Source organism: Tamandua tetradactyla, chromosome 18, assembly GCF_023851605.1.
Source record: "Tamandua tetradactyla isolate mTamTet1 chromosome 18, mTamTet1.pri, whole genome shotgun sequence".
Lineage (NCBI taxonomy): Eukaryota > Metazoa > Chordata > Mammalia > Pilosa > Myrmecophagidae > Tamandua > Tamandua tetradactyla.
This window is the reverse complement of record NC_135344.1, coordinates 31,535,283-31,657,178: the sequence shown is the minus strand read 5'-3', so window position 1 is coordinate 31,657,178 and position 121,896 is coordinate 31,535,283. Positions and strand designations below refer to the sequence as shown.

At 36.3% G+C, this 121,896-nt stretch overlaps 1 protein-coding gene and 1 pseudogene across 2 annotated transcripts; one reads left to right on the top strand and one right to left on the bottom strand.

Annotated features, from left to right (window-relative positions):
* Nucleotides 1-808: 808 nt before the first annotated feature.
* Nucleotides 809-43,630, bottom strand: LOC143662407 (uncharacterized; annotated as a pseudogene).
* Nucleotides 17,008-95,505, top strand: SMAD4 (SMAD family member 4). Of its 2 annotated transcripts, XR_013165127.1 has the most exons (13): nt 17,008-17,433; nt 50,952-51,330; nt 52,297-52,471; nt 55,355-55,384; nt 61,675-61,887; nt 67,037-67,156; nt 67,250-67,366; nt 68,818-68,868; nt 83,126-83,309; nt 84,575-84,743; nt 93,598-93,736; nt 94,268-94,380; nt 95,222-95,333. XR_013165127.1 is itself a non-coding variant. In XM_077135450.1 (12 exons), exons 2-12 carry the CDS (start codon nt 51,082-51,084, stop codon nt 95,431-95,433), a joined length of 1,659 nt encoding a protein of 552 aa, XP_076991565.1. In that variant the 5' UTR covers nt 17,010-17,433; nt 50,952-51,081; the 3' UTR covers nt 95,434-95,505. The 2 variants fall into 2 exon arrangements, 1 of the variants encoding a protein (XP_076991565.1); XM_077135450.1 differs by lacking the exon at nt 94,268-94,380 and having other exon boundaries at nt 17,010-17,433; nt 95,222-95,505.
* Nucleotides 95,506-121,896: the final 26,391 nt, after the last annotated feature.

The following is a 121,896-nucleotide window of genomic DNA, read 5'->3' as shown; positions in this document are numbered from 1 at the left end:
TCAGAAATATTTTGTAGTTGTCACGGCACCAGTCTTATACTCCCTTCCTTAAACTTATTCGTAACTATTTTATTCTTTTTGATGTTATTATACATGAAATTGTTTTCCTAATTTCATCTTTGGATTGCAAACTGCTAGTGTGTAGAAATACAACTAATTTTTCTATTTTGAGCTCATACTTGCTGCTTTGCTGAACTCATTTATTAGCTCTAATAATTTCTGTGACTTTTTTAGGGTTATCTCTCTATGTATACGATCTTGTCATCTGTAAATAGAAATAGTTTTAATTATTCCTTTTCAATCTGGATGCCCCTCCCCCTTTTTTTCATGGGCAGGCACCCGGGAATCAAACCAGGTCTCCAGCATGGCAGGCGAGAACTGTACCTGCTGAGCCACTGTGGCCTGCCCTGGATGCCTTTTATTTTTTTTTCTTACCTAATTGCCTGGGCTAGAACTTACATTATAGTGTTGAATAGAAGTGGCAAGAGCAGACATCCTTGTCTTCTTCCAGACTGATGGGGTAAAGCTTCCACTCTTCCACATTAAGTGTGATGGTAGCTGGAGTTTTTTCACAATTGTCCTTTGTCAGTGTGAGGAACTTTCCTCCTATTCCTGGTTTATGAAGTGTGTTTTATCATGAGAATGTGTTGGATTTTTACAAATGAGTCTTCTGTGACTACTAAATTGATCATGTGGTTTAAAAATGTAAATGTTAATTACCTTTCCCATCTTTTCTTTAAACTGCATCACTGCAATGGCGTTAATAATATCAGGCTGTGAGTAGACCAAACTTATTGTTCTTGTTTAATAAAGATGTTTGGTTTATTTGTTTGTTTAATTAACAAAATATATCAGGAGTCAGCAGGGTAGAACTCAAAAAAGCACAGATCTGTAATGTGGCTTAGATACTGGCTTTCTGTTTTAGGCTCTGTGGGCAACTCTGCTTTCTTCTTCATCTTAGGTTTATAAAAATGGACAGAACCATTCCACACAAACTTTATCTGAAAACAGAACAGGAAGGGTTACTTTTCAACTCATGTTATGAGGCCCATAATACCTGATTCCAAAGCTAGACACAAAGACAACTCATGAAAAGAAAAATACAAACCAATATGCCTCCTGAAAATAGATGTAAAATCCTTAACAAAATATTAGCAATTCAAATTTAACAATGTATATAAAGGGTAATATACTAAGACTGGTTTATCAGACTGGTTTATACTAATTCCTGGTTTATCACAGGAATGCAAAGTTGGTTTAATATTTGGAAACTAGTCAATTCATGATAGTATCAGAAAGAATTTAGGAATAATTTTTTAAAAAGATATGCAAGGCCTGAACATGAAAACTATAAAATATTGCTGAGAGAAATTAAAGACCAAAATAAATATAGAGGTATACCATGGTCATGGATCGCAAGACTCAGTATGTTAACATGTCAACTTTCCTCAAATTGATTTATAGATAATAAGCAATTCCAATAAAAATTCCTATACGTTTTTAAAATAGAAATTAACAAGCTAATTTTAAAGTATACATAGAAATGCAAAGGATCTAGAATAGTCAAGATAAATTTTTAAAAGAAGAAAGTCAGATAACTTATACTTTCTGTTTTTAAGAGTCATTATAAAGCTATGGCAATTAGATAATATGGTATTGGCATAAGGATGGACATTTATATCACAAGAATAGAGAGTCCAGAAAAATACCCACACTTAGATGGTTAATTGATTTTAGAAAAGATTTCAGAGTTTGGTATGGGTTACAATTCCACAATTTTAGGTTTTTACTTCTAGCTGCTCTAACATATTGGAGACTAAAAGAACGATCAATTTAATGATCCAGCAATTATATTCATTTGTTAAACCCTGCCTTCTCCAAATAACTCCACCACATTTTTTACCTTTCTATCCCACTCTTTAGGGGTATTTGGGCTATGGCCATCCTAACTTTTTCATGTTGGAAGGGGCTGTCAGTATTATGGGATAGGGAGATGGACCTAGCTGATGTTCTGGAGAGGCTGGGCCGCCTAGATTTTAGAACGTATCTGGTCCAGGGACCCATCTGGAGATTGTAGGTTTCTGGAAAGTTACCCTAGTGCATGGAACCTTTGTAAAATCTTATATTGCCCTAGGTGTTCTTTAGGATTTATGGCCAACTGATTTTTGACAAAGGTGCCAAGGCAATTCAATGCATAATGAATAGCTTTTATTTCATTAAATGATGTGGAAAGCTTGATACCTATATGGAATAGAGTTAACTTTTAACTCTTTCCTCATACCACATATATAAATCAACTCAAAATAGATCATAGACCCAAGTGTTAGTAGTATAGTGACAAAAAACTTTTAAAAGATGTCATAGGAGAAAATCTTTGTGACCTTGAATTAAGCAAAGATGTTTTAGATAGGTCACATAAAGCATAAACTATAAACAACAAAAGAACATTAATTGGAGTTCATCAAAATAAAAATCTTCATCCAAAGACATTGTTAACAAAATTAATTGGAAATCCACAAACGAGGAAAAAGTATAATAAGAAATATTAAGAAAGCAAAAGATTTGAAGACATTTCATCAAGGAAGATACCAAATGGGCAACAAGTCATTAAGGAATTGCAAATTAAAATCATAGCGAGATATCACTTTACATATTAAATAGATAAAATTAAAAAGACTAACATTACCAAGAGTTGGAGAGGATGTGGTACAATAGGAAGTCTCATACATTGCTAGTGGGAAATGGAAATGGTAAAACCACTTTGAAAAAGAGTTTGGAGTTTCTTAGAAAGTTAAATATACACTTAGCAAACGACTCAGTAATTCCACAACTCTATATCCTACCCAATAGTAAGGTGAACATAAGTCCACAAAGACTTGTTCATGTATGTTTATAGCAGCATTGTTCATATACAAAAAAATGGAAACAACTCAGATATCCATCATCTAGTGAACAGAATAAATAAAAAATGGTATATACATACAATCGGATACTACTTGACAATTAAAAGGAACTAACAACTAATACACTCAAAATCATTTTTGATCTCAAAAAACATCATGCTGAATGAAAGAAGCCAGAAACAAAAGACAACATGTGTATGATTCCATTTATATGAAATTCTAGAAAGCCCAAACCTTAGCAACAGGAACCAGCAACTTTGGTTCCTGCAAAGTGGCACAAGGGAACTTTCTGGAATCATGGGCATGTTCTAAATTGTTTTTTTCCTTCAATGATTTTTCAATTGAGATATAATTATCTAAAGTATACAATCAGTGGTTCACAGTATCATCATAAAGTGTGCATACGTCATTACAATAGATTTTTGAACATTTTCATTACTACAAAAACAGTAAAGATAAGAATAAAAATAAAAGTAAGAAAGAACACCTCAAACATCCCATAACCCACATATCTCCCTATTCTTTAGCTCATCTCTGATATTCTAAATTTTGATTTTGGTGATTGTTGTTTGATTGTATATGCTTACCTGAACTTTTCAAACTGTATATAGGGTAAAGTTTATAACATGTAACTTATATCTCAATATAATTATAAAGAACAAAACAAAACAAAATATTGGCCTCGAATGGAGTTCAATTAATCTGCATGTCTTCCTTCATAGTCTTATCTTCCCAGCCTCATCTCTTGCCTCTCTCTTCTATACATTCATTCAACAAACATTCTCTGACACTTGTGGTGCACAAGGCCCAGTGTTAAGTACTTGGAGAAAGTGTGGAAAAAGAACCTCTCTCCTCAGGGATCTCACTGCTTCGTCTGGGATCAGAAAGAAAGGTGACCAACTCTGACTGACTTTAGGGAATGGCTTCTGGAGGAGTATGGTCTTGAAGGAGAAGAATGAGGCTGTATGTCGAATTTCAAGTTTTAATGACATTTCAATTTAATTTTTTGAATAGGTAATACATTTATGTGATTCAAAAATAAAAGAAATTGTACAATGAAAAATTGCCTTTCACTCCTATTTCCGAACTGCTTAATTACTACCCCTCCACATGTAGCTGTAGTTATAAGTGTCTGGTATATTCTTACAGAGTTTCTTTATACATGTACAAGTAGCTACATACATAAATTTTCTCCTTTTAAACACAAAAGATAGCATCATATACACATTGTTCTAGGCCTTATATAACCTTTTATAAGTGATGTTTTTGTTTTATTTTGTTTTTGTTTATACGTGGACAAATAAATCTATGGCTACATATTGATCTTTTTTTTTTTTTAACCATTCCACAAAGACACCAACCATCTTCCTATCTCTAGGCCATTTCCTCTGTCTCAATCTTACTCAAAGATTTTTCTCTTTCATTTATATACTTAATAATTTCTAAGAAATCTAATTGTCCTACTTAACACCTTTCCAAGTTTTTAAATAACATTAGTAAATACTATAAATCAAATGTATAATTATAGTGAATTTTAAGGTCATTAAAATGTTTTAATACCGTTTTCAAACTTAGTAAAATTAAATGTTAAATCATAAATATATACCATTTATTCAATTACATATTTTAACTTGAATCACAAGCTAAACTGTAGATATCCAAACACGATAGATCCAACCTTAAAACTCATGTAAACACAGATAATTCCTTAACATAGAGACATTGAGAATATGTTACTCAATCCTTTTTGCTGGCAAACTCTTACTCTACCTCAAGATCCAGCTCAAATATCACCTCCTCAAAGAGCCTTCTGAACTCTCTCAGGGAAGATATAACTGCTCCTTCACTCTTCTCTTCCAGTATTCCAATTCTATATTGTTAGAATTGTCTTCACTCTTTTCTCCACTAGATTGAGAGTTACTCAAGGGCATGTACTGTAATAAATGTATCTCTGAATTCCCTTACAACCTGGCACCTCTGAATTATTCAATAAACTATTCATTGCCTGAATGAGGTGGTCAGAACTGACAAAGCGGTTTTGTACAGCTGCCTTCCAAACTCTTGTTAATATTCAGAGCACGGCTGCCCGTCATAGGTGGGCTGTGATTTCCCTTCCCAGCCCACCTAATTCCTTCCTTCCTGCCACCGCCCCTTTCTCCCTTGGGATTTTCTCCACACTGCCCTTGTGACCCATGCTGGATCTGGAATGGATAGCAGATATTACAGTTTTGGGGGAAGTGGTGTGGAGAGAGCAAAGAGGAGCATTAGTTCCACTCATTTTCTCTCTGCCTCAACAAATCTTTACCCTCCTCTAACACTAAAGGAACAAATAAATGCTTTGATAGTCAACTGCCTGCCACACCTTCTGGCATAACTTCTTATATTTTAAGCCAAAGGAGATGACAGAATTTTTCACATTGCTTTTAGAAATGTGGTAAACACTTGCACTGTTCAGGTTAATCAATGTTAAGTGATTTTCAAGGTGACTTGGTTTATTTTAAAAAATATAAAGTTTACTCTAAAATATCATGATGCCAACATGTGCCTGGAACTGTCATTTGCTAGGTCATTTCCAACTTAATATTTTATTATATTCCTTTCTAAGTGGGCAGTGGTAGGGAGGTCTCTGTCTTCACCCCTGGTATGAAAAGGTTAAAGCCCTGTAATCTCACCCGTGGGAAATTCATATTCTTAGGAGTCGGAGTAGGAATTCTTAGGAGTAGGAAATAGAAAGGTCTCAATAATTTGCCTCCCAAGATTATAGAAAGATGTGTGAATTGAGGTGTTACACCTGGAGAAGTTTCAGGGAAAGGTGATAGATCTCTTTGAGTGCTTTGGACTATGATCTTCAAAATTTCTTCCTAGTTTACTTCCTACAAGGAATTTGACAAACTATGTTTCTTCTTGTACTTTTAAAGGTCTTATCTAAAACGTTTCCCCAAAAGTTTAAATAATGACAAGCACTGTTATTTCTGGCATTAAGTATTGGTATTTAAAAATGAGGTTGTTACATCATTCTTGAAGTGTACCCAAGTGAATCTAAATATCATAATGAACCCATCATCCATTTAAAAAATACATGAACAAGATTTTCTTTAAAAAAAATTTATATCACTTTTTTCTCCTTATTTTGTTTTTTCCATTCCACTTGCCCCCTGAGCATTTTAATATATTTCATGCTAGAGAGTCTTTTATTGATCAGCCCATCATATTTCCCTAAAACAAAATTAAAAAAAAATTGTGACCAGGAATATCCAAGTTAAAAAAATCATGAGTATCTTATTAATACAATTTTTATTATCAAATTGATCTAAACAACATAAATTTTAATAAACAAAAGTTAAAGGGTCAAATTTTACTGCTGAAATGAAATAAGGTTCAGAACCAACTCTATTTCTAGTTTTCATTTTTATGGATAGATGCATGAGACATCTTGTGCATTCATTCTACAAACATTTATTTGGGCACTCTCTATGTATCAATAGCTATTCTAGGTACTTCGAATACATGAGTAAACATAACAGAAAAATCCCTGCCCTCATGGAGCTTACATTCTGTGGGGGTGGGGTGGGGACAATAAATAATAAGCATAACACATAATAATAATAAATGTCTGAAGAAGATAAGTGCTATGAGGGAAAAATAGGGGAAGGTAAGAGGGATCTGGAGTGTAAAGGAAAAGAATTGGTTGCAATTTTAAACAGGTCAGGGTGGACATCAATGAGAAAGTGATATTTGACCAAAGGAGGTGAGGGAGGGGTAGCCATACAGATATTTTTGGGAAATGTGTACCAGGCAAAGGGATCAGCTAGTGCAAAGGTTCTAAATTTGGAATAAAGCTAACATCTTCTAGGATCAACAAAGGAAGACAGTAAGTCTGGACAGAGTGATCCTGTAGGAGAATAATAGGAGATAGGAGAGGTAATAACAGGGATGAAGGGCAGCTCTTGTAGAATTTTGTAGAGTATTGTATAGACTGAGCAAAATGGGGAGCCATTGCAGGGATCTAAGCAGAGGAATGACAATATTTGACTTACGTTTTAAGAGGGTTACTCTGGCTGTTATGTTGAAAATAGTCTCTAAGGGATAAGTATGAGAATAGCGAGGGCTTTTAGAAGACTATTGCTCTAATTCTACCCTAAGATGACGGTCGCTCAGCTCAGGAGTAGCAGCGGAGGTGGTGAAGGATGCTCAGGCTCTGGATTGGAGCAAAGGTTGAAGAGTCCAGCATGACCAGTTCTCTGTCTTCCAGGCTTCTGGACAGAGAAACTACAAGGAGGAATTGCCTGGTGGGAAAAAGGTTTGGGAGAGGATATTGTTCAGGTTGTGGCATAAGTCTGAGATGTCCAGTAGACAACAGATATCCGTTTAAGTGAAAGGTCAGGCTGGAGATATAATTTGGATGTTGTCATCATATGCAATGATATATCTTAGATGAAGTTGAAAGCAAGGAGGCTGGATGAGATCACCAATGAGTGAGCCCTGGGTCACTGTAAGGTTAAGAGTTCTAGGAGAAAAGATGAAACTGGCAAAGAAGACAGAGATAGGAGGAAATGGCGATGAAGGAGGAAAATCAAGAGTATTGTTTAAAAAGAAAAAAGTGAATTAAGTGATTAGCTGTGTCAGTTGTTACAGACAGGTCAATTAAGATAAAAAGTGAGACCAGATCATGGTATATAGCTACATGAAGTTCATTGTTAATATTGGCAAGGGTAGTTTTGGTAAAGGGGTGTGGGTGAAAGCTTGAATGGATGGGTTTAAGAGAGGCGGGATGCCTATCCCTTATGAAAACCTAATGTATGTCACATTCATAATCCTATGTGTGTAGTTATGATTTTACTACATATGTTGGAGTTTTAACATGCATTTAGAGTTTAGCATGTTTTTTAATTTTTATATAAATGCTATCATATGGTATGTTTCCTCCTGAAGAAAAAAAAAGAGAGAATGAGAGAGGAACTGGAGACAAAATATAGAAAACTCTTTTAGGAGTTTTGCTTCAAAGGAAGCAGAGAAATGGGGAGGTAACTGACAGTGCAAGCAGGTCAAAGAGAAGACTTTTTAGCAATGGCAAAATATAGTTGCTTGTATGCTTACAGGAATGATACAGTGGAGAAGGAAATATTGATAATATAGAAGAGGGAGGATAATTGCTGAAGTGATGGTGATGATGTTGATTAGGTGAGAGAGGACTGATATCTATTGCTTAAGTGAAGGGACTGAGTTTATCTAGGATCGTGGAAAATTCAACTATGGCATGGAGGGGAAGGCAGAGAAGAAATCATAGATGTTGGTATATGGGTAGATGTGATGGTGGGATTCTGCAGAAGTTTTCTACTGATTGCTTCAATTATCTCAATGAAATAGAAAGCAAAGTTATTATGAAATAGTTATCTAGAGATTGGAAAAGGGAAACTGGATAGCTGGGCAAAACTAAGGGCCCATTTGAGGTTCCTGGTGATACAATTAAAGTGAAATTAGTCACTGCAATTGTGTTTTAGTTCCTAGCTACATTTAGTTGCATGGGTACCAGAGTGGAATAAGTGGGAGATGGCTTTTATCAGGGTTACGGGAGGGGCAAATAGGTTGAGGATGTGTGCAAGGGAGTGATTTTAATGACTGGCCAGGGTTTTCAGCTGGGTAAGGAGGGGAGAGATGATATGAGGGTTGAAGAATTGTTGGAGTTGGGAGCACTACTGGGAGTGACCTGGAAATATGAGGTGGTGCTCATGGTGTGAGAAATTTGAAATTTTGAAATTGTGATTAGGAAGAAGTTGTAGAGTTTGATAACAAAGGCTAGAGTATGATCATGGCAGTGAGTGGCTGAATTAGGATGGAGGACAAGATCCTTGTAGGAGGAGAATTCACGATACTGAGAGGCCAGGGTTACTGGAAACATCATGTAAATATATATTATAACCACCTAGGATGAAGACAGAAGTGGTATGGGAGAAACTGACAGGAACAAATTATGAAAAAAAAAATGGAGGGGGGGCCAAGATGGCGGCTTAGTAAGGTACGTGCGTCTTAGCTCCTCCTCCAAAGCAACTACTAGGTGAACTGAAACAGTGCAGAACAGCTCCTGGGGCCACGGCAGGGAATGGACACACAGCGTACCCCAGTCTGGACTGGCTAGTCTGACTGTGAGACTCGGCTGCGGTGAGATCCCCGAGCAGCGTGTGATTTCCAGAGCAGCGGCAGCTGTGGCAGCCGGAGCTCCTCCCTCCCTCCTTCCCGGGCCGGCTGAGAGTCTCGGAGAGGCAAGTTTCCGAAGCCGAGGCGGCCGGCGCCCCTCTTTTGTGGGCGGTTTCCTGGTCCGGCTACGAGTCTCGGATCAGAGGGCTACCCAAGCCGCAGAGGCCCTCCCCCACGGGCAGCTTCCTGGTCCGGTGGGGAATTCCACAGGCCGTGGCGGCCTGTGACCGACGCCCCTCCCCCTCGGGCGACTTCCTGGTCCGGTGGCGAATTCCCCGGGCCCGCTGCGGCCGGCGACCAAACACAGGGTCCCCTCAAGCCTCGGTGGCTGACGCCCCCACCACGCGCGGCCCCCCGAACCAACGGAGAGAATTGGATCGGAAATCCCCAGGCTGCGGAGATTGGTGACCGGGGGGATCCCTTCCAAACACGTGAGGCAAACGTGTGCCACGAGTGCCACCTACTGGGCGGGATAAGAAAAACAGAACCCAGAGATTTCACAAAAAATCTTTCAACCTGTTGGGTCCAACACCCAGGGAAATCTGACTAAATGCCCAGACGCCAACAGAAGATAACGGATCACGCTCAGAAAATTGAGAATATGGCCCAGTCAAAGGAACAAACCAATAGTTCAAATGAGATACAAGAGCTGAGACAACTAATGCTGAATATACGAACAGAAATGGAAAACCTCTTCAAAAATGAAATCGATAAATTGAGGGAGGACATGAAGAAGACATGGGCTGAACATAAAGAAGAAATAGAAAAACTGAAAAAACAAATCACAGAACTTATGGAAGTGAAGGATAAAGTAGAAAAGATGGAAAAAACAATGGATACCTACAATGATAGATTTAAAGAGACAGAAGATAGAATTAGTGATTTGGAGGATGGAACATCTGAATTCCAAAAAGAAACAGAAACTATCGGGAAAAGAACGTAAAAATTTGAACAAGGTATCAGGGAACTGAAGGACAATATGAAGCGCACAAATATACGTGTTGTGGGTGTCCCAGAAGGAGAAGAGAAGGGAAAAGGAGGAGAAAAACTAATGGAAGAAATTATCACTGAAAATTTCCCAACTCTTATGAAAGACCTAAAATTACAGATCCAAGAAGTGCAGCGCACCCCAAAGAGATTAGACCCAAATAGGCGTTCCCCAAGACACTTACTAGTTAGAATGTCAGAGGTCAAAGAGAAAGAGAGGATCTTGAAAGCAGCAAGAGAAAAACAATCCATCACATACAAGGGAAACCCAATAAGACTATGTGTAGATTTCTCAGCAGAAACCATGGAAGCTAGAAGACAGTGGGATGATATATTTAAATTACAAAAAGAGAAAAACTGCCAACCAAGACTCCTATATCCAGCAAAATTGTCCTTCAAAAATGAGGGAGAAATTAAAACATTCTCAGACAAAAAGTCACTGAGAGAATTTGTGACCAAGAGACCAGCTCTGCAAGAAATACTAAAGGGAGCACTAGAGTCAGATACAAAAAGACAGAAGAGAGAGGTATGGAGAAGAGTGTAGAAAGAAGGAAAATCAGATATGACGTACATAATACAAAAGGCAAAATGTTAGAGGAAAATATTATCCAAACAGTAATAACACTAAATGTTAACGGACTGAATTTCCCAATCAAAAGACATAGATTGGCAAATGGATTAAAAAACAGGATCCTTCTATATGCTGTCTACAGGAAACACATCTTAAACCCAAAGATAAACATAGGTTGAAAGTAAAAGGTTGAGAAAAGATATTTCATGCAAATAACAACCAGAAAAGAGCAGGAGTGGCTATACTAATATCCAACAAATTAGACTTCAAATGTAAAACAGTTAAAAGAGACAAAGAAGGACACTATCTACTAATAAAAGGAACAATTAAACAAGAAGACATAACAATCATAAATATTTATGCACTGAACCAGAATGCCCCAAAATACGTGAGGAATACACTGCAAACACTGAAAAGGGAAATAGACTCATATACCATAATAGTTGGAGACTTCAATTCACCACTCTCATCAATGGACAGAACATCTAGACAGGGGATCAATAAAGAAATAGAGAATCTGAATATTACTATAAATGAGCTAGACTTAACAGACATTTATAGGACATTACATTCCACAACAGCAGGATACACCTTTTTCTCAAGTGCTCATGGATCATTCTCAAAGATAGACCATATGCTGGGTCACAAAGCAAGTCTTAACAAATTTAAAAAGATTGAAATCATACACAACACATTCTCGGATCATAAAGGAATGAAGTTGGAAATCAATAATAGGCGGAGTGCCAGAAAATTCACAAATACGTGGAGGCTCAACAACACACTCCTAAACAACGAGTGGGTCAAAGAAGAAATTGCAAGAGAAATTAGTAAATATCTCGAGGCGAATGAAAACGAAAACACAACATATCAAAACTTATGGGACGCAGCAAAGGCAGTGCTAAGAGGGAAATTTATTGCCCTAAATGCCTATATCAGAAAAGAAGAAAAGGCAAAAATGCAGGAATTAACTGTCCACTTGGAAGAACTGGAGAAAGAACAGCAAACTAATCCCAAAGCAAGCAAAAGGAAAGAAATAACAAAGATTAGAGCAGAAATAAATGAAATTGAAAACATGAAAACAATATAGAAAATCAATAAGGCCAGAAGTTGGTTCTATGAGAAAATCAATAAGATGGATGGGCCCGTAGCAAGATTGACAAAAAGAAGAAGAGAGAGGATGCAAATAAATAAGATCAGAAATGGAAGAGGAGACATAACTACTAACCTCACAGAAATAAAGGAGGTAATAACAGGATACTATGAACAACTTTACGCTAATAAATACAACAATTTAGAGAAAATGGACGGGTTCCTGGAAAGACATGAACAACCAACTTTGACTCAAGAAGACATAGATGACCTCAACAAACCAATCACAAGTAAAGGAATTGAATTAGTCATTCAAAAGCTTCCTAAAAAGAAAAGTCCAGGACCAGACGGCTTCACATGTGAATTCTATCAAACATTCCAGAAAGAATTAGTACCAACTCTCCTCAAACTCTTCAAAAAAATTGAAGTGGAGAGTAAACTACCTAATTCATTCTATGAAGCCAACATCACCCTCATACCAAAACCAGGCAAAGATATTACAAAAAAAGAAAACTACAGGCCAATCTCTCTAATGAATATAGATGCAAAAATCCTCAATAAAATTCTAGCAAATCGTATCCAACAACACATTAAAAGAATTACACATCATGACCAAGTAGGATTCATCCCAGGTATGCAAGGATGGTTCAACATAAGATAATCAATTAATGTAATACACCATATCAACAAATCAAAGCAGAAAAATCACATGATCATCTCAATTGATGCAGAGAAGGCATTTGACAAGATTCAACATCCTTTCCTGTTGAAAACACTTCAAAGGATAGGAATACAAGGGAACTTCCTTAAAATGATAGAGGGTATATATGAAAAACCCACAGCTAATATCATCCTCAATGGGGAAAAATTGAAAACATTCCCCCGAAGATCTGGAACAAGACAAGGATGTCCACTATCACCACTATTATTCAACATTGTGTTGGAGGTTCTAGCCAGAGCAATTAGACAAGAAAAAGAAATACAAGGCATCAAAATTGGAAAGGAAGAAGTAAAACTATCACTGTTTGCAGACGATATGATACTATACGTCGAAAACCCGGAAAAACCCACAACAAAACTACTAGAGCTAATAAATGAGTACAGCAAAGTAGCAGGTTACAAGATCAACATTCAAAAATCTGTAGCATTTCTATACACTAGTAAGGAACAAGCTGAGGGGGAAATCAAGAAACGAATCCCATTTACAATTGCAACTAAAAGAATAAAATACCTAGGAATAAATTTAACTAAAGAGACAAAAAACCTATATAAAGAAAACTACAAAAAACTGTTAAAAGAAATCACAGAAGACCTAAATAGATGGAAGGGCATACCGTGTTCATGGATTGGAAGACTAAATATAGTTAAGATGTCAATCCTACCTAAATTGATTTACAGATTCAATGCAATACCAATCAAAATCCCAACAACTTATTTTTCGGAAATAGAAAAACCAATAAGCAAATTTGTCTGGAAGGGCAGGGTGCCCAGAATTGCTAAAAACATCTTGAGGAAAAAAACGAAGCTGGAGGTCTCGTGCTGCCTGACTTTAAGGCATATTATGAAGCCACAGTGGTCAAAACAGCATGGTATTGGCATAAAGATAGATATATGGACCAATGGAATCGAATAGAGTGCTCAGATATAGACCCTCTCATCTATGGACATTTGATCTTTGATAAGGCAGTCAAGCCAACTCACCTGGGACAGAACAGTCTCTTCAATAAATGGTGCCTAGAGAACTGGATATCCATATGCAAAAGAATGAAATAAGACCCATATCTCACACCCTACACAAAAGTTAACTCAAAATGGATCAAAGATCTAAACATTAGGTCTAAGACCATAAAACAGTTAGAGGAAAATGTAGGGAGATATCTTATGAAACTTACAATTGGAGGCAGTTTTATGGACCTTAAACCTAAAGCAAGAGCACTGAAGAAATAAATAAATAAATGGGAGCTCCTCAAAATTAAACAATTTTGTGCATCAAAGAACTTCATCAATAAAGTAGAAAGACAGCCTACACAATGGGAAACAATATTTGGAAACGACATATCAGATAAAGGTCTAGGATCCAGAATTTATAAAGAGACTGTTCAACTCAACAACAAAAAGACAGCCAACCCAATTACAAAATGGGAAAAAGACTTGAACAGACACCTCTCAGAAGAGGAAATACAAATGGCCAAAAGGCACATGAAGAGATGCTCAGTGTCCCTGGCCATTAGAGAAATGCAAATCAAAACCACAATGAGATATCATTTCACACCCACCAGAATGGCCATTATCAACAAAACAGAAAATGACAAGTGCTGGAGAGGATGCGGTGAAAGAGGCACACTTGTCCACTGTTGGTGGGAATGTCAAATGGTGCAACCACTGTGGAAGGTAGTTTGGCGGTTCCTCAAAAAGCTGAATATAGAATTGCCATACGACCTGGCAATACCATTGCTGGGAATCTACTCAAAGGAATTAAGGGCAAAAACTCAAACGGACATTTGCACACCAATGTTTATAGCAGCGTTATTTACAATTGCAAAGAGATGGAAACAGCCAAAATGTCCATCAACAGACAAGTGGCTAAACAAACTGTGGTATATACATACGATGGAATATTATGCAGCTTTAAGACAGGATAAAATTATGAAGCATGTAATAACATTGATGGACCTAGAGAACATTATGCTGAGTGAGTCTAGCCAAAAACTAAAAGACAAATACCGTATGGTCCCAATGATGTGAATCGACATTCGAGAATAAACTTGGAATATGTCATTGGTAACAGAGTCCAGCAGGACTTAGAAACAGGGTAAGATAATGGGTAATTGGAGCTGATGGGATACAGACTGTGCAACAGGATTAGATACAAAAACTCAAAAATGGACAGCACAATAATACCTAATTGTAAAGTAATCATGTTAAAACACTGAATGAAGCTGCATCCGAGCTAAAAAAAAAAATGGAGGGGAATGAGTGTAACAATAAGGGGCTCTGGATAACAAAATTTAAAGCTGGAGTGAGACTTACAGGGAGGAGGAAGAGGGTGATCTGGGAGCAATGACAAGGACCAAGGACACCTACTGCAAGTCTAAGCCCTCTCTTTGAGGTTGATGGTTGAAAACACAATCAGCAGGACTTGATAAGGGAAAGGGATAACAGTGTCCTCAGGGGAAAGCTGAGTTGCCCTTGAGCAAGAATGTGAAGGGAACCTGAAGAGAAATAAGAGATTGAGTTTAGAGGAAACGTTATTTGCATAAATAGATTGTGTAGTAGACAGGTTCTGAAGTAGCCCTAGGATCCCTGTCTCCCGGTGTTCACGTCCTGGTAGTCCCCTCCTCTTGAATATGGTTGGGATCTGTGATGTGCTTTTGATGCCAAAGGTGACAGGATGTTTGTGATTATGTTTGTGTGATTATGCTACATAAAACTGTAAACTCTGTCTTGCCGAGAAACTCTTCCCTTTGTTGGCTTTAAACAAGCAAGCTGCCAAACTGTGCGCTTCCCTATGGAGAAGGCCACATGGTAAGGTACTGAAAGGCCCTCTAGCAGACAGCCAGTAAAGGACTGAGGTCCTCTGTCCTGCAGCCCATGAGGGACTGAATACTGCCAAAAGCATGTGACCTTGGAAGTGGGTCCTTTCTCCATGGAGCCTCAGATAAACACCAAGACCTGGTTGACACCTTGACTGCAACATTATAAAGGATGGGGCTAAGCTGTGCCTGGACTCCTGACCCATGGAAACTGTGAGACAATAAATGTATGCTGTTTTAACCTGCTAAATTTGTGGTAATACTGTTATATAGCAATAGATAACTAATACAGATGGGAATGGGAGAAGTTTAGTTATAGCAATGTTACTCAATTCTCTATACTCCTGAGGTGTACGTCTGAGAATCACAAATTGATCCATTACCAAATAATTTTTAATAATTTATAAGCTGACAACTTAGGTTTTCCTTCAATTTTGCTGACAGTGAAGAATTGGAAACCACCTGTCTTGCAAAGCAATTTAATATCAACTTATTAGGGTAGTTCACTTTCTCAGCATAGACACCAAGTTTTTGAACTCTCTTTTTGAATTGCCCTGGCGACTTTTACATCTTGGGTCATGCACCCTAGTAATGTGTGAGTTTGACTTTCTTTTGTAAGGTAGAAAGACAATTTTTAAATGGAATGCTGTGCCTTCTAGGGCTGAACAATTTTTGAGAAGAGTACAGAATGTAGTGGAAGAGTCTGGAAATGAATATCCTTAAAACTGGCCTTGGGACGTCTTCATGAACCCCCAGGTGTATGAAAACGCCAGTATGAAGACATTTGTTTAAGGGGCTTTCTCGTAGAAGAGGGAAGAGCCTGTGGTTTGATGGAGAGGACACAACCTGGCTCTGAGTGGTGCGAAGGTCAGGAGGAGTGGAGTTCCTGCGGGATAAGGCCTAAGAAAGGACTTCAGAACTTTCTAATTGTTAGTCTTGGTGTGACGTCCAATGAGAAGTGGTTCGGAGTTCATGGAAAAAAAATGCCTATGTACATCAGACAGTGTGCTGATACTTTTTAAATTACAAGAGAAATGTCTCGTGAAAATTCAAAAAGTATGGAATGAACAGCAGAGTTTATGTCTTTCCTCAGCCAACAAGTAACTCAGTTAGTGGTGTTGTATGACATCGAAAGTCTCTTTCAACTCTGAGATTCCGCCTAAACTCTTCCAGTAAGAATCACTCACATTTCACAATACCTGGCAAGACTATCAAATATGATTCCTTGGTTAATGTCATGCGCATCTCCTTAACCCGGGGTGATCCAGGGCTGGTAGGAAGAGAAGGAAGGCCCGGTTACCGCCAGTCTCTTCCCGAATTAAATCAGTACAACTACCCTCTCCTCTGAGCTAGATTGGGCTTTTAAAATCTAATTTTTGCATCCACGTAGGTCCTAAAAGAAAAAAAAAATACTCCGCTGACCGCTGATCACAAACACTTAGACGCAAACTATTACGCCGATTCTGTAGGAATGCAGCCCCTTCTTCCATTCTGCTTGTGCACTTTTTGGAAAGGGATGCCAACTTCTTTGATGACCACTCTCTGCATGCAGCCTTTCCCCCACACCATCGTGAAACAACCCCCTCCGCCGGGGCCCAAGCAAGGGCCGGGACTCTCGGCTGTGCGCGGACCAGCACTACCCCGCGAGCGCCTGCGCAGAGCGACTCTACCCGTCACACAGGGCAGGAGGCGGGGGCACTGGGGAGAAGGGAAAGCTAAGGGGGAAAAGGGCCAAACCCTGAAATTACCCGGATGTGGTCCCTGCGCGCGCATGCTCAGTGTCCGTTCGACAAGTTGGCAGCAACAACACGGCCCTGGTCGTCGTCGCCGCTGCGGTAACGGAGCAGCTTGGGTGGAGAAGCCCCCGTTGGTGCCCGCCAGCTCTCTTCCTCGGGCCCTTCTCGCCCTCCCCTCGGCTCCGCGGCCGTCCGGAGGGCGGGAGCGGGTGAGGGGAGCCAGGCGTCCCGCAAGAGAGGCCCCCAGTCGCGGGGTGGCCCGGGAGCTCGAGCTGGTCCGGCCCGCACGGGCAGCGGTGCCGCGCCGAGAAGGGGGCGGACTGGCCCAGGCTCTCTGAGGCGGGGGCTGAGGAGCAGTCTGTATTGCTGGGGGAACAACGGCGGGAGAGCGGACTTCTCTCGCCACCACCCGAGCCCAGGTAACCGCGCCATGTCCCCTCCCCTTCCCCCGGCCAGGCCCGTGCGCCCCGCCCGCGGCTTCCCCGCCCCGGGGCGGGCTCCCGGCGGCAGCGGAGGCGGCGGGGAGCGCGCGGGAGGCCGGAGGTCTGCTGGGCAGAGCGAGCGAGCGCGGCCGCCTGCGGAGCTCAGTCGGGTCGGCGGCCCCTGCGCGTGTCGGGCTGGGCGCGGTGGCTCCAGTCCCTCGAGCTCGGGCCAGAGTTGGTCCTCCAGTCCCTAAGTCCCCTCTTAGTTAGGACGGGAATCAAGTTAAACTCGGAGGGGAAGGACTCCCGCTGCGGCCTTTGCTCCTCTTTGTTATTTAAGTAGTTTCACTGTTTGCCCCGGCAAAGCGCGTTGGGTTGGAGTGTGGACGGGGAGGAACCTTACCTTTAAATAAAAGTTGTAAATAGTTTTCCTTTTTTTTTGTCAAGCAAAAAAATTTTTCTCTTCATCCCTTTCTCTTCCTGATCGTGTCATTCTAGTTTACGTTTCTGGCTTTGTTTTGTTTACTTTTTGATATTGTGGGTGATGGCGGTATGCAGGAAACTGTTTTAGCACCTAATTGAACCGCCATTCCCGCCTTCAGTAAAAAATGTTTCCTAATAAAAGACGTAGTTTATCTTATTGCCAGGACTAAGTGTACAGATCGTGAAATTGGTGTAGCGTGGAGGGCGATGACTCCATCACAGGCCCTAAGCTGCTGTTTTTAATTCTCAAGCTAGATTTTAAAAGAAATGGGTGTTTTTTAGTTAACATGAAAGGTTTCTTTGCGGATATAGAGAGATTTTTTTAAAAACTCTGTTGAAAATGGATAGCTCTTTTCCCTTTGAAAACCCTAGTAAACCTTTTTAAAAAAAAATTAACACATGTTTAAAAAATGCAGTTTTATTAAGATACAGTCACACACCATACACACATCCGAAGTATACACTTGCTGGCTCACAGCATTATATAGTTGTGCATACATCCCATTATATGCACATATTTATCTAAAACTAATTTTGGAATTGGTTTAATTCTTTTAGATTTTGCCCCATAGTTTAGGCTTAAGTTGCCAGTTATTTAGTACTTATAATACAAAATATAGGTAATCATTTTATGTAGCCTGAATTGACTCCAAAGGCATGCGTTCTTGGCTGATTGAAAAAAAGTCTCGCTTGACTTTTTCGAGAATTAGCATCCTTTTAGTCTGTAGCCACTTGAATATTCGGTTAAGACGTCCGGTCAGTACTTGTGCAGGCAGAAACCATTTAGAGCCTTAAAAGGAAATGAAGAAATGCATACTTTTATAAAGAAATTAGATTTAGAACATTGCATTTCAATAAATTACCTTTGCCATATCGGGACTAGATATATTTTAGTTGAAATACAGCTTATGAAATTCTGAGGTGTAATTTTTATTTTTCTGCTGGAAAGCTCTGATATGGTTAATTCATAATACAATTAACATTTAAAAATATGGTTTCTCATCTGTGTTTCTTCCATAATGTGGTCATGATTTTATTTCCTTAAATGGGTTTGTTACAGAACAAATGTAATAGAGGGAGGCCAAACATTTATGACTTGGAGTAACTTTAGTTATTAAGGTGGTGATGAATTAGGTAGGTTTAAGTTATTGGAGTTAAAACTAAAAGCTTTTCTGGAGAAAATTGATAAAACATTTTGTGAGTCTATTAATAGAAGTGGCTTTTTCTTTGCTTTCTAGGTTTTTGGGTGGATTTGCTTTAAAGAGATAATGCATTTTAGTTTTTTTTATTTTTGAAGTGAAATTTGGTTTGAGTGACTTCATTGCAAATCTGTTTCAGACTTCATAAAAGTTTGTGCTGAGAAAGCCTGAATCAGTTTTATGTGATTCATTGACCTTTTATGATGGCTTTCCTCAAAGCCAGTCTGGTTATACTAAGAAGCAGCAAATCTAAAAACCTGTGCTTTACTTTCTTAAGCTGTACTGTAGTGGAGCTAGTTCTCTGTTTGGGTGTGAATTTTTTTGCATTCCCTTTCAAATTTCACCCCTCTTCTCTTAAATTAAAGAATAAATATTATAAACTGATGATTCTAGCAGTTACATTTCAGCTCTCTGGCTTGAAATGACTTTTTCTGATAGAGCCAGTGTTAAGGTAACATCACTAGACACCAGTGTCATTGGGCTGTGAATTGGTGAGATCTTTGCTAGCACAGTTAACTGTACAGGTTCTGCCGAGTCTGTTAAATTAAAAATACATATTTAGTCTTACCTAGTATTTTGCCTATATTGGTGAGAACATTTTATTATTTTTCTTATGTTTAAACTTTCAGTTCTAATTTGTTTCCCTATAGCTCTTGCCTCATGTGTTTTCTTCCCGTTTCCTGTTCAATGACGATTTTTTTTTTGTGTGAAACAACATATATTCAAAAAAGCAATATATTTCCAAGTACGTTTTAACAAGTAGTTATGGAGCAGATTTTAAAGTTTGGTATGGGTTACAGAACCTTGATTTTTCATTTTTTCTTCTAACTACTCCAAGACACTGGAGATCCAAAGAAATATCAGTATAATGATTCAGCAGTTATACTCATTTGTTAATCCTGTCTTCTCTCATACACTTCCTTCTCTTTTTAAATTTTTTTTTGTGAAAAATAACGTATATACAAAAAAGTAATAGATTTCAAAGTACGTCACAATGATTAGTTGTAGAACAGATTTCAGAGTTTGGTATGGGTTACAATACCGCAATTTTAGGTTTTTACTTCTAGATGCTCTAAGGTACTAGAGACAAAAAGATATATCAGCACTGATACTCATTTGTTAAATCTTACCTTCTCTGTATAACTCCACCATCACCTTTGATCTTGTTCCCACTCTTTTTTTTTTAACTTTTTCTTTTTTTATGTAACATATATACAATGCAAAGAAAGAAATAAACAATAGTTTTCAAAGCACTCTTCAACAAGTAGTTACAGGACAGATCCCGTAGTTTATCATGGGCTACCATACCATCCTCTCAGATTTTTCCTTCTAGCTACTCCAGAACATTAGAGGTTAGAAGGAATAAATATTTTTTTATCATCATAACTGACGTGTGTGTGTGTGTGTGTGTGTGTGTGTGTGTGTGTGTGTGTGTGTGAAAAATAACATATATACGAAAAAGCAATGAATTTCAAGGTGCAGCACAACAATTAGTTATAGCACAGTTTCCAGAATTTGGTATGGGTTACAGTTTCACAATTTTAGGTTTTTACTTCTAGCTGCTCTAAGATACTGGAGACTAAAAGAAATCAATTTACCAATTCAGCAATCATATTCATTTGTTAAATCCTACCTTCTCTGTATATCCCCACCATCACTTTTGATCTTTCTGTCCCACTCTTTAGGATTATTTGGGCTATGATGATTCTAAATTTTTCATGTTGGAAGGGGCAGTCAATAATATGGGGTAGGGAGATGGAACTAGCTGATGTTCTGGATAGGCTAGCCCCTCTAGGTTTCAGGAATTATCTGGTCCAGGGACCTGTCTGGAGGTTGTAGGTTTCTGGAAAGTTAACTTAATGCATGGAACCTTTGTAGAATCTTATGTGTTGCCCTAGGTGTTCTTTAGGATTGGCTGGAATGGTTTTGGTAGGGTTTAGCCTTGCTCCCACTCTTTAGGGGGTATTTGGGCTACACCCATTCTAACTTTTTCATGTTGGAAGGATCTGTTGATAATATGGGATGGGGGATGGAACATTGATGTTTTGGAGAGGTTGGGCTCTCTGCATTTCAGGACTTACCTGGTCCAGGTTGTAGGTTTCTGGAAAATTGCCCTAGTGCATGAAACTTCTGTAGAATCTTATGTAATGCTCTAGATATTGAGAGAATGTTTTGGTTTTTTTTTTTTTTGTTAACTTTTTTTTTATTGTGTAATATAACATATACAAAGCAAAGAAAGGAAAAATCAATAGTTTTCAAAGCATTCTTCAACAAGTAGTTACAGGACAGATCCAGACTTTGTCATGGGCTACCATACTCAGAATATAGGAGGCTAGAAGGAATATATTTTTTTATCATCACAGTTGACTTCTTTTTCCTTTTTTATTAAAAATAACATATACAAAAAGGCAATGTTAAAAAGAACAACACAACATTTAGTTGTAGAACAGATTTCAAAGTTTGGTATGGGTTACAATCCACAATTTTAGGTTTTTACGTCTAGCTACTTTAAGATAATGGAGACTAAAATAAATACCAATTTAATGATTCAGTAATTATATTCATTTGTTAAACCCGACCTGAGAGAATGGTTTTTAAAAGCTTCTTCTATTAGTCATTTCATTGCTTATTGTACAATATGTTTGGGATTTCCTTTTTGTTCTAGAAGGTTGTGTAGTTGGACAGAATTTTTTTTTGGTTAAGTGGTGATAGAAGGTGATTGAGGTGATGCATATATAAAACTAACTTGACTAAAAAGATTTCATTGTTTTTTACACCAAATGAGAGTTAAAGAAGCTGGATTTCAGAATAACACATTTAATATAATTAAATATGTAATTATCAGTTTTGCGCTTTTTGCTGAACAGTTGAAGACCATGGTTTTAAAATGAAAGATTCAGGCAGTTGGCAAATATGCCCAGTAATCATTTGTTTGTGATACTGTTTGCGTTATAATATTTAAGCATGTGCTTGATAATGAATCAGATTTAGAATTTTTGGATTTTTTTTCTTCTAAAATGTATAATATTGGTGATGAGAAAATTTGGCCAAATTCCAGTTACTCCAGTACAATGTATTTCACTTTGTGTCACCTTGACATCATTACATGGTGATTGTCATACAGGAAAATTTGTTTTAACCTTAAGAGAAAATGAAGGTCTGATGTCTGTTGTTTGTTAAAGTTAAGCTTCAGACCCCCTGAAAAAAAAAAAAAGAGAAAATGAAATCCAGGGTAGTATTAAATATGTAGAACTGAAATGATAGCTGGTCATATTCTTATAAGAATTTAAATCTTGATTACTTGCTACTGCAAATTATAGCATAGATCAGGTAGATAGCTGAGAGACAATTATAAGTGTCTGTTTTTACATCTTAACCAGATTAAAATTGGTGATAATTATAAATACCTTCCAGTTCAAGGACCTTATTGCATTATTTAAATTTTAAATGAGATCTTTTGTATTTTGGAGAACTTGTAACTGTGGAGGGGTTATCAATTTAATGCTTTTTACTCAATATTTAGAGCAGTCTTTCTCAACCTTGGTTGCCCTTTGAAATAAATCCCTTGGGGGAGGTCTACAAAATACTGATGCCTGGATCCCACCCTGCAAAAATTATAATTTAATTGGTATGGGATGTAGGTAGCTAGCTCAGTGTTCCTAAGTAGTTGAATCATTAAGGTCTTCATTTTCCTTTTGAACTATTTCACGTGTCAATTTTACATTCTTTAGTTCAGTGATACATACATGCTACACAATATAGTAATCTCATGCCTAATAAATGGGTCTTTTAAAGGCATTGCTACATTTGTTTTGCTTTCAAGTTTGTAAGCCTCTCTTTCTTCAATTCCAGTTCGTTTGAACTGTCCGGTGGCAAGTGTAACGAAGCTTTGTTTCCCATGGTGAGAAGTTGGTATATTATCCCAATTCTAAACTGGAAGTAGGTCTTTTAAAGTACTCTCTAATGCTTACTTGTGCTCCTTTTAGACACTAAGGACTTTCCCTAAATGAGCCTCTAACCTCCCAAAGAACTTTGGTTTTAGTAGGGTAGTAATCTGCTTGGAAACCATAAAATTTCCCAGCCACCAATTAACTGGTCACTTCACTGTTTCCTGTGAAGGCAAGTTGCTTTTGCTTTCTGGGGTTAATTTATATGCTGAGACTGTTGCTCAACAAGTTGAACTAGTTAGCAGTTCTGTTAGATCTCATAGATCATGTAGGCGGCATGTTCAGGTCTCCATTTATATTACCTGAAGTGATTCCCAAATGCCCATCTGTAGAAATGGTTGATTCTCTAGCTTTTTAAAACGCACACACACACTTCTTTGTCACCCAACCCCCTCCCCAACGCATTAATTCATAGTGGGAGTGGAGCGGGAGGAGGCGTGGGAATCTATATTATTTTTAAAAAGGGATTCCCGGTGCCTGCCCATGTTAAAAAAAAAAAAAAGACACCTTTTGATTTTAAAGGCTTAGGTTATTTTAGCATGCTTTCTCTTATTGCTTCATTTGTTTTAATATATTACAGCCTTTACTTTGTGATCATTGGTCATTGGAGCAATGTAGGATTTAACTTAAAATCTATCAAACCTGAATGTACATGTTTTAAATGTATATCCTATTTATGATTTTAGAAAGGACTTTTACTGAATATTTTTCCTTCTAGTAAATTAGGATTTCTGTGTTTTACTGAATGAATGTATGTAACACAAATCTTCAAGACATTTCTTCAGGTATTTCTTCATGTAAAATTCGACTGAGGATATATATCATTTGTATTCATTAATGAATTCTAAAGCATTTGATAGCAGTCATAATAATTGAATCATCTGTTGAAAGGCTGGACATAGTACTGTGTGGGGTAAGATAAGCTAGGAATCATTGTATTTAGATACACTAGCTGCATCTTTGTCTTAGACATCTCCTTCTAGATTAGCTGAAGGAAGAATTTTATGTGTTTAGATTTAAATAAAGTTGCTGGCTAATTGTAGAGAAAAGACTTAATGTCTATGTAATTAGTCTTTTGATCAGTTTAATCAGTTGCATGTATTCATGATATTTTAATTTGTTTCATTGCTTTTTTGACAATTCTTTAAGTGCATAGACTAGATCAGTGCTTTGTAAACCTGAGTGCACCTCAGACTGCTAGAGTACTTTTTAAACAAAGGACCCCTTCTTTAATGTCTGTTATTAGGGCTGGGCTAATGTACAGGGGATTCTGATACAGCCTCTTTTGAAAGAATAAGCTAGATGATTTGATAGTCTCCAACATTTAAAAAGTTTTATGAGATGTATTTTTATGAAACTTTTTATTCAACTTTTTAAAATAAAAATTTAATAAAAGTTTTTTCTGTTATTAAAATTCAACTTAGTTTCCAGTTTTTTAAAATAGTGACTCTCAAAGCATAGTCTACAGACTCCTGGTGACCATCAGGACCCTTTTCTTTAAGGAGATTATGGGGTCAAAGTGATTTTAATAATAAAACTTAGACATTTGCCCTTTCACCATGTTGACATTTGCATTGATAGTGAAGAAGCAGTGGTGGGTGAACTGCTGGCATCTCAGCGTGAATCAAGGCAGTGACACCAAACTATGTGAGTTAACTGTGTTCTTTACAGCCAAACGCTTGTGTTAAAAGCATCTGAGAAAATGGCAGTTTTGCTTCATGTCCTTTATAAAGCAGTTAAAAGCCTTAAGAAATCTCTGTTCTTGGGTGGTGGGCGCAATGGTGGCTCAGTGGCAGAATTTTTGCTTGACATGCCTGAGACCTGGGTTGGATTGCCGGTGCCTACCCATGAAAAAAAAAAAACAAAAAACGGAAATCTCTATTTTTTTTTTTTTTTTTTTTTTTACATGGGCAGGCACCAGGAATCGAACCCGGGTCCTCGGGCATGGCAGGCAAGCAAGAAATCTCTATTCTTGAGTGCATGTCTTTTTTATGTTCATTGTGATTAAATAGGAAGTGTGCATAAAGCACATTGCAGTGTAATGGTCATCTCTAGGAAAACCACTTGTGTCATTGAGCTGTGAGCTAAACTAGCTGCTATTTTTTTTTTTACTATTCCACAAAATTGATTTATTTTAACTTAATATTATCATGGACATATGAGTACATTTAGATCCATCCTATCTGATTTTAGGGCTGCATGTATTCCATTATATAGCAGTACCATATTTATTTAACTAACCAGTTATTGATCTACATTCAAGTTGCTTCCAATTTTTTGCAGTTCCAAGTAAGGCTGGGATAAATTTCCTTGTACCTACATCTTGGTATACTTGGGCTTTTAATTTTATAGGACACGTTCCTAAATGTAGAATTTCTCAGTAAAAGGCTATAGGCTTTTACAATTTAAATTGATTAATCAGTTTCTATTGGTTATTTCATTAATTTAATTATGTTAACAACTAATTTATTTTATTTTTTAATAAAACCAATCAACATACAATATGAATATTTTTTTCATCACATAGTTGTATATTCAACATCATGATCATTTCTTAGAACATTTGCATCAATTCAGAAAAAGAAAGAAAGAGAAAACAAAAAAAATTCATACATACCATACCCCTTACCCCTCCCTTTCATTGATCACTAGCATTTCAGTCTACTAAATTTATTTTAACATTTGTTCCCCTTATTATTTATTTTTAATCCATGTTTTACTTATCTGTCCATAAGGTAGATAAAAGAAGCATCAAATACAAGGTTTTCACAATCACACAGTTACATTGTGAAAGATATATCCTATACAATCATATTCCAGAAACATGGCTACTGAAACACAGCTCTACATTTTTAGGGAGTTCCCTCCAGCCTCTCTGTTATGCCTTAACTAAAAAGATGGTATCTATTCAATGTGTAAGAATAATCTCCAGGATAACCTCTGGACTCTGTTTGGAATCTCTCAGCCATTGACACTTTATTTTGTCTCATTTCTCTTTTCCTCCTTTTGGTCAAGAGGGTTTTCTTAGTCCCTTGGTGCTGAGTCCTAGCTCATTCTAGGATTTCTGTCCCACCTTGCCAGGTAGGTCCACATCCTTGGGAGTCATGTCCCTTGTAGAGAGAGGAAGGACAGTGAGTGCTTGTCGTGTTGGCTGAGAGAGCGAGACCACATCTGAACAACAGAAGAGGTTCTTTTGGGGGTGACTCTTAGGCCTAATTTTTTTTTTTTGCAATAAAAACCACCAATTATTTAATTATCAGAGGAAATAGCATATTACTAATTCCGTTTTCTATCTTTACAAACATTTTCTCTTTCCGCTGCTGGCAGGAATGTGCATTAAATCAATCCGAAATGGAGAACAATTGGACAAATATCAATTTAAATTACAAATACACATTCTCTTTTACCCAGCAATCTTTCTTTTTTTTTATTACTTTTAAATTTTTTAAAAAAATACCAAAAAAAACCCAAGCACAAACATTCATAACTTTTTGATCATTCCATTCTACATGTATAATCAGTAATTCACAATATCATCACATAGTTGCATATTCATCATCATGATCATTTCTTGGAACATTTGCATCTATTCAGGAAAAGAATAAAAAGAAAACAAAAAAAATTCATACTTACCATACCCCCCTCCCCCTCACCGATCACCAGCATTTCACTCTAAATTTATTTAAACATTTGTTACCCCTATTATTCATCTTTATTCCATATGTTTTACTCATCTGTCGATAAGGTAGATGAAAGGAGCATCAGACACCCAAGGTTTTCACAATCACACAGTCACATTGTGAAAGCTATATCATTATACAGTCATCTTCAAGAAACATGGCTATTGGAACACAGCTCCGCATTTTCAGGCAGTTCCCTCCAGCCTCTCCACTACATCTTGACTAACAAGGTGATATCTATTTAATGCGTAAAAATAACCTCCAGGATAACCTCTTAGCTCTGTTTGGAATCTCTCAGCCACTGACACTTTATTTTGTCTCATTTCACTCTTCCCCCTTTTGGTCGAGAAGGTTTTTCAATGTCCTGATGCTGAGTCTCAGCTCATTCTAGGGGTTTTCTTAATTCCTTGATGCTGAGTCTCAGCTCATTCCAGGATTTCTGTCCCACATTGCCAGGAAGGTCCACACCCCTTGGAGTCATGTCCCACATAGACAGGGGGAGGGTGGTGAGTTTGCTTGTTGTGTTGGCTGGAGAGAGAGGCCACATCTGAGCAACAAAATAGGTTCTCTTGGGGGTGACTCTTAGCCCTAATTTTAAGTAGGCTTAACCTATCCTTTGTGGGGTTAAGTTTCATATGAACAAACCCCAAGACTGGGGGCTCAGCTTATAGCTTTGGTTGTTCGCACTGCTTGTGAGAATATCAAGAATTCAACTTGGGGAAGTTGAATTTTCCCCCTTTCTCACCATTCCCCGAAGGGGACTTTGCAAATACTTTTTTATTCACTGTTCAAACCACTCGGACATTTATCGGGGCATCACTCTGGACAAACCAACAAAATCTCATGTCCTACTCAAGGTTTCGTGTAGTTATGGTGTTCAGTTAAGCTGTCTACATAAGTTAGATTAGGAAATTCTTAGGCCTAATTTTAAGTAGGCTTAGCCTATCTTTTGCAGAGTTAAGTTTCATATGAACAAACCCCAAGATTGGGGGCTCAGCCTATTGCTTTGTTGTCCCCACTGCTTATGAGAATATCAAGAATTCTCCACTTGGGGAAGTTGAATTTTCCCCCTTTCTCAGCATTCCCCCAAGGGGACTTTGGAAATACTTTTTTTACTCCCTGTTCAATCCTTCTGGCATTTATCAAGGTATTACTTTGGAGAAATCTACAAAATCTCATGCCCTAGTCAAGACTCCATTTATTTATGGTGTTCAATTAAGCTGTCCACATAAGTTATATTAGAAAATGCATTAGTCAAAATATAAATTTTGTACCAAATAAATATTTTTTGCTTTTGTCTCACACATAAGTTGAAGTTTTAAAATATTAATTACCATCTATTTTTAACGCCCAGCATTATTGACATTCCTTTGTTCTTCCTCATGCGAAACATTTTTGAATTTGTACATTTGTCAAATAATAATGTTAAATAATATCACTATCATTATTCACCCTAGACATTCCTAGATTATACCACCTCAGTCCTTATCATGTATCTTTCCTTCTGATTTCATTTGTGCCCCAGGCCTCCTTCCTCCCTCTGTCATTCTCACGATCAGCTTCATTGAGTGTTCTAGCATTATTCTATTACAGTTAGGTAGAATTGTGCTGTCCATTTCTGAATCTTTACAATCAGTCCCTTTGCACAATCTCTATCCCTTCAATTCTAATTACCCAATATCTACCCTATTTCTATCTCCTGATGACCTCTGTTCTTAACTGAAATTATCTAAGTTCATTCATGTTAATTCATATCAATGAGGCCATACAGTATTTATCCTTTTGTTTCTGTCTAAGCTCACTCAGCATAATGTCCTTAAGGTCCATCCATGTTGTTACATACTTCATAACTTTATTCTGTTTTACAGCTGCATAATATTCCATCGTATGTATATACCACAGCTTGTTTAGCCACTTGTCTATTGATGGATATTTGGGCTATTTCCATCTCTTGGCGATTGTAAATAAGGCTACTAGCTTCTTTTTTAATGGAACACTTTTTATTTTTACGTAAAAGAATGATAGTTAAACTATGATTATTCAGATTTGGGTGTTTGGCAGGTATTTTCTTGAAAATGAAGTGAGCCTGCAACTTCAAGGAAATTAACTATTTTTGGCCAGTGTTAAATCTAAGCTTTCAAATGAAAATTAGAGCTTTTGAAAATTTGTATCTCCCACAATAAGGTTGCTCACTTCCAAAGACTTAAAAACTTTTCTGAGGAGATTGGTGGAAATATTAAAGAATGTGATATTTTAAAACGAAATATGTCATTGTTTGAAAGATCTCCATAACTCATTGAACCAGTAATTTTCCAAAAGACCAGTGCATAATGTTACAAAATCATACAAGTGTAGGAGATTCATTCAAAGTCCAAGACAGACTGCTGGATTTTTTTTTTTTCTCACCTGGGCAGGCCTCAGGAATCGAACCCAGGTCTCTGGCACGGCAGGTGAGAATTCTGCCAGTGAGCCACCATTGCGCTGCCCCTAGTGGATTTTTATATAACAGGACCTAAGGTTTTGTTGATAGGGTTTCAAATTCCACATTACAACTAACTTTTTTTTTTAACCTTTTTTTTATTGTATATAATATAACATATATACAAAGCAAAGAAATAAAAAACAATAGCTTTCAAAGCACTCTTTAACAGTAGTTACAGGACAGATCCCAAAGTTTGTCATGGGCTACCATACGATCAGCTCATATTTTTCCTTCTAGCTACTCCAGAATATAGGAGGCTGGAGGGCTTAAATACTTTTTTATCATCCCAATCAAATTTTTTTCCTTTTTTTTTTTGTGAAAAATAACATATATATAAAAAAGCTATAATTCATAGAACGTATTTCAGAGTTTGGCATGGGTTACAATTTCACAATTTTAGGTTTTTACTTCTAGCTGCTCTGAAATACTGGGGACTAAAAGAAATGTCAGTTTAATGATTCAGCATTCTTATTCATTGGTTAAGTCCTATCTTCTATGTATAATTCCACCATCACCTTTGATCTTTGAAAGGGGTGTTTGGACTATAGCAATTCTAAATTTTTTATTTCGGAAGGATCTGTCACTTAAATGGGGTAGGGATATGGAACTATCTGATGTTCTGGAGAGGCTGGGCTAGATTTCTGGACCAGGGACCCATCTGGAGGTTGTAGGTTTCTGAAAAGTTATCTAGTGCCTGGAACCCATGTGGAATCTTATATAGTGCCCTAAGTGTTCTTTAGGATTGACTGGACTTGGCCAGTACTTTTTTTTTTAACTTTTTTTATTAATTAAAAAAATTAACAAACAAAACATTGAGATCATTCCATTCTACATATACAATCGGTAATTCTTAATATCATCACATAGTTGCATATTCATCATTTCTTAGAACATTTGTATCAATTTAGAAAAAGAAATAAAAGACAACAGAAAAAGAAATAAAATGATAACAGAGAAAAAAAAGATTATACATACCATACCCCTTACCCCTTGCTTTCATTTACCACTAGCATTTCAAACTAAATTTATTTTAACATTTGTTCCCCCTATTATTTATTTTTATTCCATATGTTCTACTCTTCTGTTGACAAGGTAGATAAAAGGAGCACCAGACACAAGGTTTTCACATTCGCAGAGTCTCATTGTGAAAGCTATATCATTGTTCAATCATCATCAAGAAACATGGCTACTGGAACACAGCTCTACATTTTCAGTTGGCCAGTACTTTTTGATTATCTGCTTAATATACTCTAGGATGTTTCCAGGCATTACAATAATCTATTTAGATTAAAGGACCTCTTTCTTATTCTGTGCCTTCAGCCACCTGCATTCATTGGGCATCAAGGAGAAGGCCCAAAGTCCACAGTCCATCAACATTCTCAATTTTAGATAATTTCATTGTTTCCAAGAGATAGAAAACCAATAAACACACCCTTGCCAAATAGGAAATCTAAATCTCCCCTTAACTGTTGTCCCTTACCCGATTATTTACCTCTGCTGTTGCTGTGGTAGAGCTGATGGTTTCCTTTTGAACAGAGCTCATAGCATGCAATACCAGTTTTCCCCCGTACCCTGGACTTAAACACTCTTTATACAGAAATCATGCTTTTGAAGTAATTCTTATGAGAACTCATCCATATTTCTAGTGTCATCAGTGGGACACGTAGGTCTATACATCCGCTTTCATTCTTTAACTTCAAGATGGTAATACTTCTAGACCCACTAGAGAATCACTTTCGCTCCTCTCTGTTCCCTTGCATTGGAGTTCAACCTCATTAGCTAACGGCTCACCCATCTTTAGTTCTATGTATCTCTAAGACCCCTATATTCTGTATTATAAGCCTCTGATTATACCTTTATGCTGGTCATAAAAGTGGAATCATACAGTATCTATCCATTTGTGTCTGGCTAATTTTGCTCAACATTATGTCCTCAAGGCTCATCCACCTTGTCATGTGCTTCAGCATGTCATTTGGTCTTACTGCTGCATAATATTCCAATGTATATATATACCACATTTTGTTGATCTACTCATTTGTTGATGGGCATTTGGTTTGTTTCCATCTTTTGGCAATTGTGAATAATGCTGCTATGAACATTGGTGTGCAATATCTGCTTGTGTTGTTGCTTTCAGCTCTTCTGGGTATATACCAAGTAGTGCTATTGCTGGGTCATAGGGCAACTCGATATTTGGTTTCCTAAATGTGCTGGTTTGAAAGGATGTATGTCCCCTAGAAAAGCCATGTTATAATAATCAAAATCCCATTTCATAAAGGCAGAATAATCCTATGCAATACTGTATCTTTGAAAGTGTAATCAGATCATCTCCTGGAGATGTGATTTAATCAAGAGTGGTTGTTAAACTGGATTAGGCAATGACATGTCTCCACCCATTTGGGTGGGTCTTGATAAGTTTCTGGAGTCCCATAAAAGAGGAAGCATTTTGGAGAATGAAGGAGTTTCGGAGAGAGCAGAGAATGCTGCAGCACAAAGCAGAGTCCACAGCCAGTGACCCTTGGAGATGAAGAAGGAAAATGCCCCCCCAGGGAGCTTCATGAAGCAGGAAGCCAGGAGAGAAAGCTAGCAGATGATGCTTTGCTCGCCATGTGCCCTTCCAGCTGAGAGAGAAACTGTGACTGTATTTGCCGAGAGAGAAACTGTGACTGTGTTCACCATGTGCCTTCTCACTTGAGAGAGAAACCCTGAACTTCATCGGCCTTCTTGAACAAAGGTATCTTTCCCTGGATGAGTGCCTTTGATTGGACATGTCTATAGACTTGTTTTAATTCGGACATTTTCTCCGCCTTAGAACTGTAAACTAGCAACTTATTAAATTCTACTTTTAAAAAGCCATTCCATTTCTGGTATATTGCATTCTGTCAGCTAACCAACTAGAATAGTAAGGAACCGCCAAACAATCTTCCATACCACTAACTTTTAAGAATTGAGTTTTGGTGTTAAATCAAGAAATATTCATTATTATCTGGAAAGACTACAAAATACTCTTCTTCTCCAGTTACCCTGTGTGTGAGGCATATTTTCTTCCTATACTTTAATTAGAACAACGTATTACAACAGATTGAATGCAGAAGCAGCTGTAAGAATCAAGTCATTGTCTGTTAAACTAGACATTAAAGAAATTTGCAAAAATGTATAAAACAGTGTCATTATACTAAATTTTTACCTTGTTTTAGAAAGAAGTTTTTCATTAAATATGTTAACACAATGGATTTATTAATATTTTAAACTAATTAATAAAAATATTTGTAGTGTTCTTACTTTAATATATAATATGTTAAATATAAATAGATATAAACCACATAAATAGTTATTTGGGGTCCTCAGCAATTAAGAATATAAGGGGGTCCTGAGACCAGAGAGTTTGACACCTGCTAGTTTAAAGAAATTAGTTCTTGTATTGTAAATGACTAGATTACTGATTGTTTCTATTGTTTATGTGGTTTCTGTTATATCACAGCTGTTTCTGAGACTGTTATTTTGATTTTTGTTCAATTATTATCTATATTAGGAAATGCTTAGTGAAACTTGAGTCAAAAGGGAACATTTTAAACAAATTAATGAAAATATTTAAAATGTTCTTTAATATATGATGTATTAAATATAAATAGATATAACCCACATAAACAATTATTTGGGGTCCTCAACAATTAAGAGTGTCGGGGGGTCCTGAGACCAGAGAGTTTGACATCTGCTATTTTAAAGAAATTAGTTCTTTATATTCTTAATGACTAGATTACTGATTGTTTCTGTTGTTTATGTGGTTTCTGTTATATCATAGCTGTTTCTGAGAATGTTATTTTAATTTTTGACTCAATTATTATATATATTAGGAAATACTTAATAGTCAAACGAGTCAAAAAGGGAGTTCCTTGATTTGGTCTAGAGATAGTAGGGATGGGCTAATGTACAGGAGATTCTGATACAGCCTATTAAAATTCAACTTAGTTTCTAGTCTTAAAATAGTGGTTCTCAAAGTATACTCCACAGACTCCTGGTGATCACCAAGACCCTTTTCTTTTAGGGAATTTATGGGGTCAAAATTAGTTTAATAATAAAACTGAGGCATTATTTGCCTTTTCACCATGTTGACATTTGCACCTATAGTGAAGAAGCAGTAGTGAGTGAACTGTTGGCACCTCAGCATGAATCAAGGATTACTGGATCCTTGGTCTCAATTTGACTCATCCTAACTCTCCCTTGGCTTTACTTCCTTTTTCTTATTTTACATCTTAAGTATGCTCCAGGCTAACCACTCTCAGCTTCAAGTTTTTCAGAAAGAGAAACCTTTTCTGCTCTTCAGTGAAAGTCCTGACATTGGCCTGGCTTTAGTTCTCTCCCGTCATTTAACCTGTGTGATCAGGGGATGGCTCTGATTAGTCATTAGTCAGGCTTGAAATTGTTCAATGCACTCAGATAGGGAGGGTCTCTATGGAAAATCAGACTTACCGAAGTTTTTGCTGGCAGACAAAACAGATGTTGGCTCTAGTACTTTGTGGATTCTTTTTTTAATAACCCCTAATTTATTTATTCAGAAAATGTTAATTTTTAGCTAAAATTACTTTAAGTGAAGCTTGTGTAACAATAATGTAAAATACACCTAAATCTAAGACCCATGGGTAAATAAGAAGTATTCTTCTAAATCTGTCCCTTGTTCATCTTAAAAGTTAGCTCAAAAACTTTCTTTTTTTTATTTTATTTTATTATTCCCTTCTCAGATTTCTGTATTCATTAATACCTGTGCTTTGTGCTCTTGGAGGTTATTGTAGTTAGTAAACTGCTGGAATGTAATATACCAGTAACGGAATGACTTTTAAAAGGGGCAGTTTATTAAGTTGCAAGTTTACAGTTCTAAGGCCATAAAAATGTTTAAATTAAAGCCAATCTAAAACATCCAGGAAAAGATACCTTGGTTCAAGAAGGCCAATGATGTTCAGGGTTTCTCTCTCATCTAGCTTTCTCTTCAACAGCTTCCCCAGGGCTCTGTCCGTTCTGTTGGCTATCAGTTTTGGTGGCTCTCAAGCTTTTTCCAAAATGGTTCCTTCTTAAAGGGTTTCCATTAAGTAACCACACCTTGAATGGGTGGAGACATATCTCTGTGGAAACCATCTAATCTAAAGTTACCAGCCACCATTGAGTGGGGTCACATCTCCTTGGAAACAATAAAAGAGATTCCACCCAGCAATACTGAATAAGAATTAAAGGGCACAGCTTTTCTGGAGTACACACAGATTTAAACAGGCACAGAATTTCTCCTCTAACAGCCCTCAGTTTGACGAAGCTCAACTCTCAGAAGTTCCTCTAAGAATCTTGGTTATACCATTGCTGCAGGCAGTTGAACCAAGCCTGCACATCTTTTTTTCCTGCTTGAAAGTCTATGCTGAGAATCTCTTCCTAGTGATATTTCATCAGCCCTACCTTTTTTTTTCCTCATTAAATTTAAGATATTTTATCAAATATTTTCATGTGTTTATTGATCATTGATCAAAACACCTTTATAAATTCAAGAAAGTATGTCTTCATTCAGCCTGTTTAATTTTTGAGAGTAGCTTGATTATCTGGTTTTGTAGTCCACAGATTTGCTATTAGACTTATCATCCACTTCAGTTGTTGTGTTGTAATTAAGAGCAGGACTAAAGACAAAATGCAAAATAGGACTCAAGAACAATAGGATACAAATAAGAAACAATAGGATACAAGAAAAGAGTATCAAACTTTTCTGTCCCTTTGCTGACTCTCCTACTTCTCTATCACCCTTATTACCTTGGGGCTGTTTGTTCTATTACCTTGACTTCATCTAAGAACCTCTTTATATAAGTGACTTTCAAATAGGCCTAACTTCTCTCATAATTTGAATTTGTTACTTTACTGTTCTAGGTGCCGGAATGCAATACACCAGAGATGAATTGGCTTTTTTTTTTTTCATTTTTTTTTCATAAAAAACATTAACAAAAAATTAGGATATCATTCCATTCTACATATACAATCAGTAATTCTTAATATCATCACATAGTTGCATATTCATCATTTCTAGAACATTTGCATCGATTTAGAAAAAAATAAAAAAGACAACAGAAAAAGAAATAAAATGATAACAGAAAAGAAAAGTTTATACATGCCATACCCCTTACCCCTCGCTTTCATTTACCACTAGCACTTCAAACTAAATTTATTTTTAACATTTGTTCCCCCTATTATTTATTTATTTATTTATTTTATTAATTAAAAAAAATTAACCCAACATTTAGAAATCATTCCATTCTACATATGCAATGAGTAATTCTTAATATCATCACATAGATGTATGAGCATCATTTCTTAGTACATTTTTTTATTAAAGAAAAAAAAAGAAATTAACCCAACATTTAGAAATCATTCCATTCTACATATGCAATCAGTAATTCTTAACATCATCACATAGATGCATGATCATCATTTCTTAGTACATTTGCATGGATTTAGGAAAAGAACTAGGAAAACAACAGAAAAAGATATAGAATGTTAATATAGAGAAAAAAATAAAAAAAACAATAATAGTAAGGAAAAAGAAAAAAAAAACACCTATAGCTCAGATGCAGCTTCATTCAGTGTTTTAACAAAATAAAATTACAATTAGGTAGAATTGTGCTGTCCATTTTTGAGTTTTTGTATCTAGTCCTGTTGCCCAGTCTGTATCCCTTCAGCTCCAATTACCGATTATCTTACCCTGTTTCTAACTCCTGCTGGTCTCTGTTACCAATGACATATTCCAAGTTTATTCTCGAATGTTGGTTCACATCAGTGGGACCATACAGTATTTGTCCTTTAGTTTTTGGCTAGACTCACTCAGCATAATGTTCTCTAGGTCCATCCATGTTATTACATGCTTCATAAGTTTATTCTGTCTTAAAGCTGCATAATATTCCATCGTATATATATACCACAGTTTGTTTAGCCACTCGTCTGTTGATGGACATTTTGGCTGCTTCCATCTCTTTGCAGTTGTAAATAATGCTGCTATAAACATTGGTGTGCAAATGTCCGTTTGTGTCTTTGCCCTTAAGTCCTTTGAGTAGATACCCAGCAATGGTATTGCTGGGTCGTATGGCAATTCTATATTCAGTTTTTTGAGGAACCGCCAAATTGCCTTCCACAGTGGTTGCACATTTGACATTCCCACCAACAGTGGATAAGTGTGCCTCTTTCTCCGCATCCTCTCCAGCACTTGTCATTTTCTGTTTTGTTGATAATGGCCATTCTGGTGGGTGTGAGATGATATCTCATTGTGGTTTTGATTTGCATTTCTCTAATGGCCAGGGACATTGAGCATCTCTTCATGTGCCTTTTGGCCATTTGTATTTCCTCTTCTGAGAGGTGTCTGTTCAAGTCTTTTTCCCATTTTGTAATTGGGTTGGCTGTCTTTTTGTTGTTGAGTTGAACAATCTCTTTATAAATTCTGGATATAGACCTTTATCTGATATGTCGTTTCCAAATGTTGATTCCCATTGTGTAGGCTGTCTTTCTACTTTCTTGATGAAGTTCTTTGATGCACAAAATTGTTTAATTTTGAGGAGCTCCCATTTATTTATTTATTTCTTCAGTGCTCTTGCTTTAGGTTTAAGGTCCATAAAACCGCCTCCAATTGTAAGTTTCATAAGATATCTCCCTACATTTTCCTCTAACTGTTTTATGGTCTTAGACCTGATGTTTAGATCTTTGATCCATTTTGAGTTAACTTTTGTATAGGGTGTGAGATATGGATCCTCTTTCATTCTTTTGCATATGGATATCCAGTTCTCTAGGCACCATTTATTGAAGAGACTGTTCTGTCCCAGGTGAGTCGGCTTGACTGCCTTATCAAAGATCAAATGTCCACAGATGAGAGGGTCTATATCTGAGCACTCTATTCGATTCCGTTGTTCGATATATCTATCTTTATGCCAATACCATGCTGTTTTGACCACTGTGGCTTCATAATATGCCTTAAAGTCCAGCAGCGTGAGACCTCCAGCTTCGTTTTTTTTCCTCAGGATACTTTTAGCAATTCGGGGCACCCTGCCGTTCCAGATAAATTTGCTTATTGGTTTTTCTATTTCCGAAAAATAAGTTGTTGGGATTTTGATTGGTATTGCATTGAATCTGTAAATCAATTTAGGTAGGATTGACATCTTAACTATATTTAGTCTTCCAATCCATGAACACGGTATGCCCTTCCATCTATTTAGGTCTTCTGTGATTTCTTTTAACAGTTTTTTGTAGTTTTCTTTGTATAGGTTTTTTGTCTCTTTAGTTAAATTTATTCCTAGGTATTATATTCTTTTAGTTGCAATTGTAAATGGAATTCGTTTCTTGATTTCCCCCTCAGCTTGTTCATTGCTGGTGTATAGAAATGCTATAGATTTTTGAATGTTGATCTTGTAACCTGCTACTTTGCTGTACTCATTTATTAGCTCTAGTAGTTTTGTTGTGGATTTTTCCAGGTTTTCGATGTATAGAATCATATCGTCTGCAAACAGTGATAGTTTTACTTCTTCCTTTCCAATTTTGATGCCTTGTATTTCTTTTTCTTGTCTAATTGCTCTGGCTAGAACCTCCAACACGATGTTGAATAATAGTGGTGATAATGGACATCCTTCTCTTGTTCCTGATCTTAGGGGGAAAGTTTTCAATTTTTCCCCATTGAGGATGATATTAGCTGTGGGTTTTTCATATATTCCCTCTATCATTTTAAGGAAGTTCCCTTGTATTCCTATCCTTTGAAGTGTTTTCAACAGGAAAGGATGTTGAATCTTGTCAAATGCCTTCTCTGCATCGAGATGATCATGTGATTTTTCTGCTTTGATTTGTTGATATGGTGTATTACATTAATTGATTTTCTTATGTTGAACCATCCTTGCATACCTGGGATGAATCCTACTTGGTCATGATGTATAATTCTTTTAATGTGTTGTTGGATTCGATTTGCTAGAATTTTGTTGAGGATTTTTGCATCTATATTCATTAGAGAGATTGGTCTGTAGTTTTCTTTTTTTGTAATATCTTTGCCTGGTTTTGGTATGAGGGTGATTTTGGCTTCATAGAATGAATTAGGTAGTTTTCCCTCCACTTCAATTTTTTTGAAGAGTTTGAGCAGGGTTCGTACTAATATTTTCTGGAATGTTTGGTAGAATTCACATGTGAAGCCGTCTGGTCCTGGACTTTTCTTTTTAGGAAGCTTTTGAATGACTGATTCAATTTCTTTACTTGTGATTGGTTTGTTGAGGTCATCTATTTCTTCTTGAGTCAAAGTTGGTTGTTCATGCCTTTCCAGGAACCCGTCCATTTCATCTAAATTGTTGTATTTATTAGCGTAAAGTTGTTCATAGTATCCTGTTATTACCTCCTTTATTTCTGTGAGGTCAGTTGTTATGTCTCCTCTTCCATTTCTGATCTTATTTATTTGCATCCTCTCTCTTCTTCTTTTTGTCAATCTTGCTACGGGCCCATCAATCTTACTGATTTTCTCATAGAACCAACTTCTGGTCTTATTGATTTTCTCTATTGTTTTCATGTTTTCAATTTCATTTATTTCTGCTCTGATCTTTGTTATTTCTTTCCTTTTGCTTGCTTTGGGGTTAGTTTGCTGTTCTTTCTCCAGTTCTTCCAAGTGGACAGTTAATTCCTGCATTTTTGCCTTTTCTTCTTTTCTGATATAGGCATTTAGGGCAATAAATTTCCCTCTTAGCACTGCCTTTGCTGCATCCCATAGGTTTTGATATGTTGTGTTTTCGTTTTCATTCGCCTCGAGATATTTACTAATTTCTCTTGCAATTTCTTCCTTGACCCACTCGTTGTTTAAGAATGTGTTGTTGAGCTTCCACGTATTTGTGAATTTTCTGGCACTCCGCCTATTATTGATTTCCAACTTCATTCCTTTATGATCCGAGAAAGTGTTGTGTATGATTTCTATCTTTTTAAATTTGTTAAGACTTGCTTTGTGACCCAGTGTATGGTCTATCTTTGAGAATGATCTGTGAGCACTTGAGAAAAAGGTGTATCCTGCTGTTGTGGGATGTAATGTCCTATAAATATCTGTTAAGTCTAGCTCATTTATTGTAATATTCAAATTCTCTGTTTCTTTATTGATCCTCTGTCTAGATGTTCTGTCCATTGATGAGAGTGGTGAATTGAAGTCTCCAACTATTATGGTAGCTGTGTCTATTTCCCTTTTCAGTTATTGCAGTGTATTCCTCACGTATTTTGGTGCATCTGGTTCGGTGCATAAATATTTATAATTGTTATGTCTTCTCATTTAATTGTTCCTTTTATTAGTAGATAGTGTCCTTTTTTGTTTCTTTTAACTGTTTTACATTTGAAGTCTAATTTGTTGGATATTAGTATAGGTACTCCTGCTCTTTTCTGGTTGTTATTTGCATGAAATATCTTTTCCCAACCTTTCACTTTCAACCTATGTTTATCTTTGGGTGTAAGATGTGTTTCCTGTAGACAGCATATAGAAGGATCCTGTTTTTTAATCCATTCTGCCAGTGTATGTCTTTTGATTGGGGAATTCAGTCCATTAACATTTTAGTGTTATTACTGTTTGGATAATATTTTCCTCTACCATTTTGCCTTTTGTATTATATATATCATATCTGATTTTCCTTCTTTCTACACTCTTCTCCATACCTCTCTCTTCTGTCATTTCGTATCTGACTCTAGTGCTCTCTTTAGTATTTCTTGTAGAGCTGGTCTCTTTGTCACAAATTCTCTCAGTGACTTTTTGTCTGAAAATGTTTTAATTTTTCCCTCATTTTTGAAGGACAATTTTGCTGAATATAGAAGTCTTGGTTGGCAGTTTTTCTGTTTTAGCAATTTAAATATATCATCCACTGTCTTCTAGCTTCCATGGTTTCTGCTGAGAAATCTACACATAGTCTTATTGGGTTTCCTTTGTATGTGATGGATTGTTTTTCTCTTGCTGCTTTCAAGATCCTCTCTTTCTCTTTGTCCTCTGACATTCTAACTAGTAAGTGTCTTGGAGAACGCCTATTTGGGTCTATTCTCTTTGGGGTGTGCTGCACTTCTTGGATATGTAATTTTAGGTCTTTCATAAGAGTTGGAAAATTTTCAGTGATAATTTCTTCCATTAGTTTTTCTCCTCCTTTTCCCTTCTCTTCTCCTTCTGGGACACCCACAACCCGTATATTTGTGCGCTTCATATTATCATTCATTTCCCTGATCTCCTGCTCAAATTTTTCCATTCTTTTCCCTATAGTTTCTGTTTCTTTTTGGAATTCAGATGTTCCGTCCTCCAGTTCACTAATTCTATCTTCTGTCTCTTTAAATCTACCATTGTAGGTATCCATTGTTTTTTCCATCTTTTCTACTTTGCCCTTCAATCCCATAAGTTCTGTGATTTGTTTTTTCAGACTTTCTATTTCTTCTTTTTGTTCAGCCCATGTCTTCTTCATGTCCTCCCTCAATTTATTGATTTGGTTTTTGAAGAGGTTTTCCGTTTCTGTTCGTATATTCAGAATTAGTTGTCTCAGCTCCTGTATCTCATTTGAACTATTGTTTTGTTCCTTTGACTGGGCCATATCTTCAATTTTCCTAGCGTGATCCGTTATTTTTTGCTGGCGTCTAGGCATTTAATCAGATTTCCCTGGGTGTGGTACCCAGCAGGTTGAAAGATTTTCCTTTGAAATCTCTGGACTCTGTTTTTCTTATCCTGCCCAGTATGTGGCAGTCGTGGCTCTCGTCTGTCTGTGGGTTCCACCAGTAAAAGATGCTGTGGCTCCTTTAACTTTGGAAAACTCTTGCTGTGGGGGAGGGTCGCCAGCCGAAGCGGCTTCGGGGAGTGCGGGTCCAAATCTCCTAGCCGGCTCAGGAATCCGCGGGTGGGGGGGGCGCCGGCCTCCGTGGCTTGCGGGAGTGCCGGTCCAAATCTCCCAGCCGGCCCGGGAAGCGAAGCGTGGCGTGGGGCGCCGGCCTCCGCGGCTTGGGAGAGTGCTGGTCCAACGTTCCCAGCCGGACCGGGAAGCCACATGTGTGGAAGGGACCCCGGTCACCGTTCTCCGCAGCTTGGGAGACCTCCTATCCAATTCTCCCAGCCGGCCCGGGAGGCTGTGCGTGGGGGGAGGCGCCAGCCGTCGCGTCTTGAGGGGACTGCCTGTCCAATTCTCCCAGCCGGCCCGGGAGGCCGCGCGTGGGGGTGGGGCGCTGGCCACCGCGGCTTGAGGGGACCGCCTGTCCAATTCTCCCAGCCGGCCCGGGAAGGAGGGAGGGAGGGACTCTGGCTGCCAGCTGCCCCGGCCCGGGGAAGCGCGCACCCCTCGGGTATCTCACCGCAGCGGATTCTATTCTCCCTGCCGGTTCAGCGGTTCCAGGATGGGGTACACTGTCTTTTTGGTCTCTGTCGTGGCTCTGGGAGCTGTTCTGTACCGTTTCTATTTCTTTAGTAGCTGTTCTGGAGGAGGAACTTAGACCCGCGCGTCTTACTAAGCCGCCATCTTCTCCGAAAGTGCCGGATTGGCTTTTAAGAAAAGGGGATTTATTCTGTTAGTTCTTCAGAGGAAAGGGAGCTAACTTTCATCTTAGGTTCTTTCTTATGTGGAAAGGCTCAGGGTAATCTCTGCTGGCCTTCTCTCCAGGTCTTTGGGTTCCAACAGCTTTCCCTGAGGTGATTCGTTTCTGCATCTCCAAAGGCCTGGGCTGAGCTGTGAGTGCTGAGATGAGTATGCCGAGCTGCTTGGTTTGTGCAGTGTTGCACTCTTTCATTTAAGCACCAGCCAGTTAAGTCAAACGTCATTCATTGCAGCAGGCACGCCTCCTAGCCTACTGCAGATGTAAATCAGCAATAGATGAGGTTCATGTACTGTTGGCCTGTGTCCACAGCAACAGAACTAGGTGCCTTCACTTGGCCAAGTTGACAACTGAATCTAACTACCACACTTACCCTCATTTATTTTGTTTTATTTTATTTTTTGCCAGCATGCCAAAAAGAATCTTTATTAGAAGTATTTTCAAAGTCCCCTTGGGGGAATGGCGAGAAAAGGGGAAAATTCAACTTCCCCATTTGAAGAATTCCTGATATTCTCTCAAGCAGTGGGAACAACCAAATCAATAGACTGAGCCCTCAATCTTGGGGTTTATTGATATGAAAATTAACCCCGCAAAGGATAGGCTAAGCCTACTTAAAATTAGGCCTTAGAGTCCTGTCCCGTCACCCCCCCCCCCAACCAGAACCTCTTTTGTTGCTCCAGATGTGGCCTATCTCTCTCTCAGCCAACACAGCCAGCAAATGGACTGTCCTCCCCCTCTCTGCTTGGGACATGACTCCCAGGGGTATAAACCTCCCTGGCAATGTGGGACGGGCATCCTAGAATGAGCTGGTACTCAGCATTAAGGGATTGAGAAAATCTTCTTGACCGAAAACGGGGAGAAATAAAGCATCAGTGACTGAGAGATTTCAGAGTCGAGAGGCTACCCTGAAGGTTATTCTTACTATTATATAGGTATCCCCTTTTTAGTTTAAGGTGTATTAGAGAGCCTAGAGGGAAGTGCCTGAAACTGTAGAACTGTGTTCCAGTAGCCATGTTTCTTGGAGATGAATGAATGATATAGATTTTGCAATGTGACTGTGTGATTGTGAAAACCTTGTGTCTCATGCTCCTTTTATCTATGGTATGGACAAATGAGTAAAAAATATGGATTAAAAATAAATAAGTAATAGGGGAACAAATGTTAAAGAAAAAAAAGAACCTTCATTACTTTTATAATGGCCTCTTATACTTTCTTGCCGATCCCTTTGGAGCAGGTACTTTCTGAACTGGAGCTTTCTGACCCCTCTGAGCTTTTGGAGCCCCTGCCTTCTGGTGTGTAGCTTTCTGGGCAGGAACTTTCTGGGCTGAAGTTTTCTTACCCAAAGTGGTCATCTGTTTTGCTGGAACTGTAGCAGCAACTGCTGCAGGACAGCAGTTTGCCTAGCAGCAGTTGATTTTTCCAGAAGGGCTTTCAGGACAACTACCTTCTGAAGCTTCTTAACTTCATGCCTGAACTATTCTGTTTCACATTTTCTTTGCCTTACTGACTTTAAAACTATCAAAAATTTGTCATATTCACTTTCCTTTCTCTGGCTTCAGTCTTCTTGGTCCATCTTGTGGCTGCCTGTTTTGTATTGATCTCTGCCTTCTGCCAAGCTATCAGACATGCTTTTGGTGGGCACTGTGTGGGAACTTGATGATGAAGTCAGTGAGCTTGCATACATTTGAAAGACATGGCCTGTCTCCTTACTTGAGTGCAAGATCCGTCAACTAAAGCCCTGTTCTCATCAGTCACATCTGTAGTCACAACCAGCTTCCCAGCATGAGGCCCAAAGAAGACATAAGCCACCTGGCCAACCTCCATGAAGCAGCTGAACACCATGCTGGTGGTGTCTGGTGAGAAGCTAAATTTTATTTTTCATTGTAGTTTAGGTTAACTAAATGGAATAGAAGTGGGCCGTCTTTGGACTATTCCTCCTGCCTTTTTTTTCAGCCCTCATCCAATTGGTTAAAAAAATCTAGTCTGTTCTACCTAAACATATCTTATTGGCTCCCCCCTTTGTTTCCATTGTCCATTCCTCTAATTTAGGCCCATATCACTTTTCTGATCATTGTCTACTGACAGGTTTCTGTTTCTCTCTAAAGCTGTTGTCCATGCTCTTAATACAAATCTAATGCTACTATTTCTCTTCTCTTTCTTACATACCCTAGATGAAGCATCTGCTGTTTTGCTTCTCTGCTTTTTCCTGAGATTTTCCTTCCGCCTGGCGAATTCTTATCTACATATGATAGTCAGTACTATTCCACCAGTATTCTCATGGCTCTCTTCTGCACGTGGTAATATTGTACTTTCCTGCTTCCCCATCCCTTTGAAATTGGGCATAGCCCAGGGTGGCTCAGCCTTGGCAGTACTGATGTTTTTGATTGGATAATTCTTTGTTGTGGAGAGGACTGTCCTGTGCATTACAGGATGTTTAGTAGCATCTCTGTCTGGCCTTTACTCTCTAGATGCCCAGTAATATTCTCTCCCTCCCCTCCATTTTGATAGTCTGAAGTATCTCCAGACATCACCAAGTGTTCCCTGAGGGACAGAATTAATCCCATGATTGAGAACTACTGGAATGGCCATAAAACTTTGACCAATTGAATGTGACCAGAAGTGATAGTCTTTAAAAGAATACATGAGTTGTCCTGTCCCTTTCTTTGCCTTTTAGGGCATATGTAAAGAATGGTCCTTTACCACCCTAATCTCTGAAAGATGACAGTGAGCAGTGTTCCTCAGATGCTCTGCCATGAACATGTAGCATAAGGGAAAAATAAATCTTTGTTTTAAGCTACTGAGCTTTTTGGGTTGTTTGTCACCACACCGTAACTATCCTGTCTTGTCTGATACATCATGCTAGGTCATAGCTTACCTGTGGATTTTCCATGCTCCTTCGTTTATAGTTCCAGATAATTTTAACACCTACCTCTTTTGGAGTTCCTTATGTAGTGTAATAATGTGTTGGAGTCTTCCAGATCAGTAGTTCTCAATGGAGTAAGGATGGTACCTTGAGGGTGGGAGAAGCTTTGGAGGTTGGGGGCCAGGGATACTGTTCTGCAGTGTGAGGGACAATGAAGAATGGTCTTGCATCCCCCAAGACTTCAAATGCTCCAGAAATTCATGTAGGAGGAAAACATGTAATTAGCCTAGAACCTAACTCTATCTTAATATATGTTCAGTTTTCCTGGAATTCAGATTCTGTTATTGAAGTTTGTTTGGAACTTTATCAAGAGTTCACCATATTGGAAAATCACATAACCAACTACAATGCCATTGTGGTATTTGAGTTTCTACTACAACAACCTTCCTTAGGTCTGAATTTGTAGCTGTCATATTTGTGATAGTTCTACATGTAGATGCATGCATCTAACTTTTTTATTATACATTCTCTTTGGTATGCCTGAGCATTTATATATTGAAATACGTATTTTATTATCTGTTCTTTTTCTCCTTTATGTTACTAAAATTGGAACATTATTAAATTAAAAAAATATTTTTATTTCAGAATAGTTTAGGGGGTAGTAGAAATTTTGTTACAAAAATGAGCTTTTGGTCTGATAAAATTGAGAACCACTTTTAGTTTATGTGTTACATATGTTTGTATCCAGTGCTTTACACATGGTAGATATAATGTTTGCTGAATTGGTCAGTTTCCTGCTCTCATTGCTTTTATGTACATTGTTGTACTTTGTACTATAGTTAAGTCTGTAAAGTTGGCAAGGCGGATATTGTTCCCATTTTATGGATAAGAGAATTGAAAGAAATGTTACTTTCTCAGCCATGCTGCTAGAGCTTTAATTAGAAAATAAAATTATTATGCATACCAGTCTAGCACCCTTTTATCTACTATAATTTCATACCACTCTTTAGTGTAAGATTAAATCTGTATGTTCTTGCAGGTATAATTTTTTATACAAGGAACTTTTATGTTTCAGACACTTATGGTCATAGAAATAGACCAAGTCAAAAATGTGAAAAAGTGGTGTTAAAGAGTCAAGATTGCTTTCATTAGTGTTCAGAGAAATTTGTAATTAAACCAACATTTGAGATACCATTAGGGTAAAAAATAACTTAAACTTTAGAAATAACATCTAAATGGTGAGATTATGGTTATCCTCAAACACTTTAATTGCATTATAAATTAGTGCAAGTCTTTTGGAATTCAGTAGCAGAAAATGATTTCAACAACAAAAATATTTGCGTTTCTCAAAATATATTGTAAGGAAATCCCACAGCATGAAAGCTGTAGTCATAAGTGAAAGCAGGGTTTCAAACAGATATTTGCACAACAGTGTTCATAGCAGCAGCATTCAAAATAGTGAAAAGGGGGAAACAACCCAAGAGTCCATCAGCAGATGAATAAATGAACAGAAGGTGGTATATCCATATGGTGGAATGTTATTCAGCCATAAAAGAGGAATGAAATTTTGATACAGTCTACAAAATGGATGAGCCTTGCAAACATGCTAAATGAAATAAGGCAGGCATGAAAGGACAGATATTGTATGATGCTACTTATGTAAAATATCTAGAACAAGCAAATTCATAGAGATGAAATAGATTAGAAGTTACCAGGGACTAGGGGGAGGGAGAAAAGGGAGTTATTACTCAGGGGTAAGCAGTTTTTGTTTGTGGTGATGAAAAAGTTTTGGTACTGGATACTGGTGATAGTAATACAACATTGTGAATGTAATTAATGCCATGGAATTATACACTTTAAAATGGCTCATTTTATGTTATGTATATGCTCCCAAATTGAAAAAAGAATTATTAAAAAAGCTATAATCATACTACAAATACTTGCTTAGTATATGCCAGGAACTGTGCATAATGTGGGAATTTCTGAGATGAGAGAGCATTACTGTTTTCTTTAACTTTCAGATTTAAGGCAAGAGACTGTGAGACAAATACATAATTAAATAACTATTATATAATATGTTGAGTGAGAGTGGGTATGTTTTAAATTTGGAAGAGTGAATAAAAAAATAAAAACACACCATAGAACACACAGGAAACACGTCAAGGAAGTAATTCTTTTTCAGAATTGAGGGGAGAGGAGACAGTGGGTTAGGGAAAACTCTTGGAGCAATTGAGACATTTAAGCTACATTTAGAAGGATGGCAAGAACTTTACCATGTGGTTAAGATGGTGCTGGATGGCTTGGGCAAAAAGAAAAAAGTGTGAGTGTGAATCTGAAAGCACATACAGAAATTTATTCATTTGACAACCTGGAGCACTTACATGTCCTAGGAATCGGACATGTGATGATGAATGAGATGTGTATATCCTTGCCTCTCACAGTTTTCATTCTAGAAATTAAAATTGACATGTATGTTCAGAGAATTCAGACTGGTCCAGATTTCAGTTGAGATGTGCTTTGGTCTACAGGGTGATTTCTTTCTCACCCTCGCTTTCTTCTCCCCATGAATAAGTTGCCAATATTTAAAAATGAGATCTCACATACTTTTGTAGCTTCTCTTTAAATTGAAGATCTGGCAACATCTGGCTAGCATTCTCAAATGCCAGTAATAAGCTGGAAGAGAATAGTGCCCATCTGCTTTTGATGGGCATATACTTATTTTTCTTGACCCATGTCACATTGTATTCAATTATATAAATGAATACAGTGTGACAGGGGTCAAGAAAAAATAGTCCTTTGAGTAGGAAGTCTCAGATTGGTGGTATACCTCTGTTCCTGTCCTCCTAAAATTTCTTAGACAATTTTTTTTATTAATTTAATTAATAAAACCAGTCAGCGTACAATATAAACATTCTTTTTTTTCCCATCACATAGTTGTATATTCATCATCATGATCATTTCTTAGAACATTTGCATCAATTCAGAAACGGAAATAAACAGAAAACAGAAAAAAATTCATACATACCATACCCCTTAACCCTCCCTTTCATTGATCACTAGCATTTCAGTCTACTAAATTTATTTTAACATTTGTTCCCCCTATTATTATTTTTTTAATCTGTATGTTTTACACATCTGTCCATAAGGTAGATAAAAGAAGCATCAGATAACAAGGTTTTCACAATCACACAGTCACATTGCGAAAGCTAAATCATTATACGATCATACTCAAGAAAAATGGCTACTGGAATACAGCTCTACATTTCAGACACTTCCCTCCAGCCTCTCCATTACACCTTAACTGAAAAGGTGATATCTCTTTATTGTGTAAGAATAACCTCCAGGATGACCGCTTGACTCTGTTTGGAATCAATCTCTCAGCTACTGACACTTTACTTTCTCATTTCTCTCTTGCCCCTTTCAGTTGAGATGGTTTTCTCAATCGCTTGATGCTGAGTCCCAGCTCATTCTAGGATTTCTGTCCCTCGTTGCCAGGAAGGTCCACACCCCTGGGAGTCATGTCCCAGGTAGAGAGGGGGAGGGCAGTGAGTTTGCTTGTTGTGTTGGCTAGGAGAGGGAGGCCACATCTGAGCAGCAGAAGAGGTTCTCTTGGGGGTGACTCTTAGGCCTAATTTTAAGTAGACTTAGCCTATCCTTTGCAGGGTTAAGTTTCATATGAACAAGCCCCAAGATTGGGGACTCAGCCTATTGTTTTGGTTGTCCCCACTGCTTGTGAGAATATCAGGAATTCTCCACTTGGGAAAGTTGAATTTTCCCCCTTTCTCAACATTCCACCAAGGGACTTTGCAAATACTTTTTTATTCCCTGTTCAAATCCTTCTGGGATTTATTGAGGCATCAGTCTGGACAAACCTACAAAATCTCACACCCTACTCAAGGTTCCATGTACTTATGGTGTTCAGTTAAGCTGTCCACATAAGTTATATTAGGAAATGCACTATTCGAAATATGAATTTTGTACCAAGTAAACATTTTTTGCTTTAGTCTCACTTTAAGTTTTAAAATATTAATTACCATCTGTTTTCAACACCCTGCATATTGACATTCCTTTGTTCTTCCTCATGCAAAACATTTTTAAATTTGTACATTTAATTTGACAAATTTTAATAGAAAAATGCAGAAAACTGCATAATATATTTCAGGAAAGTCTCCTTTTAAAGGATTAATATACATTTTAGTATTCAGATAATAGCTACTTTTCAGTGAATACTTTTTATAGTTAGTCCTTTGAATTCTATATAGCATCCGTTTAGTCTAGGTTCAGAGAGTATAAGAATTTTGTCAAGCGTCTTAGTGTGAGAGCTGGGATATTCTAATCCAGATCTCTCACTCTCAAAACCCCTATGCAAATAGCCTTTGGCTATCTGGAAAGTGTACCACCAATATGTATTTATTGAATGTGAGTTAAGTGCCCATTCGAAGATAGGAAAAGCTTTTTCTTTCCTGTATGGAGCTTATATTTATTTGAGGAGACAGGCGTTTATATAAAATGAGTAATAGTAGAAGGAAGCAGTTATTAAATGCCAAAGTGATAGATATAAACTCTTAAGGTAGCAGGGAGAATAGAAAAGAAACAAATAGTAATGACTAAGGTAAAAAGTCACTGGAAGGGAAATGTTGGAGTCGGGGAGTGAAAGAGAGATCAGAGGTGATTTACAGAGCTTTCCAATCTTGGGTACTTGAGTGGAATCGATACTTTTTAATAAATAAGGGTCATCAAAACAGATTTTGCTAGAAGACTAATAAACTAGTTTTATTAGTTTCTGTGAGGGTGGGGTTATTAAATATTAAAGTAAGCAGCAAACAAAGGCAAAATAAGCATGGACTACAATAACAAACATAAACGACCCAGACTCCAGTCCTGATTTGTCTGGTTTATTCTTAGACTTTTCCTTTTTCACATGGGATCTTGAGATCAGATAATTTAGTTTATTTTGTGCATGTTGACTGGATTCTCTGTTAATCATTTCCTCTATTTTTCTTTCTTTCAAGATAATTTAGCCTGTTGATTTTATAGATAAAATTGTTTTGAGGAATTCAGTGGCTTCTTTTTTATACCAGCTTTATTAAAATATAATTCACATACCATAAAATTCACCCTTTTGAAGTGCATAAAATGCAGCCATGGCCATTATCAGTTTTATAGCATTTTCATCACCCCCCAAAACCTTAACAGCACTCCCCATTCTCTCTTCTCCCTAGCCTTTGGAAACCACTACTAAGCTTCCTTTTTTATAGATTTACCTATTGTGAACATTTCATATAAATGGACTCAATTTGTAGTCTTTCATGACTGGCTTCTTTCACTTTGTGTGTTTTGAAGGTTCAACTATGTTGTATCAGTACATATTCCATTTTATATCTCAATAATATTCTTTTGGATGGGTATGCCTGTTTTATTTATACATTCATGAGTTGATGGACATTTGGGCTGTTTCTGCTTTTGGCTGTTATAAATAATGCTGCTTATAATATAAGCTGCTATTGAACATAGGTTATCAGTTCTTTTGGGTATTTAAGTATGAACTTTCTGGGTCGTATGGTAACTATATTTAACATTTTGAGGAACTCTCAGACTGTTTTCTACAGCAATTGTGCCATTTTGCAATCCCATCAGTAATGTATGAGGGTTCCACTTTCTCCACATACTCACTGATACTTGTTTTGTCTGTTTTTTTAAGTTTTAGGTATTATATTGATTGTTAAGTGGTATCTCATTGTGACTTTGAATTACATTTACCTAATTACTAATGATAATCATGCGCTTATTGGCCATTCTTCTTTGGAGAAATATCTATTAAAATCTTTTGCCCGTTTTTAAATTGGGTTATTTGTCTTTTTATTGTTATTAGGGGTCTCTTAACAAAGATAGTGTTGTTAACCGGTAAACAGCATTTGGTGCTTGGTGATGTTTAAATTTTTATGTATCTTATTTGTGATAGGGTTTTAGCTTTAACTGGTTGTTAAGTTAATAAAGAGTATTTGAAAATGTTCATCTTCATTAGTAAGCCTTTAGAAAAGTCTTATTTAGATTTTACCTTAAGGTGACTATAGCAATCAACAAGATTTGATTGAGTATGTCTTTGTAATAATGAGAAGGCCCAACTTTAAACTTTTTGAAATAGCAAAACAGCATCTTAAGTCATTTTAAACTCAAAGCACCAAATTTTAATGATACTCATTGACTCTTTGCCTTAATTAGAGCAGTTCATTTATTCCCAAGTAATGGAATCTACTCTGTGAAATATGTTCTAAAATTTATGTCTCTCTCTTTTTTTAGGTTACCCTGAATATCACATGTCTAACTATTTTCCTTGCAACATTAACCATTGTTTTTCACTGCCTCCAAACGATCCAAATTGCTCTGGAAATTGGAAACGTATTTAATTTTAAAGAAATAACTTTAACAAATGGACAATATGTCTATTACAAATACACCAACAAGTAATGATGCCTGTCTGAGCATTGTACATAGTTTGATGTGCCATAGACAAGGTGGAGAGAGTGAAACATTTGCAAAAAGAGCAATTGAAAGTTTGGTAAAGAAGCTAAAGGAGAAAAAGGATGAATTGGATTCTTTAATAACAGCTATAACTACAAATGGAGCTCATCCTAGCAAATGTGTTACCATACAGAGAACACTGGATGGAAGGCTTCAGGTTTGTATTATACTGGAGTTTTTCTATATCTTCTGTGGTGGCAGATTTTTAAAAAATCTTATGCTTTCTCTTAAGTTAGTATAGGATAATTTACTGCTTGCTCCATCTCTTCAGATATTGTGCATTCGTACTGATATGCATTGTGGGACTATATGGAAGAAAATGTCTTCCATTTACTAAAGATGTATCTTAAATATATCTTATGTCTTAAAAATTTAATGTTCTATCCGTCCCTCCCCCCTCCCCCCAAATGTTCAATGTAGAAAATTTAGAAAATAAAAATACAAAGCAGAAGAAAATCCATACTCTGAGAGAACTACTAACACTTTGGTATTTGGCCTTTTAACTTTTTTTCTTTTTGGTACTTTTGTATGCACATTAAAAAAATAACATAATTATGCCATATATGCAGTATATGTCTCATTAACTCAGCTGCTTGGTTCTTTTATAATTTAGAAATCTGATATCCTGTTTGGTACTTTTATTATATGAAAAACGATCTAGAGTTCAAGCGTATCTTCAAAACTTAAGGAGTAAAAAATTGCATTTTATCTTTTTCCTCTACCTTTCATTTTCACTAGTCTCATTTTTCACATAGAAACTACATAATACATCTCCTGTGCTTAATATTTTAAAAGAAACTTATAGAACTCTTATGTGGTTAGATTTAAAATTTTTATTTCTAGGTTTTTAAGCATGGTTCCTGCAATAAATTCACACTTTTTGCATTTTTAAAACCTGAGCACAGGCCTTGAGGTCATAATCTGTTCAAATTCTAGCTCTGATATATTGCTTTGTGACCATGGGCAAGTAAATTATTTTGAGCTTTCCAGTTCTCATTTATGAAATGGGGGTTATAATACCGCTTTTGTAAGGTTGTGAAAATTAAATGAGAACATATATAAGTGCCTTGTATAACACTGGCACATAACTGATGCTCAGTAAATGGTCATTTATTTTTACTAGGTTGCTGGTCGGAAAGGATTTCCTCATGTAATCTATGCTCGTCTCTGGAGGTGGCCTGATCTTCACAAAAATGAACTAAAACATGTTAAATATTGTCAGTATGCATTTGACTTAAAATGTGATAGTGTCTGTGTGAATCCATATCACTATGAACGTGTTGTATCACCTGGAATTGGTAAGTATAACGTGCTCTTATCCTTAGAAAAATAAAGAAAAGAAAGGCTCCCAGATATATTTTTAAAATTTCTTGTTCTTTAAAATTTTTTTTATTAGAAAGTTGTGGATTTACAGAACAATCATGCATAAAATACAGGATTCCCATACACCTCCCCACCACTGACGTTGGTGAGGACAATTTGTTACACTTGATGATAGCACTTTTTTTGAAATTCTGTTTTTTTCAAGTTACATTTGTTACAACTGATGAAAGATTATTAAAGTAGTACTATTAATTATTGTCTATAGTTTACACAGGGGCATTTCTTCCCTATATTCCCAACATATTACAATTATTTTTTTCATGCATGTCTTTATTACTCATTTACCCATACACTGGATAAAGAGGGTGTCAGTTACAAAGTTTATACAGTCACACAATCACAAAACAAAAGCTATGTAGTTATACAATCATTATCAAAGATCATGGCTACTGGCTTACAGTTCAACAATTTCAGGTATTTCCTTCAGGCTATTCTAATACACTAGAAACTAAACAGCAGTATCAGGCAGGTAATGGTGGCTCAGTGGCAGAGTCTTGCCTGCCATGCCAGAGACCTAGGCTTGGTTCCCAGTGCCTGCCCATGTAATAAAAAAAAAAAAGATTAAAAAAAAAAATAAACAACAGTCAGTAGCCATAATCATTTGTTAAATTGTAACTTCTCAGTTATACTTCCTCCCTCTCATTTGATCATTCTCTCAGTTCTTGGGTACATCTGGGCAATGGCCATTCTAACTTCTTCATGTTTTTGTAAAGACATTATTGACATAGGGTAGAGGAATGAAAGTGGTTGATGTTCTTGGAGAGATTGGTACCTCTGGGTTTTAGGGCTTATCTGGCATAGTAGCCTTTAAGTTTCTGAAAAATTAAACTTAATAGGTAAAACTTTTACAAAGCCTTCAGTAGAGCCCAGGGTATTCTTTAGGGTTTACAGGAATACTGGGGCTGTTTGCAGTATCTGGCTGAAGCTTGTATAAGAGTAACCTCCAGAATGACCTCTCAACACTATTTGAAATCTCTTAGCCATTGAAACTTTTGTTTCATTTCTCTCCTCCTTTTGGTCAAAAAGCATTGTCAATTCCATGATGCCAGGGCCAGACTCTTCCCTGGCAGTCATGTCTCACAATGCAGGGAGACTTACAACCTGGGAGTCATCTCCGATGTAGTGGGGAGGGTAGTGCTTTTCTTTGCAGAGTTTGGTTTTGAGAGAAGAGGCCACATTTTTTTTTCTCTTTTTTTTTATTAATTAAAAAAAAATTAACAACAAACAAAACATTAAAATATCATTCCATTCTACATATACAATCAGTAATTCTTAATATCATCACATAGTTGCATATTCATCATTTCTTAGAACATTTGCATCGATTTAGAAAAAGATAAAAAGACAACAGAAAAAAATAAAACGATAACAGAGAAAAAAAAGATTATACATACCAACCCCTTACCCCTTGCTTTCATTTACCACTAGCATTTCAAACTAAATTTATTTTAACATTTGTTCCCCCTATTATTTATTTTTATTCCATATGTTCTACTCTTCTGTTGACAAGGTAGATAAAAGGAGCACCAGACACAAGGTTTTCACATTCACAGAGTCTCATTGTGAAAGCTATATCATTGTTCAATCATCATCAAGAAACATGGCTACTGGAACACAGCTCTACATTTTCAGGCAGTTCCCTCCAGCCTCTCCACTACATCTTGAACAACAAGGTGATATCTACTTAATGCATAAGAATAACCTCCAGGATAACCTCTAGACTCTGTTTGGAATCTCTCAGCCATTGACATTTAGTCTCATTTCACTCTTCCCCCTTTGGTTGAGAAAGTTCTCTCAATCCCTTGATGTTAAGAGAAGAGGCCACATTTGTGCAATGAAAGAGGTTCTCTGGGGTGATTCTTAGGCATAATTACAAGTAGGCTTAGCTTCACTATTATAGAAACAAGTTTCATGACGGCAAGCGTCAAGATTTAGGTCTTGGCTTATTACATTGAGAGTCCTTAAAGCTTGAGAAAATATCAGTAATTCCCTAGGTGGCGTTTAATAGCTGCATGTTTTTTTTCCAGTTCCTCAAGGACTTTGCAAATACTTTTTTATTTTCTGCCCAAAATACTCTGGAATGTATCAAGGTGTTACAGTAACCTGTATAGAGTAACAAAGTCTCATTCCCTATTCTAGGTTCCATGTAATTAAGTTGTTTAAAGAAACTGACCAGGCAAGTTAGATAGTGTGCTGCAGAAAATTTAAATTTTGTACAAAATAAACATCTCTTCCTTTGGTCTCACACAGAAGTTGAAGTTTTAAAATACAGACAATATCATCCTTTATCCTGAATTCTGATTTACCTTAGTCCTAACCAGATCAGCTTCATTCATATCTGTGATTGAGGTCGGATCTCTTTTTACAGTTCTTGAACAGTAGCTGTATGGAGAAATGCCAACTACAGTAATGTTTCAATTTTTCTAAGATAAGTTACACATTTGGAGATAGCCCAGGACTTTAAATATGGTTAAAGTATTAGACATTTTAAATGCAATATAAATATTTAAATTTGAATTTAGGAATAAACTTGCATTTTGACTGCTAAAGCTAGTGTATATATTTATATATATAGTTGATATTTTGCCCATTTAGAACATTGTTTTTAGAAAGTAAGATGGAAGCATTATAGCATCAAATACTTATGTATTTAATATTTATTGTCAGATGGCATTTATATTATTCTTGAATTTTTGTAATCCTGGTTTAATTTTATATTCTATAATTTTAAACACAATGGAAAATATTTACAAGTTAATGATTAATGTCTCATTTTTTCCTCCCTTTAAAAATGTAAGATCTCTCAGGATTAACACTGCAGAGCAATGGTAAGTAATCTATTTTTGGAATTTTCTGTTTTCTTTTGTCCCTTCCCTTCCATTTTTTGGTTGACTTACAATTAGTATATGTGCTAGTAATATTAATGAGAAAAAAATTGATTTTTTTTTTCAGGGTGGTGGGAGTTGGTACACAGCCAGCACATAAAACTGGATTTAAATTGGCTATTGGCTCTTTGGATTTGAACTGCTATTTAAGCACAAAAGTAGTCTAAAACTATGAGTGAGCAATGTGCCAAAAAAATAAATACAAAGAAGGCATAGTTTTTGAATTGATTAAGAACTGACTGTTTGGAAGAAAATCTCACAGGTCCAGTTTAAAAGTATACCCATAAGGTTTTGTAATTTGTAATCATATGTAACATTCTTTAAAAATACCAATATTCTAGCTTTTCTTTATTTCAGCATAACTTCTTTTTATGAACAATTGATAATGTTGAGATTGATTTAAAATGACTTTTTTTCAGTTTTGTTACATTTTGAATAAATAAAAGTTAATAAAACAAGGCTACTTTAATGTATTTCCTGAGCTAATCTTTTCTTTAGTGAGGAAATGAAACAACTGTGTGTGTGTGTTTTATTTTTCAGTGTCATATTTGAGAAAAGAGGTCTGTTAAATTTTTACTCCATTACTTAGGACATATTAATGAAATAAAACTTCTGTAAGAAGTAATTAATTTACAGAGAAATTTTGATAGAGAGCAATTTCCATCTGAGAAGTGTGTGCCTTTGTTCTGGAGGAAAATTAATGGCTTGGCACTTCTTGTAGAATCTTAGAGATGGCTATGAAGGTGGATCAGAAAAATTTTGTACCTTCACACAGTTTAGGAAGAGCATGAAAATTTACTTGTTTTTGTTTTCCACTTTACTTCCACATCACTAATAATGGAGGAGTTTTTAGTACCTTTTGGTACTTGTTAATGGTTAGTAGATTTCTGAGATAACATGGGTTGGTAATGGGAGCTGTTACAGTGGTCTGGGAAAGGTAGCTCTAAGATGGCTTAAAGCCCTGTCTCTTCACCCAGAGACACTGTGTCATACTTAGTTTCTTTGAAAGTAAGCACCTTTCAAGTCTTCACTATTCTCCATCCATGTTTTTAGAGAAGTGAAGCATTGAGCTCAGTGGCTTTTAGGGGTAGGGAGACTGCAGTAATAACTATAGCAGAATCTCCTTGAGGTGGATTGGTATGAGGAGGTTCAAATTATGAAGGCTCATCACACTCATCCCCTACTTTAAAATGACTGCTGTTGTATCTGTTGTCGAATTGTGTGGGTTGTGATAGCCTTTTAGTGACTCTAGTGTGGTATTCTGCCTTGTGGTTCCCCTAGTGGTATTGAAGTCATTGCTTCAATGGCTTATTTCTTTAGAAAACAGATATTTTTCACAGCTTCTTCTAGATTTGGACAAAGAAATAATATGAGGCCAGGTTACCAAGAGTTAAGAAAATGGGATAATTCCTTCATTTTTGAGTTGGGGTCTTGGTGATAATCATTTCCATGGAAGCATCATCTTTCGTGAAGCTTTTCTGAACGATATCAACCTGTGTATTCATTTTAGTAAATATTTAATCAGCGTATATTGCCTGGTACTGTATTAGGTTTCAGGGATGTTAAGATAAATAAGGTATGTTTTCTCTACTCTAGGGGGCTCATAGTCTAGTGGAGGAAAAAGACAAGTAAATAGGACAGTGACAATACCATCTGACAAGTGCTATGGCCTGACTGCTGGTGGAGATAAAGAGCACAGACCTAGGGTGAGCTCAGTGACTTCAGCTTTATTGTAGCCTAAAGAAAGTATACTCTTTACCCCTCATAGAACATTTTATATCACTATATATTTGTCTCACTGTAATGAGATAATAATAGCTAACACTAAATACTCATTTTGTGTCAGGTTCTGAGCTACATCCTGTGTCATCATTCTTATTTTATCCTTGCATGGGAGGTAGGATTATCCACATTTTATCAGATCAACAGATTGATGCCTGGAGAGATCAAGACAGCTAGGAGAAGTAGGAGTGATGCGTCCTTGCTGTTAAATCTTTAAATAGAAAAATAGTACAGAAGAATGTAAGGTCCATGAGGGCATGGATCTTTGTATTATTGATTTACATATTCTAAGTGCTAGACCAGTACCTGGAACATGGGTGCGCAAATATTTTTTCAATGAATGAGTTTGTTAATGGCCTATTAAGAGAAATACTTAACAGTTTGGTGCCTGTTTTTCTGGACTTTAAAAATATATACTGGGTGGGCAGTGGTGGCTAAGGGACAGAATTCTCGCCTGCCATGCCGGAGACCGGGGTTTGATCCCCGGAACCTGCCATTGCCAAAAAAAAAAATTTATATTGACACACGCACATACACGCTATATGTGATTTTTTTTTTAAGTAGGTAGTACATGGTCCATAAATTAAAGTACTATAAAAGGTATACAGTGAAAAGAAGGACTCCCACCCCAGTTCCATACCCCCTACCTCATGTAATCATTTTTATTAGTTTCTGGTGTTTTGTTCCAGTTTTCTTTTTTTTTAAACTTTTTAAATTGTATAATATAACATATATACAAAACAAAGAAAGAAAAAAGTAGTAGTTTTCAAAGCATTCTTCAACAGTAGTTACAGGACAGATCCCAGAGTTTGTCATGAGCTACCATACCATCATCTCAGATTTTTCCTTCTAGCCGTTCCAGCATTGTTATTTTGTTGTTATTATTTTTTTTGCATGGGCAGGTACCGGAAATCGAACCCGGGTCTCTGTCATGGCAGGCAAAACCTCTGCCATGGTGGCACCATTGCCCACCCTCCAGGGTTTTTTAATGCAAGAATAAATGTATTATTTCCTTCCTTTCTTACATAAAAAGCATACTTTAACTTGGTTCTGAACCTTTTTTACCTAAAGTATATGATTTTTTAAAAACATTTTTATTGATAAATCTTCACACACAAACACTCCATACATGTGTATAATAAATGGCTCACAATATCATCACATAGTTGTGTGTTCATCACCATGATCGTTTTTTTAGAACATTTGCATCACTCCAGAAAAAGAAATAAAAAGAAAATTTCATACATACCATGTCCCTTACCCCTTCGTCTCATTGACTAGTATTTCCATCTACCCAATTTATTTTGCCCTTTGTCTGCCCTATTATTTATTAAATTTTTATCCATATTTTTTTACTCATCCATCCTGGATGAAAGGAGCAGCAGATACAAGGTTTTCACAATCCCACAGTCACACGTATAAGTTATATCTTTATACAGTTATCTTCAAGGATGAAGGCTACTGGAACACAGCTCAACAATTTTAGGTACTTCCCTCCAGCCACTCCAATACACCAAGTATATGATTTTTAAAATATCTATGTGATTGTAGTGTACAATAGCATTTTGTAACCTGCTTTTTTTCTCTTGGCAAAAATATATTACAGGCATCAATCCTTGTTGATACTTATGGTTCTACCTAAGAGCATATGTTTTAGTTTATTTGATTAAAGAAACTGGTAGCTTTGAGTCCTAAACTTAAGTTTGGGAAGTTTTAACCAGTGAACTATGGCAAGAAAAAGATATGCATCATAACTAAAAGCAGAATGCAGTTTGAATTTGAAAATACTATGATTGCCCATTAAACCCAAGTGTCAACTGAGAGGTACAAGCAGTGAGTATCAGGTTGACCAGTTATATACTCAGGTGAAATGTACTCCTTACATACTAGTGATAGGAGTATATCTGGGGTAAAAAGATAGCTGCTATTATAACAACAGAAAAAGCTAAAATATCCAGAAGTTAAATAGATATGTTAGGGTCTGTATGAAGAAAATCACAGAACTTTGTTGAAGGGTTTACTATGAATGAATAACTGCATGTGCCCACTTAATGCCAAAAACGATTTTCTCTTTGTATTTTCATAATTTAGTCAGGAGTAGTAAGGTCCAGTTTTTTAACATGTGTATAAAATGATCTGTTAAATACCCTTTTGGCTATTTTTATTGCCATGGTATTTTTTAAAGAGAAACACTTTAGTGTAGAATTTATGGATCTTGAAAGTAACAATATTTTCATGACTTTTGATGTGTACCATCATAATCTTTTTAAGAGATTATATAGGAATTTGAAGAATGGCTTGTTCTTGCAGCTTTGAAAAATCTTGAATTTAATAAAGAATTGCCATGAAACAGATTGGTATTTATAATAGATATTTTCAGATTGACATAAAGAGAATTAATGAGAGCCATAGTGTTGTTCTTTTTCTTTTTAATTGAGATATCTTCATGCACTGTACAGTCCATCCAGAGTATTCAACTAGTGGCTCACAGTACCATCACATAGTTGTGTATTCATCATCATGATCATTTGCATCACTACAGAAAAAGAAAAGGAAAAGACCCATACATCCCATATACCTTACCCCTCCCTCTCAATGACCACTAATATTGCAGTCTACCCCAATTTTTTTTTTTACCCCTTATCTCTCCACCTTCATTATTTATTTTTTTGTCCTTATTTGTTTACTCATCTGGCCATACCCTGGATAAAGGGAACATCATCTACAAAGTTTTCTCAGTTACACAGTCACATTGTAAAAGCTATACTGTTATACAGTTATCTTCAAGAATCAAGGCTACTGGAATACAGTTAAACAGTTTCAGGTACTTCCCTCTAGCCACTCCAATACACTGTAAACTTAAAAAAGGATATCTATACAATGCATAAAAATAACCTCCAGGATAACCTCTCAACTCTGAAATCTCTCAGCCATTGAAACTTCATTTTATTTCCCATTTCTCTCTTCCCCTTGTTGGTCAAGAAGACGTTCTTATTTGCATGATGCCGTGTCTCAGCTTATCCCTGGGAGTCATGTCCCATGTTGCTCAGGAGATTTATACCCCTGGGAGTTATGGCCCACATAGGTTGGGGGGAGGGCAGTGAGTTCACCTGCAGAGTGACTTAGAGGAAGAGAGAGACCACATCTGTTCAACAAAAGAGGTTCTCTGGGGCTGACTTTTAGGCATAATTATAAGTAGGTTTAGCTTATCCTTTACAGGAATAAGTTTCATAGGGGAGAGCCCCAAGATTAAGTGTTCAACCTATTGAATTTGTTGTCCCTACTGCTTGCAAGAATATCAGGAGTTCCCAAGTGGGGAAGTTTAATATTTCCTCCTTTCTCCCCAGTCTCCCAAATGAAATTCCCCAAAACTTTTTCTATTCTCTGCCCAAATTTCTCTGGGATGTATCGGGGCATCATATTAACCTGTATAAATCAACAAGATTTCACTCCCTATTCAAGATAACATGTAATTATGGTGTTCAAATAACATAGTGTTGGTTCTTAATAGTAAAGAAAATGACAGCTCTAAGAAGGGAATCTTACCATCATTGGATTTTAAAGTTCTGGATTAAGGTTAACAGGGCATACCTATTTGAGGCCGTAAAGTATTGTTTACTGAAGATAAAAAGCACACCTCAAAACAAAAGCCAAAAAACAATCAGTGGTTCTGGGCAGAGAATAGTTAGCCATAATGCCGTTCAGTTGCATCATATAAACTTGGTTTTTCTCTTTTTTTCCTTCTCACAGCAAAGCAAACTATTCTTTAGTTAGTTCAAGAAAAGGTGTTATGCTATATCAGCTAGAGTCTAGCTTTGCTAATGAAGGTACAACCACCTAGGTGAAAGATGTTGATTATTGAGTTTTTTTCACAGCACATTTTTAACAAGCATTATTAATGTGTTTGGGCTTCTAGAAGGAAATTTCAGTTTGACAATTAGGGGTTTTCTGTCTGGTTCTGACCCTTTAGGTGACCTTCAGTGCATTTGTCTTTCAAAGAGTGTTACTTAACCATAATCCTGGAATTAGATATATTATGGGACCCCACTCATCTTCATAGTGTGAATGAAGTTAGCAAGAAGAGGTAGCTAAGTACTTAATCTCAGTTTGGACTGAATAATTAGTCTTCTCAGCTAGATAAATATTTTTCCCAGCAATATGTTTTTTGCCTAGCTTATATTATGTATTTACATTAATTATTACTTTGATCAAGCTTCAAACTAGCTTCAAACTTCAATGAGTCAGATTGGTTGATAAAATATATATGATGCCACCACCTCTAAATGTATGGCTAATAAAATTATATGCTTTTAAAAATGTTTTTTTAAATTCTGTATTAAAATTATTTTCACTATAGTTGATGTTAGGTGTTTTATTGCTTTCATGTAAGATTTTTTTCCTTGGGAATAGATGCTTATATGATGTTAAAATATATTTAATTTTCTATATAGCTCCACCAAGTATGTTGGTGAAGGACGAATATGTTCATGACTTTGAGGGACAGCCTTCGTTATCTACTGAAGGACATTCAATTCAAACCATCCAGCATCCACCAAGTAATCGTGCATCAACGGAGACATACAGCACCCCAGCTCTGTTAGCCCCATCTGATTCTAATGCTACCAGCACCACCAACTTTCCCAACATTCCTGTGGCTTCCACAAGTGAGTTTATAATCAGAGGTAGTCAGCAAGTTGAACATCTGTAACCATTGAATATTTACATATAGTCAGTTGTAGAAAAACTCCCAAATAAAAATTAAAAGTGCCATTGTATCCTTCATATACAAACAAGTATTAAATAGGTGTTGGGGTTGGCCCTGGAAAAAGTGGTGTTTGTAATTTACTTACTTGAAGAATCTTAGATTGATGTATAGTCATTTAGAACTTAATGGTTTTGATTGTGATATTGATTTAAATTAATGATCCTATTTGTACTTAATCTACTGTTACATGCAGAAGTACGAATCCTTTTGAACATTCAGATACATGTTAGAAAAATGTTTAATTAGTTAGCAAAAGTAGTTTTGTTTATAAAGATCTGTATTAATGGAATTGCAAGTGTTCCTTTAATCCAGTGTTCTTAATTCATTTTATCTGGGAGAATATCACTTTATAATAGTCATCTCAGTTTCTCATTTTGTAGGCTTAGAAAAAGTCTAAGGAAAGAATGAGATGATACCAGTGACAAATAACAATTATGAAATTTCAGTGCTTTCCAAGTGAGATAAACAATTGACCTTAATGCCTGCTTTAAGAAATCAAGCTTTTTCCATTAAAAAAATAGACATCTTGATTTATTTGTTTATAATTTAAATTCCTCAAGATAGACATTAAAAGGGTACACAAGTGGTTCAGTGGTAGACTGCTTGCTTTCTATGTGGGAGACCTGGGTTTGATTCCTGGCCCATGTACCCCGTCCCCCCAAAAAATAGGCATTAAGTATTGTAGTTAATTTAGATATAAAGCTAAATTCCACATATCTTACTATTTTTTTCATGTTTTAATTTTTTAAATGAGGAGTCTGTTTCCAGAGGTTACCAGGGACTAAAGGGAAGGGGAGATGGGGAGTTATTACTTAATGGGTAAAGAGTTTCTATTTTGGTGATGAAAAGGTTTTAGTAATGGTAGGTGGTGATGGTAGCATTACATTGTAGAAGTTATTAATGACATTGCATTGCACAACTTAAAAATGGTTAAAATGACAACTTTTATGATATGTGTGTTGTTACAATTTAAGAAAAAGGAAAGGGTTCTTCCCATGATAGAGGCACCAACCACCTCCTTCTCTGCCATGTCATTAGAAAGTAGAGGGCTGTTGGGTTCAACTTTTGATGGGGCCTAAGCAAGATAATAGTGAACTGATTCTGTTAGTGCTGCTACTTATTTTCAGTCACCACAGGTGCTAAAAGCAGTTTGCTGCTTGACAAGTGGGGTTGGTTTGTTTGGTCTTGGTATGTATATAGTGTTTGCTCCTGCTTGCCAAGGGAATTGTGTCTAAGCCCACATAAGCAGTAGATTGTTGAAAGATCTGGATGAGTTTGTTAGCTACTGCAGAAGGGAGCATTAATCTGTTTACTTTACTATCAGATCAGATTCAACATAGAAATTTTGTTCTTTGGAATTAATTCTTTAGGCCATTGATTTCTGTATTTGTGAACTTCCGAGTGAAGTATACCAAATCTTCCCCTTTTTAATGCATTCCACTACTTCAAAGTGTAGTGTCTTTTTGGTTTGCTCTGTAAGAGATGACAGTCTACCATGAGCAGTAAATGCAATTGGGCAATACAGGTTAAGCATGTACTTTAGAAGTTGACAAAGCTTTATTTATGAATTTGGGAATATGGTTGACAGAGTGGGTAGAGCCACCTACCTCTGTTTATGTATCTGGTGATTTTTCAGTCATGCAAGCCTTTGCTGAAATTTCCTAAAGTGACTTCATTTTTTCTTTTTTTTTTAATAAAGGGGATTTATTTAGTTACAAATTTACAGTTCTTCAGAGCAAGGGCAGCTAGCTTTCATCTGGGTTCCTTTGTCACATTGGAAGTTACATGGTGACATCTGCTGGCCTTCTCTCTTGGTTTCTGTTTTCAAACTGCTTTACCCAGGGTGTTTCCTTTCTGCATCTCCAAAGCTCTGAGTACTTTTCTCTCTCTTCTGATTTCTCCTTTTAAGCCCCTAGGTGATTAAATTAAATGTCTCTCTTTGCAGGGCTCCCATTATCTGGCCAAATATGTAATCAGTCATAGATGAAATTCACATGCTGATGATTTAAGTTCACAGCACAGAACAGTTGGGCACCATCACCTGGCCAAGTTGACACATGAATCTATCACAGTGTCCACCTCTTATCAACTTGACAGCTATAAGCACCACCTTAAACCATACTTAATCTCTAAATAGAAAACAGTAGCAGTCATTTTTTCTTGCTTAACAATGCTCATCTGTCTTGCATAAAATGCACGAAATCTTTCCATATACAAAATGGATTCATTTTATTACAATATCACAAAAGCCTTAAATCATTTCAGTAACAAAACAGATACAATACCAAGTCAAAAATAGTACAAAATCTCATCAAAGTCAGCAAAAGACATAGTCTGTCCCTAAGACAGAAATTCTCCTCTGGCTGTGGACTTGGGAACCCTGAACAAGTTAACCTGCTTCCAATATACAAAGAAAGAACAGTCATAAGATCAACTATTCCATTGCCATAGGGAGAAATTTGAAGAAAAATAAGAGTCACTGGATCTAAACAGTTCTGAAAACCTGCAGGGCAAACTCCATTCCATTTCAAAGTCTGAGAGTAGTGACTTCATTTTGCATGTTCTGTTCCCTGGGGCTGAGTCCTGTTTGAAGATCAGAAAAAGTGATGAGCATGAAATGCAGCTAATTTTTTTTTTAACGTTTTTTATTAATTAAAAAAAAATTAACAAAACATTAAGATATCATTCCATTCTACATATACAATCAGTAATTCGTAATATCATCACATAGTTGCATATTCATCATTTCTTAGAACATTTGCATCGATTTAGAAAAAGAAAAAGACAACAGAAAAAGAAATAAAATGATAACAGAGAAAAAAAAAAGATTAAACATACCATACCCCTTATCCCTCTGCATTTCAAACTAAATTTATTTTAACATTTATTCCCCCTATTATTTATTTTTATTCCATATGTTCTACTCTTCTGTTGATATAGTATCTAAAAGTAGCATCACACACAAGGTTTTCACAGTCACAGAGTCTCATTGTGAAAGCTATATTGTTGTTCAATCATCATCAAGAAACATGGCTGCTGGAACACAGCTCTGCATTTTCAGGCAGTTCGCTCCAGCCTCTCCACTACATCTTGAACAACAAGGTGATATCTACTTAATGCATAAGAATAACCTCCAGGATAACCTCTCGACTCTGTTTGGAATCTCTCAGCCTTTGACACTTAGTCTCATTTCACTCTTCCCCTTTTGGTTGAGAAGGTTCTCTCAATCCCTTGATGTTAATTCTCAGCTCATTCTAGGGTTTTTCTCAGTCCCTTGATGCTGAGTCTCAGCTCATTCCAGGATCTCTGTCCCACGTTGCCAGGAAGGTCCACATCCCTGGGAGTCATGTCCCTTTCAGAGAGGGGGAAAATGCAGCTAATTTTGTTTGAGTATTTTTTGGGTAGATTTTCACATTGAATAGTAAATATTGTAGGTTGTAGAACTCATGGCAGAATGTTCTCTTAGACTTCAAAAATTAAGTTGATGGAAAAAAAATGCATGGTGATGGAATTAAAAGAAAGCAAAGAAGTTGTACTAAAATATGGGCATTGGAAGGCTATTTTCCATATGCTGTGTTTAACTTATTATACACTTTGAATTGTGTAATGAAAACATTCAATACAGATAACTGAGCAGTTGGCTAATTCTTAGTTTGTGTTCATTTGGCAGCTAAGTATCTGTAGAGTTTCTCTGTACATACCTGAATTAAAATCATGTAATATCTCCTGTGTAGTGACAGTTTTTGTAAGTTAGCTAATTTTAGCATGTACAATTGTTAAAAACACAAGTGTAGCTAACCTTTAAAAATCACTTGCAAAATTTCTTGGAATTGGGGGTACATTGGTGGTTCAGTGGTAGAATGTTCGTCTGCCGTGTAGGAGACCTGGGTTTGATTTCCAGCCCTTATGCTCTTCCCCACCCCAAAAGAATTTTTTTTCTTGGTATAAGTTGAAAGGGAGATTGTTAAAAACATCATCTTTAAAAATAATTTGAGATGTATTGAAATATTCTCTAGCTTTTGATTTTATAACCTTAGCCTTAAGGAAATGTGATCTGTGGAGAGGAGAAAAATGTTCCTTTTCCTTTTATTTTGAGCAGTGATGTTACTCTTTCATCTGATTATCCTCCCATTTAGATGAGAAAAGAATGAGGTGATGCCAGTGACAAATAACAATTATGAAGTCTCAGTGCTTTCCAAGTGAGATAGATAAACAATTGACTTAAGTGCCTGCTGTAAGAAATCAAGCTTTTTCCAATTAAAAAATAATAATAAAGCCTTACAAATGTAGGCCAGTAAGAAATACTATAGAATGATTTTGGAATAGAATAGAAAGAAGCTAGAGGAAGGTTGTTTGTCCTCCTGGCATATTACATGTGAAGAGGGCAACTAATTTCCTGTAAATCCAGGAATATGAAGGTGTTCTTGAAAAGAGGGGATTCTTGGTTTTAAAAGTACATGAAAAAAATTTCATAATAGTTTATAATGATTTTTTTTAGTCAGCAGAAGCTATATTGATAGGATAGTGGAGCTAGACCATCTTGAACTTCCCTACCTTCCACATCACATCCTGTTTAAAATATTTGTCTGCTCTGCTTTTCTTTTCCCAAACATCACCAGTATCATTGCTGATTAATATTAACTTTCCAGCTTTCAACATTTTCTTGAGCCTTGCCTTTTGGCGTCCTTCTCAGAAAGATCCAGAGAGAGTTGATACAGTGGCCAGGGGTGAGCTGATGTGCTTCTGAAGAAATTATTATGATAGGCCGGCCATGTAGTAGGATTTTACTGGAACTTGAAGAATATGTGTGTAGAAATTAGCCACTAAAATTAGCTAGGCATTACTTAAAAGATAGAATAATTTTGAACTTCACCTTAAGGAGTTTGACTTTGTAGATGACTTTAGGTTTTTTAATTCTATAGGCCATGGATGAGTTATTGCCCATACTTATAGTTGTGATTATCAGATATATTGGTCCTTCATTTACTATATAAACCATAGGATTGCATCTGTAAATGTACCATATTAATGTTTTCTTGTTCCTCCAGGTCAGCCAGCCAGTATACTGGCAGGCAGCCATAGTGAAGGACTGTTGCAGATAGCTTCAGGGCCTCAGCCAGGACAGCAGCAGAATGGATTTGCTGGTCAACCAGCTACTTACCACCATAGTATGTACATATTTTTTAAAGTCTTTTTAACCGTTGAGAAAAATAGGCAGCTTTTATAAAAGCAAATTAATCCATATGGGCCTTAATTTTTAGACAGCACTACCACCTGGACTGGAAGTAGAACTGCACCATACACACCTAATTTGCCTCACCACCAAAACGGCCATCTTCAGCACCACCCGCCTATGCCGCCCCATCCCGGACATTACTGTAAGCTCTTGTTTTTGTTGTAAGGGCTTTTTCTTTTTGAGGACTTTCTTTTCTTTTCTTTTTTAAAATATTTTTACATCTTTTGTTCATCCTATAATTTAGTTTCCCTAAATTATTAGTGCTTTTCATTATTTTTTATAAATAGTATTATTTATTTTTCATAGTTATGTTATACCTTTGTTTTAGAAGAGTAATATTTATTAAATACATTTATCTGTTGCTAATGTTTCCATTAACATCACATTGATTTCCATTCATTTGTTTGTTTTGTACATGTTCTTTTATCTCATGTGTATCTTGTGTATCCATCCTTGGTGGATTGAAACCCCTTGAGTGCCAACATCTCATGATTTCCTTCACCTTAGTATTCAGCATATAGTAGACACTCAGGTGTGGAATCTATCAGTAGTCTGTGCAGGCCCAGTTGGGATAGATACCCTACTGATAACCATATCCTGTAGTTTCAGATAAAATAGGAACACTTGTTCATTTGGCTTAGTAGAATCAAGAGTATGAATCATTCATATATATTAAATCCCTTTCCCTCATTGTAAGAGTAGTATTATCAAAGAAAACTTGGAAAGTACAGAAAAATGTAATTTTTATCCTAGAATCCTGCCATCCAGAGATAATAATTTTTAATATATTTTTCCTTCCAGGCTTATAAATGAATATATATAAATTGGGGATGGGAGGGATCTTACAGTGTGTGTGTGTGTGTGTGTGTGTGTGTGTGTATGTACACATACATACGTGTATCTTCCTTTTTTTTCCCTATTATATTACTATCTTTCCATGTCTTAAGAGAATAGAATTTTTAATGGTTGCCTGGGCCAGCATAGTGGTTAAGAATGCTGGAGTTGGACCCTTAAATAGCTGTATGACGACTTTCTAAGCCCCAAGGGTAATAATATTAGTATCTGCCTCAAGGAATATTGTGAAAAGTCAATGTGATAATTCATTATCACAGCGTTTAGCACAATGTCTTAACACATAAGCTGTCAGTTGTTAGTTACTTTTCGATTATGTAAATATCCTTCATTTAATAGTCCATAAATACTTGTATTTAGAAATGGACCTAACAATTTGAATTATTATACATTGTGTTAATAAGTTGCACTGTATTACATGTTACATATAATCTGCATAAAATATTTCATGCAAAACTGTTTATAAATTGTACCAGTGCCTGGTGCATAGGGCTCAAATGCTTCCTTTCCTTCTCTCTTTTTTTTTTAATGAAATATCCACAAAAGTAATACAAGAGTATTTGCTTATTATACTAATCATAAAATAATCTAAACTAAGCTTCTAAGTTCTTAGGCATTTCATAAACATTATCTAACAACTCCTCATATAGGATAATTATATTTTAATAAAGTTTATTAAAAGTTTTGGCATTAGAAAACTTTTAATAAATAAAAATGGGATTTTTATTGTCTTTTCTTTAGGGCCAGTTCACAATGAGCTTGCATTCCAGCCTCCCATTTCCAATCATCCTGGTAAGTGTACTTCTAAAGTTGCTTTCCTATATTTAGGTTTTCTTTATGGTAACTGAAACATGTATATACACATAGGTTTTAATATAATACAGGGTAACATAACTTTTCAAATAAATACAATACTCATTATGACATGAATTTATCAGCAGTTTAAGAGTAGCTGATATGGTCACATGTAGACTGTTTATATTTAATTCATTTTAACAGTCTCTGAAAAAAAAAGACAAGACAAAAATTGTGTTTTCAGCTAAAATATAAAGTGTTGAAATTCTGGTTTCAGAATGAAATACATAAATGTGTGCAGCAGAAGAAAGCTAGTTTTCAAAATAGAATAGCTATAAAACTGTTGCTTAAAAAAACAAAGGAAGACTCTTAAGATGATGAAAAAAGTAATTCTCTGTATGTCTTAGAAGATGGATTCAGGAATCTTGCAAGCTAACTGGAATTTAGAAACAATTTGATTAGATAGTGTTTAGAATAAATAGCTAAATAGGTTTCCTCAACTCAAAATTTGTAATTTTTTAAGCTATAAAAGTCATAAAACAGAGAAAGTTTGGAAATAGTAAAAGATATACCTTAAGTACCTTATATAACACTGAATATTTTTATTTTTTCTTCCCTCCACTCCTTCATGTTTTTCTTAGCTTAAAAAGATGCAAAATTATCACTTCAACTAATTACCTTAATTTTTCTGTAAGCATAAATTCATTTTTCGTATATAAATTCATAATAAAGAAAAGAAAATTCATTTTCTTTATTATGAAGAATTTCAAACATATACCTGTACTAAAATAATTTAGGGTATCTTCTGTGCACTCATCCTTCAGTTTCAACTATTATCAACTAATGGCCAATCTTATTTCATTTATACTCTCCCTTACTTTCCCCTGCTATATTATTTTGAAGCAGATCCCATATACATCATTTTACATGTGGATATTTTAGTATATATTCTTAGTAAAGATATATTTAAAGTGACAGGACCCATAGTGATCAATTTAAAGGATAACTTATAGCTTCCCAAATAGAGCTGTGCAATTTTTTAACCATTTGAGAAAATTTAATGGTTTTCTTCCAACTGTTTTAAAAAAAATCATTGAACGTTCTACAGCTAATTGTGGTGCTGTGCTTTGAAATTTATTGCTTTTTTGTGTATTTGATACTTTTCACAAAAAAAGGAAAAAATAGATTGTGATATTATAAAATATTTAAGCGTTCTAGCCTTCTGTATTCTGGAGCAGCTAGAAGAAGAAATCTGAGAGGATCGTATGGTAGCCCATGACAGACTCTGGAATCTGTACTGTAACTACTTGTTGAAATGTGCTTTGAAAGCTATTGCTTTTTTCTTTCTTTGCTTTGTATATATGTTATATTATACAAAAAACGTAAAAACAAGCAAAACAATAGCTTTGAGGGAAAGTTCTTTGTGGTTCTATCTTTTCTCATACTTCAGTTTGAGATTTACAGAATTTCTGCATCAAAAGGCCAAATTGTTTTATAATGACAACATCAGAATATGAGAACCAGTTTTACCCGCTCATTAACAGTAGACGTGATAGTTTAATACATATTTTGCTGATTTAGGAAACGAAATAATAGTTTTTTGGTTAGGAGAAAAATGCTACTTGTGAGGCAGAAACATTTTTTTAGTTATATACTTGTTTGCCAGTTATATGCAGTATTTGCTTATTTGTTGTGATTTTAAACATTTTCTGTGGGTTGGGGGGCTTGCCTTTTTAGAAACATTTTTATTGAGAAATGTAAGTACAGAAAAATACATAAAACAAGTATGCAGCCTAATGAATAATATTAAAGTCAACATTGGTATAACCCCCACTCAGATTGAGAATTAAAACATTTCAAGCACCCCAAAAACCCTCCCACCTCATGTATTTTGTCTCAAAATCTTTTCCTCTCCTCTTTTCCTGGGGTAACCTTTATTCCACATTTTATGTATATCATTTCTTTAATCTTTTAAAGTGATGAATGCATCCCTAACCAATTTCGATTAGTAGTTTGGTTTTGCTTGTTTTTGGAATCATATGAATAGAATAATCATATCAGGATCTTTATGTGTTTGTGAATAAATATATTGTTATAAGAGGAGAAAATCTAGAGAAACAAGAATGAGAATTGTTGCTGACACTGAAGCAGCATCACTGAGATTCTGTAATGGCCACTGGAAACTTGGAGGTTTTAGAATTCTATGGTTTAGTTAGAAATGGCCTCAGAAGTAAGGGTAATTAGGACTCTGAAGAAGGACCTAATGAATGGCATGGTGGAGTTGTGATGGTGGAATTTAGCTAGTCAGTTGGACTCAATTCTGAATTCAGTAATTGGCTTTGGCTCATTGATTTACTTCATTCTTTCACGGTAGAACTGATGTTGAGGCCCATCGGCTCCTCATGTTTAGGGAGTAGCATCATCTAGTTTTGAGTATAGACATTTGTAACAGCCTGCATTGGCATTAAAGCCTCTGTCTTTGAATAAGAGAATAGGAAGTGACTTTTAGTGATGAGAGTGATCCTGGAGAGGTCTCTGAATGGTTGCTGAGGATTAGCTCTGTGTATACAGTATTTTTTTTAATTGTTATATATTGACATACCACGTAATTATCCAAAGTTATGTATGCATTTTTAATGGATTCAGTTTAGAACTGAGATGGTCTTTGGCTGTGAATACTAACGGACTCCAGAGGAGCAAAACTGTTCTTTATTTCTCCTCTTGTACTGTTGCGAGAGTATTTTAACTGGTCTCCCTATGAGGAGAGCTTCCAGCCCCAGTACTCCCCTCTTCCCTTCTCCACTGACTAATCTCTACTGCTACTCAGAGTATTTCTTCTAGAATTTAAATCTGGTTGTTATTTGGGGGATATAGGGGTAGTTCAGTGGTAGAATTCTCACCTGCATACAGGAGACCTGGGTTTGATTTCCTGCCCATGCATTTTCCAAAAACAAACAAACAAAAACCCAACAAAAAACAACCACCACCAACAAAAAAATGATGCTGCTATAACAGGATACTCACATGGAAAAAGAATGAAATGTGACCTGCCATACAGCATACCAAAAAAAAAGAAAGAAAGATCTTGCAATGACCCACCCTCCCTCCCACTCCCCACCCCCATGCACACTGTTTGGCTATGGGATAAAATGGAACTTTGGGGCAGAAAAGTGTCTGATCCTGGTCCCCATCAACCTCTCTAGCCTCATTTCTTTTTTTTTTTTTTTAATTTCTTATTAATTAAAAAAAATTACCAGAAAGAAACACAAACATTTCCAATACGTGCTCATTCTGCTCTACACGTACACTCAGGAATTCACAATATCATCACATATTTGCATATTCATCATCATGATCATTTCCCAGAACATTTGCATCAATTCAGAAAAATAAATAAAAAGACAACAGAAAAATAAAACGAAAACAGAAAAAAAAATTTTACATACCATACCCCTTACCTCACCCTTTCATTGATCACTAGCATTTCAAACTAAACTTATTTTAACATTTGTTCCCCTTATTATTTATTTTTATTCCATATGTTCTACTCATCTGTCGACAAGGTAGATAAAAAGATCAGACACAAGGTTTTCACAGTCACACAGTCACATTGTGAAAGCTGTATCATTATACAATCATCATCAAGAAACATGGCTCCTGGAACACAGCTCTACATTTTCAGGCAGTTCCCTCCAGCCTCTCCATTACATCGTGGATAACAAGGTGATATCTACTTAATGCCTAAGAATAACCTCCAGGATAACCTCTTGACTCTGTTTGGAATCTCTCAGCCATTGACAGTTTGTCTCATTTCACTCTTACCCCTTTTGGTCGAGAAGGTTTTCTCAATCCCTTGATGTCTAGCCTCATTTCTTGGTACGCCTTTTTATGCTTTAACTATCCTGAACCATTTACCTAACTTCTTAGGCTGTATCATACCTCTGTACTTTTTTTTTTTTTGTCTTTTAGATCTTGCACCCTATTAGTTATCAGTTGCTGGATAATAGATTACCCTAAGACTTAGTGGAGTTCAACAACAATAACCATTTATTATCTCATTTAGCTTCTGTAGATCAGGGATCTGAGAGTGTCTTAGCTGGGTGGTTCTTGTGCAAGGTCCCTTGAGAGTTGTCCATTTGGGGCTGCCATCATCTGAAGGCTTTACTGGGGCTGGAGGATTTGCTTTAAAAGAGTAGTTCGCTCACATACCTGGCAAGTTAGTGCTAATGCTGACTGGAAGCTTCAGTTTTTCTCAGTGTGAACACCTCCATAGTGCTGATTGAGTATCTTCACAATGTGGCAGCTAGCTTGAGAGATGTCATCTGGGAGTGTCTTTTAAGACCTAGTTGTATCATCATTTCTGCAATATCCTGTTCTGTATGGTAGGTACTATAAAAGGATGTAGATGTCAGAAGGCTAGATTCTGGATTGTGAACACCATGCGCTCTTCCCCTCTAAATGCAATGAATTCTTTGAAGTTCCTATCAGTGTTGGAAAGTCTTTCTTAACCTCCTGTGCCCCCCTACATAGTACTTTCTAGTCATACTAAATTGCAATTACTAGATTGCATGCCAGCTTTACTTGTTTAATGATTGAATATAAAAGAAACCAAGGTGGGGAAAAAAGAATTGGATTAGGTGTTAGATTAGTTTAGCAATTTAAGGATCAATTAAGAATTTCTAAAATATTTTATCAGAGACGTGGGGCCATTTGGACAGGAAGTAAGCATATGCCTCATATATGAAAATCAGTAATATGTAGTGAAATATATTTTGAGAAAAAATTTTGAAGATAGTTGAGAAAATGTTTAGGAGAGAGGTAATGTAAATTGTAGAAAAGGAAAATAATTAGTGTTGGTCATTACCTTGGTGTTAAATATTTTTGATAGGCACTAGGTGATTTCTTTGCTTCAACTTTGAAAACAGTGTTGAAAAAATATTTTTGAAAAAGATTAATCATTTCTTTTTGATGGATTTACTCTGATTTTGTTCTTTCTTAATACATTCATCAGATTATATATTGATTGCAGATTAAAATGAAGGTTTTTTTTCAGTGTCTTTGAGGTTTTGGCAAGTCAGAATCAGATTTAAAAGCTACAAATTTCCCAATTCAGGTTGTGTTCTAGAGCTTTGGAACTATCAAGCATTCAAGAGAGTACCTTCATGTGTTCAAAAACAATTCTGTCAGGGCAGATCATTCTAGTTTTTTTTTTTTTTTTTATTAATTAACGGAAAAAAAGAAATTAACCCAACATTTAGAAATCATACCATTCTACATATGCAATCAGTAATTCTTAACATCATCACATAGATGCATGATCATCGTTTCTTAGTACATTTGCATCGGTATAGAAGAACTAGCAACAAAACAGAAAAAGATATAGAATGTTAATATAGAGAAAAAAATAAAAGTAATAATAATAGTAAAAAAAAAAGCCTATAGCTCAGATGCAGCTTCATTCAGTGTTTTAACAAGATTACTTTACAATTAGGTATTATTGTGCTGTCCATTTTTGAGTTTTTGTATCTAGTCCTGTTGCATAGTCTGTATCCCTTCAGCTCCAATTACCCATTATCTTACCCTGTTTCTAACTCCTGCTGAACTCTGTTACCAATGACATATTCCAAGTTTATTCTCGAATGTCGGTTCACATCAGTGGAACCATACAGTATTTGTCCTTTAGTTTTTGGCTAGACTCACTGAGCATAATGTTCTCTAGATCCATCCATGTTATTACCTGCTTCATAAGTTTATTCTGTCTTAAAGCTGCATAATATTCCATCATATGTATGTACCACAGTTTGTTTAGCCACTTCTCTGTTGATGGACATTTTGGCTGTTTCCATCTCTTTGCAATTATAAATAATGCTGCTGAAACATTGGTGTGCAAATGTCCGTTTGTGTCTTTGCCCTTAAGTCCTTTGAGTAGATACCTAGCAGTGCTATTGCTGGGTCGTATCGCAATACTATATTCAGCTTTTTGAGGAATCGCCAAACTGCCTTCCACAGTGGTTGCACCATTTGACATTCCCACCAACAGTGGATAAGTGTGCCTCTTTCTCCGCATCCTCTCCAGCACTTGTCATTTTCTGTTTTGTTGATAATGGCCATTCTGGTGGGTGTGAGATGATATCTCATTGTGGTTTTGATTTGCATTTCTCTAATGGCCAGGGACACTGAGCATCTCTTCATGTGCCTTTTGGCCATTTGTATTTCCTCTTCTGAGAGGTGTCTGTTCAAGTCTTTTTCCCATTTTGTAATTGGGTTGGCTCTCTTTTTGTTGTTGAGTTGAACAATCTCTTTATAAATTCTGGTTACTAGACCTTTATGTGATATGTCGTTTCCAAATATTGTCTCCCATTGTGTAGGCTGTCTTTCTACTTTCTTGATGAAGTTCTTTGATGCACAAAAGTGTTTAATTTTGAGGAGCTCCCATTTATTTATTTCCTTCTTCAGTGCTCTTGCTTTAGGTTTAAGGTCCATAAAACCGCCTCCAATTGTAAGTTTCATAAGATATCTCCCTACATTTTCCTCTAACTGTTTTATGGTCTTAGACCTGATGTTTAGATCTTTGATCCATTTTGAGTTAACTTTTGTATAGGGTGTGAGATATGGGTCTTCTTTCATTCTTTTGCATATGGATATCCAGTTCTCTAGGCACCATTTATTGAAGAGACTGTTCTGTCCCAGGTGAGTTGGCTTGACTGCCTTATCAAAGATCAAATGTCCATAGATGAGAGGGTCTATATCTGAGCACTCTATTCGATTCCGTTGTTCGATATATCTATCTTATGCCAATACCATGCTCTTTTGACCACTGTGGCTTCATAAGATGCCTTAAAGTCAGGCAGCGCAAGACATCCAGCTTCGTTTTTTTTCCTCAAGATGTTTTTAGCAATTCGGGGCGCCCTGCCCTTCCAGATAAATTTGCTTATTGGTTTTTCTGTTTCCGAAAAATAAGTTGTTGGGATTTTGAATGGTATTGCATTAAATCTGTAAATCAATTTAGGTAGGATTGACATCATAACTATATTTAGTCTTCCAATCCATGAACACGGTATGCCCTTCCATCTATTTAGGTCTTCTATGATTTCTTTTAACAGTTTTTTGTAGTTTTCTTTATATAGGTTTTTTGTCTCTTTCGTTAAATTTATTCCTAGGTATTTTATTCTTTTAGTTGCAATTGTAAATGGAATTCGTTTCTTGATTTCCCCCTCAGCTTGTTCATTACTAGTGTATAGAAATGCTACAGATTTTTGAATGTTGATCTTGTAACCTGCTACTTTGCTGTACTCATTTATTAGCTCTAGTAGTTTTGTTGTGGATTTTTCCGGGTTTTCACGTATAATATCATATCGTCTGCAAACAGTGATAGTTTTACTTCTTCCTTTCCAATTTTGATGCCTTGTATTTCTTTTTCTTGTCTAATTGCTCTGGCTAGAACCTCCAACACAATGTTGAATAATAGTGGTGATAGTGGACATCCTTGTCTTGTTCCTGATCTTAGGGGGAAAGTTTTCAATTTTTCCCCATTGAGGATGATATTAGCTGTGGGTTTTTCTTATATTCCCTCTATCATTTTCAGGAAGTTCCCTTGTATTCCTGTCTTTTGAAGTGTTTTCAACAGGAAAGGATGTTGAATCTTGTCAAATGCCTTCTCTGCATCAATTGAGATGATCATGTGATTTTTCTGCTTTTGATTTGTTGATATGATGTATTACATTAATTGATTTTCTTATGTTGAACCATCCTTGCATACCTGGGATGAATCCTACTTGGTCATGATGTATAATTCTTTTAATGTGTTGTTGGATTCGATTTGCTAGAATTTTATTGAGGATTTTTGCATCTATATTCATTAGAGAGATTGGTCTGTAGTTTTCTTTTTGTGTAATATCTTTGCCTGGTTTTGGTATGAGGGTGATTTTGGCTTCATAGAATGAATTAGGTACTTTTCCCTCCACTTCGATTTTTTTGAAGAGTTTGAGGAGAGTTGGTACTAATTCTTCTGGAATGTTTGATAGAATTCACATGTGAAGCCGTCTGGTCCTGGACTTTTATTTTTAGGAAGCTTTTGAATGACTAATTCAATTTCTTTACTTGTGATTGGTTTGTTGGGGTCATCTATTTCTTCTTGAGTCAAAGTTGGTTGTTCATGCCTTTCCAGGAATCCGTCCATTTCATCTAAATTGTTGTATTTATTAGCGTAAAGTTGTTCATAGTATCCTGTTATTACCTCCTTTATTTCTGTGAGGTCAGTGGTTATGTCTCCTCTTCCATTTCTGATCTTATTTATTTGTATCCTCTCTCTTCTTCTTTTTTCAATCTTGCTAAGGGCCCATCAATCTTATTGATTTTCTCGTAGAACCAACTTCTGGTCTTATTGATTTTCTCTATTGTTTTCATGTTTTCAATTTCATTTATTTCTGCTCTAATCTTTGTTATTTCTTTCCTTTTGCTTGCTTTGGGATTAGTTTGCTGTTCTTTCTCCAGTTCTTCCAAGTGGACAGTTAATTCCTGCATTTTTGCCTTTTCTTCTTTTCTGATATAGGCATTTAGGGCAATAAATTTCCTTCTTAGCACTGTCTTTGCTGCGTCCCATAAGTTTTGATATGTTGTGTTTTCATTTTCATTCGCCTTGAGGTATTTCTAATTTCTCTTGTAATTTCTTCTTTGACCCTCTCGTTGTTTAAGAGTGTGTTGTTGAGCCTCCACATATTTGTGAATTTTCTTGCTCTCTGCCTATTATTGATTTCCAACTTCATTCCTTTATGATCCAAGAAAGTGTTGTGTATGATTTCAGTCTTTTTAAATTTGTTAAGACTTGCTTTGTGACCCAGCATATGGTCTATCTTTGAGAATGATCCATGAGCACTTGAGAAAAAGGTGTATCCTGCTGTTGTGGGATGTAATGTCCTATAAATGTCTGTTAAGTCTAGCTCCTTTATAGTAATATTCAGATTCTCTATTTCTTTATTGATCCTCTGTCTAGATGTTCTGTCCATTGATGAGAGTGGTGAATTGAAGTCTCCAACTATTATGGTAGATGTGTCTATTTCCCTTTTCAGTGTTTGCAGTGTATTCCTCACGTATTTTGGGGCATTCTGGTTCGGTGCGTAAATATTTATGATTGTTATGTCTTCTTGTTTAATTGTTCCTTTTATTAGTAGATAGTGTCCTTCTTTGTCTCTTTTAACTGTTTTACATTTGAAGTCTAATTTGTTGGATATTAGTATAGCCACTCCTGCTCTTTTCTGGTTGTTATTTGCATGAAATATCTTTTCCCAACCTTTCACTTTCAACCTGTGTTTATCTTTGGGTCTAAGATGTGTTTCCTGTAGACAGCATATAGAAGGATCTTGTTTTTTAATCCATTCTGCCAGTCTATGTCTTTTGATTGGGGAATTCAGTCCATTAACATTTAGTGTTATTACTGTTTGGATAATATTTTCCTCTGACATGTTGCCTTTTGTATTATATATATCATATCTGACTTTCCTTCTTTCTACACTCTTCTCCATACCTCTTTCTTCTGTCTTTTTGTATCTGACTCTGGTGCTCTCTTTAGTATTTCTTGCAGAGCTGGTCTCTTGGTCACAAATTCTCTCAGTGACTTTTTGTCTGAGAAACTTTTAATTTCTCCCTCATTTTTGAAGGACAATTTTGCTGGATATAGGAGTCTTGGTTGGCAGTTTTTCTCTGTTAGTAATTTAAATATATCATCCCACTGTCTTCTAGCTTCCATGGTTTCTGCTGAGAAATCTACACATAGTCTTACTGGGTTTCCCTTGTATGTGATGGATTGTTTTTCTCTTGCTGCTTTCAAGATCCTCTCTTTCTCTTTGACCTCTGACATTCTAACTAGTAAGTGTCTTGGAGAACGCCTATTTGGGTCTAATCTCTTTGGGGTGCGCTGCACTTCTTGGATCTGTAATTTTAGGTCTTTCATAAGAGTTGGGAAATTTTCAGTGATAATTTCTTCCATTAGTTTTTCTCCTCCTTTTCCCTTCTCTTCTCCTTCTGGGACACCCACAACACGTATATTTGTGCGGTTCATATTGTCCTTGAGTTCCCTGATACCCTGTTCAAATTTTTCCATTCTTTTCTCGATAGTTTCTGATTCTTTTTGGAATTCAGATGTTCCATCCTCCAAATCACTAATTCTGTCTTCTGTCTCTTTAAATCTATCATTGTAGGTATGCATTGTTTTTTCCATCTTTTCTATTTTATCCTTCACTTCCATAAGTTCTGTGATTTGTTTTTTCAGTTTTTCTGTTTCTTCTTTTTGTTCAGCCCATGTCTTCTTTATGTCCTCCCTCAATTTATCGATTTCGTTTTTGAAGAGGTTTTCCATTTCTGTTCGTATATTCAGAATTAGTTGTCTGAGCTCCTGTATCTCATTTGAGCTATTGGTTTGTTTCTTTGACTGGGCCATATTTGCAGTTTTTTGAGCGTGATCCGTTATCTTCTGCTGGCGTCTGGGCATTTAGTCAGATTTCCCTGGGTATTGGACCCAACAGGTTGAAAGATTTTTCTGTGAAATCTCTAGGTTCTGTTTTTCTTATCCTGCCCAGTAGGTGGCGCTCGTGGCACACATTTGTCTGCGGGTCCCACCAGTAAAAGGTGCTTTGGGTCCTTTAACTTTGGAAAACTCTCGCCGTGGGGGGGGGTTCGCCAGCCGAAGCGGCTTGGAAGAGTGCCAGCTGGCCCGGGGGTCCGAACGTGGGGAGGGTCGCAAGCCGCTGCAACCCGTGAGAGCGCTCGTCCGAATTTCCTAGTCGGCCTGGGGCGCCAAGTGTGGCGGGAGGGCGCCAGCCGCCGCGGCCCTGGAGAGTGCACCGTTCCCAGCTGGACCGGGGAGTCACGTGTTTGGAAGGGACCCCCCCGGACACCATTCTCCGCGGCCTGGGGATTTCCGATCCAATTCTCTCAGTTGGTCCGGGGGGCCGCGCCTGGTGGGGGCGCCAGCCGCCGCGGCCTGAGGGGACCGCCTGCCCAATTCTGCCAGCTGGCCCGGGAAGGAGGAAGGGAGGGACTCCGGCCGCTTGCCGCCCCGCCCGGGGAACCCCGCGCCCCTCGGCGATCTCACCGGAGCGGGTTCTCTCAGCCAGTCAGCCGTTCCAGGATGGGGTTCGCTGTCTTTTTGATGTCTGTCGTGGCTCCGGGAGCTGTTCTGTATCGTTTCTACTCCCCTAGTAGCTGTTCTGGAGGAGGAACTAAGATCCGCGCGTCTTACTAAGCCACCATCTTCTCAGGAAGTCAGATCATTCTAGTTTGCTAATTGGAATAATTTATATTGATTCTTTTATGTGTTAACCAAAATTTTAACTTTTTCAAGAATATTTTTATTTCAGGAATTGAATGAAGGTGATGCTTTGGAGACTTACATTTTCCATTATAATTGAATGACGTTTAATAGAAATGTGCTTAATAGTACTTTTTCCCATTACAAAAAATATTCTTAAATTGTAAAAACAAATTCATGTTGACTCAGTTTACAATTGACCAGTGATGACCACCCATAGGGTTTATGAGACTTCACTAATTTTACTTTCACAAGAAACTAAAAATGTCAAAGTCAGAGAATTTTGCTCTGTTTCAAATGAGTTTGGACATTTAGAAAGCCTTCCTGAATTAAGTCCATCCTGCTGTTATGATGCTAGTTTTGAGAAGCTGTAGGATTGTCACTTATGTGACATTTGATACTTGGAGCAAAAGAGCAAAGAGAGAGATCCAGAAAGGTTTAATGGGTGTTTGCTATTGGCTTCTCCTGTTGTTAAAGTAAGAGTGTTCCCCTCTTACTGTTTAGCAAATCAAAAGTAGAGTTGGAACGTGTTTCACAAAGTATTTTGTGTCCCCAATACCACCAGATTCTCTGGGACCCTCTTAAGTTACCTTTAGCTCTCTCTGTCTGCCGTAGTAACAGTTTCTTTTTAGCCTCAAGCTTCTTAAAACTCTTCTTCCCAATACTAGCTCATCAGTTCATAAAATATGTTCAGAGATGCAGCTTTATCTAACCATGCTTGATGTGTGATTTCTGAAATATTAGGCAAACAACCGTTTTCTTTGATGACAGGGAAATAATGAAGTATGGTTTAAATGCGGTTGCAGAGGTTGTAATTTGTGATGATAAAGCATTTCCTTGTTTAAACATGGAGTTTATAAAACTTTCATTTTTCCTCCCTGAATTGACTCACGTGGAAAAAAGATTGTTTACCAGGAGCTGTACTTCTGGATAGTATCCTTCAGTATGAACTAAGAATGCTTGCATTTTGGATCTTATCATTTTTACCCAGGATTGTAAACTTTCATGATTTCAGTGCATTCATTGTTTGTAATAAAATTTGCCATTTGCACAAATTGTTTAGAGATATCCTTTGCATACCATTACTGCTTTTTGTTATCCTTCAAGCCAATATATCTGCCAGTTAAGTTTGCTGAAGTTTCTTGTATAATGTGATATCTTTAATAAAGAATTTTATTATTAAAATTTGACTTTATAAGTATTTCAGAACTGGCTTTTTAAGAAGGCATTTAAGTATACCACCGTTTTTTATCATCCAGTTATAATCAAATATATCTTAAGGACTGTTTGTATTTGAAATTAGTTGGTTTGACCTACATGGGAAACATTTAAATTTTTCAGGTTTTAAATCCCCCAATCCATATGAAAATTTCTGCTTTTATAGATAAATAAAACCTTTTTATTTCAGAATAATTTCAAATTTACAGAACAGTTACAAAAATAACATATAACCCATACAGAGAACTCCAGCATATCCCCTATGCAGTTACCAGATCCCTGTTAGCTTTTAACATTTTGCTACATTTGCTGTGCTATTCTGTTTATCCTGTTTTATTAGTTCTTGAAAATTCTTTGTTTAACATCAGTCACTTCATTTTAAGATATTTTTTAGTTTGAAGAACTCTTTTTTTTTTTTCTTGCCATTCTAAGTATTTTTTCACATTGTTGGAGGTTTTATTGCATTACATTTTAGTTAATTGAGATACGTAGATAGTGTTAATTTATCTGCAGCCAAAAGTATACCAGTCACTACCTTGTATATGACACTGGCCTTTTTTCTTTTTCTTAAATATATCAAACCCATTTCTACCCTAGGGCTTTAGCATTTGCTTTCCTCTCTGAAATGTTCTTTCACAATCTTCATGTAGATAGAAGGTCATATCTTGAATCTAATTTTAGGCCTCTCAGAGAGGCTATCCTCCCCAGTCCAGTCATCGAGTCAACTTCTGTCCCATATCCTGTTTTATTTTCCTCATTTGTGTTTATTGCCTGAAATAGTCTCGTTCATTTGTTTGCTTGTCTGCCCCTCCACCTCCATGAGATTAGGTAACACCTGTCTTGTTTCGTGCTGTTTGCAGTGCCTAGAATAATTTCTAGATACTCTGTACATATCTGCTAAATGAGTTAATGAAAACTAAGTATTGTCTTTTTCATGTTTAAGGGCTCTGTGTAATAATTATTAAATCCAAGAAAAATTAGAAATATGATTATCTTTTGCAAGCCGAACCAAGTACTGCCTCCTTTTCTCCCAATCTTTTAAAATTATTTTAAATCATATACTTTTATTGATATGAATATACTAAATACACCTGCAAAGTTAAAATTTGAGGTAAATATGAATCGACTTCGCTAAAAATCTTTCTTGCTATGGTGCATATACAGGTGGGGCAAATGACCTTTCACCCAAAAGAATAGATTGAGAGTCCCTGTGTATACCAACTATGTTGTTAGAGTGTAATTAACCTTAACTCAGGGCTGGATGGCTTACTTACTTGTGTGCCCTTTCTCTCAAAATATGCCATGGATTGGTGCTACTCAACAATCCCTTAGAATATGTCTGAAGGATATGTATGTATATTAGAAACAAAGTTCAGACTGCATAGAAAATGCAGACAAAGATCATGGTAAAATAATTTATTTTAGATTCTAATTACTTCAGGTCCTTTAAATTCTCAGTTTAACTTGGTCCTTCAGGTGGAAACTAAATTCCAGTTTCTTTTTATTGACTTTAGAGCTTTGAGAATGGTGCTAGGTACTGAGCTGGAAAATAGATGACATAGAATTCTTACTTTTTAACACATTGCATCATTTTTACCCAATTCTTTTGTATGTCCTCTTTACTTCCCTTTAACTTTTCTTTTAGGGAAAAACGTTTGTCTTGTGGAATGAAAGTCAAAGTCTTATGCCTTCTCACACTGATGTATGTTATCTCCCATTTATCTTCCATAGCTCCTGAGTATTGGTGTTCCATTGCTTACTTTGAAATGGATGTTCAGGTAGGAGAGACATTCAAGGTTCCTTCAAGCTGCCCTATTGTTACTGTTGATGGATATGTGGACCCTTCTGGAGGAGATCGTTTTTGCTTGGGTCAACTCTCCAATGTCCACAGGACAGAAGCCATTGAGAGAGCAAGGTATTGATTGTATGTTAGGTAACTCTTTTAAGTAGTAAGCATAGTATAATGTCTTGAATTCAAGGCCATATTTTTCAATATAGATTATGTAAGTTCTTGAATCTAAATAGAGGACTAAAGGTCATCTTGAAAATTCTGAATTTGTGAGCATTCCATTTTTTTAATTGTAGATGTCTGTATTAAAAATATAGTATTAAAAGATGACTTTTTTTCCCCCCCTGAGGTTTCTGTATTTTGAAAAATAGTTAGATTTTTTAAAATCCAGTTTGGAGACTTTAATTATTATTTCCTTTGATCATATAATTATTGTCTATAAATCTATTGAAAGGAAATAATATAAAATGAATATAGATATATATATAGATATGTTTCTGAGAGTGTTCAGAATGTTGAAAAATCAGTATTAAAGGGAAGATGGTTAAGTAAATTATGATAATCTAAATGTTTTGAATTTTTTATATAGGTATTAAAAATGTTAGAGTGTATATAATGAAATGGAAAATGCTTAAGATAAAATATTACAAGGAAACATAATTTTAGGTAAAGAACCTCAGTTCTTTAAAGAAATGTGGTTAGTGGCTCTTTCACTAGCCATATGACTTGGGCAAATTACTTAATTGCTCATCTGCCTAATAGAACTTTGATATACAAAATGGTTTTTATCTGTGCTCTCTAGTAAAGTAGCCACTGGCCACATGAGTGGCTCATATAATAGTGGGACTGGAATTTTAATTTACCTTTGATTTATTTAATTTTAAGTAGCCATATGTGGCTGATAGTCACCTATTTGGATGGCATAGTTTAAGCCTTAGTTTTCTTATCCATAAAAAGAGAATAACAGTACTTAGGTCGTTGAATTGTTATAAGGATTATATAAGAATTCATGTTAAATGCTCCTGACACATGGCAAGCACCACCTATATTATTATATGCTCATCATTATTATATATGAAGAGAAAGCAAGGAGATTATTTAAAAATGTTAACAATGGCTATCTTTTGGTTTTGGTGTTGTGTAATATCCTTTCTTTATTCTTTTTAATTTTGGAGGCATTCTATATTATCTGGACTAAAAATTATTTTTAAATATTTATAAAATTGAAATGTAGTACCATACTAATTCAGGGATTTAATAATAGGGTGGTATGTGGGAACTCTATTTTATGATTTTTCTGTAAACCTACAGCTTCTCTATTAAAAAAAAAAAAAAGACCATTAAAAAAACAAAAACAAAAAATTGAAATGTAATTCCTTTTTCCTCCTAAGATTACACATAGGCAAAGGTGTGCAGTTGGAATGTAAAGGTGAAGGTGATGTTTGGGTCAGGTGCCTTAGCGACCATGCGGTCTTTGTTCAGAGTTACTACTTAGACAGAGAAGCTGGGCGTGCGCCTGGAGATGCTGTTCATAAGATCTACCCAAGTGCATATATAAAGGTTAGTTGCAATTTTACTTGAATATTTTAGACTTGGAAAGTCTTATTTGCTGTTTGAAGAATTGGAGTGGAGGTGGGAGGAGTAGAAAAATGTTTCATTATTTATCAGAAATTGTCTTTGAGTATAGTACACGTTTCCTGGGAGTGTCTATTGACTTGATCAGTTACCTAGTTTTGTGGTTGCATTCATTCCCTAATATTTCATTAGCAAAGTTGTTAAATTTTTAAGAGTAATACATAGACTCTTGAAGAAAATATTAATTCATTGGAACTTCCAAACTTGGATTCTGTTGATATGAAATGTGCAAAAAGTAGACTCCAGAATTTTATCATGGCCAGTTTTCAGGATTTATGGAGCAGAACTCTAAAATTAAAAGCTTTTCAAATTAAGGACTTAAAAAAATGAAAAATTCTTCAACACTACGTATTGTAAGGCTAGGTATTTTGTGTATTAACTTAGTTTTGTTTATTATGTCACTTTGCAAATTAAGCTTGAGATATCTTTCACTATTATGTATTTAACACATCTCAATTTTAATTTATAACACTGCTTTTGAAAGTGTTGTAATTTTATTTATTGATAGCATATTCATTGTATAGAAAAGCTGGTTAATAAACAATACATATAGTATGACCCCATTTTTTGTTAAATAATGTAATGGATATTTATATTTGTTTATATATACTCACAAATCTAGAATGATATGCACAGTGTCTTAGGAGGAATTTACTCTGGGACGTGGGAGTATCTTTATTATATTTCTCAATTTCTCCATGAGGAATTTTTCTATTTGTTTTTCAATCATATAGTTGTATATTCATCACCATGATCATTCTCAGAACATTTGCATTATGCCAGAAAAAGAAATAAAAAAGAAAAAGTCATGTATCCCATATCCCTGACCTCTCCCTTTCATTGACCACTAGTGTTGCAATCTTCCCAATTTTTTTTTTTTACTCCTTATTCCCCCATATTATTTATTTATTTATTTTTACTCATGTTTCCATATCCTGGATAAAGGGAGTGTCAACCACAAGGTTTTAACAATTACACGGGCACATTGTAAAAACTAGTATAGTTACACAATCTATATTTATATACACAAACTATAGTTAGTATAGTTTTCAAGAATCAAGGTTATGGAATACAGTTATTAATATTTGTTGGCAAGCTTAGCTTGAGAGAATTAATTCATTTTATTTTTATTTTCTCTTCCCTGTCATCACTTTCCCTGTAGGGCAGTTTTGTCTTAGCTTAGCACCCTAGGATCCACGTCTCAAAAACAATTCTTATATTTAGAAGAATCTCAAAGGATAAAGAATGGGGTTCTTCATCCTTTGAGAAAACTGAGTTCTAATGCCCAACTATGCCTAGGGCCTGGTTTCCAACACGGAGGTTTTTCACACTTCTGCCATGAATAACCATTTTATTCCTAGATGCACTTCTTAATGGTCTGTCAAAATATTTTACCAGCACTTGATTTATGGACAAGTGCACGGTAGTAGCCCCCAGAAAAGCCTGTCTGTGGTTTCTTTCTTCTGTTTCCTGTTTTTGGTCTTGGTACCCAAGTACCTCCTGTCTTCAGTTATTCCCTGCCTTGCATCGTGAGTTTTGCTTGGTATTTTTTTTTTTTTTGATTTAGAAATTTACTTTGTTTTTGAGGCTATCTATTTTTAAAACATCTTTATTGAGATATAATTCATATACCACAAAACTCAAGTATACAATTCAGTGGGCTTAGCATATTTTCAGTGTTGTGCAACCATCACCACAATAAATTTTAGAACATTTTCATTTTCCTAAAAAAAAAGCCTTATACCCTTTGGCTATCATCCCCCAGGCTCCCCATTTCCCGTAGCCCTAGGCACAAATCTACTTTTTTAAAAACATTTTTTATAATGAAATATAGCATACACAAAACCAATAAATTTCAAAGTACACTTTAACAAGTAGTTATAGAACAGATTTCAAAGTTGGATATGGGTTACATTTCTACAATTTCACATTTTTCCTTCTAGCTGCTCCAAGACACTGGAGACTAAAAAGAAATATCCATATAATGATTTAGTAGTCATACTTACTTGTTAAATCCTAACTTCTCTGTTATAACTCCTCTTCCTTTGCAAATCTTTTTGTCTCTATAAATTTGCCTCTTTTGAACATTGTGGTCTTTTGTAACTAAGGTTTTTTTTACTTAGCATGGTGTTTTCAAGGTTCATTCAGGTCGTAGCATGTACTAGCATTTTTCATTCCTTTATGGCTTAATATTCCATTGTATAAATATACTCCATTCATCAGGTGGTTGTCACTTGGGTTGTTTCCACTTTTTGGCTTTAACGAATCATGCTGCTATGAACATTCATGTACAAGTATTTTTATAACTAGGAATGCAATTGCTTGGTTCATAGGTTAACTCTGTGTTTAACTTTTTGAGGGCCTACTACACTGTTTTCCAAAGTGATTTGTACCATTTTACATTCTATACGAGCAGAATCTGAAGGTTTTGAGTTCTCTGTGTCCTCAGCACTTGCTATCTGTCCTTTTGATTCTATCGATCCTAGTGGATATCTAGGATGAAGTGATATCTCATTTTGGTTTCAATCTGCATTTTGCTTATTAATGTTTAATTGGGATTGGTTTTTAGCAGGTACATGTTAGAGAAGTGGGCATGAGGTGCTTCTAAACTTTGCCAGGTAGACTAGACTAAAAGTTAAGATTTCCACTCAAATTTATTTCAGATCACCACATATATTGTGATTATTGTCTCTAGGTCAGGTAACTTAGAAATCCTTAATTCAGTCTTATTTTCAGGTGTTTCATATACCATCAACACTATAAGGTTCTCTTTCTGGCTCACTGTTTCCTGGTGTTCATTCTGACTGAACTAGTTTTGCATTTAAGCCTTGTGAAAGAAAAATACCAAAATTTGACTCCCAATTTGAAAGACTATACTGAAGTTGTGACTGATGGTTATAAGATATCTGCATTAAATAATTGATTTGTAATAAGCTTATATGAAAGCAGCCATAGGAATTAAATGAAAGCAGAATTAAATAGTTGAATTATTTGTTCAGCTACCATGGTCAGAAATATTTTTAGGATCTGAGCCAAAAAGCGTATTTAACACTTTTGTTTACTTATTTAAATTACATCAGATTCTGAAAGAAAGGCAGTGGCATTTCAGTGATAAACTTAATTTTACCATCGAGTATAATAGATGAAATCTATATTGATACACTGGATCAGTCCGTATGTGAAGGTTTCAGTTAGCACTGTAGCCAGTACTGTGTCATCTGGTTTTGGTACTATAATTATGTAAAATTATCCACCATGGAAGGAAGATTTGCTGAGGTGCCTAATGAATCATTTTACCACATTGGCAGATAAAAGTTATAGTATTTTTGTTTCAACTTTGTGATTACCTGTATTATGTGCTGCTTCTGTTAACATAGTCATAATTGCAATCATTTCCAACATGGTAGAGAAGTCATGTGAGAGGACCACTTGGTTATTTTTAACACATGTGAGGATGGGGGTGGAATCTTAATGTTGAGCACATATTCGATCCTGGGAATTTATAAATAAGTTTTAATTGGGTATTAAGATTATATATGCACAATACTTGGTTAGTGGTGGTTTAAAAAAAAAAAGTGGTTGTGGAGCAATTCAACTTTTTAAATATGTGTTCTAGTTTGCTAGCTGCTGGAATGCAATATACCAGAAACGGAATGGCTTTTAACAAGGGGAATTTAATGAGTTGCTAGTTTACAGATCTAAGGCCGAGAAAATGTCTCAATTAAAACAAGTCTATAGAAATGTCCAATCAAAGGCATCTGGGGAAAGATACCTTGGTTCAAGAAGGCCGATGAAGTTCAGGGTTTCTCTCTCATCTGGAAAGGCACATGGCAAACGCAGTCAGGGCTCCTCTCTCGGCTGGAAGGGCACATGGCAGACACGGCGTCATCTGCTAGCTTTGTCTCCTGGCTTCCTGTTTCATGAAGCTCCCCGGGAGGCGTTTTCCTTCTTCATCTCCAAAGGTCGCTGGCTGGTGGACTCTCTGCTTCGTGGTGCTGCAGCATTCTCTGCTCTCTCTGAGTCTCTCTCTCCAAAATGTTTCCTCTTTTATAGGACTTCAGAAACTAATCAAGACCCACTCAGATGGGTGGAGACATGTCATCCCCTAATCCAGTTTAACAACCATTCTTAACTAAATCTCATCAACCAGGGAGATGATCTCATTACAGTTTCAAATATACAGTATTGAATAGGGATTATTCTACCTTTATGAAATGGGATTTATATTAAAACATGGCTTTTCTTAGGGGGCATATATCCTTTCAAACCAGCACATTCCACCCTCTGGCCCCTAAAAAGGACATGTTTTTCCCATATACAAAATACATTAATTTCATAACAATATCAGATATCCTTAAACCTTTCAGTAGCAATACAAACAAAGTATCAAATTAGAGACAGTATAAAATCTCATCAAGTCAGTTACAGGCATGGTCTGTCCTAAGGCAAAATTCTCTCCATTTGCTCTGGACCTTTGAAAACTCATAACAAATTATTTGCTGCCAACATATAAAGGAGGAACATTCACAGGATACATAGACACATTTCCATAGGGAGGAAGGAACACAGGGGTCACCGGACCCATACAGTTTCGAAAACCTGCAGGGCAAAGTCCATTAGAGTTCAAAGTCTGAGAGTCATTTATCCTCAGGGCTTTAGAAAGTGGCAGTCCCACCCTTTCCAAATGCCTACGCCTGCCTCTCTCTGAATGCAACCTTGGGGGATATTGGGGAGACCACCTTTTTCTCGGCTCCACCCTCTCCAAGCATTGGGGCTGCACCCGGGCTCTCTGCCATCTCCGGGGCACACGCTTAACCCCTCCATGTGGTGGCAGCCAGGCTCCCCCCAAACCCCAAGGAATGTGCTTCATCTTCTCCAAGGCCTGAGGCGGCATGACTCTTCCACTGCAATGAGGTGGAAGGCCCATTCTCTGCCTTTGGGGCAAACTCACCCTCTCCACGGGCTTGGGTGGGTCCACTCTCCTGGCCTGAGGCTTCTTGACTTCAGACCTCAGCCTCCATGGTTTTGCCTCTGAAGTTATTTTTCCTCCAATGTGTCCCTTCTCTGAACCCCTCAGTCCAGACTGGCAGCGGCTCTGTTTATACAGGTCCCACAGCACTCTCGTTGGCTTTCTATGCAGTAGCCTTGGATCATGCCCATCAGACATAAGGAGTTTCCACAAATCTTTCCTGGATAACTCCATGTCCGATCCTGACTTTCTCTGAAATGGCTGGCTGGCTCCACATTTGGTTAAATCCACACTATACTCTGTAGTCTCCCTTTCTGTAGGCCCAGAATTTTCCAGGACCTCAATTTCTGGTTTCTTTTTACTCAAGAGTTCAGTTTTCAGTTTATCTCTTTCCTGTCGCATTTCACTATAAGCTGCAAGGAGAAACCAGACTGCACTTTCGACATTTAATTTGGAGATCTCTTCTGCTAAATATCCAAGTTCATGGCTTTTAAAATCTGCCTTCCAGCCAAAACTACCAGTCAATTTTGCCAGATTATCTGCCATTTTAAAACAAGGATCGCCTTCCTTCCAGTCTACAATAACACGGACCTCATTTCTGTCTAAGGCCTCATCAGAGGTATCTTTAGAGTCCACATTTCTACCAACAGTCTCTCCAAAGCATTCTAGGGCTTCTCTATCAAGCCTCTCACAACTCCTCCAGAATCTTCCCCCTATCCAGTTAAAAAGCCGTTCCAACATGTTTGGTATTTGCAAACTGCAGCAGTAGCACCCCACTCTCCGGTACCAAAATCTGTTCTAGTTTGCTAGCTGCTGGAATGCAATATACCAGAAACGGAATGGCTTTTAACAAGGGGAATTTAATGAGTTGCTAGTTTACAGATCTAAGGCCGAGAAAATGTCTCAATTAAAACAAGTCTATAGAAATGTCCAATCAAAGGCATCTGGGGAAAGATACCTTGGTTCAAGAAGGCCGATGAAGTTCAGGGTTTCTCTCTCATCTGGAAAGGCACATGGCAAACGCAGTCAGGGCTCCTCTCTCGGCTGGAAGGGCACATGGCAGACACGGCGTCATCTGCTAGCTTTGTCTCCTGGCTTCCTGTTTCATGAAGCTCCCCGGGAGGCGTTTTCCTTCTTCATCTCCAAAGGTCGCTGGCTGGTGGACTCTCTGCTTCGTGGTGCTGCAGCATTCTCTGCTCTCTCTGAGTCTCTCTCTCCAAAATGTTTCCTCTTTTATAGGACTTCAGAAACTAATCAAGACCCACTCAGATGGGTGGAGACATGTCATCCCCTAATCCAGTTTAACAACCATTCTTAACTAAATCTCATCAACCAGGGAGATGATCTCATTACAGTTTCAAATATACAGTATTGAATAGGGATTATTCTACCTTTATGAAATGGGATTTGTATTAAAACATGGCTTTTCTTAGGGGGCATATATCCTTTCAAACCAGCACAATATGAGTCCTGTTTTGTGTTGTGCTAGTTTGCCTTCACGAGGTCACAGTCCAGTGGAAAAGTTCAGAATCAAATGGACTGTTGAGAAAGTAGTGGTTTCTGTTTGAGGTATTGTGGGATCTCTGATTTCTAAAATCTGTCTTTGTCATTCTTTCTGTTCTGAAGTCTTTCAGTACTGAATAGTTTGGGGCAGGTCATACATACATATATATTTGACTTTCCTATCTCTTCAGAAAAATGGATAGTGTAAGTTTTATTCTTCATTGATGTCATTCAGGAAAAACTTTTTGAGCAGATAGGTATTGCGTAGAGAAATAAGAAACTAGGAATATGATTTGCTGTTGGAGAGAGTTATTTTTGTTGTTGTTTGTGTGCTCTTGTGGTTCATGTCAACACCGTGGTATAGATGGTTTTTTCAAGGATCTGAAAATTACTACTTTGAATCCCTAAACCTGTTGTTTTCTGACAAAGTAATGAGTTATGTATTCTTTGATTTCTTTTATTTTCAGGAATAGTTATGCTCGATTACATTAGGGTTTGTGAATAACAGGAGGATTTTTAAAAGTTGAATTTACTTTTTGAACTGTGTATGTAGTCATATGGTTCAGAAATTTAAAAAAAATGTTTACATTGAGTAGCCTTGCTTCTACTTTGTCCTTGCCCTCCTTTCCCACTTCTGTAGGTGACCACTGACTATTCTTTTTATTTAATCTTGTGTTTTTTTTTTAATGCACACATAAGCAAATATATTATTTTTAGGAAGATGTTTTTTTAAATTTTTCTAAGGTGTTTATTTTAGATTTGACAGTGGATATTAATGTTCCCTATTTTATATTTATAGTGTTAAATCTTGTGGAAGGGTAATATTCGGCAGGAAAAAATCCTTAATTTGTTACTTATTGAAAGAATATTTTAGTATTTTTATAAGCTTAGAAATAGCAGTCCCTTCCTTACTATTTCAGTGCTTGGTTTGGTTGATAAAGAACTCTGAAATTACTTGTAAATAGCTCCACCTTACTTCAGGGAAAGGTAAATGGCTACAGAGGAGCCAAAAATAAAATAATAAGTAACATTTATTGTCAGCTTACTATATACTGTGCCAAGGTTACAGCGGCCGTATAAAAATATGTACACTTACTGTGGCTCAGTGGCAGAATTCTTACCTGCCATGCTGGAGACCTGGGTTCGATTCCTGGAGCCTGCCCATGCAAAAAAAAAAGTATGTACACTTAGTATTTTATAGATAAGAAAACTGAGGCTCCAAAGATGTTAAGAAACTACTTTACCAAGTTAGCAAATATCAGTGATGGGGTTCAAAGCTAGGCTCTTTTTTTTTGTTGTTAAATTTTGAACAGTTTCAAACAGAGAGAGAAATAGAAAATAGTACACTGAATCCTATATACCCGTCTATATACAGTGATTACGATTTTACATTTGCTTGCTGTCTTCTTTGTTTTTTCTCTTAAGTATTTTAAAACCAGCCCTGAATGTGTTTTTTTATTAATTAAAAAAAATTAATAACAAACAAAACAATAAGATATCATTCCATTCTACATAATCAGTAATTCTTAATATCATCACATAGTTGCATATTCATCATTTCTTAGAACATTTGCATCAATTTAGAAAAAGAAATAAAAAGACAACAGAAAAAGAAATAAAACAATAATAGAGAAAGAAAAGATATACATACCATACCCCTTATCCCTCGCTTTCATCTGCCACTAGCATTCCTGAATGTGGTTTTGACCCATGTACTATATAGTATGCATCTCTGAAAAATGTAGGTGTTTTCTTATATAGCGATAATGACATATTTATCATTATTTATTTCTCATTTTGTCATTATATAGTGTTAGTCATTTATCACTCCTCCAAATAGCAAGATGATGCAGGATGATAAAGAGGCTGGTCATGTGACCAAAACTGTTAATTCCAGCATGAAGAAAATTCAGCAATTACTTGCTTATTAAAGGCTGGAAGGTGATTTCTTAACCATTTGTTTTACACAGATGGTGGCTTTTCACAAATAGAATAACAACTGACCTGTACTAGATAATGGATAGAGTCACTGGCAGCCAATGCTGCTCTAATAGTGAAATGTCTCTTGGTTAGCTCCAAGCCACCTTTCCTCGCTAGTCTTGTATCACTTATAATCTGTATAAAGGTGAAAAATGTTTAATTCTTTTCTTGTGATAGCTAAATGAAGCTGTGAGGTTTTTGTTTGCTTGTTTGTTTTTGGCATGGGCAGGCTCAAGCCGTGAGTTTTAAATGTGCATTGATTTTTGATATATAGGATCTTTTCTGATGGACTCATAACACTACCTTTATACTTAATTTATTTTAAAGGTCTTTGATTTGCGCCAGTGTCATCGTCAGATGCAACAGCAGGCAGCCACTGCACAAGCTGCAGCTGCCGCCCAGGCAGCAGCTGTTGCAGGAAACATCCCTGGCCCAGGATCAGTAGGTGGAATAGCTCCAGCTATCAGTAAGTATGCTTTTGATTTTTTTTTTAAGTGTAATAGTTGGTGCTTTATCTTGATTTATTCAATTGTTTAGTTACTTTAAGCAATAATAGAAATTAAAATGCTTTTTAACTGGGATGATCATAATTTTGAATTTGTAAAACTGTTCTTCTGCAGTAGTTTTCATTTGCCTAAAAGCCCTGTTTTCATTCTTTTTGTATCAGAGAGGTAATATGGGATAAAGGAGAAAAGGGGGTTATTGTTATATTACATTGATCCACCTCCCGTTTTCAGTTGATGTTAATAATTCCTGCCTCACCAGCCAGGGTGGGTTATAATCACTGAAGTGCTTGGTTTTATTCTAGTAAGGATAGCATATTTCAGTTTCAAAATTGGGCACCTCTCCATTTTTTAAAAAAGTGTTTGGCTAACTAATCATGGAGAAAAAACTAAGTGAGGGTGGTATTTTGATAACTTGTAGACTTTTTTTTAATTTTAGGGTAAAATTGAACTGTGTGCCAGGTTTCACACTGATGGGGAATTTTTTACTGCAGAGTTAAACTCCTGACTATAGACTTTTATGATGGAAACACGTGGCACCCATCTTCCACGTCTGAAGGCATAACTAGTGATTCATTCAACCCCTGTTCTTAACTTCTTCAGTGTGGTAAGCAAATCACACTGGCTAAGAAAACTGCAGTGGCCCTGCAGGTTTCTCTACAGTACATGCAAATTCCTCCCATTAGTTTCATTGTAATATTGGTGAATGCACATTGACGATATGTATGTTCTGACTGGAAAATTAGATGCAGAGTCTCCATTGTGAATTATGTTCAGGAGTTTACAATTAGAGGTAGATAAGGCATATTCATTTAGAGAATTTGGTTTTTAAAAATCTGGGCATCTAAACCGTTAATTTAATTCCTAGTTTTGATGTTATAAGCAGCTTTTAGTAAAGAATCCAGATGTATTAAGTTTCTCATTTTTATCTACTACCCGCATTGAGTAATTCGAATGCATTGTTTCTGTTACACTGCAAAATTTAGAGACAGCAACTGTGTCATCCAAGAAGTCTTAGTGGAACTGGGAATATTAACTATCTCATTGATAGTCGTGTCTCACTGAACTAGGCTGTTTAGACAGACAGTATGGTTCTTAAAACCAACCTCTGGACATGCACTACCTCTTCAAAACAAATTGTTTCTTATCCCTTCACCTCTACTTCTAAAGAGAAAAATATGTGGGGTGTTTGTGGATTGTGGTAATTTACATTGTAATTGGTGGTAGCTAGAAGATACATGTGAAATGTAAACTGTCTTAACCAAAAGTTTTCAGTCCCTATTGATAAAGTTTAGATCTACAGTTACTTCTTGGCACTTTGACAGAGAAGTTGTATGCTGAGGAGAATGAATTAAAGAAAGCTGGTCACTTTATTAATATAAGAATGTAGGGAGGATGGGGAAGAGATCAGCCTATCTATCTGATGTCTTTCAAATCTTTTCTGTTAGGTTTATCAGCTGCCGCTGGAATTGGTGTTGATGACCTTCGTCGCTTGTGCATACTCAGAATGAGTTTTGTGAAAGGCTGGGGACCGGATTACCCAAGACAGAGTATCAAAGAAACACCTTGCTGGATTGAGATTCACTTACACCGAGCTCTCCAACTCCTAGATGAAGTACTTCACACCATGCCTATTGCAGACCCACAACCTTTAGACTGAGGTCTTTTACTGTTGGGCCCTTAACATATCAGGATGGTGGACTATAAAATACAATTCTGTTTATAATCTGAAGATATATTTCCCTTTTGTTCTGCTTTATCTTTTCATAAAGGGTTGAAAAATGTGTTTGCTGCCTTGCTCCTAGCAGACAGAAACTGGATTAAAACAAAAATTTTTTTTCTATTTAGAACTTTTCAGGCATGGCTCCAGAGCTTTGAAGATCAGGAAAAACATGTTCTTATTAATTCTTCACCAGTTATATATGAAGGAATCATTCCAATGCTGGAAAATTTAGCCCTTTAAAATGTCTTTAGAGCCTTTTATATGCAGAACATAGATATGTGTGTTATTCTACAGAATAAATTCAATATTTCTGATTTTAAAAGCAGAGAAGTTCTCAAAGTTAATTCACCTATGTTTTCTGTACAAGTTATTGTTAACATACTTTATTCCAAATTATTGTGCCATGTGGGTGAGTTAATTTTACCAAGAGTAACTTTACTCTGTGTTTAAAAAGTAAGATAGTAATGTATTATATAACCTTTTTCTGAAAAAAATTTTTTTGCAAGTTAAACTAGTGAAGATGATTTCAATTCAGATTGTCTTGCACCTCAGTTTTATTTTTTGCCAAGGCAAAACACTAATCTGTGTGTTTATGGAGAATTCCTTACAATTATGGGGTAAAGAAGTATCATTAAAATTTGTTACCCTCATGGGTAACTATTTATCAAGAAGTTTTCTTTTCCCCAGTTAAACAGTAGTTGTATTCTTCTTTCTACGTTTGTAGCCTTAGGATTGGTTACTAAGAAGCCTAGAAGAGGAATTTACTTCCTTCATCAATTCTTAGGGAAAGGTTTTATATTTTGAAAAAAGAACACTAAAAGCACTGTCACTTCACTTAATATCTTTCTGCTCTGCAAAGGTGGCAGTGCTTAAACTAAATGATGAGTATTTTGGAAACTGCTAAATTCGACATTAAATATTGTGCAGAATAATGGAAACGTTGCAGTTCATAATAAGTAGTTTGGATATTTTTGTACTTGATTTGATGTGTGATTTTTTTTCGTATGCTGTTTAAATCATGTATGTTAAACATTGTTTAAAATTCAGTTTTTTTTATCTTGGGGCAAGACTGCAAACTTTTTTATACCTTTTGGTTATTCTAAGCCTGATGCCATCAATGACCATATCAATTGGCAGTGACTTTGTATAGAGAATTTAAGTAGAAAAGTTGCAGATGTATTGACTGTACCACAGACACAATATGTATGCTTTTTACCTAGCTAGTAGCATAAATAAAACTTAATCTCAACCTACAAAGTTGAATTCTAGGTTTGATTTTTAAATTTTTTTTTTCCTTTTGCACTTTTGAGTCCAATCTCAATGGTGAGACACCTTCTACTAAATGATAGGCAACAGCCAGGGCCATTAGGCATCCTTGTTTTTTTCCCCTCACACTCTTCCGGGACTTCCCCACAGAAAATATGTATCAAGTGTAGAGTTGATTATTTTTTTAACCTATTTTTTACTGTAGTGAAATAGGCCTGATTATCTACAAGATAAACAGGTTGTCTACAGGATAAATAGTGTGAAATAAAATCAGGGGTTATGTTTCAGAAGCTTCTACTTTTTGCTTGGAGGACCTTTGTAAGCTTAAGATTTTGTAAAGTGTGTTGTAAGTTTGTGATATAACGAACACTTAATGCATGATAGTCATCCTTACGTCAGCTTAAATGAACCAGGCTTCTATTTCCTTGCTCAGAAGCTCTTAATAAGACCATCTTAGAAACCACTGAATTTTCTTATTGCAGTGATTAAAGCATAGATCTTAATTCAAGCTAAATGTATCTTGTTTAGTAAGTAAATTTCTCTGCTAACTCATTTGTAGTCTAAAGAGGACTTACAAATACTTTGGCTAAAGATGTCTAGTTTTAACAAGTGAAAATTTGATGGTTTGAATTTTATTGGCAGATCTTTAAAAAAAAAAGTCTTCATTCTCTAGAAATTATTGACTTTAGGTCTGTTTTACTGTGAATGAAGAATAGAAGTGAGGGGAGAGAGTTTTGGAATAACAGTCAGATTTTTTTTAATTGAGATTTGATTAGAACCATAACCATGTGGTGATGTAATCAGTGGCCTCTTTTTCTACTTTAATGAAGATTTTTGTATTTAATTATCTGGAGAGAGTATGTGGAGAATATTTGCTAACAAGTCTTTCTTTGGGGCCAACTCATCTGTTTTGATTCTACCAACAGACTAGTTATTAACTGCTTTATATTTGTAGACTCAGTCACATGCTTTAGAGAGAACATCTAGTACATTACAATCAGTTACTCTGGGAAGCTTTGTTATTAAACTGTATTTCTATTTCTAAAAGATGATCATCTTTGAAGAGTAAAACTAAAGAATAGTAGTTTTTAAATTTTATGGCTATTTTAAGGATAAAATAATTTCTCCTTTTCTCAGAATTTGGTTATTTTGAGAATGTGGTTTTGGGTCAGTTTTCTCTAGCCAGTTCATATTAAAAGACTCAAAATTTTGAATTTCAGAGAAAACTGAGAGTGAGAAGAACCAAATAGTTACCTTTAAAATCCAATATGAGGCCCATTCCACTTTTGAACAGTGCCTTTCAGTGCATTATCAAAGGTAATCCTTAATGATGTTACCTGTATTTTCCAAAGAGTAGGTTCTTTTCTTTTGTGGAATACAGTATTGTTTTTAGGTGTACTGCCCCTGGTACACAAAGATAATGATAGTGAATCACTGCCATAAACCTTGTTTTTCAGAAAACATGGCTCATTTATATTTGGCTTAATCATAAAGAGTTAGCCTAACCCATTCCTTCTGTAAACAGTACAAGTTTATAAGTCGGATAGTATGGCTTAGGGATATCCATACTTGAAACATCTAAGTAAACTGAACATATATTAGTTTCAAAGTTAAGAATAATTTTTTGTGGGAATGAGTGTGGTGCAAGGGGGGTGTATTTATAATAGATATTTTGAGGGCAAAATAAAATGTCCTGTCCTTCAGATGATAAATGTCTTATTATCCTAAAATTTTATTGCTAACTGTAGGAAAAAGCATTGCAGCTATCTTTTTTGCCTGTGCCCATTTGGAGAAGGGAGAATTTACCTTTTTTCATTATGTTCCTTAAGGATCTGTGGAAGTTGAAGAATATATGTTTCTACTCATGGTTTGGTGGTAATTGGTTAATAGTTACTAGCTATTTTATTCAAAGTGAAATTTGTTCAGATTTTTTTTAGGGCCTTTGGAAGAAATGCTTTTATTCTCTGAGTAGGACAGAATCCTTTTTTGTTGATAGTTTCTATCATTTGCTCCCTTCATCAAGTTACTTTACTTAATGATAGCAGATGGGAAAAGTGGAGAATTTAGATAAACGGAGTAAATGACTCTAAATGATTATGTGAAAGCAATTACTGTAAAGTCAGTTAATTCCTGTGCGCAGAGCTTGGCTGAAAAGTAATAGATAACACCCAGCATGAGGAAATGCTTTTTGTTGTTGTTCTAAAGACAGAATCTATTTTGTTTCAGATAGCTAGATATAAATAAACTCCTAAATCTGTCTTTGCAAAATTATAGAGAATAGGCTGTGAGAATCTTTTGTGTAAGCCTTGCCATCTTTTTCTGACAACTAGGTAGTTTCTTCCCTCCTAGGATACCAGGAAGGACATAAAAACTCAGTGGCCCAACCTTGACCTTCATTCTTGTCCCAGCACTACTAGATTGTTTATCTTGTGCCACTGTGTGTTGTGAGATTTTCCATATAACCCAAACTTGCCTTATGTAAGCACTCTCTTTTCTATTTTAGCCAATTTTGATGGAGTTATTTAATATGCCTATCAGAGAATATACCAGAAATAAGTTACCTTTTGTAATTAGCTGTCTTTGTGGACCTCAGGAGATGGTAAAAAAGACAGCACTATTTCATCTTTACTATAGGACCCGGATTGCTATGGTTTTGAATTTTTAATTTCTTTACCCTCTTCCTAATCTATTCCCTTTGTGACAGCTATCTCTTGATGCATGATTGTTAATGTTCCTCCCCTTAGGACTTTCCTGTTCCATTTCTAACTTACCAGGAAACCAGATAACCAAACTTACTAGAATTTTCTTTAAAACTGAAGTATATAAGGCTGGACCCAAGAAACTTTGCTGTAAAATGTTGAAAAGGACTTAGTACATTGCCATTTGACACCAGTCTGACTGCTGAGAGTGCTTCCTGATTATTGCTGGGTTTTCAGGTAGGTAAAATAGAGAGAAGTGAGCTGTGGTCATTTTGTTTTGTAAGGTTTCATTTCTTCCACTTGAAGCTGCTCGTATAAAAACTGGGGTTATCAGGGTTACCAAATTAGCTACTTTTAAACCCTATCTCTGCCTTCTTCACCTCTGCAGATACTCTTGACTTACGGGTGCCTTTTTGAGAATTGAGGGTCTGCTATCCAACCCCAAGGAGTAGCTAAAATGCTGATACTTTCAGGAATTAAAGCATCAGACTTGAACAATAAGTGAAGCTTTTTTTTTTTTAATATAGAAAAGAGTGAGGACATTCTGGTGAAGACAATCATTTCCCCCTATTGAGGTAGATACTTTGCACACAGTTTATTTAAGATACTCCCTTAGTAGGTCTCAGAGCCAGTGTTCCTACTCACCCTGAAGCTAATGGCTCTGGGCTAGGGCCAGAAGGTTACACTCTCTACTTTGAACTCTTCTATTAATTTGCTGTGTGACCTTGGGCAAGTCATTTACTTTCTCTTGGCCTCAATTGCTTATCTGTAAAATGAGGGAGTTGGGCTAGATTAATTCTTCCAGCTCTGAAATTCCAAGTGACCTTGCTTACCTTGCAGCAGTTTTTGATTTCTTCCTTAACTTTGCTCTGCTGTTTGAGGGGGCTTTTTACTTATTTCCATGTTGTTCAGATGAGACTAGTTTGATATTTTATTAGTATTCTCCTGTGGACAGAAGTTACATAGTATATCCTTAAGACTTAATTTTAACCAATGGCCTAGCACCACCTTGGAGGCTGCAGTAAATACTGTTTTGTTTTTTTTCTAAGTGGGGAAGAGGGAGCCCTTCATTTAATTTTTCCATCATTTCTCTGAACAGTTTTTAAGGCTTTGTTTGAGCCATGACATTCTAGCTTTTGGGTTGGTTTGTGTGTGACGCATTTTCCTAAATGCTAGTAAACTTTTTCCAACTAAAATGGATTGAAAACCTGTTGTTAGTACCCAGTGACATTACAAGCCAATACTTTAGGTCTTTGGTTTTTAAACTCTCTTAATGCCCAAAACAGGAAAATTCTCCCAAATTACATCAACTAAAAAGGTTTATGTGACTCAACAATAACAGTGGATGATTATTCACTTTATTCTTGGCTCTTTTTAGGTCATTATGATTAAAAGACTTTTGACTGTAGCATTTGTTTCAGAGTTCTTGTCCAGCCTACCATGGTCTGGATGTGCAAAATTAATGAGCCTTGGCTTTTTTGAGGCCCTGAGGAGCATTCCTTGGGGAGCAGGCACATTGGGATAGAGGGTTGAGCCATCCTGGTAGAGGCCAGCTCTGTGGTAGCTGTAGAGGAAGGGATGAAATCAGCTGCTTTTGCTAAGGCTGCTTGTCATTACTAGAAGGACTCGTGGGCTTGGATTGGTTAAACGACTAAGCAAGGAGGTGGCAAACTTCCTCCAATTATTCGTCTTTGTCAGTGCCTTAGATGTGATTTAAGGGAAGAGTATGAACCTGGTTGCATGCAGAGCCCAGTTGAAAGAGGTGACTGGGGGTTTGGAGACAGAATTGGTGTCTAACCCTGTCACTTCCCTCAGAGTCAGAGGAATTCAGTACGGCAAAGCCAGAGAAGAGCCACACTTAGCTTCTGCTTTTCAGAAAGCTGGTCAACTGAAACGCCGGTAGTTCCTTTGTGGCTTTCCATATACTTTTGTCTGGTTGAAGTCTGTGGCTAAAATAAAACAGTTGAACCATTATTAAGAACTCTGTAAGAAAGTATGTTTTTGATTAAAAGAGAAAGCCAAATTAAATTATTATGTGCTCATTCCTTTTCTTAAGCTCGTGATTGTCTTGGCTCTGGAGTTTCCGATCACTTAAAATATTCTCAAACTTGAGATCAATGTTTTCTTTCATTCCTTTGTGGCCATTGGAATGGAAATAAGATATTTCAAATATAACCCTGGAAGAACAGTACCCATTCTTTGCCCATTTCTGAAAGGAGAGGGTATAGTGTGGGGCAGGGGAAGTTGGAGAGAGGAGATAGATGCTAGGGCATTCTGAGAACCAGTTCACTTAAAGGGGAGTCAGAAGTTGGAAATTTGAGACATTGCAGTTGCCTATTAAAGGATTAAGGAAAGTATTTCTCTGTCAGCTGCCTCCTCTATGAAATGAGGATTGAGGTAGAGGGGGTCAGAGGAAGTTATTCTATGACAACGGCTTGTAAATATCACAGTCAAATCAATATTTTCTTTTCAGTGTTGTTGATATTAATGCCACATTCATTCATCAGGCCAGGAGACTTGTTCTCACCTTTTGCTAAGCTGGAACTTGGAGGGGGCAGTAGATTAACATTCAGTTGGGGGGAAAAGCATTCCTTTGTGGTACACTTAAGGAGACTGGGCAGTTGTGTGTATTCTTTCTCTCTTGCTGCCCTCTCCTCTTGACCCTTCACTTTTAAATGTCAACCTCAATAGTTAAGAAATCCCCAACTCCCCTTCAAACTTTTCCCGTCTCTATCATCTCACTCTGATAAATTGCATTGCCCTTCCCCTTCAGCCCTTTCTGCTCTAAAAATATAATTCTATTACTTTTGGCTCTACTTTTTGAGGGGGCATCTGCCTCTATATTTTTATGTGTTTGGCCAACACCTGGTTTCAGACAGATGAGTAGGGTGAGTTCTGAATGGCACTTCAACAGACAGTAAGCTCTAATGTGCCAGGAGCCTAGTTAGGTACATTAAATTGCACTGTATTGTGCTTGGGAAGTAAGGGAGCAGGGGTTTTGGCCCATCATTAGATAGCAGATCAGCTAACTCTCACCAGCCTATCTGACTAGGCCAGAAAAGGGGTAACTCCTTAATATGGGAGAACAATAGGTCACTAGGAGGGCAGGGAGCTGTCTTAACCTTGTTTTCCCAACATGCCTTCTAGCTATAGCAGGAGACACAGGTGGTGTAGGTCCTAGGTGCATAGCTGAAGTTGAGTGCAGTTCTGATGAACTTTGGCAGGCCGAATAGGTCTTCGTTTAACCATCAAATTTATGCCTGTTGGTTCCTCCTTGAATATTCCAGTCCCTCCTGCATATATACTATCAACTTTATGAATTCTGAAGATCCTTTTGTTGTGTCATTTTCTGGCTCAAACTTGGCTTCTCATACCTGTTAGCTTACAAATTTCACTATCTGGCTTCTTGGCCTTCTACAGTCTGGTTCTATTCTAAAGACTGTTTCTCTTTTTTGCCATTTGTTAATTTGTTATACTTATACATTAAACATTAAACTACTATGATGGAAGCGTGCTTTTAATTTTTATCAAGTAAAATCTGTATACACTTATTTTTTTATCAAGCAAGTCATTTTATACATACACACACATGAATGTACACACTTTTAAAGTTCACTATTGTGGACCTTTACTTCTGTGAGAATGGAGTAGATGTACTTTCCCCTATTCCTCTCCCCAAGTACAGCTAAAAACCCTGGGCAAACTGGGTAAGGACTTTAGGACCTGAGGAATGTCATGGTGATGAATTCACTGAGTTTTTATCCCCCCTTCATATATCCTTAATATGGAGCTGAAGAAGCCTGCAACTTGAAAATGCCTACTGTTTTTAGTCAAAGGACTGGAAATGTGTGCCGCTCACAAAGATAGAAAATTAAAATTTTAAACAACTGCTCTATACCAACTAAACACCACCAAAAAACTGGCCCTACATCCACAGACACCAGCAAAAACTGAGTGGTGAACCCCAGTCTTCTGCTGGGATGGTGTTAGAAGGAGCAGGACTTTCATCCCCATGGGGCAGTATCAAGCTACTGTGTCCTTGGGTGTCAGTAGAGAGTTGGTGGAGAACCTGGACTTCTACCCTCACCTGGCAGTAGGGGATAACACCCCCCACTTCTCTTGCCAGAGTGGTGGCAGAGGAGGCCAGGTAAAGCAGAAGGTTTTAATAATATGCAGAATCTCATAATTAGTTATCTGCAACTTTAATAGTTGCAGATTTCAACTGAACATGACTCATCATGCCAAGAACTTGGAATTCAATGAAAAAAGAATATATGCCAATACCACGATGGCATGTTAGAATTATCTGACAAAGATTTTAAAGCAGCCATAATAAAATTGCTTCAGTGAGAAATTTAAAAATGCTTGAAACAAATGAAAATAGTACCAGCAAAGAAATAGAAGATACACAGATCTAAGTAGAAGTTTTTTTGAATTGAAAAAAACACAATAGCTGAAAAGAGCTCAGTGGATTGACTAACAACAGAATGAAGGGAACAAAAGAAAGAATCAGTGCACAAGAAGATAGAACAGTAGAACTTACCCAGTCTCAACAAAAGAAAATAGAATGAGGGGGAGAAGAAAACAAAGCCTGAAGAACCTCTGGGACTATAAAAGATCTAACATTTGTGTCACTGGAGTTTCCAGAGGAGAGGAAAGGAGTAAGAGTGGGCTGAAAGAGTATTGAAATAATGGTTAAAAACTTCCTGAATTCAAGAGACATTAGCCTACAGAATAAAAAAGCTGAATCAATTCCAAACAGGATAAACAAATCCACACTAAGATATATAATCAAATTTCTGGAAACTAAAGGAAAAATTTGAAAATGGAGAGAGGGAAATGACACTTTCTGTGTAGGGAAAAACAATTCAAATGACAGCAGGTATTAAAATCTACACAAGCCAATAGAAGGTGACATATTTTTCAAGTGCTGAAAAAGATCCATTCAGAATCCTATACACAGTAAAAATATCCTTCAGGAATGAAGGGGAAATCAAGACATTTCTCAGGTGAAGAACTAAGAATTTTTGCCAGCACCTACCCAAAATGGCTAACGGAAGTTCCCTAAACAGAAAGGAAATGATAAAAGAAGGAAACCTGAAACATCAGGAAGGGTAAAAAAAAAAAAAAAAAAGTTAATAAGCAAAAATACAGGTAAATGCAATTGGCTTTCTTTTTTGAGTGTTCTGAATTATGTTTGAAGCAAAAATTAACACACTAATGTGGTTTAGTACGTATGTAGAAGATATATTTAAGACAATTATAGGCAGTTATAAACGGAATGATAAAAGGATGTATAGCCAGGTAAGGTTTCTACATTCTACTCAAACTGGTGAAATGAAGACAAAAGTAGGATGTGACAAGTTATGTATATAGAACAACTATATACATACATATAGCCAATAGAACAGCTTGAAAAATCTATATAAAGAGATACATTAACAAAACACTGAGTCAGATGGAATTCTAAGGAATGTTCAAGTAACTCACAAAAGGAAAAACAAGAGCAGAGAAAACAAGGCAGTCTTCAGACGATCGATGATTATATTAAATGTAAATGGTCTAAATGCACCAATGAAAAGAGATTGGCAGAGTGGATTAAAAATGTGACCAAACTATATGCTGTATACAAAAAAAGCCCACCTTAAATGTAACAGTATAGGCAGGCTGAAAATAAAAGGAATGCAAAAGATACATCATGCAAACTGTAACCAAAAGAAAGTTGGAGTGGCTATGTCAATATCATAATGTAGATTTCAGAGCAAACAAAATTCCCAGAAACAGGACCAATATATAACAATAAAGGTCAAGCCACCAAAAAAAACATATCACTCCTAAATGTTTGCATCAAACAAAAGAGCTGCAAAAATATGTGAAGCAAAAACAGATAGAACTAGTAGGAAACAAGTCTGGTTATATTTGGAGAGAGACTGTAACACCTATCTACACAATTGGTAGAACCAATGTACAGAAAACAAAGGCACAGGAGAACTCAACACCATCAATAAATTGACATTTATTGAACAAAACATCCAACAACAACAAAATACAAATTTTTCAAGTGCTAACATAACATACACCAAGGTAAACCGTATCCCAGACCATAAAACACAGAAATCAATAAGGATAACAGGAAAATTTTGAAACACTTGGAAACTAAACAACATACTTCAAAATAATCCATGAGTCAAAAGAGGAAGTCTCAAAGAAAATAAAGATTCATTGAACTGAGTAAAAATGAAAATGAAACATCAAAATTTGGGGGACATGGCTATAAAAGTGCTAAAAGGGAAATTTAGAGCACTAAATGCATATATCAGGAAAGAGGAGTCTCAAATCAATAATCTAAGCCCCCATCTCAATCTAGAAAAAAGAAGAGCAAAATCAACTCTAAGCAAGCAGAAGGAAGGAAATTAAAATGTAGGGGCAGAAGTCATAGAAATTAAAAATAAAAAATAGAGAAAATCAATGAAAGAAAGAGTTGTGCTTTGGAAAGATTTTTTAAAAAATATGTATGACAAACCCTTTAGCAGGACTAACAAAAAAAAAGGAGCAGACACAAATGATCAATATGAGGAATGTAATGGAATATCTCTAAAGACCCTGTAGACATCCAAAGAATAATAAAGGAGTTCTGCAAACAACTCCACACACAAATTTGACAACTTGAATGAAATGGACCAATTTCTTGAAAAATACAAATCACTGCAACTCACCCGATATGAAATACATCATTTGAATAGCCCTATACCTCTGAAGGAAATTGAAATCATAAATTTTAAATTCCCATAAAAGAAATCTCCAGGCCCAGGTGGTTTCACTGGTGAATTCTATGAAATGACTAAAGAAGAATTAACACCCATTCTATGTAATCATTTCCAGAAAATAGAAACAAGGGGACACTTTCCAATTCATTTTATGAAGCTAGTATTACCCTGATATCAAACCAGACAACTAGTACACACACAAGAAACTGCAGATCAATATTGCTCATGAACAGAATCCTTAACAAAATATTAGCAATTAGAATTGAGCAATAAATAAAAAGAATAATCCACCGTGATAAAGTGAGCTCTATTCCAGGAACTTCAAGCTGATTCAATACTAGACATTCAGTCAATGAAACCCATTACATTAACAGATAAATAGAAAAATCTCATGATCATATCAATTGATAAAGCCAAGGCATGTGACAAAATGTAACCCCATTCATGATAAAAACTCAGAAAAATAGGAATAGAGGGGAACTTCTTTAGCCTCATAAAGAACATCTGCAAAAAATCTTCAGCTAGCATGCTTAATTTTGAAACACTGAGTGCTTTCCAACTGAAATCAGGAATAAGGCAAGGATGTCTGCTCTGACAATTCTTATTCCAGCACTAGCTAGAATAAGAAGAATAAAAGGTATGTAGATTGAAAAGGAGGAAATGGTTGCTATTTTCAGACAACATGATCGCCTACATAGAAAATCTCATCAACTATATTTTTAAAACTCCTAGAACTAATAAGCAATGTCAGTAATTTTGGACGAAACAAAATCAATAGACAAAAATGAGCTGTAGTCTTTATACTGGTGGGAACCTATAGATACTGATACTAAAAATACACACACACAAAAACAAAAAACGTTAGTGTTAATATAATCAAACGTATAATGAGAGCTACACAATGTTGATGAAACAAAGATAGAAATAATGGAGAAATACTGTTCATGGATTGGAACACTGAGTGTAGTAAAGATGTCAATTCCCCCTAAATTGACATACAGATTTAATGCAATTCCTGTAAAATATCTTAGCAAATTTTTTTTAGTAGATATAGGCAAGATTATTCTAAATGTATGTGGAAAGGTAAGGAAACTAGAATAGCTAAAATAATTTTGAAAGAAATTAGTCTGTCTGATTTCAAGACTTACTACACTGCTACAATAAACATGATTGTGTGGTATTGGAGAGAGGTAAACACAGATCAATAAAAAAACAAAAAGCAAATTGACCCATACAAACATGTCCAATTGATTTTTTACAATGGTGCAAAAGCAATTTAATGGGGAAAAGGGTAGGTTTTTAAAAAATGGTGATGGAGCAAGTAGACTTACATAGGCAAAAAAACCCTTTGAACTAAGGCACACACTTTATATAGAAGTTTAAAATAGATCACAGACTTAAATATAAAACCTAAAATTATAAAGCTTAGAAAAAAAGCCCAGAATCTTCAGGATCTAGGGTTAGGCAAAAAGTTCTTAGACTGGACCCCAAAAGCCTGACCCAAAAATGGAAAAATTGATGAATCAGATTTCATCAAAATGTAAAACTTATGTTCTGTGAAAGACCCTATAAGAGCCTGAAAAGACCAAGGAGAAAATATTTGCAAGCCACATTTCTGACAAAGGACTAGTATCAAACATATAAAAAACTCTCGAAACTATATATATATATAAAATGGTACAGCCACTCTGGAAACAACTTAGCAGTTTCTTTTAAAAATTTAACATGTAACTACCATATGACCCACCAGTTGCACTCCTGAGTATTTATACCAGAGAAATGAAAATTTATGTTCTCACACAAATTTACGTTCACACTGTGCCAAATGTTTATAGCAGGTTTATTCCTAATAATTAAAAAGTGGAAATGACCCCAGATATACTTCAATAGATGAATAATTAAACACACTGTCTTAGTTTGCCAAGCTCCTATGACAAATACCACATTTTAGTATAACAACAGGGATTTTTAACTGTCTAACAGTTTCCTGCAGAGACTAGAAGTCCCATTCAAGGGTTTGGAAAGACCATATTTTCTCCCTGGAGTCTGTATGTAGCATTCTTGTGCTGGTTTGCTACAACTCTTTGGGTTCTTTGTCTTGCATTTCTGCCTCCCAGCACATGGTAATCTCTCCCTGTGTCTATTCTTCAATTTCCTCTGACTTCTGGATTCTTGCTGTGGACTGCTCTGACTCACTGCATCCAAATTTCTCCTGCTTCCAAAGGACTCCAGTTATATGGGTTAAGGCCCATACTGATGCAGTTGGGCTACACCTTACTAATAATATATGCTCAATGAGTTCTGTTTACAAATGAGTTCACATCCACAGGAACATGGATTAAAACTAAGAACATGCCTTTTTGGGAGTATATAATTCAGTCTACTACACTGTGATGTATCCATATTATGGAATACTACTCAGCAATAAAAAGGAACAAACTATTGATACATGCAGAAACCTTGATGGAGTTCAGAGAATTATGCTGCATGAAAAGAGCCAATCCCCAGAGATTACATAACTGTATGGTTCCATTTATCTAACATTCTTGGAATGACAAAATTACAGAAATGGAGAACAGGTAAGTGGTTGTCAGAGGTTAAAGAGATGGCAGGAGAGAAAGGAAGTGTGTGAATATAAAAGGGCAACATCAGGAATATTTTTGGTGATGGAAATGTTCTGTATCTAAACAGTTAACGATATCAATATCTTGATTGTGATACTGTATTTAGCATGATGTTACTATTGAAGGAAACTGAGTTAAGAAAGGATACTTGAGATTTCTCTGTATCATTTCTTAAGCTGCTTGTGAATCTATAATTACCTCAAAATGAAGAGTTTAATTTTTAAAAGTCATTACTATGAGGTTTATAATGAAAGATGACAGTCTCTTTCCTCACTTCTCTCTACTCTTATTCTTCTTTCTTATCTGTGTCTTCTGGGTTTACCTGTCTTTCTAAATAACCTACTCATTGTCATTTCTTGATTATTATTATTTTAAAATTTAGACATCCATTTACATCCTACTCTGGAAAATGAGGATTTAGCTCTCAGCACCATACCACCATTATTACCCATTCATTAATGGGAATAAATCATAACTTTTGATTAATTCAGTATTCACATCTGAGCCACTTGGTGTATATTTCTTTCTAGAATAATTTTTTTCTGCTTTTCTTCTAAAGTTAATTGCCTCAACATTTCCATGTGCTTATTTTTCTGTGCACGTCTTATTTTAGTCCCAAACTTAGTAATAGAATGATAAAATTCTTTTCATTGTGGTCAGTCACATCAGGCAATTTTTCATTTCCATTAACTTATTTTTATGGAGGTGGGCCCCTGTCTTCTTGCTCCAGTTTGAACTAGCAGTTCTCAAGGCCTGCCTCAAAGTTGTTGTCCATGGACATCTCTTCACCAGCAGAGACAGGATTATCAAGTTATTTCTTTGGGGACCAGAAGGTGAAGGTGGGAGTGGAGGATATCATACTTAGGGAGATGCTAGTGAAAACCTAGAGAAATGGGCAAAGCTAAAAGAATCCTTGAAACAGAAACTTGTAGTAAGTACAGTAGAGGATTTAAAATAAGGCAGACAAACCCCTTCACAAGTAGCAAGCTGATGGGAACAGGAAGTGAGGATTTCAACAGGGGACAGAATCCAATCTCTCATTTGGAATATTTAGATCCTTTATATTTAATGTAATTATTGATATGATTGGGTTCAAAATTACCATCCTGCTATTTGTTTTCTATTATTCCACCTGTGCTTTGTTTCCTTTTCCCTCTATTCCTGTCTTTTGGATTGTTTTGTATGATACCATTTTTTTTCTCCACTGTTGACTTCTTAGTTCTCTTTGTTGTATTTTTAGTAGTTTTTCTAGGATTTATAATAGACACCTTTAACTTCTTCTACCTTTAAATAAAAGTGTACCACTTCTATAATTATAATTTTTTCATCAGTTGTAACAAAGGTACCACACTAATACAAGCTGTTAATAATGAGGGGAGAGGTGGTATAGGGTACTCTGTATTTTATGCATGAGTTTTCTGTAAACCTACAAACTTCTCTAATAAACTTATATTTTAAAAAAAGACTATACAACTTCACTCATAATGTAAGAACCTGACTTCTATTTTCTCCCTCCCATCCTTTGTGGTCATACATTTTACTTCTGTGTCATACATCACAAATTACATGGTGATTGTTTTTATTTAAATGGTCAATCATCTTTTAAGAAATTAAACAACTAAAAACTCTTTAACTCAATATGCTCCATTTCTGGTGCTTTTTATTTTGTGAAGTTTTGAGTTTCCAACTGGTGTATTTCCCTTTTGCCTGTTGTAGTGCAGGTCTGCTGCTGATGCTTTCAGGTTTGTTTGTGTAAAAAAGTTTCACCTTTAGTTTTGAATATTCCACTGGATAAAGAATTCTAGGATGGCAGTTTTTTTCTTTTATCACTTTAAAGATTTTTTCTCTTGTTTTCTGGATTGTGTAGTTTTTGACAAGAAAGCTACAGTAATTTTAAATTAATTTCTCTGCGTATTATGTGCCTTCTTTTTTTCCAGGCTACTTTTAAGATTTTCTCTTTATCATTGATTTATAGCCATGTGATTATGATGTGTTTGTCATTCTGTAGGTTGTCTTTTTCTCTCATGATGAAGTCCTTTCATGCACAAAAGTTTTTAATTTCTGGACTTTCTATTCTATTGCATTGTTCTTTCCACATATTCATGTGCTAGTACCACAAGTTTTCATTGTTCTACTTTTTGATACCCTATAGTATGATTTAATATGTGATGCAGTTAATTCTCCCCTTATTTTTTAGAGTTTTTTCCTGGCTATTCCTACTTATTTACTAGTCCATAAGAACTTTAAAATCAGCATTCGATGATTTAATTCCAGGGGAAAATGGCTATTTTAATTAAAAGTACATTAAACTTTATGAGTTAGAAGAATTGACACCTTTATGATGTGTAATCTTCCCATCCAAGAACATAGTATGATGGTATGTCTCCTTTTGTTCACTTATTTTCTGTGTGTTTCCTTTAGTTCTTTTCATACAGATTTTGCATATTTATTGTTAGGTTTTATATCTTTATCTTTTTGTTGTTGTTGCTATTTAAATGGAGTCTGTTCCATTTTTGCCTTTATAATTGGAAGTTGTTTAAAAATGTAGTGGTTAATTGTTTTCTATATGTTAATTATATAACCTGTTAGGTTACTGAATTTATTCCCTTTTTTTTTTTTTACATGGGCAGACATAGGGAATCGAACCTGGGTCTCTAGCATGACAGGTGAGAAATCTGCCACTGAGCCACTGTTGCCCAAGCTTTCTGAATTTATCTTAGGATTTGTAGTAGTTTTCATAGATATTTTTCCCCCTAATTATACTCTATGGTTTTTTAGGTATACAGAAATAATATCTGCATAAATAGATAATTCTATTATCTTTTGGCTATATTCCACATACCAGAACTCAGTCATATAATCTCACCTAGCTGCAAGGGAGGCTGTGAAATGTAGACTAGCTGTATGCCAGGAGAAAAAAGATATGGATTCATAGAACAGCTGGCCAACCTGCTACATTCCTCAGCAGTTTCTGTACAAGGGGCTGGATCATGTCCTGATCCGGCTTTACTGAGGCTGAGTTACTTCCTAGCAAATGTTTTTGTGTGAACTGAAGAAACTTGTCACTAAGTAACACCTAGGGTTTTGGTCTACTGAGCATGGATGGGAGTGCCTCCCCTAAAAAAAAGAAAATAAATTAAAAGGCTAGGGCTAGAAGAGTCTTCCACTTTAACTCCTGTGTTAGTAACTTTAGGGACTGTAACAGGAAATTTAACCTTCATTGGCAAGCTCAGAACATGACTTTCAGAAATAAGTTTTTCTCCCAAGCCAAGGATGCACACCTACAAACAGCCCATAGTTCCCAAATTAGTGACCCAAGATCCCTGGAGGCTTAATAGAGATGTCCAGAGGCCATGAGGAAGATAAACTGAAGTTCTTGCCACTGCTAGCATGTAATGGTTCGGGCATCACACCCTGAAGTCTTAGTGTAGCATGAAATTGGCACCTCACCCAATAATCTGGGTTATCCTTCTCAATTCTCACTTAAACTTGGGTTATTTTTGGGCTTTTTATTCCGGTACTATTACCACACTATTTAAATTCTTGTAGCTTTATAAATTTAATATATTATTACGCATTATAAATCTCAGAGGGCAAGTACATTCTTATTACAAAAGATTCAAATAATGTATACACATGTAGAGTACAATGTTAAAACTCTCTGTATGCCCACCTCGGATCTCCCACCTCATTCTCCTTTCCAAAGATAACAACTCTCCACAGATGCACATCCTTCTATCTTTCTAGTCTTTACTCAATGCAGTTAAAATCATATGTATATAATATACATATATAGTTTAGTTTTTTGCTAATGTTGATAGAATCATAATACAGCATTTTATCAGATAACTATAATATGCACTGCATATTTTGGGTACAAAAGCAGAAATCCTGTGTAGTAAATGATGACATGGTGCTTTCTTTTCATTTACAGTTTTTATTTTATATTTTTTTTTTTTTTTTTTTTTAAAGAGAGAGGGAGGAAGGGAAGGAAAGACAGAGAAGGAAGGAAGGATGGAAGGAAGGAAGGGAGGAAGAAAGGGAAACATCTTTAAACATTTTCTTGTTTTTATTATATTTTGTTTGTTTGTTTGTTTTTTACATGGGCTGGGGCCGGGAATCGAACCGGGGTCCTCCGGCATGGCAGGCAAGCACTCTTGCCCGCTGAGCCACCGCGGCCCGCCCTTTATTTTATATTTATTTATTAAAAGTGTTTGTTTAGTGGGGAGGGGCCAAGATGACAGCTTAGCAATGTGCACATTTTAGTTCGTCCTCCAGAACAACTACTAAATAACCAGAAACAGTACAGAGCAGCTCCTGGAGCCACGATAGTGACCAGACACACAGCGTACCCTAGTCTGGACCAGCTGGACCGGCTGCGAGTCTCCGGAACCATGAGTTCCCCAAGCCGCAGCGGCCGGTGCCCGGCACCCCTCCCCCATAGGCGGCTTCCCGGAGGGAAAGGAAAGAGACTCTAACAGTAGCAGGGACTGAGTCCAACCAAACACCAATTGTGGCATTAATAAACAAATTCTGACTACTAAAAATAGGCCCCCAGCTCAGGCGAAACTGGTCAAGGCGGAGGTCACTTATTGGGCTAACGGAAAAAGAGGAAAGGGGACAAAACAGAGGGTTTTGTGGCTGTTTCTACAGAGGCTTGGCTGCCTCTGGATTCATCAGTGGGACTACTCGGGCTGCAACTGCCCCAGGCATAGGCAGAAACAGACTGCTTTCAGGGCTATCTCCCACCTGTGCCTTCCCCAGGGGAGGGGTGAAGCCCAACTTAGGTGGAATCCCTCTCTCAAGGAATCCAGACCACAGGGCTTGGCAATTTGAAGCCATTAAAACCAGCCTACAACCTCTGCTCTGTCTCCACCACACCCCCAGCTGGGAGAGCCTTCCAAACTTAAAGGTGCCACAACATCTTTTGCTGGTGGGACCCACAGGCAGACAAGTGCCACATACTGGGCAGGATAAGAAAAACAGAGCTCAGAGACTTCACAGGAAAGTCTTTCAACGTGCTGGGTATCACGCTCAGGGAAAACTGACGCAGGTGACTCCTTCCCCCTGATAGGAGGCCAGTTTAGTCTGGGAAAACCTGGCTGGAGTCTGTAATACCTATGTACACCCTCTTAAGGGTGGGGAGGGAAAAGGCACCTTACAAGCAGGACAAGAAACAAGAAAACAACTGAAAAATTACCCTCTGTTAAACAAAACTTAAGCTAGAGGCCCAGAAAAAGCTGAACTGAAGGTCAAGGAAAAGATAGACAACAAACTCATCTAGCAAGAAAACCCTAGGTAAGATAACTGAAAGCAATCTCCAGAATAAACTAATTAAGTTTAATTAATTAATTAAGTGTCTAGATGCCAGCAAAAAAATAACAGATCACACCGGGAAAATTGAAGATATGGCCCAGTCAAAGAAACAAGCCAATAGTTCAAATGAGATACAGGAGCTAAAACAACTAATTCAGAATATACAACAGAAATGGAAAACCTCATCAAAAACCAAATCAATGAATTGAGGGAGGACACGAAGAAGGCAAGAAATGAACAAAAAGAAGAAATGGAAAGTCTGAAAAAACAAATCACAGAACTTATGGGAATGAAAGATACAGTAGAAGAGATGAAAAAAAATGGAAAACTACAATGGTAGATTTCAAGAGACAGAGGTTAGGATTAGTGAACTGGAGAATGGAACATCTGAAATCCAAAAAGAAACAGAAATTATAGGGAAAAGAATGGAAAAATATGAGCAGGGACTCAGGGAATTGAATGATAATATGAAGCACACAAATATACGTGTTGTGGGTGTCCCGGAAGGAGAAGAAAAGGGAAAAGGAGGAGAAAAACTAATGGAAGAAATTATCACTGAAAATTTCCCAACTCTAATGAAAGACCTAAAATTACAAATCCAAGAAGTGCAGCGCACCCTAAAGAGAATAGATCCAAATAGACATTCTCCAAGACACTTACTAGTCAGAATGTCAGAGGTCAAAGAGAAAGAGAGGATCTTGAAAGCAGCAAGAGAAAAGCAATCCATCACATACAAGGAAACCCAATAAGACTATGTGTAGATTTCTCAGCAGAAACCATGGAAGCGAGATGAGAGTGGGATGATATATTTAAATTACAAAAAGAGAAAAACTGCCAACCAAGAATTCTATACCCAGCAAAATTGTCCTTCAAAAATGAGGGAGAAATTTAAACATTTTCAGACAAAAAGTCACTGAGAGAATTTGTGACCAAGAGACCAGCTCTGCATGAAATACTAAAGGGAGCACTAGAGACAGATACAAGAAGACAGAAGAGAGAGGTGTGGAGAAGAGTGTAGAAAGAAGGAAAATTAGATATGACATATAAAATACAAAAGGCAAAATGGTAGAGGAAAGTACGACCCAAACAGTAATAACACTAAATGTTAATGGATTGAACTCCCCAATCAAAAGACTTAGACTGGCAGAATGGATTAAAAAACAGGATCCTTGTATATGCTGTCTACAGGAAACACATCTTAGACCCAAAGATAAACATAGGTTGAAAGTGAAAGGTTGGGAAAAAATATTTTATGCAAATAACAACCAGAAAAGAGCAGGAGTAGCTATACTAATATCCAACAAATTAGACTTCAGATGTAAAACAGTTAAAAGAAACAAAAAAGGACACTATCTACTAATAAAAGGAACAATTCAACAAGAAGACATAACAATCATAAATATTTATGCACCGAACTAGAATGCCCCAAAATACGTGAGGCAAACACTGCAAATACTGAAAAGGGAAATAGACACAGCTACCATAATAGTTGGAGACTTCAATTCCCCACTCATCAATAGACAGAACATCTAGACAGAGGATCAATAAAGAAACAGAGAATTTGAATATTACAATAAATGAGCTAGACTTAACAGACATTTATAGGACATTAAATCCCACAACAGCAGGATACACCTTTTTCTCAAGTGCTCATGGATCATTCTCAAAGATAGACCATATGCTGGGTCACAAAGCAAGTCTTAACAAATTTAAAAAGATTGAAATCATACACAACACTTTCTCAGATCATAAAGGAATGAGTTGTATATCAATAATAGGCGGAGTGCCAGAAAATTCACAAATACGTGGAGGCTCAACAACACACTCTTAAACAACCAGTGGGTCAAGGAAGAAATTACAAGAGAAATCAGTAAATATCTCGAGGCGAATGAAAATGAAAACACAACATAACAAAACTTATGGGATGCAGCAAAGGCAGTGCTAAGAGGGAAATTTATTGCCCTAAAGGCCTATATCAAAAAAGAAGAAAGGGCAAAAATAAAGGAATTAACTGTCCACTTGGAAGAACTGGAGAAAGAACAGCAAACTAACCCCAAAGCAAGCAAGAGGAAAGAAATAACAAAGATTAGAGCAGAAATAAATGAAATTGAGAACATGAAAACAATAGAGAAAATCAATAAAACCAGAAGTTGGTTCTATGAGAAAATCAGTAAGATTGATGGGCCCTTAGCAAGATTGACAAAAAGAAGAAGAGAGAGGATGCAAATAAATAAGATCAGAAATGGAAGAGGAGACATAATCACTGACCTCACAGAAATAAAGGAGGTAATAACAGGTTACTATGAACAACTTTATGCTAATAACAATGTAGATGAAATGGACAAGTTCCTAGAAAGGCATGAACAACCAACTTTGACTCAAGAGGAGATAGATGACCTCAACAAACCAATCACAAGAAATTGAATCAGTCATTCAAAAGCTTCCCAAAAAGAAAAGTCCAGGACCAGAAAGCTTTACATGTGAATTCTACCAGACATTCCAGAAAGAATTAGTACCAACCCTGCTCAACCTCTTCAAAAAAATCAAACTGGAGGGAAAGCTACATAATTCATTCTATGAAGCCAACATCACCCTCATACCAAAACCAGGCAAAGATATTACAAAAAAAGAAAACTACAGACCAATCTCTCTAATGAATATAGATGCAAAAATCCTCAACAAAATCAAAATTCTAGCAAATCAAATACAGCAACACATTAAAAGAATTATACATCATGACCAAGTAGGATTCATCCCAGGTATGCAAGGATGGTTCAACATAAGATAATCAATTAATGTAATACACCATATCAACAAATCAAAGTAGAAAAATCACATGATCATCTCCGTTGATGCAGAGAAGGCATTTGACAAGATTCAACATCCTTTCCCGTTGAAAACACTTCAAAGGATAGGAATACAAGGGAACTTCCTTAAAATGATAAAGGGAATATATCAAAAACCCACAACTAATATCATCCTCAATGGGGAAAAACTGAAAACTTTCCCCCTAAGATCAGGAACAAGACGAGGATGTCCACTATCACCACTGTTATTCAACATCGTGTTGGAGGTTCTAGCCAGAGCAATTAGACAAGAAAAAGAAATACAAGGCATCAAAATTGGAAAGGAAGAAGTAAAACTATCACGTTTGCAGACGATATGATACTATACATTGAAAACCCTGAAAAATCCACAGCAAAACTACTAGAGCTAATAAACGAGTACAGCAAAGTGGCAGGTTACAAGATCAACATTCAAAATCTGTAGTGGGGTGGGCCACAGTGGCTCAGCAGGCAAGAATGCTTGCCTGCCATGCCAGAGGACCTGGGTTCGATTCCCGGTGCCTCCCCATGTGAAAAATAATAATAATAATAATAATAATAATAATAATAAAATCTGTAGTGTTTCTATACACTAGTAATGAACAAGCTGAAGGGGAAATCAAGAAACGAATTCCATTTACAATTGCAACTAAAAGAATAAAATACTTAGGAATAAATTTAACTAAAGAGACAAAAGACCTTACAAAGAAAACTACAAGAAACTGTTAAAAGAAATCACAGAAGACCTAAATAGATGGAAGGGCATACCATGTTTATGGATTGGAAGACTAAATATAGTTAAGATGTCAATTCTACCTAAATTGATTTACAGATTCAATGCAATACCAATCAAAATCCCAACAACTTACTTTTCAGAAATAGAAAAACCAATAAGCAAATTTATCTGGAAGGGCAAGGTGCCCCGAATTGCTAAAAGTATCTTGAGGAAAAAAAACGAAGCTGGAGGTCTCACGCTGCCGGACTTTAAGGCATATTATGAAGCCACAGTGGTCAAAACAGCATGGTACTGGCATAAAGATAGATATATTGACCAATGGAATCAAATAGAGGGCTCAGATATAGACCCTCTCATCTATGGATATTTGATCTTTGATAAGGCAGTCAAGCCAACTCATTTGGGACAGAACAGTCTCTTCAATAAATGGTGCCTAGAGAACTGGATATCCATATGCAAAAGAATGAAAGAGGACCCTTATCTCACACCCTATACAAAAGTTAACTCAAAATGGATCAAAGATCTAAACATCAGGTCTAAAACCATAAAACAGTTAGAGGAAAATGTAGGGAGATATCTTATAAATCTTTTAATTGGAGGCGGTTTTATGGACCTTACACGTAAAGCAAGAGCACTGAAGAAAGAAATAAATAAATGGGAACTTCTCAAAATTAAACACTTTTGTGCATCAAAGAACTTCATCAAGAAAGTAAAAAGACAGCCTACACAATGGGAGACAATATTTGGAAACGACATATCACATAAAGGTTTAGTATCCAGAACTTATCAACAACAAAAAGACAGCCAATCCAATTACAAAATGGGAAAAAGACTTAACAGACACTTCCCAGAAGAGGAAATACGAATGACCAAAAGGCGCATGAAGAGATACTCAATGTCCCTGGCCATTAGAGAAATGCAAATCAAAACCACAATGAGATATTATCTCACACCCACCAGAATGGCTATTATCAACAAAACAGAAAATGACAAGTGCTGGAGAGGATGTGGAGAAAGAGGCACACTTATTCACTGTTGGTGGGAATGTCAAATGGTGCAACCACTGTGGAAGGCAGTTTGGCGGTTCCTCAAAAAAGCTTAATATAGAATTGCCATACGACCCAGCAATATCACTGCTAGGTATGTACTCAGAGGACTTAAGGGCAAAGACACAAACGGACACTTGCACACAAAGGTTTATAGCAGCATTATTTACAATTGCAAGGAGATGGAAACAGCCAAAATGTCTATCAACAGACGAGTGGCTAAACAAACTGTGGTATATACATACGATGGACTATTATGCAGCTTTAAGACAGAATAAACTTTTCAAGTATGTAACAACATGGATGGACCTTGAGAACATTATGCTGAGTGAGACTAGCCAAAAACTAAAGGACAAATACTGTATGGTCTCACTGATATGAACTGACATTAGTGAATAAACTTGGAATATGTCATTGGTAACAGAGACCATCAGGAGATAGAAATAGGGTACATATTGGGTAATTGGAGCTGAAGGGATACAGACTGTGCAACAGGACTGGATACAAAAACTCAGAAATGGACGGCACAATACTACCTAATGGTAATGTAATGATGTTAAAACACTGAATGAAGCTGCATGTGAGAATGATAGAGGGAGGAGGGCTGGGGACATAAATGAAATCAGAAAGAAAGATAGATGTTAAAGATTGAGATGGTATAATCTAGGAATGCCTAGAGTGTATAATAATAATGAAATGTACAATGTACAAATTTTGAAAATGTTTTTGCATGAGGAAGAACAAAAGAATGTCATTATTGCAGGGTGCTGAAAATAGATGACAATTAATACTTTAAAATGTCACCTTATGTGTGAGACTAAAGCAAAAAATGTTTATCTTTTACAAAATTTATATTTTGACTAGATCATTTCCTAATATAACTCATGTAGATAGTTTGATTGAATGTCATAAGTACTTGGAAGCTCAGGTAGCACAGGAGATTTTGTTGTTTTGTCCAGAGTGATGCCCCAATGAATCCCAGAATGATTTGATCAGTGACTGGAAAAGTATTCGCAACCCCCCTTCGGGGAGTGGTGAGAGCAGGTAGAAATTCAACTTCCCCAAGTTGAATTCTTGATATTCTCACAAGCAGTGTGGACAACCAAAGCTATAGGCTGAGCCCTCAGTCTTGGGGTTTGTTCATATGAAACAACCCCACAAAGGATAGGTCAAGTCTACTTAAAATTTAGGCCTAAGAGTCACCCCCAAGAGAGCCTCTTTTGTTGCTCAGATGTGGCCTCTCTCTCCAGCCAACATGACGAGCAGTCTCACAACCCTCCCCCTCTCTGCGTGGGACATGACTCCCAGGGGTGTGGACCTTCCTGGCAACATGGGACAGAAATCCTGGAATGAGCTGAGACTCAGCATCAAGGGACTGAGAAAAACCCTAGAATGAGCTGAGAATTTACATCAAGGGATTGAGATAACCTCGATCAAAGGGGGAAGAGTGAAATGAGACTAAGTGTCAATGGCTGAGAGATTCCAAACAGAGTTGAGAGGTTATCCTGGAGTTTATTCTTATGCATTAAGTAGATATCACCTTGTTGTTCAAGATGAAGTGGAGAGGCTGGAGCGAACTGCCTGAAAATGTAGAACTGTGTTCCAGTAGCCATGTTTCTAGATGATGATTGAACAATGATATAGCTTTCACGATGAGACTCTGTGAATGTGAAAACCTTGTGTCCGATACTCCTTTTTGCTACTATATCAACAGTAGAGTAGAACATATGGAATAAAAATAAATAATGGGGAACAAATGTTAAAATAAATTCAGTTTGAAATGCTAGTGGTATATGAAAGTGAGGGGTAAGGGGTATGGTATGTATAATCTTTTTTTTCTCTATTATCAATTTATTTCTTTTTCTGTTGTCTTTTTTTTATTAATTAAAAAAATTAACAAAACATTTAGAAATCATTCCATTCTACATGTACAATCAGTAATTCTTAATTATCATCATATAGTTGCATATTCATCATTTCTTAGTACATTTGCATCGATTTAGAAAAAGAAATAAAAAGACAACAGAATAAGAATTAAAACGATAATAGAAAAAAAAAACCTATACCTCACATGCAGTGTCATTCAATGTTTTAACATAATTGCATTACAATTAGGTAGTATTGTGCTGTCCATTTCTGAGTTTTTATATCCAGTCCTGTTGCACAGTCTGTATCCCTTCAGCTCCAATTACCCCTTCTCTCTCTTTTTTTTTTTTTAATTAATGGAAAAAATGAAATTAACCCAACATTTAGAAATCACACCATTCCACATATGCAATCAGTAATTCTTAACATCATCACATAGATGCATGATCATTGTTTCTCAGCACACTTGCATCGGTTTAGAAGAACTAGCAACATAACCGAAAAAGATATAGAATGTTAATATAGAGAAAAAAATAAAAGTAATAATAGTAAAAACAAAACAAAACAAAACAAAAACCTATAGCTCAGATGCAGCTTCATTCAGCGTTTTAACATGATTACTTTACAATTAGGTATTATTGTGCTGTCCATTTTTGAGTTTTTGTATCTAGTCCTGTTCTGTTGTCTTTTTATTTCTTTTTCTAAATCGATGCAAATGTACTAAGAAATGATGAATATGCAACTATGTGATGATATTAAGAATTACTGATTGTATATGTAGATATCTTAATGTTTTGTTTGTTAATTTTTTTAAATAATAAAAAGTTTAAAAAAATTGAATTAAAAAATGTTTGTTTAGTTTTATTTACACATAGATTTTTTCGTATCATATTTTGTATCCGTACATTAAACAGAAAATATAAATAAAATAAATTGGTTCAGTTTGCTAAAACTTCTTACTGGTCAGAACCTGACTTTTCTGAATAACCTTTTTTTTTTTGTTGCTGTTTTGCTTTTTTGTTTTTTTTAAATGTAATTTTATTGAGATATATTCATACACCATACCATCCAAAGCATGCAATAAATGGTTCACAGTATCATCACATGGTTGTGCATTCATTAGTATGATCAATCTTAGAACATTTGCATTACTTCAGAAAAAGAAATAAAAAGAAAAAAAGAAATCCCAAACATCCCATTCCCCTTATCCCCGCCCCTTATTAACCCCTGGAATTGCATACTTCCCAATTGAAGA

Bases quoted from the DNA above. Each gene is read 5' to 3' on its own strand.
- SMAD4 (XM_077135450.1), top strand. From the start codon at position 51,082: ATGGACAATATGTCTATTACAAATACACCAACAAGTAATGATGCCTGT. The intron at 67,157-67,249 runs GTATGTACATAT...CTTAATTTTTAG, and splicing joins ACCAGCTACTTACCACCATA to ACAGCACTACCACCTGGACT. The intron at 84,744-93,597 runs GTTAGTTGCAAT...TTTATTTTAAAG, and splicing joins ACCCAAGTGCATATATAAAG to GTCTTTGATTTGCGCCAGTG.